Genomic DNA, 125,616 nt, shown 5'->3' with positions numbered 1-125,616 from the left:
CTCCCAGGATTAACTGCTTCCTAGAGATAACAAACAACTTGCCTGCCAATGTACCTTTGATATGCAAGCCAATCCACCCTGAATTCACATCCCCACCCATCTCCTTTTCTCAGACTTCTACAGAAATCATTCAAGTCATCCAATCTTAATTTTTTTTTTAATTATTATACTTTAAGTTCTAGGGTACATGTGCACAATGTGCAGATTTGTTACATATGTATATATGTGCCATGTTGTTGTGCTGCACCCATTAACTCGTCATTTACATTAAGTATATCTCCTAATGCTATCCCTCCCCCTCCCTCTTTCCCACAATAGGCCCCGGTGTGTGATGTTCCCCTTCCTGTGTCCAAGTGATCTCATTGTTCAATTCCCACCTATGAGTGAGAACATGCGGTGTTTGGTTTTCTGTTCTTATAATAGTTTGCTGAGAATGATGGTTTCCAGCTACATCCATGTCCCTATAAAGGACACGAACTCATCCTTTTTTATGACTGCATCATATTCCATAGTGTGTATGTGCCACATTTTCTTAATGCCTTCTGTCACTGATGGTAAATTTTAACATGTGTTTAGTCTGCTCTGTCCATTCCTTCCCTTGAAAAGTAGGAACCACAGCAAAGGCTTCTCCCACAAAATCCCCTTCTCTCTTCACTTGCTCATCTCCCTTCAGTGCTTCCCTGTGTGGCTCTGCAGGTGCGCCATGCCTCGTGTTTCTAGGAGACTGTGACTGTAATAACTTCTTCCTTCGTGGCAATGGTTTTTGTGTCTGTGTGTCTTACTATACCTGCTCAAAACGAATCCTCGTTATGTATTTAGAACACTCTGAGTTATAAGTAGTCAGCATTTTTTTAAATTAACTAACCATCTTGCTCTTTACTTGATGCAAGCACCAGCTTAAAGACCTATTTATTTACTATAGTTTGAAATATGTGGACTGAAAATGCGTGGAATTGTTCTATGACCTTACCAATTTTATCCCTTCTAGCCAATTTAAATTTTAGTCTGAGGAAACCATTTCTGATTAGGGCCATTCAGTTCCCCATATGGACACAAAAATCTCATATTTCTCAGTCCTTAGGGTAACTTAGGCTGGCTATTGATGGAATGTTTATAAAAATTGGCTCACCCTTTCTTTCCATAAATAAGACATAAAAATCTTGATTAAATCTGATCTGAGATTCTGAGCAACAAAATAAAATTAAAACAAGAAAGTAGGTTGCAAAGTATCTCATGAAAACATCCAGGAATTGACTGAAGATGCACTTGACAGGAATCTTATACCTAATTTTTTTTTCCTGCTCTTTGAAAAAGCTATCTAACTGACTTATGTCTGGGTAAATTAAGCAAATAATTCATTCAAATGGAGATTTACTGCCCAAATTCTCACTCCTTTCTGTCCTCTGTATGTAAGAATTCATGCTGCTTTCCTTGTTTACTTTTTCATCCTTTTAACTATGTGAACAAAATGTATGTTATTCATTAGCCTAGATTACAGATTTATTTTTTATTTGTAACAATTCATGAAAATAGATGGGTAAATAGATATTTCGATTTAAAGAGTATTCAGAGATGTAGTTATGACATTAGCATTCTAAGGTAGGCCTTTATCTAATTTGGTTGGAATTTAGAGCAATTCTAAAGCATATGTTTAAGAACCGTAAGGACAGTTTGCCTTTATTGAAATTTTAGCTTGTTCCCAATTCTGGAATGGTGATTGGGGAAGCTGCTTTGCTATTATTAAAGTGTCTCTGTATTGCTGTTTTAGACAGTGTAGGTTTAAACAACAGAAGTTTATTTCTCATAGTTCTGGAGGCAGGGAGGCTGATAAGCCCGAGATCAGAGTGTCAGCATAATAGAATTCTGGCAAAGGTCCTTTTCTGGTTACAGACTCTGACTTCTTGTTGTATCTTTATCTGGTAGAAAGAGAGTGCAAACTCTCTCTGTGGTCTCTTTTATAAGAGTATTGATGTACCAGGAGGGCTCCACCCTCATGTCCTAATTACCTCCCAAAGTCCTCACCTCTTAATATATTACATTGGGAGGTAGAATTTATATGTATATACATTTTGGAGGGGTCACAAATATTCAGTTCATTGCATATGCTGACTTAGAAAGCAGCAAATTATTTAAAACAAAAATGATTATTTCATTTAATGACTTGCTGGATGTTTATTTTTATAAATATTTAATTTATTTATAAATAAACATCAAATATTTAATGTCGCTTACATTTATTTTATTTTTCACTCTATAATAGAAAAATGCAGAGAGGAAGTGAGAGAGAGCCTGCCACGTGCATGCCTGGTTGGTACCACCAGAATGAAAGCGTTCCTGTGTAGGCACCAATCGGTTAGAGTAAATAGACATAGTGACACGTGTATTTAAATAATTTTTAAAAAATATCTTCTATGTGCATACCCCTGTGCCATGTGTCTGCAGCTGGGGAATGATATGAAAATGAATTACCTAAACTTATCTTCAATGAACCACGATCCCAGAAGGACAGATAGATTTATAGCCCTTTCTTCTCAGGAATTTCATGACACTGTTCTCTCCTTCTGTGACTGTACCTTCCTGGCTTCTTAGGAAATTTGTCCCTCTTTATTTCCAAATTAAATGTGTAGTTACTCAAGTTAAAAATCTATCTCAATGTATAGCTTCTCCACTGATGATCTTTATTCTTCTGGATTCATTTACTACTTAAATGAGAACATTCACAAATTCATCTCTCTGGAGCAGACCTATTTTCCAAACAATAAATCTGTGTATACAACTAGGTTGTGCAAATTAAACACATAGAAAAATAAACACATGATGTTCTCATGCAAACCTAGCCTTTTTCCAGTATTCTCTAGCTTTGTGAATGACATCGCCCCAAACATCTAGCAGTCATATTCAAAACCTCCTGTTTCTTCACTCTCATACCAGAGCTGCTGCCAACTCAGCAAAAATTCCTCCAAATGTTTATTGAATCAAACTACTTCACTCTATGTTCATGTCATTCAAACGATTGCTCCAGGTACTCCCTATTTTATTTAGATGGTGTAATCGCTTGCTATCTTTTCTACTCCAGCACATCCTCTATGTCCACCCTTATAAGTACACCTTATAATATTATCTTTTTTTCCTTTATACCACTTCTCTGTACATGAGTTCTAATATCACATCATATTATAACCTGTATTCTTTTATTGTTACTAGAATGTTCACTCAGTGAGGGCAGGGTTTTCTATTGTGTTGATCACTGATTTATCCTAAGTACCTAGAGCACTCACTGGTATATAGTATCTACTCAATACATACTTGTCAAAGTATCTGTCTCCTTCGTTAGAATTTCAGCTTTATAAGGCTGGACTCTTGACAGCCCAGTTCCTCCTTATATTACCAATAACTACAAGAGTGCTTACTACTTAAGAAAATCTCAATTATGTTTGTTGATGACTAAAGGAATGTATAAATGAATGTACTCTATTTACTTCCAAAGAGTTTTCTACTTTTCTTTCAGAATGATATTTTGAAAACATGAAGCAGGCCTTATCAAACATATCAAACTGCTACCCATCTGCCCCACTCCCATGACATATACACTTACCAGAAAACTCATTAACATAAACATTGATAGTCTGGCCTCTTCAGATTTTCCAGTCATATATCTGTCTCACTGTCTGTCCCATCCACTGCAATTTGTTTTTCGTGACCTGATACTCACCATGTTCCTTCCTGCTGTAGGGATCTGGCACATATTTTCACGTTGCCTAATGTGGCCCTTCCTCCTCCTCCTCTTTACCCTAAGCTTTTCAATTACATGTTACCTCCTCACATAAATCTCACCTGGCCTTCCTGGCTGGGAAAATTCTTTCTAAGTTCTTATAACACTTCTCTTTCATTGCACTTACACAATATTACACTTATTTTGTGATTCATTCATTAATGTCTGCCTTCCTCTATACAGTTGTAAGCTGTATTAGGGCAATTTCTTGCCTACTTTTGCTCAACATTGTATGTTCACTAACTAGCATGAAGGCTGGCACATAGTTGGCAATCAAAAATACATGTCAAATGAATGAATTTGAACAGATGAATATGGAATCCCATGAAAAGTGAGACATAATGCACACATAAATAAAGTACATAGAGGAATACTTGGCAGGACTAACTCTGAGTGAGTTTCTATTCAAGGCTTGGTTGCATATTGCAGGATTTCAGAGTCCCAGCAGGAAACATCTCACACTGAAATTCAGGTAATTAGACAGTTTGCTTACTTACATAGGTTTGGGCAGGGATTAATGAAACTAACAAGGGATTAATTAGAAACTAACAAGTGCAGGTGGCCCTGAGGCCTAAAAATGGAGGGATAGAGCGATTGCAGATCCCAGAGAAGCTATTAGCATGGAGAGGGCCACTTGACCAGAGCTGGCCTTCAGTAGAGGAACTTGTTCAGCTCATGGTTAATCTGCAGACAAGGGACTGAGGGAAGGACTACCGTGTGTTTACTCTATGTATTAGTTTCCTGGTATTGCTGTAATAAGTATTCACAAACTTAGTGACTGACAGCAACATACATTTATTACTTTACAGTTCTTGATGGTCAAAACTCCCCCATGGGTCTCGGTGGGCTAAAAGTCAAGGTGTTACAGGGCTGGGCTGTGCTCCTTCTGGAGACTCCAGGAGCCAATCTGCTTCCTTTCCTTTTCCAGCTTCTAGAGGACACCTGCATTCTTTGGCTTATGCTCCCTTTCTCTATCTCCAAAGCCAGAAGTGTAGCATCTTCGTGTCTCTCCCTGACTGTGACTTCTGCTTCCATCTTCACAACACCTTCTTTCTCACTGTCTCTCTGACTCTGACCCTCCTACCTCCCTCTTGTGAGGAAACTTATGACTAGATTGTGCCCACTAGGTAATGCAGAATAATTTCTCCATATCAAAAACCATTAACTTAATCATAGCTACGAAGTCTGCTTTGCCATGTAAGGTAACATTCATATATTCTGAGGATTTGAATATGGATATTTTTGAGGGGACATCATTCAAATTATCATATTTACCCTCCACTATTCTCCTGCCAGTGCCTACTACTGAGGAAGCCATGGGGTAAAGAAAACCATTTGTGTCATCTATGTCAATCAGCTTCCCAGGATACATGCTTGATAGATTTGGAAGGATTTGGATTTGGAAGGAGAAATGGACTATATGTAGAGAAGCCCATATGTAGGAATTAATATTATTACTAGGTTGTGTATTGGTTCTATCCTACCCATTTTTAATCTGAACAGACTTTTTCATTTATAACTTTGATTATTTTAATACTATATATATACAAAAGTATACATTTTTAAAATTAAAAATTTGATATTAAAAATTAAAAATGTGATATTGTATAGAAATGCCCACATTTGATTTGATTTATTGCAATGTTATTTTTTCAAATAAAAACTTCTTAGATCCAGAAAAACATGGGAAAAAATTTTAATTCACTACAAATTTCTTTGATTTTAAATGTTTTGAAATACATAATAATTTAGATGTCTTGAAGAAAATATGGTGAATATAGATTTGATATATTAGACAGAGGTTTTGTTTCCTCCCATGTGAAATAATTTCAATTACGTCTTTGGATTCTAAAGAATTATTTTAAATTGAAATAAATATGTCCCTTCTTAGGTGGAAAATTCTTAGACCAAGTGTAGAGTAATGTCTTCAAATATTTAAGACTGCAAACCCAAGAAATATATAAAATATCAGAATTTAAACCACTAGGAAAACCATTTTAAAAGGATATTTCAGAAAAGAATAAAAGAGAATGAAAGGATTTCCTAATTCGAGATTGAAAAGTGAAAGACTCATCTTGAAACTAAAACAATGATTAACTAAACAGCCAAAGTGACACTTGTAAACATTTATGTATGGACCAGTAGAATGTTGTATAATTCAGCTTCTTTTTACAATCTGGCTTCTCTGTTATAAGGGACTCTTGGTTTACATGTTAATAGCTGTTATCTTATGAATTGTGGCTCAAGCTCTTGAGAATGTTTGTGAAATTTGTTATTGTGGTTATGAGTCATTCTAGTCACTGCCAATATCTCTTCATTTTCGGGAGATAGAGGAAGATGACTCAGTTAAGCCAAAATAATTGATGTAACATATTGGTGATGACTTCTTATTATGTGCAGCTATTCTTGAATATTGTCTTTCTCGGAGTACTGGCCCCCTTTTTTGGACATATGATCCTAGAATATAGAGGTCTTTCATACAAATACTTGTTAACTTGAAATTGTTTCTAGGAAGTTGACATACATCAGCCATAAATATTAAAACACTTAAAGGTATCTGATTCTATAAGTAGGCTTGCTGGTGCAATCAGAAATCAGTTTATTCTATTAACATTTCTGTAAGTCATGCATGATACTCATGATAAATTATGTCTGGGAATTGCTAGGATATATTTTGCTTCCAGAGATCTAGTTAGTCTTTAATTCTTCTTCCATACATTAAACTTTCTTTTGATGTCTAGAGGCTTGATAAATATCAATTAATGCTTTCTTTCACACTTTGGATTGGTAGAGTTATTTGCAACTCACTCAAGAAAATGGAAATGTTCCTTTTTCTATATTTTTTCTAAATATGTACTACTTAATTAATTTTATACTATTATATCTCAGCATGGTAAGGAGGGGACCACATAATAATACTGACCTATTAATTGAAAGTTGCTATATAGAAAGACAAATCCATCTGGTATTATTTCATAGTGAACAATTATTCAATATTATTATAACCATTGCAAGATGAAGGCAGAAATAATTTATTATTCTCCAATAGGGTATCACTTGTTCAAAGAACTGAAGAAATTTAGCATGGTGACCGGCAGGGTTTTAAAAGAAGGGAAGCCTGGCTCTTGAGGAGACCAGAGGCCACATATATGTACCAGAAAAATTATATATATACCGGAGACCACATCAGAATGGGCCTTGTGTGTTATGAAAGATATTTCGGACAAAGCTACTGGGAAGCTGTGTGACTAGTGACAAGTTGTTTACCTCTCCATACCACAGTGTTTTTATATAAAAGATAGGGATAATAATGCTGGCAGGCTCATCGGGTACTTTTGAGAATGGAATGATTTTGCACATACATAAAACATCGTAAGTATTGGACAGATGCCAAGTTTACTGTTGAAAAATGTAAAGCAGAAAAATGATACCATATAAAAAATCTCATCCAGAGTCCATGTCTTCTATTATGGTATGTTTGGGATTTCCTGTATCATTATGGCATTTTCCTGATTTTCTTACACTAATAGGGTAAACAAAGTAAAGAACTGCCTAATCGCCAGGAAGTTCATTAAGAATGGTTTAATTGAAATTAAATTTTCAGGCCACTTAATCAATATCACTCAGACTTTCCACTTTAAGGCCAATTTATCATATTTTTCTATAGTCTTTATTTGGACAGTTACCGTAAACATGACTTGATCAGCTCAATATTCTGTATAAATCTAACAGAAACCAGAGGGTCTCTTGCTGTATCCATTTCCTGAAGAGAACAGTTCATGCCAAGTTTCTGTGGCAAAGGTCAGTAATTAATAGATACTGTGGTACAACTTAATAACCTTATAAAATTCTGGATGTTAAACCACAACTTGGAATCACAGCCTTATTTTTCACATGTGCTCTCATGCACATAGATTTTGGTGCATAAACAGGTTTCTTAAGCATTTTCACTTCTTTGATTTCAAATGTATCTAATATTTTTAAAATGTATATTTTTGTGTTATTTTCACCAATGCCACCCTTGTTTCTTTTAGTTACACACTCTTTCGAGGTAAAATTAGAATACAGGTAATTGTAAAGTAATTATGTTATTGAATAACAAAGCACAACTGTTAGTGCTTTTTAAAATTATGTGGGAATAAGAATCATGACAGACTTGCTTCAGGCACTGCAGTTTTACCTTCCATTTCCTTGCCTCCTCTCACATCCTTCCTCCTCCTCTCCCCTTTCCTTCCTCTCTCTTTCTCTGTCAATATAAAATCATCCCTGTAGGCAAAACTCTGGTATTTATTTCCATTAAGATGCTGAATGTTTTCCAAATCATTTTCCAAATCACTTATACATGAATAAGTAAAAAACAATAAAATGTATCAATATGTAAAACATTTCACTTGAATAAGTATTTGGAACTTCCACATAGCATTTTTACTCATAAATTAGGTGTCACACATTGAGATGAATTCATGTTTATGTATATATGCTAATTAGAACAATAAGAGGATTTTTTAGGCTTATAAACATGTTCTTTCCCACTCTACCGGTTTGCTCTTATATTTAAGTGCAAAAAAGAAGAGCACTTTTTGTCTGAGCATAACATTGGAATTTGAATTGAGATTGTGGACAGTGTGGTTACCGCAGTGTGGTTGCTAGAGGCACTCTGCTGATTTCATTTGTATGGGTTCAATAGACTGCATTTTCGAATGGCACCTACATGAATCTAACTATAGCTTTGAAATAAATGAAAGGAAAAGATCCAGCCCAACTGGAGTTTTCATAATGTTCTTAAACTGTGGACTGCAAGGATTCTGGGCGATTTTACAGTCTCAACCCCATATGAAAGATGGACACAAAGAGCCAGAAAGGTAAGATTGACAGTCATCGTTCCTGGAGAATGGAACCTCATCTCAGATGGAAGGAAGGCACATCCCTAGGCTTCTGCCAAGTCCAGCTGGTCTTTACTCATTTTCTTTGATATTCTTTACTTTCAACTTTAAAAATAATATTCATAAAAGTAATATGTGCATTTCTATAAAGACAATGGTTTATTTCTTTCTCACTCTGCCTGTTTTAATGGCCTGTCTTGGTACTTTTCCAGTTTTTAAGGGGAAAGTAATAATACTCAAATACTTCTAGCTGTCCAGCTTATCACTCTGTAACTTCCTCATGTTATGTCCATCATTTTACAATACATGCCTAGAGAAGACTTTCATTTGACAGGACTTAAAGTCATACTAATAATATGAGTCACTGTCCTATTTTTGACTTAGAATAATTTGTCCATTTCTATTTCTCTAGTTAACTTCCTTTTGTAGTCAAAGAAATAAAAAGCTTACATTGTTTCTCTTCCAACATTAGGAATATAAACCAACTAACCAATGTATTACTAAGAACCAGAAAAAAAATTAACTATTCTGGAAATGGTAGATGGAACTTGATTCAGGAGGGCAACTTTTATGCCATAGAGATAAGAAGTATAAGAAAATGTTAAAAACAAAAGATAATATAACCCAAGTGCTGAATATCTGTGAAGCCACATTGATCTGCTTTTTTACACATGAAATAAAACCAATATTACTGATGAAGAGACTGAATCTTCACAGTTTGAGTTCATGAGAATACATTTATCATGACATTCAATTTTTAAAGTCTCAGACAAAATGTTATATAATATAAATGAATACTGTGGTCTCCTGATTTCTGGTTTGTATAGAAATTTCTACAATATCCAGAAGAGAGGAAAAGATGAAGAAGAAGAAACAGAGTTGAGTGAGTGTAGTGTTTACTGTCTAATTCCAACTTCAAGACATATGTATCTGAGCACATGTACTGTGAGAGAGGAGCTGAGACATTGAGACTTAGAACAGCCCTAATCTTGGAGAAAACTATAAGCTCTTAATGAGAGTCATGCACCAAGATGTGTGGAGACCAGCCCTGAGGTTGAGGACTGGAAAGTGAATCCAGGCCCTTCCTGCAGAAGGCCTTCTAGGCCACCTTAAGGGATCTAGACCTTTTTCCCCCAAAATATTTATTCCTGCTTCTCTTCATTTATTTTTCAGTTTATAGAAGTATATCCTTAATTGTTTTCAAAAACAATACACAGGAAAGAAAAATTCTGATGAAAATTCTCATCTCCACTTCCTCTGGAAAATAATATTTTATCTTGTTTATCATAGACCTTGCCTTTCTGATGCTGATCTACTTCAAGTGTCTGGTGGGGTTTGGCTGTTTATTCATGTTTATGAATGAAAAATTAGGTAGATTAATGGGTCTTTTCTACTGTTATTGATTTCTTCTCTGATAGTCCGCTCTCTGTATTGGCAGGGCATGTTGACTGTGAGGTTTCAGGTAAACCCTCTGGTTCTCTTAGTGTGCAAACCACAGTAGGGTCTCATCCTACATGCTTTGTTGTGACCTTTTCAGTCTGGGTTACTCTGGGTCCCCTGAGAAGGAGATACCAAGATTAGAGGTGCAAAACATTAATTGGGGAAAACACCCATTAGAGGAACAGGAATGATAAGAAGGAAGATAAGGTGCAAAGAGTTTTCTGACCATGAAACAAGCCTGACCTCTGTGAAGACAGGGAAGGAATAAAGGCAGAATAGGTCATCTCAGATGGCAGCATAGTTCCTAGAAATATTATGCCAGGCTCTTGGGAAGCTCTCGGGACAAAGTAGCAAGTTAAAGAATTTCTGCATCTTGTAAGGTGAGCCTGCCTCTGTGTTCCTGCCACTCTCAGTCATTGGCTGAGAGAGCAGGAAGTGTGGTCTTTGAGTGTACTATGGTGGTACAGTCAGAGTGCAACAGCTGGAGATGTCAACCAGTCACTCTCCCTGTTGCTGAAGAGCTGAGCAATTCACTTTTATGTTTGCCACACTGGCCTCCATCAAATGTGGAGTTTATTTCCACTCTGCAGAAATCTGTGCTGGGCGTGTTACCTACTTCGGTCATGAGAATGCAACAAAAATGACTACATGTAACATAGGAGACTGAGGTTTAGATCATGCAATTTCTTTCCATATAATTTGCTAATAAGGCTTTTTTTTTTTTTTTTTTTTTGGAAATGAGATGCCATGAAAGAAGTCTAAATGTCTAAATACCCTGAGATGACCATGAAGAAAATCACTTCAGCCACATAAAGAAAGAAAATCTACATGAAGCAGCATGGTGATGACAAACATGCAGACAAAGCCTTTCTGGATCTTTTTGCCCAGCCCAGTTACCAGCTGAGAGATTGATCCCAGACCAAAATAAATGGAGCAGAAGCACTGCTCTGCCGCAAATCCCAATCCAAAGAATCATAAACAAAATACAGTGGTTGTAGTTTCAACTCTTTAATTTTAGATGTACTTGTTACTGTATGGAGGGGCCTACCTTGTATCCCTACCACACTCAGATAGTGGCTAAGAGCAGCCCACAAGAAGCCTAGCCTTTGAGTGAATATGGCTAATGAAGTTTCCAGGGAGAATGCTGGAAACTTTAACTGACCTCTTTTAATTGTCCATTATAAAGTGAGAGAAATCAACCAAAAAAGGAGCTGTTTCATATTCAAGCAGAATTTACAGGAACTATTTTTAACTTAGGATGTGCCAGGTTAGAAAATAAAACTATGTCTCATTCCCAGCTCCTCCAGCTGGCATAGTCTCCAAATTAGGAAATGGATGCAGAGCCAAAATTAAATCCAAGACGCTGCCTATAAAATGTGGCTTTGGGGTCAATATTAAGTCAAAGATCTTCCTGGAAGATGCTTTGTGAAGAAATTAAAAAAAAAAAAAGTAGTATATTGCTTTGATCTCTGCTTGAATAAAGGGCACCTAAGGATATGAAATGATTTGTCCTATGATACCCTGATTCACAAACTGAAGCAGAGGGGCACATACATGTCTTTTGTCTAAGGAGTGGGGTTATAATTCAATGTATAGGAAAGACACATATCTTTAATAGAAACTGTACCAGTTTGGACTGAAATGGACAAGAGATTTCAAAATGAAGTGAGGCCTATGGACCCCCAAACTTTCACACATAGGAAACAAGTTGAGAAAATCACTCAGCTGCAAATATGGGCAATGTCTTTTGCAACATGGTACAGCAACATGGTATAGCTACACTGCCAGGAGACCCGCTTCTGGAGAGCAGAGCTGGACTTTAATCAGTGTACATTTATTTTCCCCAGAGCAGCAGGGGTTGACGACATACGCTAGGTGGATTTCAAAATTGCTGTGGATGACTGACTACTGTGTAGTTTCCTGTTTTCCTCCTTTTTTGCAACAGGGGCTGTTGCAGTTATTCTGTCTCTATTTTCCCCATATACATTGGGTGTGGGTCAAGAAAAATGTCTTTTAGTTTTTTATCCATTCATCTCTGAAGATAAGATGCTGTGCCCAAAGAATAATACCTGAAGAAACTTATTTGCACCTGGACCCAATTTAGATAAAGAAATTGTTCTCAAGCCTAGGTCTGATTTAATAGAATGAAATTTGGGGGGAAAGTGACGAGTGTGTTTTTCATGAGAGAGGAAATTTTTTGTGGACTGAAGGCAGAAGGTGTGTTTCCAAAATTGGTTCCCAAAATACTTGTTATCCCATAGGCTATTTTGCAGTGTGACTTTACCTTGACCTCATTAATTATGAAGTCTATTTCCCCTCTACTGGAATCTGGGCTTTCCTTCTTATCTGTTTTTCCAACAGAATATAGCAGAAGTGACTGTATAAAACTTCCCAGTCTGGGCCTTAAAAAATCTATGGTCTCTGCCTTTACCACTTGGAAGCCAATGGCCTTCTGAAAGGACCCACTGTTTCAAGGCCATCATGCTATCGAGAAGCCCAAGCTAGCCATGTATAGAGAGGGCTGCCACATGGAGGCGCACTGAGGAAGCAACGTTAGTTAAGCTTTCTCAGACCTTCTAGTCCAGCCTAGCTGCAAGCCAGCTGCAGCTCATTGAATAACCCTTGTGCAGCGGAAAACTCTCAGTGCCCCCAATCCTAGTCCATATATTTATGAGCTAAACTGCTAACTTTTGGAACCTTTTATCATGCGGTAATAGATAACTGAAACAGGGATAACTCTCCAGTCTTAGAACGTTCTAGCTTCACCCATATCAATTGCTCAATTTTCTTAGTATGTTTCTTGTGTTAGCGCAGGGGGTAAATATGGCTACTGCACTTGTTCAGGACACTGATTTGTGTAGCTTATGCAATTGCAGTTTTTGATCAACCATCTCATTTTGTGCTCTGTCTCCTATTCTGACTTGTTATATTTATCAACACCACGAATTTCGTCATGAGAAACAAACAAACAAAAACCAAATAAAATTAAAATACACACACACACACACACACACACACACACACACATAACTTCCTTCCTCTGCTGCATTTTTCTCCAATGGTAATGTTTATTTTTCCTGAAATGTGCCTTAATCTTAGTTCGATTTTCTTCTTCTTTCTATTCTCAGAGTTTTAACGAATTTATTCTTAATTTAATAACTTTACAATCATTCAGTGTTTGGTGGGATGTAGGCAGAGTAAACTTGAGTGTCTAATCTATATTTGGAACAAGAAGTCCATTCACCTACATTCTAATCATTATTCATTAATTTCTTTATTATTTCAACAAAAGAATCTTCATACATAAAGGATCATAGTAGTTCTTAAACATATTATGTTAAGAGCTTCCAATACAGTGAAGAAGACAAGCATTTGAACAGATAACTCTAACACAAGTCGAGGTGAAATGAGAGCTGGAAGGGAGCAGATAATGACACTCTTTATTATTATTATTATTATACTTTAAGTTCTGGGATACACGTGCAGAATGTGCAGGTTTGTTACATAGGTCTACATGTGTCATGGTGGTTTGCTGCACCCATCAACCTGTCATCTACATTATGTATTTCTCCTACTGCTATCGCTCCCCTAGTCCCTCCACCCCCCTGACATGCCCCAGTGTATGATGTTCCCCTCCCTGTGTCCATGTGTTCTCATTGTTCAACTCCACTTATGAGTCACTCTTATTTCTGATGTAGAAGTGTGGAGATGACTTGACAGAGAAGCACGCATGTGAGCACCCAGCACTTGGCACGCAGCCTAATGTGCTCAAGTAGGAATGTGAAACAGAGTTGTTCATTGAAATGTTTAATGAAAAGTCTTGAATCTTGAAGCATGAGTGTGACGTCAATAACCAGACAAGATGAGATGAATTTTCATGCCCAGGGAAAAGCAGGAATTAAGATTTGAAAGAACCAACAATGGTACCAGAGAGTCTCCTAGCATGTCTGGGGTGCTAGATATGTGGAGGGATGAAGTGACCTATCTGACTCCAAAAGTAGTAGAAATGATAGTAACATATATATAATTTATAAGAATATATACATAAAAATATTTCTTTTTTTTCATTGATACTGGGAAGTTTCTTAAACACAGTAGTGATAAAATATGAGAAGAAAGTAATGATGAAATTATATTGACTTGGCAATTGTTAGGAAGCGAAAGATGAGAAATAGACGAAAATCAAAGAGAATTTTCAGATTTCCAGCTTGAGGACTCCTATTTAGCTGCTTCCAATGAAAGTAGGTGGAAACAAAGAAGTATTTCAAAAAAACCTGCATCAGAGCTTCTCAACTGAGACAGTTTATGTATAATGTAATTAGCAGGGAAATGGTGGCAAAGGACCTCTCTATGGGCCAGATGCCCACTTCTCTCTTCCACAGCTGTGATCACATGACCTAGATTGTGAAACTGAGCTGCCTCTTAGTCTGATTCACTAAACAGTGTCCTAAACATAGACACTAAAGTAGTAACATGAAATCTTGGCAGATGGCTGTTAATGGAGATCTGAAAATCCATTATCTGGTAACTTACCCATATATTATTTTTATCTCATAAAAATAGATTATTCAGACCATAGGTAGCCCTTAATAGCATTTAAAAGAGCACACTGAAAGAGCTCATTTCTAGTAAAAATGCAATGAAACTCTTTCAGCCTTAATCTCAAGAAAGCAAGAAAAAATGGTTGTGATATTTCAAATCAAAACTAATTTGTTAACCTTTATGGACAATTTTGAAAACTTTATTTCAAACAGTACCTGAATTATCTGAAAAGGAAACCCATTGGATTCACAATCTTAATAAGAATTCTATCCTGTTTGTTGTTTCTGGATCTTTATGCCATACACTATTTCATCGCTCAAAAACTTTCTGAATGGTTAACATATTCTCCCCGTTTTCTTACACCAGGCCTCTTACATGAAGACCTTCTTCCCGTTAGCCTGCAGGTTTTATCTGTTGTTTATGTATAAATGCTTTTTTCAGTAAAGAAATAGAAATCTTAAAGTTAAGATTGAGTGTGAGATAAATAGACCTCTGGTTAACCTGAGCCTTTATATCCTAGATGAAAATCAACCTTTCTGAACTGTAAAATAATCTTCTATTTCTCTACCCCTCATTCCACTCTACCTTCGAATGTAAAACTCATTCACATTAAGGCATCAATGAATGGTATTTCTCCTTAAAGTTATTTGATTTTAAAAACTTTTTCAACAAATATCTGAAATGTTGAAGTTATAGTTTCTGGAGGATCTTAAAGCTCAGAAATGCAGGAAAGTATTCAAGAATTGAAAGATGATTAGCTTGAAGTTCCATGAAGTTAGGTGACCACTGAAAGAAATTTCATAAATAAGGAGCCAGTTTGGAAAAGAAGAGTCTTTCTAGAATTTGAAAATCGCATGATATCAGAAACTATCTACTTTCCAGTTTACAAAGCCACCATTTAACTGGGTAGCCGGGTAGCCACATTTCCTTGTATTTCTATTACCCTAGCCCAGACCATCTGAAATGCAGTTGTGAAACATAGATGAGTAGAGTTACTAATTATGAAGAGAAACCAAACAGGGAAAATTCTTGATTAAGAGTCAGTGAGAGTGTTATCACTTCTCTCTTCTGATAGATGCCATGCTATTGGGAGATAAAGGCAGTTGACAGAAAGCCTATAAGTAAGGTTGCTATTAGATGTGGGCACAAGAGAAATAAAAGCACAATATAGATTTAAAATATTGACTTACACAGAGGGAAAAGAGGTGGCAAGCACTGAAACAAATCTATCAAGTGTTCAACAGAAATAATTATAATATTAAGAAATCTCATTAGCAATTTATCATAAGAGTATGTGGACACAAATGAGATTTAAACTAATATTTCCAGGCGATACCTTAGCTCTGTATCTCCATGGACTTAGAAACATTGATCAAGTTAACATGACCTATTATAATTAAAACTCAGCCAAGAGAGTGTACTAAAGAGAATTTATGGGATTGGGCTTCTGTAAGAGCTCCATAACCTGATGAATCATTACCCCCAATCTCTGTTACTATAGTTCCACAGCTCTCATTATAATTCTAGTGAGAAAAGCACTTAATGAAACAGTTCTGAGGAGGAAGCATGTTTATCAAACTTTGCTAATTGTATTATCCTTTGACCATCTAAGAGCTCTACTGATGAGATCTTAAGGGAAGGTCTACTGTCAAAGCCATACTCCAGTTGATCTCTACTTAAAAAGAGTAATTTTTATCCACTGGAAAAGTTGGCAATGATAAAAAGATTATTTTTTTCTTTCTATCCAGGAAAAACTTGAACCTCAAACTGTAAAATAGTAAAAAGGTATCCTTACCACTTTTTCCCTAATTTATGCTTTATTAGCCATACTCTACTGGTTGTGCCAACAGTCCTAATTTGAGATTAAAATAAAAGCTACATTAACTACTCAACTTGGTAAAGGTATACCACAGCATACATATAGTATACTATTTCCATAAGCCTTCCCAAATTTGTGCCCACTTCTTTTATATTTCTTCTCTTCTCCCTTTTATTTATATAGTCTGAAAGAAATGACTGGGACTGAAAATAGAACATTAAAAAATATGCTTTATTTTTAAAGTCAGGTATATTTAGGTATACTAAACATATTGTAAAATTTACCTTTTAGATATATAGTTCTATGAGTTTTGACAGACACACAGAGTTGTACAGCCACCACTATGATAAAGATATGGAATATTAAAATGGGATGTTTGTTTCTAAATTTTTTAGAAAAATGATGAGTTGGGAATGATTGAGGTGGTTACTTAGAGGAAGTTGACTACCGTGAGAAAGACCATGAGAAAATAAGGCTGAAATGTCAAATCAAGGAGGTTGGCTAAAAGAACACAGTGTCAATGATAAAGGTTGGAAATTTGGACTCTGTGAAAAAGACCATATATACATATAGGAGACCTGAAGACAGGTGGCAGAAGGGAAAGTACTTTGATCCTTCACATTGTATCCTTCTTCGCACCCAGGGACTCCTTCCCACCTTGTTTTTCCCAGTCACCTCTATCTTCCCCATTTCATGAGTCCTTTATAGCAGGAACAACTGCATTATACCCCGTGAGCTTTACATTGTTTAATTTTGTGAAGTTATGGGGCAATAATTTTCCAACTTTAGTGAGATTCATAGTTGTCTGTGGAGCATTTAAAAATACTTGTGACTAGATAAACTCTCAAAGATCATGCTTCAGTTATTTTTAGGTGGAACTTCTTTTAAATGTAATTGGATGTTGGAAAGCAGAGTGAAATATTTTGGTATCAGGAATATTTATAGACACAAAATATGCCATGAAGTAATTATACAGTGAGACCTCTTTCTGTTAAGATGCTAGGGTGCACCCTACACGAAAGTAACCTCACTCTGGACCAGCTCTTACTCCTTGCTCCACACAGAGTTGAGGAAGGGCCGAAGAACTGGCTGCAGAATTGTGAAAGCTACCGATTAGTTATTGTAGTCTTCAACAGTTCTCTGTAACCCTTTCTTCTACATAATAATATCCTCTCCATTCCCTTCTCATTCTTTAAGTATACGTCCTCATGCAGAAAAGGACTGGTAGTCATTTATATTCAGAGTGAAACACATTCATTCTCCTCTATTAAATCTCTTAGCACTTTCTAGCTACTTAATGCTGACTAAAATAACTTTTTAAAAGCTATTATTAAAGCAGGGAGCATAAAACAGCAACTTGCCATATGAACATGCGTCATATTTGGTAAACAATATCTTTTTTACTGAACTTACTTGATCATTTTCTATATTTATGTATTTTTATTGTTTAACATATTTTTTAACTGACAACATTGTATATATTTATTGTGTACAACATGATTATTTGAAATATATATACATTGTGGAATGGCTAAATCAAGTAAATTAATGTATGCATTACCAATCCCAGCACTTTGGGAGGCCGAGACGGGCGGATCACGAGGTCAGGAGTTCGAGACCATCCTGGCTAACACGGTGAAACCCCGTCTCTACTAAAAAATACAAAAAAAAAAAAAAAAACTAGCCGGGCGAGGTGGCGGGCGCCTGTAGTCCCGGCTACTCGGGAGGCTGAGGCAGGAGAATGGCGTAAAAACCCGGGAGGCGGAGCTTGCAGTGAGCTGAGATCCGGCCACTGCACTCCAGCCTGGGTGATACAGTGAGACTCCGTCTCAAAAAAAAAAAAAAAAAAAAAAAAAAAAAATTCTGTAGTGAGAACGCTTAAAATCTATTCTCATCATTTTTCAAAAATACAATACATTGTTATTAACTACAGTCACTATGTTGTACAATAGATCTCTTGAACTTACTCTTCTTATCTAACTTAAGTTTTGTATCCTTTGATATTGGTACATAATGGTTTACATGTAATTTGAATTAGGTGCCAATATTTAAAAATGAAGATATTTTATACAAACTATATATATATATATATAAAATTTTTTTTTTTTTTTTTTTTTTTTTTTTTTTTTTTTTTTTTTTTTTTTTTTTTTCTGAGACAGAGTCTTGCTCTGTTGCCCAGGTTAGAGTGCAGTGGTGTGATCTCAGCTTGCTGCAACCTCCACCTCACTGCTTCAAGTAATTCCCCTGCCTCAGTCTCCCGAGTAGTTGGGATTACAGGAACATACCACCATGCCCAGCTAATTTTTGTATTTTTAGTAGAGACAGAGTTTCACTATGTTGTCCAGGCTGGTCTCAAACTCCTGACCTCAAGTGATCTGCCTGCCTAGACCTCCTAAAATACTGGGATTACAGGTTGAGCCACCACACCTGGCCGACAAACTATATAAATTTCTTCCTTGGTAAAATGTCTGTAATTTAAAATACTTTAATGTAATTAATGTGATATTACATAGCTGTATTGTTTTGTTTTGTTTTGTTTTAATTCTAAAAGTGATCAGCCAAAACTAGTAATTTGCAGGAAGGGCCATACACCTAAGACAGCTGTTTTAAGCCCTCTTTTTGCTTTCTTCCAATAATATGTTTTTATTGGTGAAGTGCTGGTCTTGCTCTTTCGTTTCTCCAACCCCGCTGCTCTTACTTGCATTTCCCACCTGGCCTTGTGGACATTGGCATCTATGAAAACTGCACTGAAGGAATTTCAGATCCTGTCAAACAGGTGTGGCAGCAGCTCGTAGCTAAGAAGACTTATTTTAGTGTTCAAAGTCATGTGAATGAAAAGCCTTGAAGACAAATTTGCATTATTCATTTTGGCTCTTAGAAGGAAAATATTAGACAGCCATTTAGAACCATTGAATTGTCCGAATTATCTTCCTTTCTCTTTCCTATCTTTTAATCTTAATCTTTCCTGTCTTTCCTATCCTTCTGCCCTTAATGTCACACAGCTGGAGATCCAGAGGTCTTTTTACCCCACTCCCCATAGTGCCAATGCCAGCTAATGAAAGCCAGCCATATGAGACAAAAAGCTGGTTCTTTGAAAAGATAAACAGAATTGACAGACCATTAGTGAGATTAACCAAGAAAAGAAGAGAGAAGATCTAAGTAAGCTCAATTAGAAACTAAACTGGAGATATTACAACCAATACCACAGAAATACAAAAGATCATTCAAGGCTACTATGAACACCTTTATGTGCACAAACTAGAAAATCTAGAGAAAATGGTTAAATTCCTGAAAATATGCAAATCTCCCTAGATTAAATCAGGAAGATCTAGAAACCTGGAGCAAAGCAATAACAAGTAGTAATATTGAATCAGTAATTTAAAAAAAAAAAAAATGCCTAAGAAGGAAAAGCCTAGGACCAGAAGGATTCACAGCTGAATTATATCTGACATTCCAAGAAGAATTGGTACCAATTCTGCTGAAACTATTTCAAAAAATAGAGAAAGAGAAAATCCTCCCTAAAATCATTCTATGAAGCCAGTATCAACCTAATACCAAAACCAGGAAAGGACATAACAAAAAAAGAAAACTACAGACCAATATTCCTGATGAAGATTGATGTGAAAATTCTCAAAACACCAGCTTGCTGAATCCAACAGTATACCAAAAAGAAAATACATCGTGATCAAGTGGGTTTCATACGAGGGATGCAGGGATGGTTTAACACACACAAGTCAATACCTGTGATACATCACAAAAATAGAATCAAAAACAAAAACCATATGACCATCTCAATTGATACAAAAATATTATTTGATAAACCCCAGTATCCTTTTATGATAAAACCCTAAACAAAATAGGCATAGAAGGGACTTACCTAAAAGTAATAAAAGCCATGTATGACTTTTATTATTTAAAAGCCAACATCATACTGAATGGGGAAAAGTTGAAAGCGTTCTCCCTGAGAACCGGAACAAGACAGGGATGTCCACTTTCACCACTTCTATTTAACATAGTACTGGAAGTCCTAGATAGAGAAATCAGACAAAGGAAAGAAAGAAAGGGCATCCAAACAGGAAAAGATGAAGTCAAACTGTCACTATTCACAGATGATATGACTGTGTAACCTGAAGACTTGAAAATAGATTTAGAAACTTAGAAACCTTTAGAGACTTAGAGACCTATAGATTTAGAAACTTAGAAACCTTTAGAGACTTAGAGACCTATAGACTTAGAAACTTAGAAACCTTTAGACTTTTACACTTAGAGACTTAGAGACTTAGAGACTTAGAAACTTAGAAGCTTAGAAAAGCCACACCAGGTGGCCATCTAAAAGCCCCCGCCCAATGACCAGGTGGCCATCTAAAGCACCCACCCAATGACCAGGTGGCCATCTAAAACACCCGCCTGATGTCCGTGTGGCTATCTAAAACACCCACCCAAATTCCTGGAACTCAAACAGAAGAACAAGTCCGGGAAATACCCCATGCAGGTTCAAACCAGGTTCAAACCAACCAATCAGAGTAAGACACCTTGCTCAGGCCATAACCTGCTCCAATCATCTTGCGCCTCAAGCTTTGTGAATTTTTGTGGTTTTTGCCTTTATAAACTGTCTGTAACAAGCATTCGGGGTCCTGTGGCCAACTTAGGACATAGGACCCTAGCGCGCTAGCAATAAATCTCTCCGCTGTGACTTCCGTGTTGAGTGGTCTCTGGCGGCGACCCCTGCCCAGGAAGGAATCTAAAAACTAGGTTCCAACAGACTCATCCAAAAAGATCCTAGATCTGATAAACAAATTCAATAAAGTCTCAGCATACACAGTCAATGTACACAAATCAGTAGCACTGCTGTATGTGAACAACAACAGAACTGAAAATCAAATAAAGAACTCAATCCCTTTATGACAGCTCCAAAAATCAATCAATCAATAAAATACTGAGGAATATACTTAATCAAGGAGGTGAAAGATCTCTACAAGGAAAACTACAAAACACTGCTAAAAGAAATCATAAATGACACAAACAAATGGAAGCATCGATGCTTGTTGATAGAGAGAATCAATATTGTATAAAATGACCACACTGCCTAAAGCAACCTACAGATTCAATACAATTCTCATCAAAATACCATCAGCATTCTTCACAGAACTAGGAAAAACAATCCTAAAATTCATATGGAACCAAAACAGAGTCTGCATAGCAATACGAAGTAAAAAGAACAAATCTGAAGGCATCACATTACCTGACTTCAAATCGTACTACAAGGCTATAGTTACACAAACAGCGTGTCACTAGCATAAAAGTAGGCACATAGACCAATGGAACAGAATACAAAGTCCAGAAATAAAGCCAAATGTTTCCAGTCAACTGATCTTTGACAAAGCAAACAAAAATGTAAATTGGAGAAAGGACGCCCTATTCAATAAATAGTGTTGGGAAAATTAGCAAGCCACATGTAGAGGAAGAAAACTGTATTGTAATCTCTCACTCATACAAAAATCAAATAAAGATGGATCAAAGACTTAAATCTAAGGCCTGAAGCCATAAAAATTCTAGAAGATAACATTGGAAAAACTTTTCTAGACATTGACTTGGCAAGGATTTCATGACTAAGACCCCCAAAGCAAATGCAAAAACAACAAAAAAAGTGCATGAGACCTAATTAAACTCAAAAGCTTATGCATAGCAAAGGAAGTAATCAGCATAGTAAACACAAAACCCACAGAATGAGAGAAAATATTTGCAAAGTATGCATCTGACAAAGGACTAATATCCAGAATCTACAAGGAACTTAAATCAGCAAGTAAAAAACAAATAATCTCATGAAAAAGCAGGCAAAGGACATGAATAGAAGAAATCTCAAAAGAAGATATACAAATGACCAACAATCATGTGAAAAAATTCTCAATATCACTAATCATCAGGGAAATACAAATTAAAGCCATAATGATATAATGAGATACACCTCACTCCTGGAAGAATTGCTATAATTTAAAAAGTCAAAAAATGATAGATGTTGGCATGGATTTAGTGAAAAGAGAACACTTTACGTTGCTGATGGGAATGTAAATTATACTACAACAGCTATAGAAAACAGTATGGAGATTCCTTAAAGAATTAAAAGAATTAGCATTCAATCCAGCAATCCCACTATTAGGTATTGACCCAAGGAAAAGAAGTCATTATATGAAAAAGATGCATGCACACACATGTTTTTAGCAGCACAATTTGCAATTGCAAAGATATGGAACCCACTTAAGTGCCCATCAACTAACAAATGGATAAAGAAAATGTGCTATAGAGTCACCATGGAATACTACTCAGCCATAAAAATGAATGCAATAATGTCTTTTGCAGCAACTTGGATGGAGCTGGAGGCCATTATTCTAAATGAAGTAACTTAGAATGGAGAAACAAGTATTGTATGTACTCACTTGTAAGTAGGAACTAAGCTATGAGGAAACAAAGTCATAAGAATAATATACTGGACTCTGGAGACTTGAGGGGAAATGTTGGGAGGGGGGTGAGGGATAAAAGAGTGTACATTGGGTACAGTGTACACTTCTTGGGTGACAGCTGGACTAAACTGTCAGAAATCACCATCCAAGTATTTATTGGGAGTGGCCAAGATGGCCAAGTAGAAGCAGTTATGGTGCATGTCTCTGACAGAGAGGAATGAAAGCGGTGAGTTAATACAGCACCTTCAACTGAAACATCCAAGTACTTGCATTGGGACTATTAAAGGAAACAACTCAACCCACAGAGAATGAAGAAAAGCAAGTCAAAATGATAGCCCTCCTGGGAGGGACACAGAGCCAAGGGAACCTCCCCCTCCCAGGGAAGTGGTGAGTGAACGTGCATCCCTGGGAAAGCAGGCTTCTTCCATGGATCTTTGCAGCCCCTCAGGTCAGGAGATCCCCTCATGAACCCACTTCACCGGGGCGTTCAGTCTAACATACAAAGCTATGTGGAGTCTTGGCAGAGCAGCCACTCAGGCATATGCAGAGTTCCAGGAGCTTTACATACTCTGGCTCTGAGCTTCCCAGCAAAAGCAGCTGCAACTTTGGCAAGATGGGAGGTTGGACCTTCTCACATACCCCTAGGAAAGAGACTCACTCTTAGGGGCCAAGCAGCAATGGTCTGCAGGCCCCACGTCCATGGCACCTTACAGGATAAGACCCACTGGCTTGGAATTCCAGCCAGCCACTGGCAACAGTATTGTGCCTCCTGAGAAAGAGTTCTCAGGGGGAGGGATAAGCTGCCATCTTTGCTATTTGGATGACTCAGCCATTCCATTCTGTGAGCTTTGGAGAGTCCAGACTAAGTGGGGGCAGAAGGGCCCCCCAGCACAGCACAGCTGCTCTACCAAAATGTGGCCAGACTGCTTCTGTAAGCACATTCCTGATCGGTTCCTCCTTACTAGGCAAAATCTCCCAACCGTGGCCTCCAGACACCCCCACTGGTGTTCTCTGGCTGATCAGACACTTGAATTCTCTCCCGACAGAGTTCCTAGAGGAAGGAGTCTGCTTAGATGTTCCAGCCTGCAGGCTTCAGAGACCCCAAGCCAACCACCACAGAAGTGGTACTACAGCACAGCACAGCTGCTCTATGAAAGCATAACCAGACTGCCTCTTTACGTGGGTCCTCTATTTCATTCCTCCTTACTTAGTGAAAGTTTCCAACTGGGGCTTCCTGCCAACCCTGCCAGTTTTCTCTGGCCAACAGAGAATTGAAAACTTTCGGTGACAGAGCACCCAGAGGGAGAGGTGGACCGCCATCTGTGCTGCTTGGGTGACTCAGCCATTCCAGCCTCCAGGCTTTGGGGAGCCCAAGCTGACCAGGAGCAGAAGCAGTACCCCAGAACAACACAGCTGCTATACAAAAACATGGCCAGACATTTTACTTAAGTTGATCCCCCGGTCCTGTGCCTCTTGACTGAGTGAGACCTCCCAGCTGGGGTTTCCAGCCATCTCCTACGGGCCTGCATTCAGGCCAGTAACAAGTCTGTACCTCCCTGGGATGGAGCTCCCCGAGGAAAGGGCAGGCTGCCATTTTTGCTGTTTCATAACCTTCACTGTCAATACCTTCATATACTGGAATATCTGAGGTGACTAGGGACTAGAGCAGACCCACACAAAACACAGAAACCCTGTGGAAAAGTGGCCAGACAGTTTAAAAAAAAAAAAAAAAAAAAAAAAAAAAAAAAAAAAAAAAAAAAAAAAACTACCCAAAGGCCAGCAACCTTAAAGTTTGAAGGTAGATAAGCCCACAAAGATGCAAAAGAATCAGCGCAAGAATGCTGAAAACTCAAAGCAAGAGTGCCCTCTTTCCTCCAAATGACCACATTATCTCTCCAGCAAGGGTTCAGAACTGGGCTGAGGTTGAGATGGTTGAAATGACAGAAGTGGAATTCATGTCACTGAGTCACTGAGTTAAAGGGGTCCATTGTAACCCAATGCAAAGAAACTAAATATCACGATAAAACACTGCAGGAGCTGACAGACAAAATAGCCAGTATAAAGAAGAATGAAGTCAAACTGATAGAGCTGAAAAACATACTATGAGAATTTTATATTGTAATCACAAGTATTAATAGCAGAATAGATCAAGCAGAGGAAAGATTCTCAGAGCTTGAAGACTGCCTTTCTGAAATAAGACAGGCATACAAGAATAGAGAAAAAATATTGAAAACGAATGAACAAAACCTCTGAGAAATATGGGATTACATAAAGAAACTGAATCTATGAATGACTGATGTACCTGAAAGAGATGGGAGAATGGAACAAATTTGGAAAACATATTTCAAGATATCATTTATGAGAACTTCCTCAGCCTAGCTAGAAAGGCCAACATTCAAATTCAGGAAATGCAGAGAATCACAGTGGATATTTCACAAGAAGCTCATGCCCAAGACACATAATCCTCAGATTCTCCAAGGTTGAAATGAAAGAAGAAATGTTAAAGGCAGCTAGAGAGAAAGTCAGGTCACCCATAAAGAGAAGCCCATCAGACTAACAGTGGACCTCTGAACAGAAACACTGTAAGCCAGAAAAGATTGTGGACCAATATTCAACATTCTTAAAGAACACAAATTCCAACCCAGAATTTCATATCTGACCAAGTTAAGCTTCATAAGCAAAGATAAAATAAGATCATTTTCAGAGAAGCAAATGCTGAGGGAATTTGTTACCACCAGGCCTGTCTTACAAGAGCTCCAGAAGGAACCACTAAATATGAAAAGGAAGACCATTACCAACTACTACAAAAACACAATGAAGCACACGGACCAGTGACAGTATAAACCAATCACATAAACAAGTCTGCAAACTAACCAGCTCACATCATAATGGCAGGATTATATCCACACATATCAATACTAATCTTAAATGTAAATGGGCTAAATGTCCCAATTAAAAGACACAGAGTGAAAAGCTGGATAAAGAACCGAGACACACTGGTATATGTCTTCGAGAGACCCATCTCACATGCAGTGACACACATAGGCTCAAAATAAAGAAATGGAGGAAAATCTACTGAGCAGATGGAAAACAGAAAAACACAAGGGTTGCAATCCTAGTTTCTGAAAAATACAGACTTTAAACCAACAAAGATTAAAAAAAAAAAAAAAAAAAAAAAGACAAAGAAGGGAATTACATAATGGTAAAGTGTTCAATTCAACGAGAAGATCTCATTATCCTAAATATACATGCATCCAACACAGGAGCACTCATATTCATAAAGCAAGTTCTTAGAGACTTGAAAGAGACTTAGACTCCCACACAATAATAGTGGGAGACTTTAATACCACACTGACAATATTAGACCATTGAGATAAAAAATTAACAAAGATATTTAGGACCTGAACTCAGCACTGGATCAAATGGACCTAATGGACATCTACAGAACTCTCCACCACAAAACAACAGAATATACATTCTTCTTATAGCCACGTGGAATTTACTGTAAAATCAATCATATAGTCAGAAGTAAAACACTTCTCAGCAAATGTGAAAGAACTGAAATAATAACAAACAGTCTCTCAGAACATAGAGCAATCAAATTAGAACTCAAGAAAAGAAATTCACTCAAAATGATACAATTACATGGAAATTGAAAAACCTGCTCCTGAATGACTTTTTGGTACATAATGAAATTAAGGCAGAAATCAAGAAGTTCTTTGAAACTAATAAAAAGAAAGATACAAGATACCAAAGTTTCTGGGACACAGCTAAGGCAGTGATAAGAAGGAAATGTATAGCTCTAAATGCCCAAATAAAAAATTAGAAAGATCTCAAGCTAACAACCTAACATCACAACTAAAAGAACTAGAGAACCAAAAGCAAACAAATTCAAAGCTAGCAGAAGACAAGAAATAACCAAAATCAGAGCTGAACTGAAGGATATAGAGACACGAGAAACCATTCAAAAGATCAACGAATCCAGGAGCTGATTTTTTGGAAAAAATTAATAAAATGGATGGAACACAAGCTAGAGAAATAAAGAAAAGAGAGAATATTCAAATATACACAATCAGAAATGATAAGGAGGATATTACCTGTGACCCCACAAAAATACAAATAACCACCAGAGAATATTATGAGCAACTCTATGCCCATAATCTAGAAAATCTAGAAGAAATAGATAAATTCCTAAATACGTACACCATCCCAAGACTAAATCAGGAAGAAACCGAATCCCTTAATAGACCAATATTAAGTTCTGAAATTGAGGCCATAATAAATAACTTACTGACCAAAAAAAAAAAAAAAAAAAAGCCAAGGACCAGACAGATTCACAGCTGAATTCTACCAGATGTACAAAGAAGAGCTAGTACCATTCCTACTGAAATTATTCTAAAAAATTGAAAAGTAAGGACTCCTCCCTAATTCATTTTATGAGGCCAGCATCATCCTGATACCAAAACCTGGCAGAGACACAAACAAAAAAGAAAACTTTAGACCAATGTCCTTGATGAACATCCATGCAAAAATCCTTAACAAAATACTGACAAACTAAATTCAGAAGCACACCAAAAAACTAATCCACCATGATCAAGTAGGCTTCATCCCTGGGATGCAAGGTTGGTTCAACATGCACAACTCAATAAATGTGATTAATACATAAACAGACTAAAGACAAAAACCACATATTCTGCCGAGAGACACAGAAAAGGCTTTCAATAAAATTCAACATTACTTCATGTTAAAAAAAAATTCTCAATAAACTAGGTACTGAAGGAACATACCTCAAAATAGTAAGACCCACCTATGGCAAACCCACAGCCAACATCATACTGAATAGGCAAAAGCTGGAAGTATTTCCCTTGAAAACCAGCATAAGACAAGGATGCCCTCTCTCATCCCCTTTTCTCAACATAATACTGGAAGTCCTAGCCAGGGAAATCCAGCAAGATAAAGAAATAAAAGTCATTCACATAGAAAGAGAGGAAATCATACTATACCTGTTTGCAGATGATATGATCCTATATCTAGAAAACCCCATCATCTTAGCCCAAAAGTTTCTTAAGCTGATAAACAACTTCAGTGAAGTCTCAGCATACAAAATCAATGTGCAAAAATCACTAACATTTCTACACACCACCAACAGTCTAGCCAAAGCCAAGTTACGAATGAACTCCCATTTATAATTGCTACAGAAAGAATAAAATACCTAGGATTACAGCCAACTGGGGAGGTAAAAAATCTCTACAAAGAGAACTACAAACCGCTACCTAAAAATTTGGAGATAACACAAACTAATGGAAAGACATGTCATGCTGATGGATAGGAATAATCAATATTGGTAAAATGACCATATTGCCCAAAGCAATTTATAGCTTCAATGCTATTCCCATTACACTATCATTGACGTTATTTACAGAACTGAAAAAAATATTTTAAAATTCATGTGGAACCCAAATAGAGCCCAAATAGCCAAGGTAATCCTAAGCAAAATTAATACAGCTGTAGGCATCACACTACCTGACTTCAAACTATATTACAGGGCTACAGTTACCAAAACAGCATGGTACTAGTACTAGAACAGACACACAGACCAATGCAACAGAATAGAGAACTCAGAAATAAAACAACACACCTACAATTACCTGATCATCAACAAAGCTGACAAAAACAAGCAATGGGGAAAGGATTCCCTATTCAACAAATGTGGCTGGGAGAACTGGCTAGCCATATGCAGAAGATTGAAACTGGATCCTTTCCTACACTTTACACAGAAATTAACTCAAGATGGATTAAAGACTTACATGTAAAACCAAAAACTATAAAAATCCTAGAAGACAACCTAGCCAATGCCATTCAAAACATAGGCAGGCGCAAAGATTTCATGAAAAGACACCAAAAGCAATTGCAACAAAAACAAAAATTGACAATTAGAATCTAATTACACTAAAGAGCTTCTACACAGCAAAAGAAACTATCAACAGAGTAAACAGACAACCTACAAAATGGAAGAACATTTTTTGCAAACTGTGCATCTGACAAAGGTCTAATATCCAGCATCTATAAGGAACTTAAACAAATTTTCAAGAAAAAAACAGTCTAATTACAAAGTGAGCAAAGGATATGAACAGGCACTTTTCAAAAGAAGACATATATGCGACCAACAATCATATGAAAAAAAGCTCAACATCACTGATCATTAGAAAAATGCAAATCAAAACTACAATGAGATACCATCTCACATCAGTCAGAATGGCTACTGTTAAAAAGTCAAAAAACAACAGATGCTGGTGAGGTTGTGGAGGAAAAGGAATGCTTCTATACTGTTGGTGGAAGTGTAAATTAGTTGAACCATTGTGGAAGACAGTGTGGCGATTCCTCAAAGTCCTAAAGACAGAAATACCATTTGACCCAGCAATCCCATTGCTGCATATATACCCAGAGGAATATAATTTATTATAAAGACACATGTAGGCATATGTCCATTGCTGCACTACTCACAATAGCAAGGACATGGAATCAACTTGAATGTCCATCAATAGTAGACTGGATAAAGAAAATGTGGTACATATACACCATGGAATATTATTTCGCCATAAAAAAGAATGAGATCATGCCCTTTGCAGGGTCATGCATGGAGCTAGAGGCCATTATCTTTAGCAAAGTAATGTGGAAACAGAAAACCAAATACTTCTTGCTGTCACTTAAAAGTGGGAGCTAAATGATGAGAACACATAGACACATAGAAGAGAACAACACCCACTGGAGCCTTTTGAAAGGACAGAAAGTGGGAGGAGGGAGAAGATCAGGTATAACAATTAATGGGTACCAGGCTTAATATATGGGTGATGAAATAATCTGTACAACAAACCCCATGACACACATTTACCTCGGTAACAAATTTGCACTTTTACCCTTGAACTTAAAAGTTAACAAAAATGACATATCCATGTAACCAAAAACCACACGTACCCCCAAAAATATTGAAATAAAAATTTAAAAAGAGAAAGCCAGTCATAGCTCAGTGATCTGTGGTTTGATGCATTTCAACAACGAGGGAAACAGAGCTCAGGATTAGTAGGTGCTGCCAAAACTCTCTAATAAATTTATAAAGAGGTATATATTAAAGGAAATAATAGGAGCCTTCCTACACTCAAACTACACTGGTAAGAAATAAGATCAGGAAATCTGTGTGTATGTGTGTGTGTGCGTGCATGCTTTTGTGTGTGGTGTATACATTATAATGAAACTTAAAGAGTATGCAAATATATGGGGTCACTGAAAATTTGAAGTTTAAATAGTGAATGACGAGAACACTAGGTATTACTTTTACGTACAAAGTAAATATTCATCTCAGCCTTTTGAGTAAGCTACCTCCTATATATGCTTAAATCCCATTAGGACCATGATTATGTATACCATTAAATATGAGCACAACTATAATTGTTATAGTATAACAATTGCTATAAATATACCAATTTAAAGAAAATTTATATCAACAGAGGAAACATCTTTCTTTATTGTCATTCTTAAAGTTTATTGTTTGTTTAATAGAGTAATGTACAAAGCTTCATGAGTATTTACTTAAAAATACATAAAATTTGTGTTATCAGGAATTTTGTTTGGGTTGTTCACAGTATTCCCAGTGCCTAGACTAGTTTTAGGCATGTAGTATAATGGAATTAAAAAAAAAATTGAATAGATAACTATGTATGTATTGGTGTGGATGTATTTGTATGTGATACAAAGAAGTGTCTGAGCATTTAGGTAGAGAAATATGCTAATATCTATAATTACATTTTTTTTGTATTTCTTGAATAAAAAATTAAAATTATGGAATAAAAATGTTCCAGTTCATATATGCCTATTTCTTCATAAAGCTTCAAATTTTTCAAGATTGGCAGAATAATAACATTAAATATAAAACATTTATTCTTTTATTTGTCAATATAAATTTTAGATTATGAAATAAAAGTACCAAGTTCTTACACAAGGCACTTTTTACCAGTCTCTGCATGGTAGGAAACAGGTGTTCTGTGTTAGATCTCAGAAAGTAACACACTTTTTTATTTCCCAAGACAAAACAAAACAATCAGTTGCCCAATCATGAAATCATTTTCATCTTCACACCAGTGGGGATTTGAACATGAGATGGTAATTAGCTTCTAGTGAGTACTTTAGCTCTTTCAGTGAGAGATGCTAATTGCTACAAAACGCCATTTTTATCTAGCACTCTTGGAAATTTTTGCTGTACTGAATTCACATCCCCACCACTTGATTGACATCTGTCAGAAATTTATCCTTGAGAAATCTACAGTTGAAGTTTGCAGTATTTTCTATATCGATTACCTGTGTAGAAACCTTGAAATACTTGGGGGAAAAAAACAACAACATTGATTTTGATTACTCTGCCAGCGTGCTTCCAACTAAGGAGAAGGAGGGAAAAGAGAGACAAGGAAAGAAAAAATCCAGAGGACTAGATTTAAGTGCCTCGAAGTAGAAATGAGAACCTGGTTTCTTGTTTGTGTCTTTTATGCCACTTACAACTCTATACGGAGTGCCCCTCCTCCATCTTTGTCCTAGCTCTGAGGAAATTAAGTTCGTTCTGTCCTCTTAAGGCACACGGAGGCTCCCCTTCCATAGTCTTGCTACCTTCCTCAGTGTCTAGGGCCCCACCTTCCATTTAAGAGGATTATTAGTATCTTGGGCTATTGAAAAGTAGTCCAGAATAATTTGGATGGGGCCGAGATAAGCTTTGGACAGAGACAGGAGACACTCCTGAGGGAGAGTCAGCAAAGTGAGAAGTTTTTACCATGGGACACCTGAATCAAGTCTGAAATGGCTCTTTGCCTCTATCAATGCGTGGTCAGTGGTAGCTGATGCTGTGGATTCTGTCTCAGATCCTGAGACTCTGGCAAAGTCAGTGGATGGAGTGGACTAGATTGGAGACGGCACCTTGTTTATTTATTTTTTTCTTACTAACCTCTGGCTTCCATCACCTGCAGCTTTTTTCTCTTCCTTTCTTTTAAGCTGTGAAATGCTCGTCTTTTTAGAGAAGACCTAGACCTCTTCTATGCTCCCCAAGTTATGTTTATAGCATTTACTTTGTGCTACTATCTATTTTCTTTCTAATATTAATGTTGTTATATGTGGAAAAAAAGAGGAAGGGTATATCTCTGCACTAAGCAGGATAGGAAATAGACTGCTTTAAAGAAATTTTACAATCTCAATTAGAAATATTGAAATGTCATTTGAATACAAAATAATATACACATATTTTGGTAAAGCCTATCTTTTAAAATAGATTATTTAAACAAAAAATAAGATGGTATAATTATGTAGTCCAATATTGTACAGACTTTTGGTTTATAATAAAATTCACATTATAGACTATGTTATTAATTAAAAATTCAGTAAATTTTACTTGTTATTAGATATTATTTATCTTGTATAATAGTTATTTTAGATTGCCATTATATGATTAATTGCATTAAATAAATGTATATGTTCAATTTACCTTAAAAAATGACCTGTGTGAAATATCCAACATCATTCTTGAAAATTAAGAATGGAAACTACAAAACTATTCACTAAATACAAAGACCAAACACATCTTTGAATTAAGGAATGGCTAGATAAAAAAGAATGTCAGATGAATAAAAAGCAAGGAAGGAAAATAGAAAATGGGTGGATAGAAAAGCATGTAAAGTTGATGGAAGATTCTGAGATAAGTTGGAAGCAGAGAAACAGAAACACACATACTTAAACCATTTTATAGAAGGAAGGAAACAGAAGACAGTGAATGATCCACACACACACACAGTGGGTTTAGCTCAGTGCCTGATGCACATTAGAAACTCAGCACATGCTTATTGAATGAGACAATGAAAGAAATACAGACAGAGAAAAATAACCTCATGAAATAAAAGGATCAATACTGTCACCTTTTATAATATTGTAACTGAGGACTTAAATCCTGATGTGATTTTGCAAATACTCTCTAGGCATAAATGCCTCTCAGTGTTTGAAATACAGTCTGGTTTATATAAAAGATTGTGCTTGTTTAAATCTAGTTAAGTGTTGACAATTTCCGCTGTTAGAACAAGACATATGTAATTTAAGACAGAAGATAATTCAGAACTTTTTAAAGAGTGTAGCACAAAACAGCGTCCATAGTTAGATATGCTCAGGAATCCCATTATGTCAATGCATTGTTCTCTACTAATCATGATTTTATTATTTTCACAGGAATACATTAAACTTACTATTTTTTCTCCCTGGAATATAAAATTATTGGCAAGGCAATTATTGGTAAGGCCAACCTTGTTCAAAAAGTTGTCATAAGAGTAAATGCCCAAACATTGAGATGTGGTAATATAAATAATGTTATGCCAACTTAGTTGAATTGTAAAGACTATGTAATCAATTACAAACATTCTTCAAAGAATGATGTTACAACTATGTATGAGAATGAATACAAATGCACAGGATTGGCAGAAAAATTAGAAAAAGTATGTGGGATCAGACGCCGTGGCTCACGCCTGTAATCCCAACACTTTGGGAGGCCGAGGTGGGTGGATCACGAGGTCAGGTGATCGAGACCATCCTGGCTTACACGGTGAAACCCCGTGTCTACCAAAATTACAAAAACAAAGTTAGCCGGGCACAGTGGCGGGCGCCTGTAGTACCAGCTGCTCAGGAGGCTGATGCAGGAGAATGGCATGAACCCAGGAGGCGGAGCTTTCAGTGAGCCTAGATTGCACCACTGCACTCCAGCCTGGGCGACAGAGGGAGACTGCGTCTCAAAAAATAAAATAAAATAAAATAAAATAAAATAAAATAAAATAAAATAAAATAAAATAATTAAATATGTAATTTATTTAAATGGTAATATTTGAATTTTTGTGTTTTTATTTTGGACTGACATGTCTTTTATAAAAAGTAAAAGATTTTCCAAGATCACTCAGAAAATTTATTTTCTATGCATAAATTGCCTAAAGTTGACATTGCTATATGGTGCATTCCTTTGAAAAACCCTGAAGTAAAATTATATATAAAATTAAATCTTTTTGGGCCAGACTTGGTGGCTCACGCCTGTAATCCCAGCACTTTGGGAGGCCGAGGTGGGCGCATCACGAGGTCGGGAGATCGAGACCATCCTGGCTAACACGGTGAAACCCCGTCTCTACTAAAAATACAAAAAAAATTAGCCAGGCATGGTAGAGGGTGACTGTAGTCCCAGCTATTTGAGAGACTGAGGCAGGAGAATGGCGTGAACCCAGGAGGCGGAGCTTGCAGTGAGCCGAGATCGAGTCACTGCACTCCAGCCTGGGCGACAGAGTGAGACTCCGTCTCAAAAAATAAAATAAAATAAAAATGAAATATTTCAACCATGAAACTCACACTTTTTCATTAGATAAGTAAATATTTATTTTATTATTTAGTATTGATGATATCTAACATTTACCTGCAAGTGCATTTTCCAAGGTTTATTTTCTCTACTGAATTTATGGAGGAGCCACGGTAGGCATTTTCACACCCTATTCTTCCTTGGGTCATATTTTTGTTGTTTAAGGTTGTCATGTCATGGAGGAGATGGATGATAGGTGCTTCAGAGGTGAAAAGGAAAATTAATTTAAAACATCTCATCAATATCTCTTACACAAATTGTAAAGCGGTGTATTTTGTACTTCAATTATTGGTAACTAGTTAATCTAACCTTTCTGATTAGTTAAGGGCAGTGAGCTGGAGGGATTTTTTTAAAAATCAATTTTTTTTTCTCCTGAAATACGATTGCATTAAATAGTGCTTACAATTATCCAGGTATGGAATTAACATTACTTAAACATAAAACGGAAGATCTTTATACTACCAATGAAAGGGTGATAGTAATAGTATCAGTGATATTAACAGACAGAATAGATGCTAGGTCCAAATGGAGCCTTGGAAATATACTTTAAAATTATTAACTTCCCCAAAAATTGTCCATGACTTCAGCAAGTGTTAACTAACTTCACCTTCGTTTATCAGTACCATCATCTTTCCTCTCTAGTTTTCTGCCTTTTAAATATCTACTAGTATCTAAATTTTTTATTTTATGTAATTTATTAATTTATTTTTGTTTATCTTTTAGATATCTTTTTTCTAACTGTTTTTTAATAGTTCCAGAGATCACTGGATTCAATGAGAAATTGATTGCATCAGAGTGCCCTCACAAACATATCTTTAAGATGAAGGAGAGGTGGGGAAAGTGCATTTGATTTTGTCCTGTTGTTTAATTTTATTTATCTCTCTGAAGAATTTTCATCCAATTTGAATCATATACTTAGAGTTTTAAGAAAAATGTTATCTGATCTTAAATACAAAACAAGTTAGGGTGAGCCTGGTAAAATGGAAAGCTGTAGAAGACATAGAAAACCAAAAGGAAAATAAAAGTTAACATAAATTGAAGACAATTATTAACAAATAAAAATGTTTGGTAATAGTTTTTCTGTTATTTTATATATAGTAGTCATGATGCAAAGATTACTTGGGTATAGTTAAGTAGTATCCAGCTCAGAACACTCAATTTAATCTTGCTGATTATCAGTCTAGTATACTTCACAGACTGAGAATTTAGGTTACTCTTCATTTCCGTCCATATTGTCTTAGGTGTTACATGAGCAAATATGGATATATCAGAGGAAAAAACAAGTCGAGTCATAATAAATTCCTGAAGAATGTTAGTAATTCTACTCCAATGTCCACATATTTGAGCTGAAATTTCATTTCCTTAATTAAAATTTGAAAACATCATGAATTTTGGTAGAATTATCTTAGAATTCATATCCAAATCCTCCCTATCTAGTATGCAACTATTTGGCTATGTGCTCCAAGTTAACAGACTTCAGTTGTCTGTCCACGATTATTCTTTGCTTTATTCTTTTTTTTTTTCTTTTTATGTGTTCTTACAATTAGTGGTCCTATTCAACAAAAATAAATGATTTTTATTTATTTTTTTCTTTTATTCTTTTTTTTTTGAGACAGAGTCTCGCATTTGTTGCCCAGGTTGGAGTGCAATGGTACGATCTTGGCTCACTGAAACTGCCTCTTCCTGTGCTCAAGCAATTCTCCTGTCTTTCGGGGGATTTTTAAAAATGATCTGGAAAAGTTACTTTTAACCATACAGGGGTTAGAATTTTACATATCTCTCTTCCATCTTTAAAATTGAGTTTTTTTTTTGTTTTGTTTTATTTTTCTTTTTACTTGTCTGCCTTCTACTTGGCTACGGATATTTGAAAAGATAAGAAACTACTTGGGGGATGACACTTCTAATTGAGACAGAAATAGAAGTAGGCAATCTGGATGATTTTGAATCTAGCAAGTGTTAAACAAAATATGACTTTTTTTTTTTTTTTTTTGGAGAGTACAGCCTGACCTGTAATTTGTAATTGCAAGTCAGTTATTTTACAAGTAATAGTTAGATGTTTTTGGTAACCTTGCTTCAGAAACGTACCAGTGAAAGCATTTTTTTAAAAATATAAATCAAGTCTTTAAAAGAGTGCCCATTCTCTGAATGTTTTCTTTGAAAACTTAATGTTATGAGCTGCTTTCATTAATCTTTTGTTTCTGGAAAATAATATGCATTTTATAAGATATGTATAAATGCTGCTCAGCACTTTCAGAACATTGTCACAGTAGGTTTGGCATGGTTTTTTTATTTCTTACTTGTGGAGATTTAAAGTATCTATGCCTAAACTCAATCCTTAGAAAATCTTATTTAATAGCTCTGGGCTGGAGCCCAAAGAACTTGTATTGTTAAAAAGCTCCACAAATAACTGCACAGTTGGGTTTGTGAAATACTGATATACATAATGCCAATAGCCTAAACATTTGGGGATCATTTTGTTATTACTTTTATTTATTAAATCAATCATCACATATTACATGTGCATATCTTTATATAACTTTTTACACATATACATGTATGTGTAATTAAAATTATACATTACTTTATTTAACTTTAGGTGTATTTATCTTGCTGATTGTTTTCTGACCACAATGTGGGATAATTCTAATAGCCACAACAAATTATCACAAAATTGGTGACTTCACAAGAAATTTATTCTCTCACAGTTCTGTGAGAGAGGTGTCTTGGGTGTTACATGAGTAAATGTTTTGGAGGCCAGAAGTCCAAATTCAAGGTGTCGTCAGGGCCACACTTGCTTCAAAGACTCTAAAAGGGAATCTTTCTTTGCATCTGATGGTGTTCCTTGGTTTGTGGCTATAGAACTCCAATTTCTGCCTCGGTCTTTATATGGTATTTCCCCCTGTGTGACTCAGTGTCTCAAACTTCCTATTCCTTTCTGTTATGAAGACACCAGTCATTGGACTCAGGGCCTATCCTCAATTCAAAATAATTTTATCTTGAGATACTGTATTTTTCATCAGTCATTTGAGCAATCCAAGGCTTTTTCAATGATTAAGCAAAATCAGTGATCCATTTGCATAAAAATATCTGACTTATAAATCACTTATTTACATTTCATCCAGTTTCTACTGCATAAAATAGATAACTAGCAGTATTTTTAAAATCCCTTTTTCTGCATAGAGTCCTATGCAGAATGTGACACATAAAATTTGCCAGTGTATAGTTGCAGGATTGATATCCATTCATCAGATGATCTTTTTTCAAATTGCAGATACTGGAGAAACCAGATATTCATGAAAGAAGTAAACAATGGTCCTGTAAAAATATAGGTGAAAAATAGCCAAATCACCAAGTCAATTTCATTTGTGAAGTTGTTATCTTATATATCATTAGTAGAGATGCTCATCATCTCCTCCCTGCTACACCATTTTAGAGATGATACCTCATTACTGATGTGGATAATTACACTAGCAGAGAGAAGCTGAGCATTTCTGGGTCAATCGGATTATATATCTGCCTCAGTTTGAACTACTATAATGGAATAGCATAGACTGAGTGACTTAAACAGCAAACAGTCATTTCTCATGGTTTTGGAGGCTAAAAGCCCAAGATAAGGTTGCCAGTATAGTTGGTTCCTTGGTGAAAGCCTTCCTTCTGGTTCTTGCTGTATCCTCACATGGAGAGAAATAGCTCTAGTCTCTCAATCAATCAATAAGGGCACTAATCTCAGTATGGGGTGCCACCCCCATGATGTCATCTAAGTCTAATTAACTCCCAAAGTCCCCACCTCCTAATACCATCACATTGGGCATTAGGACTTCAGTATATGGATTTCTGGGGGGACACAGAAGTCCACAGCAGTCTCCAAGAAATTTGAAAGTAACCTCCAGGTACTGAATCAGTTCAATGGGGTTAGGTACTGAGACTGAGAGATCATAGTGAAGTCAGGCCAGATTAGATGACCTGGCAACACAGAGTCACTTGAAAAGTAAAGGGGAAGCAAAAAATAAGTGCTTTATTCAATCCACTGTTGATGGGCACCTAGATTGATTCTATATCTTTTCTATTGTGAATAAACATCATAGAATATTATGCAGCCATAAAAAAGAACAAAATCGTGTCCTTTGCAGCAACATGGATGCAGCTGGAGGCCATTATTCTAGCAAGTGAACACAAGCACAGACAACCAAATACCACTTGTTCTCACTTATAAGTGGGAGCTTAACATTGGATACTCATGGACATAAAGATGGTAAAAATAGAAATGGAGGACCAATAGAAGGGAGAGGGAGAGAGGGAAGCAAGGGTTGGTAAACTAACTATAGGGTACTATGCTCAGTATCTGAGTTGTGGTATCATGCGACTTCAGCATTATGCAATATGCTCAGGTAGCAAACATGCACATGTACCCACTGAACCTAAAATAAAAGTTGAAAAAATAAAATGAATCTTTTGCTGAGGAAGCTGGGTTCACAGAGGCAAATGGAATCCACAAACACAAACATATGCATAGTCATGAACACATGAGCAGGCATGAGATTCCATGAGATGTGAGAGAGAGTAGCTGCCTAACAATGCATCAGTTCCAGTGAGATCTCACATGACCTACGGCAATGGAGACTTTTTAGATGTTCTTAGATCCTTACCCCAAATCTGCTTTAAGCTAGTTTCTGTTCAGCAACCAAACTATTCTCAACACCAACTCTGATACCCAAAGTGCAAACTCTCAGGAGTTCCGAATAGATGAAAATAATCACTTAAACTTTTTAAAAAATAATATCAATAAAAATGGGTTTAATACCTTGACATTACCATGGTTACCTGAAGTTAATGGTGAATATTGTTCTAGTAGTAAGTCCTGCTGGCTGCGTTAAAAGATACATGTCCTATACAAAACATACAAGTGGAAGCAAATAGATGCTTATTTATAAAGTGATTAAAAGACGCTTGCTCCGGAGGAAGCCGAACATTTCTGCACACATTTTCCCAGTGTGGTTGCTTTTCAAAACATTATTCACACATAGTAAAATGTTAATTTTTGTTCTGTTTATATGAAATAATCACAGCTCCTTTCTTCTAATAATAACATAAATAAAATATAATATAAACGTAATAGTAAGTGCCATTTATTACTGGAAGCTGACTGAGTGCCAGGTCCTGAAAGTGTACTATGTCACGAACACTCCAAAGTATTCTCTGATCAGTATTACTACTATTCACTCTTACCAGATGAAGAAACAGACTAAGAGATTTAAATACTAACCTAGGGACAAAGGTAAGGCATAACAGAGCTAGGATATCAACCCGGGACTGGGTAATTGCAAATCCTGCACTGCATTGCCTCACCAATATCATTGTACTTTAATAGCAATTCACGTCAATATCCTTTTGGGATTTTACTGAAATTACATTCAGGAATAAAAATGAAAACACCATTCAACTAGCCCCACATTTCAAATACTCAGAGTAAATCTGGGAAACATAGATTTAGAAGAGGCTATAGAAAATATCAGCTCCCACTCCACATCTCTTTCATGGGATTAATCAAAGGGAAAGTATGACTTAATCTTATGTTTGATTGTTAATAACAACTCATAGCGTGCTTTTGCAAATAAAATTGCTGCTATTAGTTTAAATGTTATGCCATCTCATAGACTAAAATCTTCTCTAATAAACATGTGGAAATAACTCTGTGAGTTCTTGGCCTAAACTTACCATATAACCTTGAGCACACCTAATAATTTTTGTGGGTCACCATTCTTTGGGTGTAAAATAAGAATAATTAATTTTACTAACCTTGCTTAGTAGGTTTTGTGAAGATTAATGAGTTAATCACATCTAGAACACAGTCTGTAATTCTTTGATGACAAGGACATGAAAAATGTTCAGTACAATATTGAGACCAAGAAAGAAGGCTGTGTTTATCATGCACAGTGTCCAGTGAATGGGCTGCCATAGGGGTTAGGATTAAGTTATTTATTTTTTAACATTACAGATGGGAATAAACTGCACATCATGACCAGCGCCTGCAGAATGGTTAAGTGGCTGGAAGGGGATATATTTATCATTCTGAATAACAAACCACACTGCAGAGTGCTCGGATTCTAACCTGGCCTGTGACACTTACTAGCAAACTAACACCAGACAAGTTGCTTTACCTTTCTGAGCCTTGGATTCTATAGCTGTAAAATAAGAATAATAAGAATGCCTATTTCACATGATACTTATTTCACATCCGTTCCTTGTATACTATATATCAGTTACTGTTGGGTGCTTGAGACACAGAGAGGGACAGAAAAAGTCTTTTCCCTAATGAAACTTACATTCTAGCCGGGCGCGGTGGTCAAGCCTGTAATCCCAGCACTTTGGGAGGCCGAGACGGGCGGATCACGAGGTCAGGAGATCGACACCATCCTGGTTAACACGGTGAAACCCCGTCTCTACTAAAAAAAAAAAAAAAATACAAAAAAAAAGAAACTTACATTCTAAAGAAGAAAACAGACAATACATAATTCAAAAATAAGCCAACAATATATTTCCAGGAAATGATAAAAACTACAAGAGAAATAAGGCAAGATAAGGGGATGGAAGAAGGATGTGGGGTATGATACAGAACTTACGTATGATCATAGTGGCCTGAATGATACAAAGAGGAGCCATATGAGGACCTGGTGATGGAGCATTTCGGACCAAGGAGACATTATGGGAAAGGCTCTGAGGCAGGCAGGAACTTGGCATGTTTGTGGATAAGCAAAATGGCTAGTGTAGTCAGAGCAGAATGTGAGAGGGAAATTCTGGAAGCTGAAGATAAGGTGGTAGCCAGAAGTCCTATTGCATAGGGCCTTCTGCTCCTCATAACGACTTCCTGTATTATTATAGGTGTTGTTAGAAGCCCTTCGTAGGTTTTAGCGCAGGAGTGAAGGTTTATCAAGATCTGTCTGGTTGCTGGGTTGAGAATAGGCACAGGAGAACAAGAATGAAAACAGAGAGACCTGTACTGAATTGCTGTAGTGATTCAAATGTGATATGATAGTGAATTGGTCTGGGGAGCAGTTAGAGGAGGTAAAAGGTAAGTTTAAGACATGGAGTGTATTTTGAAGGTTGAGTAGACAGTTCTGAGGGATTGTAAAGAGTGGAGTGAAAGAAAAAGAGAAATCAAATACGGTGCTTAGGGTTTTTGTCTTGAGCCTACAAGGAAACTATAGCTTAAAATAAATACATGTAAAAGTTTGCCAATGTCAAAACAAGTAAAAAGTCATGCCAAATTATCAATATAAGGCAAGCATGACAAAAGAAGACCCATGCTGGTAAAAATGCAAGTACTGGAGTGCTTGGGGGATCATACAAAGCAACTTGAATTCTTCCAAATACATAGGTACACCATAGCAATCATTTGTAAGAATAAATTAAGGGATGGAGATGCTAATTATGTAACATGAAAAACACTTCAACCATAAAAAACTTTCTTATAGTTTGTACCCTGAATTGTTACATTGAAATTGAGACTTTAAAACAAATAAAAGAATATATTTGTAAAGATTAGATAGGGAGAAAATTGAAAAACAAAGAAAGAAAGTTCCAACTCTCAACTAATAACCTGGTTTACAAAATAACATTTATTCGATAGCTATAGATGTCATATCGACATCTGCTAACTGGGAGAATGCAATCAGATATCTGTAGTTTTTAAAGTCTAGTCCAAAAGACCATACATGATTTTATATATGTACATACATACATTTGTCTATATATATTATATGCATATACTTATGTATATATAATATATGAATATGTATATATAATATATATGAATGAAAAGGACAGCATACATCATGGATATATAAAATATATATTATATATATGCATATAATCATGTATCTGTAGTTTTTGAGACCTAGTTCAAAGGACCATACGTGATTTTATTTATATATATATGAATGAATGAGTGTATATATATATATATAACATATTGAGTGTGTGTGTGTATATATATATATATACACACACACACATATGAATGAAAAGGCCAGCAAATCACAAATAAACAGTAGAGCTGGATTTAATCACAGGCATACAAAATAATTAATATAGTGAGCAAGTGCATATTTGCAATGCAATCAGAAAACAAATTCCCACACTGAAAATAAAGAAACAGAGAGAGACAAGAAAGACACACAACGCACACACACACGCACACAAGAAAGAAGAAGGGAAGAAGAGAGAGTGAGAGGGAGAAAGCAAGGAAGGAAGAAAGGGAGAGAGGGAGGAAAAAAATTTTGGTTTATAAACACAAAAATAATTTTAATAGATAAGAATGCTAGTCTCTCTATTTACATAAAAACATCTGAAACATACTCCTCTGCTTTTGAGATAGCATGGTAATCAGGGAAGATATAGTTCAGCAGGAAAAAGATTAAGAGAAACTAAGAGTAGTACACAAAATGAAGAAGGAACATATCCACGGAGAATTAGCTTCTGCCTCAAAAAATTTCCCAAGTTGTACAGATGAGTCAAAACTATAAATTTAATAGTTCAGTAAATTCCAGGACAATTAGAACAATGTGAAAATTATACACAGACAAAGAAGTAGATGGTAAACAGCAATCCTGCAACACATGCAAGCAGAAGAACAAATAAAAGATCTCACTAGAGTGTGAGAATAAATTTGCATGAAGTATGAACATCGAAGAGTTTTTCCTCAATATGACTATTGTATGTGCCTTGACAAATGATTTACTAGTCTCTCATGATTTGATATGCCATTATGGGTAAAGATATTTACAGATAATTTACATCTCTTATGGAAATACTTTCCCTCCTAGTACCCATGAGTGGGAGCGATATTTGTAAATAACAACAATTAAATATTGAAAGCTATCATTTCTTTTTCCTGAAAACTTAGGACTGAAATTCTATAAATATCTTTTTATAATAGAAAAGTTAGAGTTCTTCATATTATATATTAAATAATGAAGTTACATGGTAAATAACAATCACAAATTCTGGCTCCCATCTCGGCTTTTTACTTCTGCTTTAAGAATACAGAATTAGTGAACATTCTGGAGTGAGTGACATAGAAGGGATACTTTAGAGTATCATAAAAATGCTTTATTTATTGTATACACTATTAGAAACTTTGCTATTTATTTTTATCAAAAAGTTCTTTCATTGATTATTTCCAAGAGCCAACACATCTATTACAATTTTACATTTGACCCCTATAGTCAACTGATGGTCCATTCTTCCAATTTAAGTGATTCTTATAAATGGAAATGGAAGTTTAGTGTGTGCAAAACATGTGAAAAATAATATTTCTTGTATCTGCTATACCTACATTTTAACTTTTACTCAACTGAGGGTATATTTCTGATTCTTCCCGTTGAGGACATTTTATAACAATCAAAGAATATGAGCAAGAATATAATTTTGTATATTCTTTCTTAGAGATAGTTCTGGTTCGGTCTTAGCTGTAAGCTGGTGTTCATTTGCATAGATAATTTATATGGAGGGCATCGGATAGACATGTGAGAAGAATGTTTTCTGAAGATATTGTTTGAGGCAAAATAAAAGGTGGGAGTGGAAGACAGACAGAAATAGAAGGAACAGCATGTAGTCCAAGCCTGGATTCAGGGACTTGTTTGATTATACTAGGAAGAGAGGCATTTTCACCATTTCCATAAGAGCCAGTGTGACTCAGTTTCAGTGAAGAATTGAGGGAATGTAGCAAAGTCTTTTGACTCCTAACCTTCATGCTTTGCATTGGGTAAAAATGGGCAAAGCATGCCCTGGGAAAGGTAGTGTTATTCTTGGGGAATCCATGGTAAGCAAGGAGACCATGACAAGGCACAAGGAAACATAGACCTTGGCAGGAAAGAAGGAGCAGCACTGGGAGGAAACAGAATCCAGGCATTATTGGCGCAAAACCTAGTTATTCAGCACCTCCCATGTGCCCAGTGATAAACTAGGGACACTAGATAAAGCAATGAATATAACAGATTAAATGTGTGCTCTCAAAGGGTTTATCTCTCCATAAAGGGAGAAAATATAGATAAATAAAATGTGTACATACAATATAATGTAATAGTATAAAGAGAGAAGGACTGTGTATTCTTTGATAACATAAAAAGAGCAAGTAGTGTTGGCAAGGATGTGGAGAAAAGGGAAACCTTATACACTGTTTGTGAGACTATTAATTAGTACAGTCATTATGGAAAGTAGTATTAAGTTCTTCAAAAAATTTTAAAAAGAACCACTATATGATCCAGCAATCCCACTCCTGGGTACATACCCAAAGCAAATGACATCACTATCTCAAGATATGTGTGCTTCCACGTTCACTGCAGCATTATTCACAGTAGCCAAGATATGGAACCCATCTAAGTGTCTGTCAACAGATGAATGTATAAAAATGGAATACTGTCAAACCTTTGAAAATAAGGAATTCCTATCATTTGCATTAACGTGGATGAACCTGGAAGGCATTATGCTATGTGAAATAACCAGGCACAGAAAGATAAATACTGTATGATCTCACACATATGTGGAATCTAAAGAATCAAAGATGAGAACAGAGAAGCCGTCAGGTGCTGGATCACAAAGCTCGACAAACCTTAATAAGGAGGTTGTCTTTATCCATAGGGGAATTAGAAGCCATTGCATTGTTTTAATGCAGAGGGATGAATTGGTTAGATTTGTATTTTAGACAGACAACTGCGAATGCAATTTTGACAATGTTTTGAGAGGAGGTTAAGAGCAAGAAATCGGGATACAGTTTGCTTTAATGAGAGTATAGGAGCAAAATGATGTTCCATAAATACTCATGTAACACAAAGAGTCTCACTGAGACTGGATAACCCAGCATCACTGCCACAAGATGCCGGGAGTCACTGCTGCCACTGTCAGTGATAGAATGACTTCTAACTCGTCTCCTGCTTCTTTGGGTCACTCATTCCATATTCAGAGACCCTTGGTTTCTGCCCATTTTTGAAGTTTGTTTCTTCAGCCTTCCTACTGACAATGAAATTGGAGATTGAGATGAAGAGGAATGAGTAGATTTGAGATAATAGCAAGAGGAGTGAGCATGACTTGGTAATTAGATGGTAGGGAGGAAGAAGAGAAAAAAAATAAAAGAGTCAGGTTTGGTATGGCAACTCTGATTTTGGGCCATTTCAGTGAGTTAAGCATGGACGGTTTGAGGAAATGCATATTTGGTTTGGGACACTATAGTCAACCTTCATCATTTCGTTTATCTATCATCTGAATACAAATTAGAGGGGAATCTCTAGATGGAAAGAAAACACAGGAGCAAAGAGGAGCAGATATTCTTTCTCTTAGTTGCCCATCAGCTAGAGCCCAGGTGAATGACTTGAACTCAGCCAGTTGGATGCTGCTTCTGAATCTGGAATTAGAGATTATTTGACAGTGTCAAATCCTGGAAGATGTCAAAATATATTAGGATTGAAATGTAGCACTTGCTTTTAAATCAGTTTCTCAACCTCAGCACATTTTGGACTCAGTAATTCTTGATTTTGAGGAACTGTTCTGTCCATTGTGGGATGTTTAGCAGCTTCCTTGGCCTCTACCCACTAAATGCCAGTAGTATTCCTCGGTTGTGACAAAATGGCCTCAGCCATTGCCAGATGTCTCAGGGGAAAAAAAAAAAAAAATCCTGATTATTTGTTTGGCAAGAGTAGTTCCAGTGGCACAACTGACATGGAAGCCAGAGGGCAGTAAGCTTAGGAGTGAGGCTGAGAAGAGGGCAGCCCTGTGGTTACTGCAGATCACTCTTTAAAACTGTTAGATGAAAAGTACAGCTGAGCTATAGAATGGTAGCTTGAAGGGAGAAGAAACAAGAGCATGCTTAAATGTGAATAAGGAAGCCAACAGAGGAGGAGAAGGATGCAGGAGAGGGGATATTTCATACTTCAATGTCCCTAAAAAGATGGGAGGTGCTGCACACTAATAAATGCTACTCAAGTCAGGTCCAAGAACTGGTCTTGGTTCATCAACTGTTTGTTACTGATTTGTGAGGTGAGGCACAGAAATTGAAAATAAGCCATCAGAAACGTTTATACTAATTTTACACAGTCATTTTGTATTAGTTGAATCTAACAAAAATGTCAGCTCATACTGATTGAGAATTTTAAAATTTTGGTTCTTTAGAGATAATTTGAGGAACATTGCTCTAAAGCACAGGCAGAAAGATTGCACTCACATAACAGCAACAAATACTTCATTCTAAGCCAGGAGAAGGAGAAAAGGACAGTACAAGAAAAAGAAAGTAGTATTAATTTCCTTTTTCTTTTTATGTAATATGTAAATATGTAAATATTTTGGAGCAAAGTGAGATGTTTTGATACATACATATATTGTGTAATGATCAAAACCAGGTATTAAGCATTTTTAAAATTGCAAACACTCATTTCTTTGTGGTAAGAACAAAATCCTCTCTTGTAGCTATTTTAAAATGTAGCATGCAATATTCTTAACTTTACTCACCCTTCTTCTGTCTCTATGTTCTTTGCAAAGTCAGACAAAATGTCATCTACTAAAAGTTAGATGGGAAGTGGTTGATTCAATTGCTTAAGAAAACGGAGCACGGAAAAATATGCTGTGAGGTACGGGTGAGTGTCCTGACCAGAGGAACACAGAAAAATGTCTGGTTATTGAAAACTCATGAGTGGTCAGATCTATGCATTTCCACTGCTGCCAAACAAGATGCCCAGAAAGAATTCCAGAAATAGTTTGGAGAAATGTTGTAGGGTGGGATGCCATGTGTGAGCAAGTGGGAGACAATGTGCCCAAAATATTTGGTGAATACATGCTAATATGTGGGTAATACGGTTCATAACAGGCTGGTAAGGAGGGGGAAATTTTTAAAGATTATTTTAAATGTTTACACTTAAAACATATTACACAGCAGATCAGTGGATGGTGTTCAAGTGTTTTATTTTATCAAACCTTCTAAGAAAGGCATTTTAGACATATTTTTAATGTAAAAACTGAAGTCTGAGAGATTAAGTCTCCTTGTAATCATGTAGTAAACTAGAGTAAAATTGGGGCCAGATTTCAGATTTCTGGTTCCCTGTCTTGGATTCTTTTTTAGCTTTATAAAAGCATTGAAAAAGACATGTAAAACTCCCATTATACTGTAACAAAATAAAGACACATGTTCTTTTCAATAAGAGAGAGTTTCTGGGATGTCTGTGAGTTTTATCAGAATTTTTTTTTTTCAGATTGCTCATTCTGTCTAGTGTTTCAATACAAAAGTGCACCTGTGAATCAGCTTTAGAATATTAAGTTCATTGTCTTCTAAGAATGCAATTTTACAATAGATTTGACTGCTATTCTTCTCATGTACAGTCAGAGCACATAATAATGATAATGATAATAACACCTTACGTTTATGTACTGCTTCGCAGTTTGCTAAGTGCTTTCATGTACATTATCTTATATGAGCTTCATAATAGCTTAGTGAATATATTTACTGGTGCTTTGTTTTATTCATGACTGTCATATTGACATTAGTCATACATATTTTGTTTATTCAGATGGTTGGTTAGCTATACAAAGGTTTAATCAGACAAACAGAAAGATACAGAGCAAAGAACACTAAAATGTTATTTATAATTCTGAATTCCTTGGTTTCCTTTTTTTATGTGGTTAAATCATCAAAAATGTGCCTTTACCCTATTGAAGAATAGCATTATTTCAATGTATAATCTTTAAATCTAGTCAATGTGCTCCAGATCATTAACAGGGTAATGAATATTTTAAAATTGCAAGCTATTTTATGGTATTATTTGTGAATTTGTAACAGTAAGTATTTTAATAAGATTGAAAAATCTAAGAAAATATATTTTGGGCCGGGCGCGGTGGCCCAAGCCTGTAATCCCAGCACTTTGGGAGGCCGAGACGGGCGGATCAGGAGGTCAGGAGATCGAGACCATCCTGGCTAACACGGTGAAACCCCGTCTCTACTAAAAAATACAAAAAACTAGCCGGGCGAGGTGGCGGGCGCCTGTAGTCCCAGCTACTCGAGAGGCTGAGGCAGGAGAATGGCGTGAACCCGGGAGGCGGAGCTTGCAGTGAGCTGAGATCCGGCCACTGCACTCCAGCCTGGGCGGCAGAGCGAGACTCCGTCTCAAAAAAAAAAAAAAAAAAGAAAGAAAGAAAATATATTTTGAAATTTTGTTTCTCATTATATAGAAAATCCATATTTATTTAGAAATTTAAAGGAATATAGAATTTAATTAAAATGATTGCCTTTTAATATTCGTTACACTATACAAAGATACTTTATTTGCATTAAAAAGGTGTACAATAATATGATATAACTCTAAAGTAATTCACAATTTATTCTTTCTTTTAAAATCCAGAAAAAAATGGTATCCTGAAAAATAACAGAATATACCAATTTAAAGTTACTCTGTTTTAATTTTTACAGTATTGAAATATTTATTTTACATAGAAATTAACTTACTAATTTTTCTCCCTTTTTAAAAAATATAGGTTTATAGTAACAGTCAAAAGATAAAGTTTTGGATTTATTTATTTTTATCTCATATTTCAGAGGAAAATATTTTTGAGGAGATTAAACTAAAAATAAAAATCAAATCAATCTCCACATTTCCTTTATTTATTGATGTATGTGTTATATAGTGTGGTCTCATGGTATTTGTATGACATTTGTAGTATTGAAACATGGCTCACAAATACAATGAGAGATGTTGATTTGTCATCAAAATATATCTTTCATATTTTTCACACTGAATATTGTTGCCTATACTCTTAGGCTGTTTTAGAAAGTTATCATTCTTTCTGTAGAACAGTATGAAAAGTAGAAACACAACTTTTTAAAAAATTGCCTATACATTGTAAATTTTTTTAATTATTAAATTAGAACTCTATCAAAATTGTATTCCAAAATATTATATTATAAAATTAACTCTAGTAAATTGTAGATATGTTGGAATAATATTAAAAAGAATTTAACACTTTTGGAAATCAGTTGCTTGTGATTGTATCTCATTAATAGGACAATGTATAGATTATTTTGCCATTTTCAATATACTAGTAGTGTGGAAAAGAGTTAGCTAAATTTTAGTCATTAGCAAAATAGAAAAGCTTTTGATAATCTCTTAGCATCATGCTAATTAGGTTGAACTATCATAGAAAATATATTAATTGAAGGCTGTAGCTAGGCAACTTGGTATCCGCCTCTCAAAATTTGATAAAATAGATACAATAGGTGTCATGAGGCATAACTAATCACCTAATGTAAAAAAAAAAAAATAATGAACTATGTTGTAAATATTCTGAATATACTCTAATTGCTTCTTCCTAACCAAATTCACATTATTATAGAAAATGGTAATACATTTAGATAAAATTCCATAATGTATTTCAATTGTACTCATCAACATATTTAGTGAGATATTCTTTTAGTATACTTTAAAATTCACATAAATTAATAGGAGTTTTTAAAGAGATTGTGAAAAGTAACAGCACTGTGGAAACATACAATTACAGTAAATTTTTATCTTCCCTTTGACAACAAATCTCTCTTGAATTCATTTAGAATTTTAAAACAATCTGTCACCTATCTTTGACCATATGGACTGAACTTGATATCCACGAATAGACACTGATGCCTGCAAGTCAACAGCATAAAGAGTGGTAAAGTCAGTTCTGCAAAAGATGAAATGTTTTTAATGTGGTAAGAAGACAAAACTGTTATTGCTTTGTGAGTAATATGTATAAAATATAGCACTGAGTATCTAAGAAATACACAGATGAGAAAAATTAGCTACCACCTTTTGTTCTGATTCTTTTAATTTATTTAAGTTTTTGCAAAAGGAATAATCCTATATATTTATATATGTTAATCAAGAGACCACCTTTAAACATCTGTCCAATGTCAAAATTTAAATAATGTAACAATTATTTTGGGGACAAAATTGATTCCATTGCTGTTCTGTTACTTATTGTACTAGCTATAATACAGCAGATGTTTGACATATATAAATTTATTTTAATAGTTTCATTGAGTCTTTATCTGCAGTTTGGCAGTGTGGCTCCACAGATATATTCAGCCATCTGTTCCTTGGACTTGTGCTTCATGTAACTTACAGGAGTGTATTAATTTTATTGCATCAGTCATTAATCAATCAGAAGTTTGTTTGCCCTGCAGTGTTCCCAAAAGACAGACTTCATCAGTTAAAAAAAAAAAAAAAGCCACTCACTAGCTTGTTAAAAAACCTTTTCATTTTTAATATAATTTCTCCTATGTAGTTAACAGTCACAGATTTTGAAAAAGCATATTACAGAAGAGTTTTTGGTTTCTAAATCAAAATTCATTTACCTCAGGGCTTCCATGAGCATTACTCAGAAATATTCATAGACAGTATTTTTAAGAATTCATTTTTTTCTGACAAAAGAAGTGATACAAATTTACATCTATGTTATCACTTTTGCATCTATTTTTGAAATGATATATTGTGAAACATTCTTAGAATACTATGAATTTATGACTGGAAAAATTTAAATGTTTGAGATGGTGAGGTTTGCCATAAAGGCTCATAATCTCAGTTCTGCAGACTGGCAAATGAGGCACCATCAGAAACAGCATCAGCCCCTCATTAACTGGGCTATTGCCCAGAACTAGGTAATATTGATCCTATCTTTCAAAAATTCATTTCCAACACTTAGACAATTACCTTAGGGTGGCAGCACCTTTTCTTGTGTAGCTCAAATATCTCTGTATCCTTCAGCCTTCTGAGGTTGCTCTTTGCTTCAGTGTTCTAAGATGTTGCCTGGTATCTCCCAGTCTCATGCTGTAGAAAGTCTCATCTAGTATTTTAGTGTTTCCTAGGGTGTCATCTCTACCGGGTCAGTCTAGTCTGACTTGCTTCCTACCTGTTATTACTTCTGCCCCTTAAGATGCTAATTGTTTCACGTGTTTCTTCAAATCAGTCAGAATGTTCTTCAGGCTCTTTTATTCTCATAAAGTTTTACTGATACAAAGTTTTTTTTAACGAACTTTTCCTAAAGGTAGGTTTGAGAGTAACAGATGAGGATTACAAGCAATAATATGCAGTGGAATATTAAACATTACCACCCTAAAATGCAATCCAAAACTTCTCGAAATTTCTACTCTTAAGCCGTAACTCTTACTTACATTTTCTTGAGTTGTTAAATATCTTTCTCTCCAGGAATCCCTCCTCCAAGTGCTAAAACCCCCTTTTTATTATTTTATTTTATTTATTTATTTTTTGAGATGGAGTTTTGCTCTTGTCGCCCAGGCTGGAGTGCAATGATGCTATCTCGGCTCACTGCAACCTCCACCTCCCCGGGTTCAAGGGATCCTCCTGCCTCAGCTTCCTGAGCAGCTAGGATTACAAGTGTGTGCCATAACACCTGGCTAATGTTTATAATTTTAGTACAGATGGGGTTTCACCATGTTGGCCAGACTGGTCTTGAACTCCTGACCTCAGGTGATCCACCCATCTCGGCATCACAAAGTGCTGGGATTACAGACATGAGCCACCACAACTGGCCCCCATTTCTTTCTTATGCAGAGTTATGCACTTCTTCACTTCACCAACTCTAAGCTCAGGATCTGATTTTATACTACCCCAAACTAATGAAGCTGCTCTGTTAAGCAAACAATTATTTATTTTAGGTGCTCACCCTTCAGCATTAATAAATGTCAGAAGCTTTGATATTTATTTATTTCATTTCTCAAATTCTTAACAGTTCTGCCACATGCCAATCTCTATAAACGATAAAGATTTCTTTTCACTCTGCTAGAGCAAGACTTTGTGGTTTTACTATGTAATACATTCACAACGTTGCACAGAGTCTACCATTAGGCAGATTTGCTATCTACCTTTGAGAAATTCACTACCTTTTCTAAGCTTCTGTTTCCTTGTCATTAAAACAAGCAAAGTATATAACTTTTCAGATTGTTGAGAAACTAAAAATACTAAATGAAATGCAAAATCTCAGTAATGGGACCTCTCTCTCTTGTCTATTCTCCTGCTCTCTTTCTCTATTTTCTCAATAGAGGTGTCATTTTACTAATTGGAACTATTTTATTCATCTTAGACATTATATTTCTAATTTCCCAAATGCATGGGGTGTTCTTATTCCCAGTACAACAAATTATTGAACCAGTCAGATCTGTAGCTTGAGAAAACACCTTCATTGGCTGGGTATGATGGCTCACACCTGTAATCCCAGCACTTTGGGAGGCCAGGGTGGGTGAATCACCTGAGGTCAGGAGAGTGAGACCAGCCTGACTAAAATGGCAAAACTCCATCTCTGCTAGCAATACAAAATTAGCCAGTTGTGGTGGCGCATGCCTGTAATCCCAGCTACTTGGGAGGCTGAGGCAGGAGAATCACTGGAACCCAGGAGATGGAGGTTGCAGTGAGCCAAGATCATGTCATTGCACTCCAGCCTGGGCAACAAGAGCAAAACTCTGTCTCAAAAAAAAAATAGAGAAAGAGAGAAGGAAGCAAGGAAGGAAGGGAGGGAGGGAGGGAGGGAGGGAGGGAGGGAGGGAGAAAGGAAGGAAGGAAGGAGAAAAAGAAAGAAGAAAGAAAGAAAAGAAAGAAGGAAAGAGAGAAAGAAGAAAGAAAGAAAGAAAAAGAAAGAAAGAAAGAAAGAAAGAAAGAAAGAAAGAAAGAAAGAAAGAAAGAAAGAAAAGAAAGAAAGAGAAAGAAAAGAAAGAAAGAGAAAGAAAAGAAAGAAAGAAAGAAAGAAAGAAAGAAAGAAAGAAAGAAAGAAAGAAAGAAAGAAGAGAAAAGAAAGAAAGAGAAAGAAAGAGAAAGGAAGGAAGGAAGGAAGGAAGGAAGGAAGGAAGGAAGGAAGGAAGGAAGGAAGGAAGGAAAAGAAAGAACCATCTTCAACTTTGGTTCCTGCCTTCCTTGATTGCTTGGAGCCAATTTTTGGTCTCTGTGTTAAAAAACCTACTCAAGCTCTGAAATTTTAAATTCTTCAGGAAGAATGAGACTTTTAAAACTGAGCTTCTCTCCAGTTAACTGCCATTTTTCCCCTTTCTTTTGTTCCTCTTTATAATAGTTGAATTTCAGCTTCTATCTCCTTAGCTTGTGATTTTTAATTGTTGTCAGATGGAAGCTATGGATTAATTAATTCCACCAGATGGCCCTTTAAAACTCATGAATATTATAGTTAAGGCATTATCCTTGCTCATAAGCCAACTCTAGTAATAATATTTCATGCTGTATCCCTGGTTCTGAGTCTCTGTTCTCCCCAGCTTAAAGTTGGATTTAGGTCTTGATTAAGTGGCTTATAATTACTTCCATTTGCCTGTGAGCAAGAGTTGGTTAGCACACTGTGTCTTACTTTACACTCACATGGTATATTTTTGCCAATATTTCTATGCTAATTGTTCTCAATTTCCCATATTTAAAAATTGGGTGTAATTTAAGGCCTCATATAGACTAATTTTAAAAAGTAGAAGCATATGATAAAAATATTCTAGAAAATCTCCTTGGATTATTATTTTATCAAATGCTTCATGAGCATAACCACTTTTTAGGAGGTAACCGTTAGAGAGTGACATCAGCAAGATGGTGGGATAGAAGGTCCTACCTCTAATTCTCCTTATAGAAACACCAACCAGAAACTAGTCACTGACAATAATGCCTTTGTGAAAATCCCAGAATCTGAGGGTGAGGCATCATTAAAACTGCAAAAAGCCCCATAAAGCCACATTAGAAAAGTGAGAGGAATACTTCCCCCTTCACTGTGTTTTCCCTGCCCCAGGCTGGCACAGCCCACACTGAGAGATTTCCTTAGGCCTAGAGTTTGTCCAGTGGGGAAAGGAAAGCCCAAAAATAATATACAGTTTCCCAAGCATATTGACATACCTTCTGGAAAGGCCACTTCTATCCTTCACAGAGAGCACTGGGGGAACTAGAATACTTGCAGTCACGTAGGAACAAAGAAAGGGGCTGGGTTTACAGCAGTCAGCACAAGGATCTTGGCAGAGGCATTGTATCCCTGCAGGCAATGTGATGTAGCCAGAATGCAAACAATAGCTCTGCCTACCCTCAGAGTTGATTCAGTGACTCAGTACTCCCCAGCTGGGGTCCGTAGTCAATGGTCCAACCCAACCTTGGAGCATTGCTACTGGCTTTTCTTGAGCAGGTAGCCCATTCAGCAACCCTATACAACTGCAGAAAATAGACTGTAGTCCTGCCTGACCAAGGAACCCAAGGAGAAATTCTGCCCATTTTCAGAGCCCAGAGTGTGGTTCAGGATTGGCAGGAAGCCAAGCCAGAAGCCCTGTTCAATCGAGGAGCATAGCCTGCAGATGCACCTAATAAGAAAGCCTGGTGATATGGTTTGGCTGTGTCCCCACCCAAATCTCATCTTGAATTGTAATCCCCATAATCTCCACATGTCAAGGGAGAGACCAGGTGGAAGTAATTGAATTATGGGGCTGGTTTCTCCTGTGCTGTTCTCGTGATAGTGAGTGAATTCTCACAAGATCCGATGGTTTTATAAGGGGCTCTTCCCCTTTCACTTGCCACTTCTCCTCCCTGCTGCCCTGTGAAGAAGGTGACTTGCTTCACCTTCACCTTCTACCTTGATTGTAAGTTTCCTGAGGACTCCCCAGCCATGCTGAACTGTGAACTGTGAGTCAATTAAACCTCTTCCCTTTATAAATTACACAGTCTCAGGCAGTTCTTTATAGCAGTATGAAAATGAACTAATACACCTGGTAAGCAACCTTCCTGGCCATGGAGCAAAGCCCTGCCTTGCTGCAAAGCCCAGTCTCCTCCCTGTGGAGCCTAAATTAAGGCCCTGCCTAATTACAGAGCACAGCCCAGGCACAAAGCACAGCCAGTGATTCCACTCAAATATAGAGTTGTTCTGCTTGATTCAGGAGCCCAGGCTATAGCCCCCTACAACTGCAGGGCACAACTTATAGCCCCTCCTAAACTGGAAGCCCAGTAGTGACCCCAGCTGGCCACAAGAGCACAGCCTAAATCTGAAGCACTGCTAGCAGACCACCCAACTATGGATTTCAGACTTTACTCCTGATTTCATAGCACAGTGACTATGCCCAACTAGATACTCTGATAGTAATTTTGCCTACCTACAGATACTACTAGCTAACATATTCAGAACTTTAGGCTGGACTAACTGGCAAAAGTCTTTCCCCGCCAAAGCAAACCTGTAAAGGCTGGAAGAAATGGCCATTTCCTCAAATGTGTAGATAACAACACAAAGATACAAGGATAATAGAGAGTCAGGGAAATATGACATCACCAAAGTAAACTAATAAAGCTCCAATAATGGAATCCGAAGAAATGGAAATCTACAAACTGACTGACAAATGATTCAGACTAATTATTTTAAAGAAGTTCAGTGAACTACAAGCGAGCATAATAGATAACTACATGAAATTAGGAAAGTAATGTATCTACAAAATGAGTAGTTCAACAAAGAAATAGAAATAATTAAAAAAAAACCTGAAACAGAAACCTAGAGAATAAAAATACAACGCCTGGACTAAGAAACTCAAAGGACAGTTTCAGACTTTATCAAGAAGAAATAATCAGCAACCTGGAAGACAGGTCATTTGAAATTATCTGTCAAGAGAGCAAAGAGAATAAAAGAACTAAAAAAGTGGGGAAGGTCTGGGACTTATGGGAAATGCTCAAGTGAAACAATATCTGCATATGAAATCCCAAAAGGAGAAGAAAGAAAATGGCACGAAAATATAGTTTAAAGAAATAATGTCTAAAAGTGTTTCAAATTTGAGGAGGAAAATGGATATGCAGATTTATGAGGACAAAATGTCCCAACATAGCTTGAATCTGAAAAGGCCTACACCAAGAAATACTATAATTAAATTAACAAAGTCAGGGACAAAGAAAATCTTGAAAGCATCAAAAAAGATATGCAAAAGACCACCAGAGTACCAGTGTATTTATTATTTTTTTATTTTTTTGAGACAGAGTCTCACACTGTCACCCGGGCTGCAGTGCAGTGGCATGATCTCGGCTCACTGCAACCTCTACTTCCTGGGTTCAAGTGATTATCCTGCCTCAGCCTCAAAAGTAACTGGGATTACAGGTGCCCAGCACCATGCCTGGCTAATTTTTTTTGTATTTTTAGTAGAGACGGGACTTCATGATGTCGGCCAAGCTGGTCTCCAACTCCTCACCTCCTGATCCACCCACCTCAGCCTCCAAAGTGCTGAGACTACAGACGGGAGCCACCAAGCCCTGCCCAAAGTACCAATGTATTTCAATTAGACTACCAATGTATTTCTCAACAGAAACCTTGGAGGCTAGGAGAGAGTTGGATAATATATTTAAGACAGTGAAAGAAAAAACTGGCAACCAGAATATTATATCTGGCTAAGCTGTCCTTCAATAATGAAATAAATGTAAAAACTCAAAAGGTGATGGGAGTTCATTATCACTAGGCCTGTCATACAAGAAATGCCAAAGGGAGTTCTTCAGATCAAGTGAAATGACTCTAATTAACAACATAAAATCCTATGAAGGTATAAAACTCACTGTACAGGTAAACATATAGTCAAATTCAAAATTCTGTAATATTATAGTGGTGGTGCCGCTTTCATTTCTTATATAAAAGTTAAAAACATACATATTAAGAATAACTAAAATAATTTTAATGGAAAAACAAAATAATAAAAAGATGTAAACTGCAACATTAATAATATAAAATATGAGAGAGGAAGTAAAAGTATAGATGTTTTGCATTCAATCAAAGTTAAGTTGTTACCAGTTTAAAATAGAATGTTCAAATGGTAAGATGATTATGTAACCCTTATTGTGACCACAAGTAAATATCTGTAGTAGATACACAAAAGATTAAGAAAAAGGAATAAAAGCATACCACCAAAAATAAAATAAAAATTTAAAAGAATCATCAAATCACAAAGAAAGATAGTAAAAGGAATAAAGGAACCATTAAAGTATAAAATATTCAGAAAACAATTCTAAAAATGGCAATAGTCCTTATCTCTCAATATTTACTTTAAATGTTAATGGATTAAATTATCCAATCAAAAGACATAGTGTATTTGAATGGATTAAAAAGCAAGATCCACTGATATGCTGCTACAAGAGATTTTTTTAGACTTAAGAACACATGTAAGTTAAAACTATAGAATGGAAAAAGATATTCCATGAAAATAGTAACCAAAAGAGAGCATAGATGGCTATATTTATATCAGATAAGATACACTTTAGGTGAGAAATAGTAACAAGAGACAAAGAGGATCCTTACATGATGAAGAGTGGTAAATTTACCTAGCAAATATAACAATTGTATATAGTTATACACCGAACATCAGAGCACCTAAATATATAAAGCAAATACTATCAGAACTGGAAGGATAAATAAACAGCAAAACAATAGTAGTAAGGGATGTTAATACCCTCTCTCAACAATAGGTATATAATAAAGAGTGAAAACACCAAAAGGTAAACCATGGATTTGGACAACACTATAGACCAAATGGACCTAACATATATACAGAACTTTATCCTTGACAACAACAAAATATACCATCTTCTCAAGCATGCGCAGAACATTTCTACATAATCAATCACATATTAAGCTACAAAATACATTTCAACAAATTAAAAACTTTGAAATCATGTCAAGTATTATTTCCAACAACAGTGGTGTAAAATTAGAAATCAATATAAGAGGAAAATTAGAAAATTCACAAAAATGTGGAAATAGTACAGTCTTGAACAACCTATGTGTTAAAGGAGAAATCAAAAGAAAAACAAAAAATATTTTAAAAAATAAAAGTACAACACATAAAACATTGTAGGATGTAGCAAAAGCAGTCCTGAGAGGGAAATTTATGGCTACAAATGCCGAATACCCATGTGACAAAAGAATTTGTGCATGACAAACACCCTAGACAAGTGTTTATATAACAAACCTGCAAATGTTCCCCTGAATTTAAAATAAGTAAAAATAAAAAAGAAAGAAAAACCTTAATATTGCACCTTCAGGAACTAGAAAAAGAATAAACCAAGCCCCTGATTAGCTGAGGGAAAGACATACTAAAGACTGCAGCAGAAATAAATAATAGAATAGAAAAATAATAGAAAATATAAACCAAATTGGGTAGGTTTTATGCAAAAGATAGGCAAAATGGACAACCTTTACCTAGACTAATCAAGTAAAAACAAGAGAGAACTCAAATGAATAAAATTATAAATAAAAGAGAGAAAATATCAGCCAGAAAAAGTATTTTTAAGAAAATCAAACAACTACTGGTGTTACTTTCTATATGTTTTTATAATAGCAATTCATTTAAGAGCTATTTGTGTACAATGCTTTGAATAGCAAAATTGTCATTCACAATTTGCTTCATTACCTCGCTATACAGGCTTTTATTAAGATCTGCTATGTACCTTACAATTGATACTGCAGATATAAAAAGGATCATATGAAAGTAATATCAACAATTATGTTTCACAAATTAGATAAGTTAGAATAAATGGATACATTCCTAGAAACTATAATGTACCAAGACTGAATTATAATGAAATAGAAAAATCTAAACTGATTAATAAAGAATAAGGAAATTGAATCAGTAATCAATAGTTTTCAAATTGATTACATGTTGAAATAATCTTTTGCATACGTTGGATTAAATATTTTATTCTTAAAATTAATGTCATCTGTTTCTTTGTAATTTTTAATGTGTCTACTAGAAAATTTAAAATTCTATATGTGGCTTGCGTTGTATTTCTATTGGACAGTCCTGAGTTAGTACATCACTTGCTGGTGTCTCACATGTATTTTATTCACTGGTGCACTTGTAAGTAGTGTCATTATTCACTAACCAGTGAACTTTCAAAGACCTTTCCACTTCCATGTTGACTGTGAGGGGAAGCCCAGGGTATGAATTATTCACTTTGTAGCACTGAGCAAGCATTTAGTGGATCCCAGGAGGAGGGTTGAACCAAGGGCAGTTTTAGACAGACAAGTCTCTGACATCGCCTCTATTTTGAAGGGTTTAAAACCTTGCTTCAACTGAAGCATGTATCATTGTGTTTCCTCCTGTTGCCTGGTTGTATATTTACTCTCAGAAACAGTCACTGCTTTCCAAAGCTCATGTAAAAAGCTGATTATGTTTTACTAAAATTTTTAATTGCTGTTATTTTGATTCATTTTGACTCAATATTCTCAATATTAACGGATTTCTAGTACTAATCATTATTTTTTCAATGCTTTTATCTTTCCTGCCAACGTAATCTTCCCAAGGGAACTTAAATATTTTCCATCAAAGCAACAATAATCAAATGGCAAATGGGACTAACATTTGTTAGAAATGGAACTGACAGCAAAATCAAAGGTAATTAACCAGGCCAGTTTGGCATGGGGAAATTATTAAAATCTTAACAAGATTAACAATAGATTTGTTGAAAGTCCAGGAGCCAGTGCCTTTTGTTTTGTTTAGTACCTAGTTTGATAATGTGCTCCTTGTCAGGGACAGATAGTATTGTACTTTGGCTATGACTGCCAGGACTAACGGAATTGGTTATTTAGCCCTTCCTCAGGGTTCTGGGAAGATGAATTATAAAACTGATACAAGCTATGCTCTTAATGCAGCTATTCTGATGTTATACTTCATCTAATTCAATATTTATTCATCTAGAGTAATCTTAACACCAAAATAAGAACTCAACTCAGAGAAAATATTTGAGTTTTTTACAGAAATATAGAAAAAGCATTTTGATGAAAATCGAACAACTACTGGTTTTACTTTCTATATGTTTTTATAATAGCAATTCATTTAAGAGCTATTTGTGTGCAATTGTTTGAATAGCAAAATTGTCATTCAGAATTTGCTTCATTACCTTGCTATACAGGCTTTTTAAATTAAGATCTGCTATGTGCCAATCACTAGGCTAGGCTCTGTGGAAAATACAAAGAATCATTCTTGGCTGGGCGCATGGCTCACTCCTGTAATCCCAGCACTTTGGGAAGCTGAGGCGGATGGATCACCTAGGTCAGGAGTTCAAGACCACCCTGGCCAACATGGTGAAACATTGTCTCTACTAAAAATACAAAAATTAGCCAGGTGTGGTGACAGATGCCTGTAAACCCAGTTACTAGTGTGTGCTGAGGCAGGAGAATTGCTTGAACCCGGGAGGCAGAGATTGAAGTAAACTGAGATCACGCTACTGCACTCCAGCCTGGGTAACAGGGCAAGACTCTGTCTCAAAACAAGCACACACAACCAAAACAAACAAACAAAAAACAAAACTCGATTAAAAAAATTTTTTTTAAAAATTTTAAGTTCTGGGATACATGTGCAGAACATGTAGGTTTGTTACATAGGTATACACGTGCCATGGTGGTTTGCTTTACCCATCAACCCGTCATCTACATTAGATATTTCTCCTAATGCTATCCATTCCCTAGCCCCCCACCCCCAGACAGGCCCTGGTGTGTGATGTTCTCCTCTCTGTATCCTTATGTTCTCCTCTCTGTATCCTTATGTTCTCATTGTTCAACTCCCACTTATGAGTGAGAACATGTGGTGTTTGGCTTTCTGTTCTTGTGTTAGTTTGCTGAAAATGATGGTTTCCAGCTTCATGTCACTGCAAAGGACACGAACTCATCCTTTTTTATGGCTGCATAGTATTCCATGATGTATATGTGCCACCTTTACTTTATCCAGTCTATCATTGATGGGCATTTGGGTTGGTTACAAGTCTTTGCTATTGTGAACAGTGCCGCAATAAGCATATGTGTGCATGTGTCCTTATAGAAGAATGATTTGTAATCCTTTGGGTATATATCCAATAATGGGATTGCTGGGTTAAATGGTATTTCTGGTTCTAGATCATTGAGGAATCACCACGCTGTCTTCCACAAAGCTGTAACTAATTTACACTCCCACCAACAGGGTAAAAGCATTTCTATTTCTCCACATCCTGTCCAGGATCTGTTGTTTCCTGACTTTTTAATGATCGCCATTCTATCTGGCGTGAGATGGTATCTAATTGTGGTTTTGATTTGCATTTCTCTAATGACCAGAGCCTTTTTTTTATATGTTTGTTGGCTGCATAAATGTCTTCTTTTGAGAAGTGTCTATTCATATCCTTCATACACTTTTTGATGGGGTTGTTTTGTTTCTTTTAAGTTTGTTTCTTTGTAGATTCTTGACATTAGCCCTTTGTCAGATGGATAGATTGCAAAAATTTTCTCCCATTTTTTGGTTGCCTGTTCACTCTGAAGACGTTTCTTTCGCTGTGCAGAAGCTCTTTAGTTTAAATAGATCCCATTTGTCAATTTTGGCTTTTGTTGCCATTGCTTTTGGTGTTTTCGTCATGAAGTCTTTTCCCATGCCTATATCCTGAATGGTATTGCCTAGATTTTCTTCTAGGGTTTTTATGGTTTTAGGTCTTTTTTTAAGTCTTTCATCCATATTGAGTTAATTTTTGTATAAGGTGTAAGGAAGAGGTCAGTTTTCTGCATATGGCTAGCCAGTTTTCCCAACATCATTTATTAAATAGGGAATCCATTCCCCATTGCTTGTTTTTATCAGGTTTGTCAAAGATCAGATGGTTGTAGATGTGTGGTATTATTTCTGAGGGCTCTGTTCTGTTCCATTGGTCTATATCTGTTTTGGTACCAGTACCATGCAGTTTTGGTTACTATATCCTTGTTGTATAGTTTGAAGTCAGGTAGCATGATACCTCCAGCTCTGTTCTTTTTGCTTAGGATTCTTTTGACTATGTGGGCTCTTTTTTGGTTCCATATGAAATTTAAAGTAGCTTTTTCTAATTCCCTGAAGAAAGTCAATAGTAGCTTGATGGGGATAACATTGAATCTATAAATTACTTTGGGCAGTATGTCCATTTCCACGATATTGATTCATCCTGTCCATGAACATGAAATGTTTTTCCATTTTTTTGTATCCTCTCTTATTTCCTTGAGCAGTGGTTTGTAGTTCTCCTTGAAGAGGTCCTTCACATCCCTTGTCAGTTGCATTCCTAGGTATTTTATTCCCTTTGTGACAATTGTGAATGGGAGTTCACTCATGATTTGGCTTTCTGTTGTCTGTTATTGGTGTATAGGAATGAAAACTCCATTTTAACTGGAGAAAAAGAAATGAAGTCAAAGTGATTAAAATGCCTTTTGAACAGTATAGAAATTGAAGAAATTCAAGAGACCAAAAAGGACTGAGGAGTTGCCATAAACATGAAATATCTTAGTCTATTCAGGCTGCTATAACAAAATACCATCAACTGGGTACCTTATAACCAACAAAAAATTGTTGTCTCAGTCTCACAGTTCTGGAATCTGTGAACTCAAGATCAAAGTGTAAGCAGATTCAATTTCTTGTGAAGGTGCCCTTTCTCATTCTTTTATCTGTGTCCTCACACATTGGAAGAGGTGAGCTAGCTTTCTGTGGTCTCTCTTTTTCTATGAAGACACTAATCCCAATTATGATGGTTCCACCCTCATAACTCAAATACTGCCAACAGGTCCCACTTTCTAACACCATCAGCTTGAGGTTTGGATTCCAACATGTGGATTTTTTGAGGGGACACAAACATTTAACCTATAGCATCAAGGGAATAAAAGAGGGTCAGACTAGAGGGAGCTTACATGTTAATTTAGGCCTGAGATTTTCCCTCACACTTAGAAAACTTTGGCTGACGAATGATGTTGCTATCCAGAGATTTTCCCCTGATACTTGATAACAAAAGAGTAAGAAGTACACCTCATGTTGGCAAGGTTGTCACTACTTCCTGCCGTAACCCAAGTGAGGATGACAGCATGTGCACTCTTTGTTACATGTATCACGTGTCTCATGCTGACAACTCATTCTGATTCTTTATAATCAATACAATTTTGCCATTTTTCAGTCAGGCTCTGAAATGTCCTGATTATTTTAGCCTTAATGGAATACCCCCTACTTCCCCTCAAACCCTAAGAATCACTTCAAGAAACACTGAGAATGGATTTCCAAGGGAAGAACATTTGGATGCCTTAATCATACATTATCAACCCCAGGACACACCCAGAAGGACCCCTAAAATATGAGCTTTATGTTTCTTCCTGTCTTTCGTTTGTCATCTCTCTTAATTAACAAGACAAGACTTAACAACAATCAGTTTGTGTCCTGGAGAGAGTAGAGTGGTTGAAAGCACAGACTCTGGAGCCAGACTGCCTGGTTTCACGTCTCAGCTCTAATGCTTACAGGCTCTGTGACATTATGCAAGGTTTCATGAATTAATCTACAGTAATACAGTAATATGAGAATTGCTCTTGTCTTTATGTTACACTGAAAGTAGGTAGACACTCTCATGAAAATTTTTTCAGAGATCCATATATGTTTATTTTAAGCATTTTCTCTTAGGTAAAATTTAAAGCAAAATCTTGCAATAAAGGGTAAAGTGCTTTTATAAATTAATGTATTATTTTACAGCAGTAATATTTTCCTAATGATTAATATAATAGATATTTATAATTAGTTATTGTTTAATTTTAAAATTTCAAGTTTACTCTAAGTCTTGAAAAAAAGGTTTGTGTATTCAATTATTTGGTTAAACAAATACCTAGATGAAGCAAATAATATAGATCTTTTCAAAGTGACTCATTCCCAGAAAGGCTTACTTAAATAAATTTTATTTTATCACAATCATCAATGCTTGTATTGGATACATTTTTGTCTGTCTTCTCTTCTGTAGGGCATTTAAGCAAGTTAAGGGAAGGCAACTCTACTTGAGGCACAAAGAAATAAAACTATAATTAATGTCAGAAAGAAGCAACACTGTATTTTATGTCGAGAAACACACAAAAAAGGGATGAAATAATTACTCCCATTGCAACTCATATCAAACATTTTTGATACCATAATTCAAGAAAAACTGGTCAATATTATCTGAGTACTAAAACTGAAAATTAAAAAAATATTCTATCTGCTACAGCTGGTTTCTACAGACATAATACTATTCAATTAGAATAAGTTACAAGTTAATGAAGTCAATTACTATATTTCTACATTTAAATATATTTTATATTTCAGAAATTTTAACTTCAGGAAAAATTTTCTTTACTTTGTCAAATACATTACATAATTTAAGCACATTCTCAATGTATTTTGTATATATAGTATTTTTAAAGTCAAGTTTTTATTTTGGAGTAGTTTTAGATACACAGAAAGTTGCAAAGATAATTCAGAGAGTTCCCACATACCAGACACATAGTGTTCCCTATTATTAATATCTTACATTAGTATGATACATTTCTCACAAGTAAATAACCATTATTGATACTTTATTCATATTTTTCTTTGTTTTTACATATGGTTACTTTTTATGTTTCAAGACTCGATTCAGAATATCGAACATTATAATTGGGATATTCTTGACTATGACAGTTTCTTAGACTTTCCTAGTTTTTGATGACCTTAGCAACGTGAGAAGTACTGATCAGGTATTTTGTAGAATGTCCCTCAATTGCAATTTGTTTAATATTATTTTCATGAATAGACTGGGGTTATGGGTATTGGGGAAAAAGACCACAGAGGTAAAGTGCCATTATTATCACATCATATAAAAGTTACATACTATCCACATGATTCACCATTGTTGATGTTAATGTTGATCACCTGGCTGTGGTAGTGTTTGTCAGGTTTCTCCAATGAAAAATTACTCTTTCCCCTCTCATTTCTATACTTATTTGAAAAGAAGGCATTATGCACAGCCCACACTTAAGGAGTTGAGGACAATGTGTCTCCATAAATTATTCAAAAATTCTTCTACATGGGAGTTTTGTCTCATCTCCTTTATTTATTCATTGAATGATACTTATATCAGTATGAATCATATATATCTATTTTGTATATTAGTATATTTTGTATAAATATTACCTCATTTATTTTGCTGTTCAAATTGATCCAGCTTTGACTATTGGAAGTTCTTTCATTTGCCTCTTTTGTTATTTTAATATAAGCACATCTTTGTGTGTGTTTGTGTGTGCGTGCCCACACGCTGAGTACCTCTCAATAGAAGTACCTCAAATAGAAGTCTGCATACTTCTACCTACTACATCTTGGTATCAGAGTTGCCAAGACAAACACAATGCAGTCAAGCGCTGAATAGAATAATGCTTTGCTCACATAGAGAAGAGACAGAGCAAAATCAACTTTAGCTGTGGGATTGATTTCTCATGGCCAGCAAGCTCTTTCTGGGAGCTGACACATTCAAAACACTATAAGCAAACCAAATTCACCAGTGTATTAAACAAATTATTCACTGTGATCAAATGAGATTCATCCCAGGCATGCAAGGATGGTTCACTGTACACACATCAATAAAAGTGACACATCACATTAACATAATCAAGCAAAAAATCATACGATCATTCAATAGATGCAGAAAAAGCATTTGATAAAATTCAACATGACTCGGTGATAAAAACTTTCAAAACTCTAGGTGTAGAAGAAACATACCTCAACAGAATAAAGACCATTATGACAAACCCACAACTAACTTCATATTGAACAGAAAAACGTTGAATGTTTTTCTCTAAGATGTGAAACAAGACAAGGACACCCACTTGAACTACTTTTATTTAACGCAGTACTCAAAGTCCTAGCCAGAGCAATTAAGCAAGATAAATAAATAAAGGGCCTCTACATTGGAAATGAGAAAATCAAACCGTCCTTATTTGCAGCTAACATTATCTTATATGTAGAAAACCTTAAAAATTCCACTGAAAAAGAACAAATAAAAGAATTCAGTAGAATTGCAGGATATAAAATGCTACAAAAGTCAGTAGCATTTCTGCATGCTAGTAATAAACTATTTGAAAAAGATATCAAGAAAGCAATCTCATTTACTATAGCTACAAAAAAAAAACCTGAGAATAAATTTAACCAAAAAAATGAATAATGTTTACAATAAAAACTATAAGATACTGATACAGAAATTGAAGATAATACTAATAACAAATATGAAAAGATATCTCATGCATATATTGAGAGAATTAACCTTGTTAAAATAGCCATACTACCCAAATAAATCTGTAGATTCAATGAAATTTCTATCAAAATACCAATGACATTCTTCACACAAATATAAAAGAAAATCCTAAAATGTGAACGGAGCCACAAAGGACCCCTAATAATTTATAATTTTCTTTTGATTCTTTCTTAGAGTATCATTTTTTGTGCTTACACTACCCATTTATTCTTACATGATGTCTACTATTTTATTTAGGGCACTCACTATGTTAATGACAGTTATTGAAAATTCCTTGTCTAGTAATTTTAATATCTGTGTCATATTATTCTGGTTCTGATTATTGCTCTGTGTCTTTAAACTGTGATTTTTCTTACCTTTGGCATGAATTATAATTTTTTACTGAGAGCAGGGCATACTGTATCAAGTAATAAAAACTGAGTTAAATAGCAGTTGTCAATCTGGCTGTTGGTTGAATCGTTAAATGTGTGTTGTAGCTATAGGTGTCAGATACTTCAAATTACTTAGCGTTCTTGTTTTTCTCCTGCATCTTGACTTAGGTTTCCCTAAGTTGTATTCTCAAAGTAGAGCTTGTGCTAGAAGCTCTTTCAGCTATAATCAGCTATTATAATAGTGGAACTTTGTTAGTGCTATGGTAAGGCAAGAAATAGGAGAATGTTTTGTAGTATTCTGATTAAACCTCAGTCTTTATGTGAACCTTGCGTCTTGAAGCTGTGAACTTCATAAGTGTTTCTGCAGTAGTATCGCTTTATCTTCTCCTGTTTCTTACTTTCTTGGCTGGCTGCAACCTTCTTAATCTTTTTCCTTGAAGCCCTAATGTCTGTTGATTATAGTGGCTTTTTTTCCCTAGATAGAGCAGGAAAGTACAGGGAGACTTAAACCTGATGACTTCCCTTTCCCAGCTGAGATAAGGCTCTGGCAAAGTATTTTTCTCCAAAGAGTAGTACTTTGTCATGGAGAAGCTGTTGGTACATTTTTTAACTACTTTATTATCCCCTCACCTAACCAAAGCCATGAGAGGATTTTAATTCTATAAGAAATCAGTGAAGTTACTAGAAGTAAAGCCCACAGAAGTATGGGGGAGCCTTTCCAACTACAACCCCAAGAGTTTCTCACTCTCATTCTTGTCCACACTTAGTCTGCAGAAATTTATCACAATTGCTATTTCTGTTTTCTTACCAGTTTATGGCTTTAGAAGTGGCTTCTGTTATAACTCTCTGGATGCTTCTGTCTCTCTAGATGTTTGAAGAAGCCACACTGAAATCTCAGTTCTTTGATAGGTTCAAGAAAACTCATTGATTTTCAGTTTATCCAATTTGTTCCTGTTTAAGAACAGGAGTGACGACTTCCAAGTCATATGTTAGAGCTGAAACTGAAAGTCATATACTGTTTTCTTAATAGGCTATATTTTTGTTACAGTTACTGTTCTAATGTCAAAAATATGAAAAGATTAAATATTTTATGTTTTAGTTTTAATGTATGGATTATTTCCTATGTTAGAACTAAATTATAGCTTCTAAGAAAATATTGCTAGTATTTTGTAAGGTAAACTTAAAACTGAAGCATATTCAGTTTATCACTCTCATTTTTATTTTCCATAATAAATAGGTAAAAATTTCTCTATCATATGAACTCTGGAAAGCAATATGCCAAGAAAAAAAGACTAATGTATTATATTAGTACACTGTAGTATCATTAAAACATAGTAATTTTCATATATATATAAATCAGATAGTCTGAGATTGGAAGCATCTGTTTAAAACCTCTGATTGGATTACTATTTATTTGCCCTGCAAACTGGCAGCATAAGAGCATGAACCTGTCAGCATAAGAGATTATGTAAAGCATGAAATATTCAAACTTTTATCTCATATAATCAAATATGAACAAGGAGCTCTGACATTATTATCATAATAGATTTTGCAAACATAAATTTTAAAAATCTAGTAAAAAGTTAAAAAATGGAGTTAGAGATATGGCTTAGTTAAATGTTTCAATTATTGATTAAGGTTTGTGTTAGGTTACAAAATAATGTCTAAAGTGGCACAAGAACCTTTTATAATGTAAATCAATAGTAGTAATCAGAACAACAGCAGCAACGATAACAAAAGAACCTCTTATTACAGTAGGTAACTAAGCAGATATGAGCAGGGCAGGCGATGTCACCCATCCTCCCAGAATATCTGCTGACCATCAGGTAATGGTCAGGGAGTTGTTATATCGTCTCTTAAAAGTAGTATTTGGTCACAGCCAGCACCAAGGAAAGGCAGTCTCCCAATAGACAGAAAACACCTGAAGCTGGTGATCAGCAGCTTCCTGATAAGATCTCAGGAGTTGGGCAAGAGGGTTCAAGCATGCACACTGAGAGGCAAAATGGGGGAATTTAACCAGTATATGACCTTCCTCTAGCAATGCTCAACTGGTAAGGGACAAATGCCTCAAATGAGCATGCACACAACTTCAGTAAACACACTGTCCATGTGGTCCCTCCCAAGTGCTGGCATGTCACTGCATATGCAGACAGCCTGCCTCAAGAAAAAAATCAAGGGAAGAAAAACAGAAACCCCAGAACCATGCCAATGTATAAAACCCGAAATCAAGGGCTGAACAGTGCCTTTGGATCTCTCAAGTTGCCCGCTTGGCCTTCTTCCAAGTATACTTTACTTCCTTTCATTCCTGCTCTAAAACTTTTCAATAAACTTTCACTCCTGCTCTTAAACTTGTCTCAGTCTCTCAGTCAAACGCTTTCCTCTGAGGAGGTAAGAATCAAGTTGCCACAGGCCCACAGTGATTCCTCACTGCTAACACTCAGATAACTCCAGTTTTAAATTTTAGAAATCAAAAGAAAAAAATGCACAACGAAACTGATTCAGTGAAGAAAACCAACTTTGACAAGCTTTGCTTGTCAATGTTCTTTTACAATCTTAGGGTTTGCAGCATTCTTTCTATTCAATGCTTGCTTAAAGTTAAGGAATAATGAAAAAAATTTAAAAAAACAAGAATGATGCTTATCTTTAAATTCCTCTGAAATAAATGTAGACTTATTGTCCGTACCACAGTGTGTAGCTATGATACATTATATTGTATTAGCAGAAAGCCATGCTGGTTACTGGAATGATGTAAGATGAAAAAAATGGCATTTGGGCCTTAGTTAAGAAGACTCTACCACAATCAAAACCTTCCCCTTTAATATCTATCTGATAGCAAATAAATGGCTTTGAGCAGCTCCTTTTTTTTTTTTTGAGATGAAGTCTCACTCTGTCCCCCAGTTTGGAGTGCAGTGGCATGATCTCGTCTCACTGCAACCTCTGCCTCCTGAGTTCAAACAATTCTTCTGCCTCAGTCTCCTGAATAGCTGATACTAAAGGTGCACACAACCATGCTCAACTAATTTTTATTGTATTTTTAGTGGAACTTGGGTTTCACCATGTTGGCCAGGCTGATCTCAAACTCCTGACCTCAAGTGATCCACTTATCTCGGCCTCCCAAAGTGCTGGGATTACAGGCATGAGCCACCTCGCCTGGCCAAGCAACACTTCTTAATGATTTCTTTTAAGAAAATTATTTGCCAAATTTTATAAATAATGTAGTTTATTTATGATCTTTTTAAATATTTGGAGAAGAACATTATAACAATTTTTCCAATGTATTGAACAGCTAAAAATATGTCAGATACTCCAGTAGGCACCTACTGAATAATTACTACTGCATTTTTAGTACTATTATTTTCCAAACGTGATACTCGCTTCTGTTACTGGAGAGGAGTCCTGATCCAGAACCCATGAGTGGGTTCTTGGATCTCACACAAGAAAGAATTTTGTGCAAGTCCACAGAGTAAAGTGAAAGCAAGTTTATTAATGTAAAGGAATAAAATAATGGCTACTCCATAGACATAGTAACTCTGAGTGCTGCTGGTTGGCTATTGTTTTGGTTATTTCTTGATTAAATGCTAAACAAGGGGTAGGTTATTCATAAGTTTTTCTGGAAAGAGGTGAGAAATGGAACTGAGTGTTCCTCCCAATTTTAGACCATATAGGGTAACTTCTGGATGTTGCCATGGCATTTGTAAACTTTCATGGTGCTGGTGGGAGTCTCTTTTAGCAGACTAATGCATTATAACTAGCATGGAATGAGAAGTGAGAATGACCAGAGATCACTTTCATTGCCATCTTGGTTTTGCAGGTTTTGGGTTGGTATCTTTATGGCATCCTGTTTTATCAGCAGGGTTTTTGGGACTTGTATCTTGTGCAGGCCTCTTAACTCATCCTATGACTAAGAATACCTAACCTGCTGGGAATGTAGCCCAGCAAGTCTCAGCCTCATTTTACCCAGCCCCTATTAAAAATAGAGTCACACGCTCTGGTTCCAATGCCTCTCACACTTCTACATAATTATGTAATTTATTAATGGTACTGCATATTTTCTCAAAATACCTTTTATTGTTTTCTTTTTAAAATCATACTTAAGGAGGCTAGATAATTCATGGCATTGTGAACCCACTCTATTTAGAGCTGTACTGCCTACTTCTATATATCTCATTCCTACTGAAATAAATGATTTTTTAAAGCCTTATTTGATAGAGTCACTATTTTAGAAAAAAACAACAAAAATAAAAAAATGCATTCAATAATGATTAACTGATACAATCAGGAATATACCTTTGCAATATGCTAACTTTAAGGATTTTTCTTTCTCTTTCTCTTTGATGGTTGCAGCTTCTCACTATATGTCATTTTATTTATATCATTTGATTCTGAGTCATGTTTCAATGTGAGTCCTCACTCTAGCTTTTCTATAATCGTTCTTAAGTTCGTATTCTCAAACACTGTTTTTGTGCTATTTTGTCCATTTTATTCTGTTGGACCTTTTTTTTTTTGGTTCTAATTTTAAAATCCTCCCATTTTATTCTTGTCTCTTAACTGCTCTTGAAATTTTAATTTCTCTGGAATTCCTACAAAATTAATTCTTTCATACTCTCTTATAATTTATTTTACTTCTTTGTGTTATATAGTCTACAGCCTAGAATTTATCCTGCTTACTGATTTTGTGATTTAATTTTATTTCCAAAAGTTTTTAAAAATAATTTTTCATATTCACCAATTCCGATCATATTTCTTACTCCTTTTGCTTTAGAGCCAGTTTTATGAAGGCTATTTATTTGTGATTTTGGTGAGATATTTATTAGCATTCAATCTTTCTGAATTATTGATTTAGTATCTGGGCTCATTTTCAGTGAGATTTTAAAAATGCTGTATTATAAATAATTTAAAATATGCAAACATAGACAAAAATAGTATAATCCTTATATACAACTCACCTACATTCAACCATCATAATTTTTCCATGTTTTAAAAGTTTATTTTTTCTTCTCTATTATTATGATTTTTTAGTTTCTCCATTTAGGCTAGAGTATTTTAAAGCACATACCAGATATCATGACATATCCATATATAATTCAGTATGTATCTCAAAAAAAAAAAAAAAAAATTTTCTACCATAACCCCTATGACATTATTAACGTCTTGTAAAATTAAAGAAATTATTTGTTGATCTGCACCAAGATGACCAAATAGGAACAGCTCCAGCCTCCAGTTCCGAGCGTGAGCCACACAGAAGACGAGTGATTTCTGCATTTTCAACTGAGGTACCAGGTTCATCTCACTGAGGTGTGTTGGACGGTGGGTGCAGGACAGTGGGTTCAGCCCAAGGAGCGAGAGCCCAAGCAGAGCAAGGCATCACCTCACCCGGGAAATGCAAGGGGAAGGGAATTCCCTTTTCTAGCCAAGGGAAAGCGTGACACACAACACCTGGAAAATCAGGTCACTCCCACCCTAATACTGTGCTTTACCAAGGGTCTTAGCAAATGGCACACCAGGAGATTATATCCTGTGCCTGACTTGGAGGGTCCCACACCCACAGAGCCTCCCTCATTGCTAGCACAGCAGTCTGAGATCTAACTGCAAGGTGGCAGCGAGGCTGGAGGAAGATTGCCTGCTATTGTTGAGGCTTAAGTACGTAAACCAAGCGGCCGGGAAACTCAAACTGGGTGGAGCCCATTGCAGCTCAAGGAGGCCTGCCTGCCTCTGTAGACTCCACCTCTGGGGACAGGGCATAACCAAAGAAAAGGCAGCAGAAACCTCTGCAGATGTGAATGTCCCTGTCTGACAGCTTTGAAAAGAGTAGTGGTTTTCCCAGCACAGAGTTTGAGACCTGAGAATGAACAGACTGTCTGCGGAAGGGGGTCCCTGACTCCCGAGTAGCCTAACTGGGAGACATCCCCCACTAGGGGCAGACTGACACCTCACACCTCACACAGCTGGGTACACCGCTGAGACAAAGCTTCCAGAAGAATGATCAGACAGCAACATTTGCTGTTTAGCAGTATTCAGTCTTCCGCAGCCTCCGCTGCTGATACCCAGGCAAACAGGGTCTGGAGTGGACCTCGAGCAAACTCCAACAGACCTGCAGCTGAAGGTCCTGACTATTAGAGGGAAAAATAACAAACAGAAAGGACATCCACACCAAAACTCCATCTGTACGTCACCATCATCAAAGACCAAAGGTAGATAAAACCACAAAGATGGGGAAAAAGCAGTACAGAAAAGCTGGAAATTCTAAAAATCAGAGCGACTCTCCCCCTCCAAAGGCACACAGCTCCTCGCCAGCAATGGAACAAAACTGGAGAGAGACAGACTTTGACGAGTTGAGAGAAGACTTCAGACAATCAAACTTCTCTGAACTAAAGGAGGAATTACGAACACAGTGCAAAGAAACTAAAAGCCTTGAAAAAAGATTTGATGAATGACTAACTAGAATAACCAATGCAGAGAAGTCCTTAAGCGACCTGATAGAGATGAAAACCATGGCACGAGAACCATGTGACAAATGCACAAGCTTCAGTAACCAACTCGATCAACTGGAAGAAAGGGTATCAGTGATTGAAGATTAAATGAATGAAATGAAGCAAGAAGAGAAGTTTAGAGAAAAAAGAGTAAAAATAAATGAATAAATCCTCCAAGAAATATAGGACTAGGTGAAAAGACCAAATCTACGTCTGATTGGTGTACCTGAAAGTGACGAGGAGAATGGAACCAAGGTGGAAAACACTCTGCAGGATATTTGCAGGAGAACTTCCACAACCTAGCAAGGCAGGCCAACATTCAACTTCAGGAAATACAGAGAATGCCACAAAGATACTCCTCGAAAAGAGCAACTCCAAGACACATAATTGTCAGATTCACCAAAGTTGAAATGAAGGAAAAAATGTTAAAGGCAGCCAGAGAGAAAGGTCGGGTTACCCACAAAGGGAAGCCCATCAGACTAACAGCAGATCTCTCACCAGAAACTCTCCAAGCCAGAAGAGAGTAGGGGCCAATATTCAGCATTCTTAAAGAAAAGAATTTTCAACCCAAAATTTCATATCCAGCCAAACTAAGTTTCATAAGTGAAGGAGAAATAAAATCCTTTACAGACAAGGAAATGCTGAGAAATTTTGTCACAACCAGGCCTGCCCTACAAGAGATCCTGAAGGAAGCACTAAACATGGAACAACCGGTACCATTCACTACAAAAACATGACAAAATGTAAAGACCATCGATGCTAGGAAGAATCTGCATCAACTAATGAGCAAAATAACCAGTTAACATCATCATGGCAGGATCAAGTTCACACATAACAATATTAACCTTAAATGTAAATGGTTTAAATGCTCAAATTAAAAGACACAGGCTGGCAAATTGGATAAGAGTCAAGACCCATCAATTTGCTGTATCCAGGGGACCCATCAGTGTAGAGACTCACATAAGCTCAAAATAAAGGGATGGAGGAAGATCCACCAAGCAAATGGAAAACAAAAAAAGGCAGGGGTTACAATCCTAGTCTCTGATAAAACAGACTTTAAACCAACAAAGATCACAAGAGACAAAGAAGGCCACTACATTATGGTAAAGGGATCAATTCAACAAGAAGAGCTAACTATCCTGAATATATATGCACCCAATACAGGAGCACCTAGATTTATAAAGCAAATCCTTAGAGACTTACAAAGAGACTTAGTCTCCCACACAATAATAATGGGAGACTTCAACACCCCACTGTCAACATTAGACAGATCAATGAGACAGAAAGTTAACAAGGATATCCAGGAATTGAACTCATCGCTGCACCAAGCAGATCTAATAGACATCTACAGAACTCTCCACCCCAAATCAACAGAATATGCATTCTTCTCAGCACCACCTCACACTTATTCCAAAATTGACTACATAGTTGGAAGGAAAGCACTCCTCAGCAAATGTAAAAGAACAGAAATCACAACAAACTGTCTCTCAGACCACAGTGCAATCAAACTAGAACTCAGGATTAAGAAACTCAACCGCCTCAACTACATGGAAACTGAACAACTTGCTCCTGAAAGACTCCTGGGTACATAACGAAATGAAGGCAGAAAGAAAGATGTTCTTTGAAACCAATGAGAAAAAAGATACAACATACCAGAATCTTTGGGACACATTTAAAGCAGTGTGTAGACGGAAATTTATAGCACTAAATGCCCACAAGAGAAAGCAGGAAAGATCTAAAATCGACACCCTAATATCACAATTAAAAGAACTAGAGAAGCAAAAGCAAACACATTCAAAAGCTAGCAGAAGGCAAGAAATAATTAAGATCAGAGTAGAACTGAAGGGGATAGAGACACAAAAAACTCTTCAAAAAATCAATGAATCCAGGAGCTGGTTTTTTGAAAAGATCAACAAAATTGATAGACCGCTAACAAGACTAATAAGAAGAGAGAGAAGAATCAAATAGACGCAATAAAAATTGATAAAGGGGATATCACCACTGACCCCACAGAAATGCAAACTATCAACAGAGAATACTATAAACACCTCTAAGCAAATAAACTAGAAAACCTAGAAGAAATGCATAAATTCCTGGACACATACACTCTCCCAAGACTAAACCAGGAAGAAGTTGAATCCCTGAATAAATCAGTAACAGGCTCTGGAATTGAGGCAATAATTAATAGCCTACCAACAAAAAAAAAGTCCAGAAACAGACAGATTCACAGCCAAATTCTACCAGAGGTACAAAGAGGAGATGGTACCATTCCTTCTGAAACTATTCCAATCAATAGAAAAAGAGGGAATCCTCCCTAACTCATTTTATGAAGTCAACATCATCCTGATACCAAAGCCTGGCAGAGACACAACAAAAAAAGAGAATTTTAGACCAATATCCCTGATGAACATCGATGCAAAAATCCTCAATAAAATACTGGCAAACCGAATCCAGCAGCACATCAAAAAGCTTATCCACTATGATCAAGTGGACTTCATCCCTGGGATGCAAGGCTGGTTCAACATACACAAATCAATCAATGTAATTCAGCATATAAACAGAACCAAAGACAAAAACCACATGATTATCTCAATCGATGCAGAAAAGGTCTTTGACAAAATTCAACAGCCCTTCATGATAAAAACTCTCAATAAATTCAATATTGAGGGAAGATATCTCAAAACAATAAGAGCTATTTATGACAAACCCACAGCCAATATCATACTGAATGGGCAAAAACTGGAAGTATTCCCCTTGAAAACTGGCACAAGACAGAGAGGATGCCCTCTCTCACCACTCTTATTCAACATAGTGTTGGAAGTTCTGGCCAGGGCAATCAGGCAGGAGAAAGAAATAAAGGGTATTCAATCAGGAAAAGAGGAAGTCAAATTATCCCTGTCTGCAGATGACATGATTGTATATTTAGAAAACCCCATCGTCTCAGGCCCAAATCTCCTTAAGCTGATAAGCAACTTCAGCAAAGTCTCAGGATACAAAATCAATGTGCAAAAGTCACTAGCATTCTTATACACCAGTAACAGACAAACAGAGAGCCAAATCATGAGTGAACTCCCATTCACAATTACTTCAAAGAGAATAAAGTACCTAGGAATCCAACTTACAAGGGATGTGAAGGACCTCTTCAAGGAGAACTACAAACCACTGTTCAATGAAATAAAAGAGGACACAAACAAATGGAAGAACATTCCATACTCACAGATAGGAAGAATCAATATCGTGAAAATGGCCATACTGCCCAAGGTAATTTATAGATTCAATGCGATCCCATTAAGCTAACAATGACTTTCTTCACAGAATTGGAAAAAACTACTTTAAAGTTCATATGGAATCATAAAATAGTCCGCATTGCCAAGACAGTCCTAAGTCAAAAGAACACAGCTGGAGGCAACACGCTACCTGACTTCAAACTATACTGCAAGGTTACAGTAACCAAAACAGCATGGTACTGGTACCAAAACAGAGATATGGACCAATGGAACAGAACAGAACCCTCAGAAATAATACCACATATCTACAGCCATCTGATCTTTGACAAACCTGAGAAAAACAAGAAATGAGGAAAGGATTCCCTATTTAATAAATGGTGCTGGGAAAACTGGCTAGCCATAAGTAGAAAGCTGAAACTGGATCCCTTCCTTACATCTTATGCAAAAATTAATTCAAGATGGATTAGAGACTTAAATGTTAGACCTAAAACCCTAAAAACCCTAGAAGAAAACCTAGGCAATACCATTCAAGACATAGGCATGGGCAAGGACTTCATGTCTAAAACACCAAAAGCAATGGCAACAAAAGCCAAAATTGACAAATGGGATCTAATTAAACTAAAGAGCTTCTGCACAGCAAAAGAAACTACTGTGAGAGTGAATAGACAACCCACAGAATGGGAGAAAATTTTTGCAATCTACTCATCTGACAAAGGGCTATTATCCAGAACCTACAAAGAACTCAAACAAATTTACAAGAAAAAAAACAAACAACCCCATCAAAAAGTGGGCAAAGGATATGAACACACACTTCTCAAAAGAAGACATTTATGCAGCCAACAGACACATGAAAAAATGCTCATCATCACTAGCCATCAGGGAAATGCAAATCAAAACCTCAATGAGATACAATCTGACACCCGTTAGAATGGCGATCATTAAAAAGTCAGGAAACAACAGGTGCTGGAGAGGATGTGGAGAAATAGGAACACTTTTATACTGTTGGTGGTACTATAAACTAGTTCAACCATTGTGGAAGATAGTGTGGCAATCCCTCAAGGATCTAGAACTAGAAATACCATTTGACCCAGCCATCCCATTACTGGATATTTACCCAAAGGATTGTAAATCATGCTGCTATAAAGACACACGCACACATATGTTTATTGCAGCACTATTCACAATAGCAACTACTTGGAACCAACCCAAATGTCCATCAGTGACAGACTGGATTAAGAAAATGTGAAACATATACACCATGGAATACTATGCAGTCATTAAAAAGGATGAGTTCATGTCCTTTTTAGGGACATGGATGCAGCTGGAAACCATCATTCTCAGCAAACTATTGCAAGAACAGAAAACAAAACACTGCATGTTCTCACTGATAGGTGGGAATTGAACAATGAGACACTTGGACACAGGAAGGGGAACATCACACACTGGACATTTAGTCCCTGTTGTGGGGTGGGGGTAGGGAGAGGGATAGCATTAGGAGATATACCTAATGTAAATGACTAGTTAATGGGTGCAGCACACCAGCGTGGCACATGTATACATATGTAACAAACTTGCACGTTGTGTACATGTACCCTAGAACTTAAAGTATAATAAAAAATAAACAAATAAATAAATAAGAAATTATTTGTTGATATTATCTAATATTAGATAGCATTAAAAATTTTCTCATTTTTTTCAGTCTATCTTTTTGAATTGCTTTGCTTCAATCTGGGTCCTAAGCAGGTTTGAGTAAAAGTTTGGGCCATCGTTCATTCTGTGTTCTCTCATTCTTTCTCTGGTTGTCTTTCACAACAACTCTTGTTTGTACCTAAACCAAAGTAAAGGCGAGGCTGCAGAGCAGCAGTGTCCAATCTTTTGGCTTCCCTAGGACACATTGGAAGAAGAATTGTGTTGGGCCACACATAAAATACACGAACATTAATGATAGCTGATGAGCTAAAAAAAGAAAGTCATACACAAAAAAATCTCATAATGTTATAAGAAAGTTTAGTAATGTGTGATGGTCCGCATTTAAAGCCATCCTGGGCCACGTGCAGGCCAAGGGACGTGGGATAGACAAGCTTGTTGTAAAATGAAGATCCACAAATTTCTGCTGTAGAGATTTCTAAGAGTTCCCTCATCATTTAGTCCCTTAAACTTGATTTTATATTATTCTCAGTATTATGAGATAGCCTATTACATTACAATCAATAAAAGTGTTTTTCTCCCCTTCGTATAGCTCAAGCTGGTTTATAGTGGGCTATTCTCATCTGCTTATTTATATTTTAAGTGCCTGCCTTTAAACAATTTCTATTGGGGTTTAGGTTAAATTCCCTCACACAGCACCCCTTTTTTTTTCTAATTTAGGAAGGATTGACTTCTGTTACTTTTATGCAAGACCAAGTATTTTCTTATTTTCTATCTTTATTGGTCAAATTCTACTTCTTTACTTGATAGTGTATGTGGATTTGCACATACAATGTCATAATGTAATTTGTATTATATTATAACACACAATTAAAATAAAATAATACTGAAGTCTCATATTTAAATGCAAAACTTCATTGTTCTACCTTAATTTAGCTCCAGTTACTCCCCACAGATTAAACCAATTTCAACTGTCTAGATTTTTATGATGTTTAACCACCATATTCTGAAGTAATATGCTTATATTGCTATTTTGGACTTATCAATTTTAGAGAACATATTTGCCTGCTCTAAAGTACACTCATAGGAGAAACAGAATTTCACTGACTAACATAATGACTTGTTTCTCAAATAATTTCTAGACTAAACAGAATCATGACAATTATGTACACCAAAGTTTTTTCTTCTGTACCATTTTCATGTATAATAGAACAAACAAAAACATCAACAACAGGGAGAACTTTCCACTTGTCTGGAAGCAGAGACATGACTTACAGTGCTTTTGCTGAAAATGGGAAGAGAGTGACATTAATCCATCTTCATTTCCCTGAAAGGTCATTTTTATAACACTATGGGCATGCATATGTAAGTCAGTTGGCTGATAACAAAAGGTTTATAACTGTGAACCAAATGAAACTGACTGGCTTAAAGGTGGAGAACATACCTGTGACCTTGTCTGTATTAGCCCTGATATGTAATAAATTAAGTTATATAGTCATAGATGGAGGAAGCATTCCCTTTCAAGAAGATAATATTAGGTTTCTGAACTATTCTGATGAAAAATTGGTCCACACAGGGACATGTCTAATGTATAAAGAGCTATATTTTATTTGGACTAATTTTATGTAAAACTGGAAATACTTACTCATAAAACCAGCAGATATTAGAGTTGAGGTTAGAGTCGAGCATTGATGGAATCTAATCTTATTTTATAGTTGAGGAAAATTGAACTGAGAGAAATTAAAAGACAGATATATTCAACTGTTCTCTAATTTTAGACATAATTGTCCATTGGGCATACTTCTGACATGAGACTTCACTGAATTCATTATTTACATGTCAGGCTTCCTGCTAGACTGTAATCTAATGAAAGCAAGGGGCAACATCTAGAATCCTAAACATTTGGACAGTGCCTACCTACTACTTGTGTCTTAGGAATACCGAGCACATAGTCTTACATTATGAGTACATTTTTCTTAATACTCTATAATACCCTAACCCTAGTTTAAAAAGAAATTTCTAAGAAAAAGTCAACAATGAACTCTCAGATACCACAAGTGTCTCTGAGACAAATTAGGCTACCTAATGACTTTTTTTAGAGAACAATTTTGTTTTGTACTGTATAAGAGGGAGCTATTAGTGTAGAAATTGCATCAAAGAATTCTAGAGAAATATATTTAAATATTTGTTATTACTTTAAAGCTTTTCTTGCATTAATTAAATTTTGATAGCTATATGGATGGCCTGGTTTAACAGTGTTAAATGTATTTTGTTAAAAATTTGTTTTCCAAAGTTTAAATCTCCAAAGATGTATTTATATTGTGTGAATGCAATCAGGCTTACATCCAAATTTTCTTCAGTCAGGATACTGGTATTCTATAGCTCTGTGACCTTTTTTTTTTTTGTAGTTTTTCTTTTCTATTTGATACTTACATTGAGAAATACTTACTGTTGTAATTTGGTTAGGCAGTGCTTTTTTGACTGTTTTGTCTTTTTCAATTTTTGCTTACAGCCCAAGTCTGACTCATCCATGAGATCACGTGGTGATATAAATGGAGCAACCTGAAGGGTTAGAGACATTCGGGAGGTAAGAAGCAATAATTCACTCTCTAATTTTTTTTCAACAGCCTGAAAAGATAGAAAGATTTTCTTTGATTCTTTCTTTTATTATTATTATTATTATTATACTTTAAGTTCAAGGGTACATGTGCACAACGTGCAGGTTTGTTACATATGTATACATGTGCCATGTTGGTGTGCTGCACTCGTTAATGCCTCATTTACATTAGGTATATCTCCTAATGCTATCCCTCCCCGCTCCCACCACCCCACAATGGGACCCGATGTGTGATGTTCCCCTTCCTGGGTCCAAGTGATCTCATTATTCAATTCCCACCTATGAGTGAGAATATGCAGTGTTTGGTTTTCTGTTCTTGCAATAGTTTGCTGAGAATGATGGTTTCCAGCTGCATCCATGTCCCTACAAAGGACACGGACTCATCCTTTTTTATGGCTGCATAGTATCTTTCTAACTCTCAATGCTGTGAAAACAAATCCCAAAATATTGACTAAAAATTCCTCTTTTTAAAAAACCTCTTTAAGAGTTTTCTGCCTAAAACATGTGTTTGAGGACCTGAGGTGAAAGCTAGCTGACAGTGTGGCTCTGTCCAAATTTATGGAGGAATTCTTCTAAGCCTGAAAGTGAAGGCTAGCTTAGACATCTACATGTAGTGAGGTTGATCCAAACCGAGCTTCTCTCATCAAAAATGTCGCCTTATGTTCTCAAACTTCAACAAGGGTAAAGTTAATGGCAGGCTTTAATTTACTCAGCATCCATAGCCATAGAGGGCTTTCTGTTGGAATCACATAAACCTGTTTTCTAAACTATAATCAGGTGTTTTTTTTTTTTTTTTTTTTTTTAATGGAGTCTTGCTCTGTCACCCAGACTGGAGTGCAGTGGTGTGATCTCAGCTCACTGCAACCTCCACCTCTTGGGTTCAAGCGATCCTCCCACTTCAGCCTCCTGAGTAGATGGGACTACAGGCATGTGCCACCATGCCTAACTGATTTTTGTATTTTTAGTAAAGACAGAGTTTTGCCATGCTGGCCAGGCTGATCTCGAACTCCTGACCTCAGATGATCCACTTGCCTCGGCTTCCCAAAGTGCTGGGATTATAGGCGTGAGCTACCATGCCTGGCCTATAGTCGGGCTTTTTAAAGAGTTGAAAGGACTGTCTCAAAGAATTAAATAAAATAATGCATTGAGGAAAGATATAATATAAAAGTAAGAGAGAGGTGATCCTGGTGTTTGTCCTGCCACACCACCGACAGTTCTAAAACGTTACCTACTTTGGAGCTCAGTTTCTTCCTTCTGAAATTGAGTCCTTCAATAGATGATCTTCAGGTTACCTTCAAACATTTAAATTCTGCAATTTAATGATAAAATAATTTATGCATAGCAATCTACTAGAGAAGAGAATAAATGAAGCTCCAAACAGAATGATCACTATAATATCTATTTTGATAAGTTAAGAGACAGCTTCTATGCCTAAACATTCAATCATAAAAACATTAAGAGAGTAATCTTTAATACAGTAATTTGGCCTCCTGCTTCTTAGTCTCACATTTTGTATATTTTAATGAAAGATAATCACTCAGAATTATAATTTCAGAACATTTAAGTTGATATTTTAGTGAGAATAAAAATTTTTTTTTTTGGCTTGGAAAATAGAAATTAGGCCTGGGCAACAAAGTGAGACCCTGTCTCTACAAAAATTAAAAAAAATTAGCTGGGTGTGACAGTGTGCACCTATAGTGCCAACTACTCCAGAGGCTGAAGCAGGAGCATCAGTTGAGCCCAGAAATTCAAGACTGCAGTGAGCTATGATTGTGCCACTCCAGCATGGGTGACAGAGTATAGATGTAAATCCAAAATAGCAATACAAGCATATTAGTTCTGAATATGGAGATTAAACACAATAAAAGTCTACACCCATGCTCTGAGAAACCTTTCTTAAAAAGAAAGAAAGAAGAGAAACAAAGAAAGAAAAAGGAAGGAAGGAAGGAAGGATACTAATCTTTATTTAAAAAATATCTATGCATGTGGTGTTTTTAGTTGAGAAAATCTATTTAGTGAAGTCTCTAGGCTCTAGTTTCTGTGCTTAAGACAATGCAATGAACTGCATTTTTGGTTGTGTTCATTAACGCTCTTTAACTTCTTTTATTGTTATAAAAATTACCAAAAGCTGAGAATCTTTTGAGAAAACAATCAATAAAGAGGCTTCGACTGTGTCCAGTGATTTCCATCCCACATACTCCTTTGCTTTGGCTTCAGTGAATGCAGGAACTGAGACGATCATTACTGAAAATGTGGCTATCACTACTGACGCTTAGCATGTCTACACATTCTTTACCTTCCCCACTCCAGCATTACCTCTGTTAGCGTCTGGGGAATCTAATATAAACATCAATGCAGGACTTACAGTTAATTGCTTTCAAGAAAACAAAATTCACCATTTTGTCATTTTATGGTATGCATTAAAGGGGTGGGGTATGAATGGCAAAATCATTGACAACAGTTTCACTGGCTAGAGCATCTGGATTTCTCTTCAAATTTGCAGAAAGTTTCCTTTTTTCTCATCCAATCCATCTCTTCTTCAGCCAGCTTATCAAATTGCCAAGCAATTTTTGGAATAGGTGTTTCGTTTTAAAAAATTAGTTTACTGTTTGCCATTGATCCAAGATAACTCCACTTTATGCTTCTTGAATATAAAAGAGATATAAGCTCTACAGAATCCCTTAATTCTATCATGTGGAGAATATGAATTAAATACCTACCATGTTTAATAATTTAAAAAGACTTTGGGACAATGTCAACATATTTAAAGGGAAAAAGGTTTTGAGATTTTGGGGTTAAGTACTTTATTTTGAAATAATTGCTTTTCTACTAACATATCATTTCATTTAATATTTAGAAAATCTTGTGAGAAAGGCTTAATGTCCCTCCATTCACACATGAGGCTGAGAGGCTAAGAGAGGTTAACAATCCGGTCATGGTCACACCCCTTCCAGAAAAGGAAGGAACCAGGATACAAACCTGGCTATGGCTCCAAAGTTCATGTTTGCATTTATTCTGTTCTGCTCTCTTCAAGGAGCATATGAGCCAGTGGAAGAAGTGAACATGCAAATATCCTGACTGCGATATTGACCAAAAGCCCATCTGAAGAGTACAAACTAAATATTGTTAAAGTCGGTTTTATAGAACACAACAATTCCATGAAAGTTAAATCAAAGTTCGGTTTAAAGCACCAGTGTTTTATATACATTTCATAAATGCTGAGGTTGATATGAGATCTTATCTGTCATCAAATAATGTCTGATTTCAAATTTTGTTATCAAAATAGCCTCATTCTTCTTACTAATTGATTTTCTAATTAGGAATTGGCTTAAATTTAGACATACCAATAAAATTATATGAACATATAACTACAATTTTTCATATTTGTGTGGCAATAATTATTTTAAAAATACTATTCCAATGTAATAAATTTTTACTCTGCATATATCTTCTTCATATATTTATATATTTCTTAAGATGATTTTTAAACAAGTATTTATTTTTTAACATGAATATTCCATTTAGTTGTAATCAGTCTACATGTAACTTTATATACTGCTTTTTTGCATATAACATTACATAATATTCTTAGTTTATAAAAATTTAAACTGAAAAGACTGAATAATGTTTCTAAAAGAGAATAATAAATGTGGTACTGTCACGTAACACATTTTTAGAATTTTTAAGTTGTTTAGGTAGATTTCTTTTTGCCTTCAAATATATTTTAATATTGAAAATGATAAATAAAAGCAGACTATAATCTCACCTACCAGATAAACTCTGTTGATTTTAAGTTGAAGTGTGAACTTTTACTGATTGGAGAATTCAAAAACTTAGGAAAAGTATAAAATTATGAAAAGAAAATCTTTGTCACCTTCTTAGTACTTGTCTGCAAAGCTAACTAGGATTAATTTGCTGTTTATTCTTCCAAATTAAAATAGGCACATACCGTGATGTGTAATATGTATCCTTCTATTTACACAAAAGAGATCATGCACATGTCTTATACATCTATTCTTAATGACACTTTGGGAACTCTTTTCATATCTTGTAAATGGTTCTATCACATTTTTTGAAAGCTTCAGTCTGCATAGTTTTCCATTACATAAAAGTCTCAACTTATTTAAACAAAATATTTCTTCTCATTAATTTGCTATAATACTGGATTTATATTGTGCAATGAGAAAGCTGCAATCTATCTTTTCTGATCTCATTTTTTGTTTTTCTATCAAATCTACGTGGTAAGTTTTCAGAAGTTTAGTTCTTAGGTGAGGGAGTGTTGTCATTTAAAATGTTTATGAACATGGCTAATATTTTTGTACATACGCTGTATAAAATTTGTCCCCCAAAGTGGACAGCATTAGCTAACTTTCCAGAGTGGTCACTGCTAAACACTTACAACTTACTATACTTGACATTTGACATTTATTAACTCATGTAATCCTCACTCTGCATTAGACACTATATCACTACCTATATTTATTTTATTTTTATTTTTATGTTTTAAATTTGTATCTATTTATTTATTGTGAGACAGAGTCTCATTCTGTTGCCTAGGCTGCAGTGCAATGGTGTGATCTCAGCTCACTGCAACCTCCGCCCACCAGGTTCAAGGGATTCTCCTGCCTCAGCCTCCCAAGTAGCTAGGATTACAGGCATGTGCCACCACACCAAGCTAATTTCTTTGTATCTTTAGTAGAGACGGGGTTTCACCATGTTGCCCAGGCTGGTCTTGAACTCTTGACCTCAGGTGATCCTCCCGTCTCGGCCTCCCAGAGTGGTGGGATTACAGACGTGAACCACCACGCCCAGTTCCATATTTTAAACAGAAGGATCTGAAACACAGTAGAGTGGCTAAATCACTTAGCCAAAGTCATGTGGCTGATAAATAATGAAGCTACACTATGAACACAAACAGTTCAGCTGTATGGTGTTAACCACCCCAACATATTGCTTAACGGTGCAGGAAAGAGTAGATACTATCCACTTTTGGATTTTGATTAATACGGCAAATGAAAACAATAGGTCAATTTGAGTTAGGTCTTTTTTCATAGGTAAAGTAATATTTGTATTTTGTTCATTACACAAATTCCTTTTTTGTTAACTAGTTTTTCATACTTTTGCATAGTTGTATGTTGAATTGTTCACGTTTCTCAGTAATTTTTACAAAATCAATAGAAAAAATGAAGTGCAACTTTGTGATACATGATATACTTTCCAGAGAGAACTTCTATGTCTTTTTACATTTTAATTTATTGATTTTTAGCTTCTGGATTTGATATTCTTTTTGACATTTTTATTTTATTTGAATTGTTTTGGTATATCATTTGCAACATTTAAAAATTTTTTTAAAAATTTAAAAATGATTTTTATTGTGTATTATAAGAATCCAGATGATTAAAAAAAGTCTTTCATAATTAAATGAAAAGGTTATTTTTAAAATAGTCCTTCAAAACTGATAAGATGTTTATGAACTGACAGTAGCTGAGAAGAGGAAGATAGGTAGTTGGGAAAGGTAATATATACATGGGAAAATGGCACAGGTATCTGCCCCAAGCTAACTAGATGAACAGGAAGAAACTGATAACTGAATGAATGAGTACAGCTACTCCATGTGCAGTGTCACTGAACATACAGACTGAGGCCTTTCTCCTCTCACTTTACTTGATCTCATTTGTCTAAAAGCACAGTAACCTTGAGACTGGAAAATGTAGAAATACCAGCAGTTTTAACTCAAGTCAGCTTCTTCCTAAATAAGTATCAAAAAATAGAGGACATAATTCAACATAAAATGAAAATTCTTCTGTGGAAATGGCAATAGCCTGATAAGGAGAATTTACTTTTATATCTGTATTGGTTTATAGGTAAAGAGGCAACATGAGTAAAAACGTTTGGAATTTTCGCCCACTCTGACATGTGATTTCAATATCCATGATTGGTTTCTAGCAAGCTGCCTTCCATCTCAAATCTGAAAAAAAAAATAAATAAAAATTTGGAGCCATTATTTGTTTGATTAACTTGTATGAGCCCAGCTGTTAGAACATTGAGTATGAATTTAGATAAGGGAATAAAATCAGCCTCATCTGTCCAGTCCTATTGTGTTGTGTTACCAATTATATTTTATGGAAAAAAATCAGATGGAGAAAATGTTTGGCAGTAATAAAGCAGCTGACAACAGGAAAACAAGCATAGTTAGAGTTTAAGAACATCTTGGTTTTCTAGCCCTTATTCGTTAATTCTATCTTGTTTCCTTTTTGTTGTTGTTCTCTTTCTCTGTCTCTTGATTGTTATTAATTTTCCTTTCTCTCCACCACTTATACAAACTATCAATCAAAAATTTTGTTTTTATATTTAAGGGATGAAGGCAATTACTAATTATGAGAATTATACTTTTTCCATTTTCAACTTTGTCTGGGAATAGACCCAGGTCCTAAGTTTTACTGGACAGCTCAACTCTCTAAAAGGGAAAAATAGTACTTAACAAAAGTTTAAGCACATAACATCAAAAATAGAGAAGATTCTGTTATATCCACGAACAAATGCATTTATTGGGAAAAAGGCAGATGTGCACAGATCTAAGCTACTCTCCAATCCTGTGTGAATTGAGGGGCCTTACTGAGGTGTTGACACTGGCCTTGGGGAGTTCCTAATCTGAGTGCAGAGCCAGTTGCAAATGTGTTTTCAGTCAAATATAATTACTGAAGAACACAAACATAACGTTTGTCATCCAAGACCTTTGCAACTTGAAACCCCAGATTAACTTGCACTGAAGGCCTTTTGAGTGAAGATTAGTCTGGAAAGATTTTTCAGGAAAGATGGTGTAGCTAACCAGATAGAGGAATCTGACTCCAGATCTAGTGGGCGGTCCCTCTTATTCACAGGCACTAGCCACAGCAATTACATGTTTTCCTCACTGATATGACAGACGTGAGCCAAGACATAGAGGAGGGTATTATCTCTATCTTCACTGTAATATCAGTGCTGTGTTCAATATTCAGGGACAAAGGATTAGCTTCGTTTTCAGTGAGAGATTTATACAATAATGAGCTAAATCTGTGTTTAATAAAGTTTTGTTCTTTTGTGTTCACTGTAATGTGGAAGTAATTTCAGTCTGTCTGCACAGAGGTCCCGACTGACTCCCATCACAGTATCGGCAGAGCTCCAGCTACACAGGGGAATATATCATCTCTGGTTGCACATGGCTGGCAGCCTCTGAAGACTGGGTTTAAACTGATGGGGCAGGTCTTTCCCATTCAGTAATGCCTGATACAAGTGGCCTTTATTATATTAATAGCTTACCAATCTCCATTGTATTGAACTCTTTCCAGAAATTCTCCAAGGTTTGTACCCTACTTCATGACACTGATACATTGCGCACAGAAAACATGTTCATATTATTAGAACAATTCATATGTTTATATCTGTACACACAAAAGTTAAACTAGGAGCAAGTATATATTGAAATATATGTGTATGTGTATGTATGCACACATATAGTGGCAGTAAGATGCTGGACAAAGATGAAGATCTTGGTGGATCCTAAAGTTGAATTTTGTAGAATTTTTAAAACATGGGAATTACTAAAAGGATCATCTTTAATACTTTAGAAATTTCATTAAAATTGTATTGCAGATTCTGTGCTCTGCCCAGGTCCACTATAGGTCCTATGACACTGGGCAAGTCACTTAATTTCTCTGAGGCTTCCTTTATGCTGGGTAAAATAAAAAATTGAGCTAGCTAATCTCCAAGCTGCCCACCAGGTCCAAAGGACTGTGGTCATGACCAAAGGGAGCCATAACGAACTTCCCCTACAGAGAGGTTCCCAAGTTAGTGACAGGACTATAATGCTATAGAAAGTTCTGTTTAACACTGTAGAACCCCAAGAGTGAAACTGAATCAAATAAAAATTTGCATTTACTTGAGGGCTCCTAATCTGTCAACATGTATCTGGTTTCACAGATGCTTTCTTTTTCTCTGATACAAAACTATTTATATTCAAGATACATGGCATAAAAATTGCTTCTAAATACATCTTTATAAAGCCTCAATAGCTTCAGTTGTTTCAATCACCTTTTTCTGCGTACCAAAGTACTTCCCCCTAAGTCTGAGGGTCAGAAACATGGAGAGTAGCTCACCTCTGCCTCATAGAGTCAAGTGGGGTCAGTTGGGGTGAGTCATACAGTTGTGGATCGACTAAAATGTTTACTTGCGGCCTGTTATGGACTGAATGTTTGTGTCTCTTCAAAATTTATATGTTGAAATCATATTCCCATTGTGATGGAATTTGGAGGCAGGGCCCTTGGGAGGTAATTAGTATGAACTGAGAAGTGGGCCCTCACCAGACACTGAATCTATCAGGAGTTTAGTCTTGGACTTTTCAGTCTCCAGAATTGTGAGAAATTAATGTTTGTTTTATAATCCACCCAGTATAAGGTCTTTCATTATAGTAGCCTGAACTGACAAAGGCAGGGCCATATGTGTGACCTCAGTTTGTGCTGTTGGCTACAATCTGTCACTCCCCTGACCTTGGATAATGACTGTGATGGCAGGAAGAACCACAAAGATTTCTCTCACATATGTGGCAACTCAGGCTTGTCCATGTGCCCTTCTGTCACCCTGTGAAGCTAGGGTGGGCTTCCCACCACATGGCAGTCTCAGGGGAGTTGGATTTCTTACATGGTGACTGCCATTCAAGAAGGAGGAAGTGGAAGCCTCCAGTCCTCCAAAAGACTGGGCTGGAAATAGCATAAGGTCACTTCCATCATATTTTATTTGCTCAGCCGGATTTGGTAAGTACACAAGCAATCTCCATCTCTGGGTGGTAGGGATGGTCAAGAATTTGCAACCATCTTTAACCTGCCAGAGTAACCACTCCTGGTTTGGTTACTTTCCTAGAGGCAGAAGAATTGTTTAGATTTTGTTGTCTATGTGGATCCTTCTCCATTTTTGTTACTGGCAAGTATAAATGACCAGATTTTTTTTCCAAAGGGATATTCAACCAGGATGACGGTATAACTAATATTCAGAAATTTAACACAGGCCTCATTTGTAAAATGCCTTCAGCAGTTCAATATAGGCAGCAGAGCGTAAAGTCCTTTTTGCATTGGAAGTACATACTTTGACTCTCAGTTGGAGATAATCTCACTTGAAAAAACTATAGAGTTTTTTATAAAGTATTGCCTGACAAGCGATTGTCCAACGCTCACTGACGATGGATAAATAATGCTGTAAAAAAAACAGTATATGAGTTTGCTAGGGCTGCCATAAAAAAGGTGTCACAGACTTGGTGGCTTAACTAACAGAAATGTATTTTCTCACAGTTCTGGAGGCTAACAATCCAAGATCAAGATGTCAGCAGGATTGGTTCCTGAGGGCCTTGAGGAAGAATCTGTTCCAGAACTTTCCCTTTGGCTTGCCAATGGCCGTATTCTCTCTGTGTCTTCTCATGTCTTCTCTGTGTATTTGTTTCCAAATTTATTCTTCTTATAAGGACAGTAGTCATATTGAAAAAGAGACCACCCTAATAATCCTCATTTTAACTTGATTACCTCTTTAAAGACCTTATCTCCAAATACCATCACATTCTGAACTATTCAAGAATAATGCATCAATACATGAATTTTGTGAGGGGCAGGGAGACAGAATAAGACCAACCCACAACACCCAGATACATAGCACAGTCTTCTTCTTCTACGCCCCCTGTGACCGTGCCCACTACTTCATCCTCCAATTAGCTATATTTGAAAAAGTACAAGGGAAAGAAAAGTTGGAGGGGGAAGAAAGAGAGAAAGAAGAAAGACAACATAGATTATGTGCCCTAGATGTTGGCCTTACAAAATGGGAGCGAATCTTAACCAATCATTGTAGCAAAACTTTTTGTTTATGAAGAAAGTTCCTTTTGTTTCTTTTCAGTCCACTCTATCTGCTAATTAAAATCAATAATATGACATGCCATGCTATCTTTCCTACCTGATCCACTTACACTGTATTGTCAGGTTTGGTTTATTTCATTTTCTGGGCTTATTTGCCAGTTAATCATTTGTTTTTATATTACAAAGTGGCTCATCTCTGCCTCATTGCACACTGAAAGTAATGCCTGACAAGCGATTGTCCAACGCTCACCAAACCATGCTTGTGCAGGTTGGCAAAGGATGCTGTCAGCATAGACAAGCTGACTTACTTACGTACAGCCAGCCTGCCTTTGCCATCTCACTGTCAGATCTGCTCATAGTTCCTGACACAGGGAAAAGAATCAGAATGATATATAGAATTAAAGGATAATGGAACTGGAATAATGTTGAGCATCTTAATTAGAGACTTTGGGCAGGATATAATCATACCCGTGAGTTGAATATGTACTTAGGAGAATATTAGAATCTTTGAAAAATAAGGAAGTGTTAGTAATTCTTTAGCTAGCAAAATGCACTGTTTTATGGAATGTAAAACAAACAGCACCAAAGAAAACAGTTTTATAAAATGACTTTTCCATGGTTTACTCATTTCTTCATATAAAAGAGAAAGTGCTTCCAATTTACTGTGAAGATTTATAGCATTATTTACTTATGTAAAAGAAAACATTTTTCATTAATTATTTTGCCCATCTGCTGAGTCCTCCTGTATTTCATATTGTACAAGGTCTATCAATAAACTGATAAGCTCAGTGCAAACAGAATAAATGTGCTTTTAAGACATTGTGCAGTACTTCATTTACTTAAATGAAGCTATTGCTCTAATATCAGTGGGACATTCAATTTGATTTTTTTCCTTACTGAAAATGGATGTTCACTACTGACATTCACACTTTACACCTTAAGTCGTTGATGATAAACAATACATAGCTGCTAAAAAGATGCCTGAGTTGAAGGGTGGAGTGTGAAACTAGCTGGTTGAAGTGAAAATTGAGCCCAAGACTCATAACCTCAGCTTTGTAGAAATGCTTTTAAATTGGACTTTGGTCTAAGGTGCTTGAATATAGCTCTGAGTGGCGTTACTCTCTAATCCAAGAAATATTTGCAATCAATACAACTTTTAGAATCCAAAAAATTCTAAGTATAAGGCAATTACAGGTGGATTAGAAAATAAAATGTACTGGTAGAAAATAGTTAATGTAAAATTTAATTTTCTTATTTGATAAACAGCATGGCTAATAAGCCCAAGTGTTAAAAAGCCCGTTAAAGATAAATATGTTTTTGACAAGCAGCTTTTCAATAGGAGATTAAGAACTGAAAACTCACTATAAGAATGGGTGGGATTTACAAACCTTTTGAATAATTTCAGAGCAGGCTAGGGCAACTTGACACCCTGAAAACCTTGCAAAATTAATCTTTCATGACAATATTTGAAGACTGCCACCACTGTCATCCCTTCAACAAATATTCACTGAGCTGTGACAAGCACAGTGCTTGGGGCTGTGAATAGCACAGACTATGACATCAAGAAGTTCATGGTTGGTGTCACTTATTTAACAAGCATTTATTGAGCACTACCTATGTGATAGGCACCTTGCTAAATACACCCTGGGGATTAAATAGAACATATGACATAGTCGTTGTGCTCAAGATTTACCTGACCGCTCCATATACTGATTTATGGAAATTCTGAAACTACGTTTGTCATTTACCTAAAAAAGACACTAGCTAATTGATAGAGAAATGTTCTGCAATATTATCTCTCAGCCCTCAGGCAACTGCATCTTTCTTGCTACCTCACCTCTATATTCTTAACTGCTCTGCTCTGGTTTTTGTAAGTGGTGTTCCTTGTGTGGCCTGTATTTTGGAACCTCTGCTCGTGTAATGGTGTTTGCCACACAGTTGAACTTTTGAACTAATTCTTCTATGTTGTGATCACAAAGTTTTCTTAGATACCTTTTGTACCTGGTTCTCAATTTCCACTTGCTTTGACCCTTCATGTGTATATCCTGTAACTGCTGTCTGTTATCTGAAAATATCCTTTTTCAGAAAGCCTAATTCTAGTATTTTACTTTGTTGCATTTCTAGATGAGTAATATTCATTGTCTAATCTGCTTGAAAACTGACTAAAATCCCTATTTAACATTTATTTTTAATTCTGATGCACTAAAATCCAAATGTTATTCAGCTTTTAACATAATGAAAAAAGAGAAACTTGCATATTAAAACAGAGACATTCATCTAATTAGTCTTACTAATAAAATTCCTAGGTAGGTTGAAAAATAGAGAAAGATTTGAAAAGAGACTTTGCTTTGACATTGTTGAATTCAAAGTCACTCAGAAAGAAAATTTGACATAATAAAATTTTTTGTCTTTTCAAATTTCCCACTGAGAAACAAAAATAAAATTCTAAGCCACCAGATGATGGAAACAAGCCTCTCTTTGTCAAGGGGAACCTCATGGAAACCTTGGAAGCTGAGTTCGTGACCATGGTGGGATGGGGGATCAGACATGCATTATATCCCCAGTCCCTTGCTGCCTGTCATTAGGCTTTCTTCCCTCAGGGCTAAACAGAAACCAGCTCTTTCAAGAGTCTTATGAGGTATAGAACAAAGACAAAACTAGATTCATTCTTCCTTCATCCCTCCCTGAGATGTCCACTTCCTCAATTTCCTTTCCTTCAAATGTTCACTTTATCTTATGCAAAACGTAGATTTACCAAACACCAGCTAAAGTCTCACACATATGTTTTTATTCCTTTCACTGCTGCCCTCCTCCCCTCTTTTAAAATAAAATGTACAAATACTAAACCTCTGGAGAAACTCTTTGGACAAAACAGTCACATCTGCCTGTGACTTGAGTTTTTCCCAGGTGTACCCTCAGGCTGGTTCAATAAGCCTTGATGATTTAAGATTTATTATGCCTCAATTACTGATGTTGGTTTCATCACCATATTTTAGGCGACTGTTTGTTACTCACTGGAATACTCCTTCATTCCCAGAAATCCTGAAAATTCTTCCAAACATATAAGTTTAATGAGCATTTTAATTCTCATTATCTAATTCTAATACATATCTAATTCTCTACGTAAGGTATTATGAGTACATGTTTTTTCACATCACCCTTTGGCTTACCTTATTACAGCAGCAACAATGTTTTACTTATTTTAGTTGCAGTTAGAAGGGTTTCTTCTAATCAGATTACATTTTCATTTGACAAATTTATGAAAAGAAGCCTTAAAAAAACTTGCCAGGAGAACGTGATAATTTATGTCAAAATTACATCAGCTGATTTTTAAAAATTTTTATTTCCATGCTTTTGGGAATGCAGTTGGTTTTTGGTTATGTGGATAAGTTCTTTCGTGGTGATTTCTGAGATTTTAGTGCACCTGAGCAGTGTACACCATATCCAACATGTAGTTTTTAAATCCCTCATGCCCCCAACATTCTCCCCTGGGTCCCCAAAGTCTTTGACATTAATTATTCTTACGCCTTTGCATCTCATAGTTGAGTTCCCACTTGTAAGTGATAACATATATTTGGTTTTCCATTCCTCAGTTACTTTGGGTAGCTCTACCTAGTAGTAGGATTGCTGGATTAAATGGCAGTTCTACTTTCAGTTTTTTAAGGAATCTCCATACTGTTTTCCATAGTGGTGGTCCTAATGTGCCATGCTCTTCTGTATTTACAGTAGGAGTTGTTAAAGCAAATTAAATATGGCCTGAGAAGGACTCCATACTTCTATATTTGAGTTCTTGTGGATGAACTGCAACCTAACATAATAGGTAGATAAAATTGAAAATTCAATTTAGGAGTATGTGCCTGTAACAGTGACTGAGTCTGGGCGAATCCCAAGAGCCATACTTCAACCAGTCATACACTGTTGAATGCTCAAACTGTGTTCAAATAAAGCAAATGCCGAGCTGTAGTCAATCCAGATGTTTTTGTACTTCACTTCCAATTTCTGTACATCACTTTACTTTTCTTTTCTATAAACTTGTTCTGAGCACAAGGGACCCCTGGAGTCTCTCTGAATCTGCTGTGATTCTGGGGTCTGCCTGATTTGTGAATTGTTTATTGCTCAATTCAACTCCCTTAAATTTAATTCAGCTGAAGTTTTGCTTTTACCAGAGTTAAAAAATCAAAATCGAGTTAACTGTTAGAGTTGTGTTTCTGATGACCTTAAAGGACTCGGTTGAGAGATTTTAATAAAATTGTGCAGAGATATCTCGCCTACTTGGTCACTCACAGAGCCTGGATTTATCAAATTTTGTTTGTATAAGATTTGTATTTTTTAAACAAAATAACATTCCCTGGATTCAATTTTAAAGATTAATAAAGCCAGTTGAAAAAAGAGAAACAATTAGCTAGGAAATGATTCTTTTGACATATATGGTATGGAATTAGTGCAATGGCTTTTCCACCATGTCCTCCCTCACTTTACCTTTTCCTAATTAATCAATCCGTTTTTTTAAATGTACAGATATACGGAATTTTAATTTTGGTTAATGACAGCAAAGAAGTATATTCATCTGCTAGGACCCCCGCAACAAAATACCAGAGACTTGCAGGCTTAAACAACAGAAATTTATTTTAGAATTCTAGAAGCTGGAAGTCTATGAGCATGGTGTCAGCAGGGTTGTTTGTTTCTGAAGCCTCTCTCCTTGACTTGCAGTTTGGCCACTTCCTGGCTGTGTCCTCACATGGACTTTTCTCTATGCGTACATCTCCCTGATGTCTCTTTGCGCGTCTGATTTTGCTTTTCTTATAAAGACAGCAGTGAGTTTATATTAGAACTCACCCTATAGACCTAATTCTAACTTAATCATCTCTTTAAAGGGCCTATCTCCACATTCACATTCTGAGGTACTGCAGTTAGGGCTTCAGTATAGAAACTTGGAGAGGGCACAATTTAGCCCAGAACAAGAAGAGACTGATTACTCATTCATTTAACAATGAATTTGTCATTCTTATGCTTCAAAGTTGTGATCTGGTCTTCTGGATTGCTTTTTTACACTGAGGAGTTTACAGAAAGCAACATCTAGGTTCATAAAACCATGCCTTCATGGAGAAACAATACTAAAAAAGTCTTTACAAATTATCCACGTCAAACAGATTTTGGTTTATACCTGTTAACACATGAATAAGGATTTCGCTTGTTCAGAAAATTATTTAGTCATGGAAAATGTATGTATGTCTCTTTATGCCTTTATGGATTTGATTAATTCAACAAATTAATGTGAAAATATTAGTGTGTATCAGTAATGGGCTACAAACTTTTGCAGGGAGCTTCCATATACATAGTATTTTCCTGTAATTGATATGCCATGGAACCCAAAGTTATTACAGGTCTCTTTTTCTGCCTGAAGTGGCATTGTAAAGAGGAAGTAATCACTGATTCCTTGGTTAGAAGCTTGGGCTCTTAAGTTAGGGAATCCATTCTTCTTATCTCAATTCTGCCACTAACAATACTTAATGTTGACATCTGTTCAATTTTTTTCGTCTGGATTCAAGCCCACACCTTAGCATTGTGGAATAATTACCTGAGATAATTCATAGAAAGCAGTAGGTGCAACAGTGATCACAGTAAAGCAGCGCTCTTTAAAATATTTGAATATATAAAACTTGTGCAGAAAAGGGAAGTGAAATAACCCCCTTCCCACCCTGCCTGTCCAAAAAAAAAAAAAAAAAATCCAACAATAATACATGTTTGAAACTATTTGTTGATTAAACAAATGTTAGCTATTATTAGATATTCTTTGGTAGAAAAACATAATTCTCTATTTTAAATTTTGAGTAGCGGTAATATGCACCACATGTGCATTGCTTATTGTGTTTCAAGAACTCTGTTATAGACATATATCACCTCAATTAACATTCGATAAGTGATCCACATTGTTTTCCCTCTCTGCACAGCATCTTGGAAGAACTAGCCTGTCAGAATAAATTCATCTTTGACAGTACCTGAGGTGATTCAATAGTATATACATATATATACACACTAATATATGTTTATATAATATATACACAAATGTGTGTATATTATGTATGTACATGTATATCTACATATGTGTCTACATATTATATATGTGTATATATGTATATAATATATACAAATATGTTCATATATGTATATATTTACATACATACATATACTACTGAATATGTACATACATACATATTTATGTGTGTATATACACACACATATGTATATGTGTATGTGTGTGTGTGTGTATGTATATATATATAAAATATCTAGGCCCATTAGCCTATTAACTGTAAATGAGGAAGCCATACTAAGAACACGAATATATACAAGCATTTCTCTATGGTTAGCTAAAGTATGCTTCCAGATGATGCATTATAAAAGAAGTTGTGAAATCTTTCTCTAGGCATGGCCAAAAGAATTGTCTCTCTTCTACTCAAACAAATGTCATTTGTTTATTTATTCATTTTTTAGTGAAGAAGCCCCTGGATACGGCAGGATAGGTTCAGAGAGACACACTTTTTTCTTATATTATCTCACCTCAGCTGCTCCTCTTCTATCTCACCTGTACCTACTCAGCTACACCACTGTCAAATTCTCTTCTTGACTTGTTTATGATGCTGCTTTCTTTTATCAAGTTATTTTTAATAATTCCAAGACAAATTTTCACATCTTTATTTTGCTTATTAAATATTTTAACTTTCAGCAAAACCTCTAGTTATCCACACTTAAATATACTTTAGCTGAGATCAGCTTCCTCTCTGTGTATAGGACTCTGAAGTTTTCTCTCTAAGAGCTCAGTATTGTATAATGATGTTCTCTATCACTGTGCTGAAAAAAAAGGTGGGATATTTCCATCTCAGCTTTCGGTAAGCTAAGAACATTTCTGGTTAGGATAGGACTTGAAATTGATCGAACAGCAAGTAGAAGTATGGATGCCAGGGTACTTTCTGAGTAGTACCAACACTAATCCTCCTTGTGAAGTCTTTAAGGGTGTTCTGTGTTAGGCCTTTCTTATATTGCTATAAAGAAGTACTTGAGATTGGGTAATGTATAAAGAAAAGAGGTTTACTTGACTCATGTTCTGCAGGATGTACAGGAAGCCTCATACCAGCCTCTTCTCAGCTTCTAGGGAGGACTCAAGGAGCTTTTGGTCATGGTGGAAGGCAAAGAAGGAGCAGGCATTTCACATGGTGAAAGCAGGAGTAAGACAGAGGGGAGGTGCCATACACTTTTAAATGAACAGATCTCCTGAGAACTCGCTCACTATCACGAGAATAGCACCAAGCTATGAGATATCTACCACCATGACCCAAGCACCTCCCACCATGCCCTACCTTCAACATAGGGATTACAATTCAATATGAGATTTGACAGTGACATCTATTCAAACTATTCAAATCATTCCAACCCTGGCCCCCCGAATCTCATATCCTTCTCACATTGCAAAATAAAATCATGTCTTTCCAATCATCTCCCAAAATCTTGACTCATTTCAGCATTAACTCAAAAGTTCAAAGTGTCATCTGAGACAAGGCAAGTTCCTTCTACCTATGAATCTGTCGGCTCTGACCCCACATTTCCTCTCTGCACTGCACTAGTGGAGATTCTCTGTGAGGGCTCTACCCTTGTAGCAGGCTCCTGACTGGACACCAAGGCTGTTTCATATATCCTCTGAAATTTGAATATCTGAAATTCTGCCCCATCTCCTTAACTCTTGCATTCTGTGCACCTGCAGGTTTCACACCCCATGGAAGCTGCCAAGTCTCAAGATTTGTGGCCTCCAGAGCTGTGGCCCAAGCTATATCTGGAGTCCTCTGCACTGAAGCTAGAGCTGAAGCATCCTGAATGTGGGCAGTAGTGTAGGGCAGCTGGGCCCTGTCCCCTGAAACCATTCTTTTGTCCTAGGCTTCAGAGTCTGTGATGGGAAAGCCTTCATCTTAGATCTTAAAAATGCCTTCTAGGCCTTTTTCCCATTGTCTTGGCTATTAGTATTTGACTCCTTTTTAGTTATGCAAATTCCTCTAGCAATTGATTGCTCAGTAGCCTGCCTAAATTCCTTCCCCAGAGTTGGGCTTTTCTTTTATACCACATGCCCAGCCTACAACCTTTTCTAATTTTTATACTCGGCTTCTTATTTAAATATAGCTTCCAACTTTAAGTCATTTTCTTGCTCCTGCATCTGAGTATAGGCTGTTAGAAGCAGCCAGGCTACATCCTGAATGCTTTGTTTCTCAGAAGTTTCTTGAAAGAGATACCTGAAATCATCACTACTTTTTTCTTTTTGAGATGGTTCTTACTCTGTCACCCAGGCTGCAGTGCAGTGGCATGATCTCAGCTCACTGCAACTTCTGCCTTCCAGTGATCCTCCCACATCAGCCTCCCAGGTAGCTGGGACCACAGGTGCATGCCACTATGCCTGGCTAATTTTTGTATTTTTGGTAGAGATGGGATTCATGAAGTTGCCCCGGCTGATCTCAAACTCCTGCCTTCAAGTGGTCCACCTACCTTGGCTTCCCAAAGTGCTGGGATTACAGACATGAGCCACTGTGCCCAGCCACCTAAGTAATCACTTTGAAGTTCAACCTTCCACACATCCCTAGGGCATAAAAAGAACACAGCCAAGCTCTTTGCTAAGGCATAATGTGCACTACCTTTGCTCCAGTTCTCAATATGTTTCTTGTTTCCATCTGAGACCTTGGCAGCCTGAACTTTACTGCCCATATCATTATTAGCATTTTGGTCACAATCATTTAACCAGTCTCTAAGAAGTCCCAAACTTTCCCTCATCTTCATGTCTTCTTCTGAGCCCTGCAAAGTTCTCCAACCTCTTCCCATTACTAAGTTCCAAAAGTCTTCCAAATTTTCAGGTATCTTTATAGTAATACCCATTCCTTACTACCAATTTTCTGTGTTAGGCCATTCTAGCATCACTACAAATACTCGAGATTGGGTAATTTATAAAGAAAAGAAGTTTAATTGGATCATGGTTCTGAAGGCTATATAGGAAGCATGGTGCCTGCATCTGCTTGGCTTCTAGGGAGGGCTCAAGGAGATTTTACTCATGGTGGAACACAAAGTAGGAGCAGGCAATTCACATGGTGAAAGCAGGAACAAAGGGAGGGTGTATTAATCTATTCTCATGTTTCTAATAAAGACGTGTCTGAGACTGGGTAATTTATAAAGAAAAGAGGTTTAATGGACTCTGAGTTTCACTTTTAAACAGCCAGGTCTCCTGAGAACTCACTCACTATCATGAAGAACATGAATGATTCACCCCTATGCCACAAACACTTCCTACCAGGTCCCACCTTCAACACTGCGGACTACAATTCTACATGAGATTTGGTGGGGACATATATTCAAACTATATCACTTCATATTTAATTATTTCAGGGTTCATATTCTGCAGGTTATATATACTCTCTAGAGGTTAATGATAGTAAAATGCATTTTGGCCTAATTTTACTACTGAATATTATTTTAGCCATATCATACAAGATAATAAATATAGTAAAATATATGAGGAATTTTTGTAAAATATATGAACAATTTTCAATTGTTCCAAAATTTGTGACCGTCGTTAGGTCTAAAAAAAATAAAATTTTCTAAAATTTGAATTATAAAACATGCCTCTGAATGCCATAGAAAAATAGCAAATGTATATATTATAAAAACTCCAAATGAACAATAAAAAATGCAATTGTAGATATTCCTCCTGGTAATAACAGTTAGCAGCTCATGATGACTTGACATGAAAATCTTCCTACTGGAATGTGAGTCAGATCTTGGGGACAGTGATTTCAGAAGTCTAGGCCTGTTCAACAAAGGCAACTTTGCCCAAAGAGAGATTTGGCCTTTTCTCTCGACTCTTGCCTTGGTGTGGCCTACTTAATAAAAGTGTCTGTTTACCTGGGAGCATTGGGACATGCCAGATAGTCTATGCTAACAATGTAATTTATGATAGGGGACCTTGAATCATGTGATATCAATTTGACCTTGGGGAAGCTGGAGACTAAGATCAGACATGCGGGTGGTCAACAAACTACATTTGGATAACTGAGTCCCACCATAAAGTCTAGACACCAAGGCTCCAGTAAGCATCTCTGGCTGGCAATACTCTGTGTTTACTGTCACACATCATCTCTAGAGAAGTAAATACTCTCTACTCAACTCTGCTAGGAGAAGACAATGGGAAACTCCATGTCAGAAACTCCTACACCCTCCTCTGTATGCCTGTATGCCTCCTTTTTGGCTAATACATTGAATTTGTATTCCTTTATTGTAGCAAACCATTTCTGTAAGGAAAATTGCTTTGAATGAGTTCTGTGAGTTCTTGTAGTGAATTATTAGACCCAAGATGGTTGGGCAGACTTCTGAATCTTCAGCTGGTGCTAGCAGTGAGGGCAGGTGAGGGCAGTCTTGGGCATGCCCAGACTTGTAGTTGATATCGAAAGTAACTAGTTTGGGGGACCTCCAAGCTTGTAGTTGGTATTAGAAGTGATGGAGGTCTTGAGGACTCCTGAACTCTGTAGAACCCCAGCAAAGTAAATACAAATATTATAACAAGTTTCAAGGTGTAAAAATTTCTTAGGTGGGTGGTACAGTATAATTAAAAAACCATAGACTGTGAACCCAAAGAAGGGCTCAAATTCTGGATCAGTCATATAGTAGCTGTAAATAGAATATTGTCATTACGTGGCACTGACTTTTGAATTTTGAAGGTCAAAGATCAAATTCATACTCCACCATTACTCTTTTGCACAAGTTATTTTATCTCTTTTCATTATCTCATTTGTAAAATGTATGTTCATTACCTTAAAAGAATATTTTGAGAATTATACAAGCCAAGAATTGAAAAATTCCTTATATATAAGAAGCACGATGAAATGATAAATTTAGTGACTATACTATTCAAGCACTTGTATATCACTTTGCTATTTCTAAGTAGAACAGTGCACAAAAAGGTATCTTGAATCACTCAAGAGGCCCCAGGGCTCAGATGTGCTTTCAGAGTTAGTAGGGGACCTATCTGTTCATTCCACTAATATTTAGTGAGTCCACTCCACCAGCTATTGTTTTAGGTTCTACTGTAAAAAAGAGATAAGTATATGTGCCTTCTAATGGGAAAAGAGAGAAAAACCTCAGATAGAAAGATAAATAGATACATATAAAGAATATATGGCATATTAATGATAAGTACTAATAACACAGATAAAGCAGGTAAGGGTGATAGGGAGTGTGGAGGTAAGGTAAAAAATGTTAACTAGAGTGACCAAGGAAGGCTACACTGGAAAAGTGACACTTCATTAAACACTGAAAGGGGGAGAAGGAAAATTTTCTACAATTTTCTTTTAGAAAACAAAGAAAATTAAAAGAATCTTGGATGAGAATGAGGCTGGTATGTATAAACAATAGCTATAATGTAATGAGTTTGCATACTTCACAGTTCCAACTCCGCATTGGGAAAGTTAATTTCAAGAAAATATCACTAAAGCTTCTTTGAAGTATAAGAAAAAAATGCTTTTGGAGAACTCGAAGACTTGCATGCCAACTATTCACTTATTAAATCAATTTCACGTGCAGATTAATTTTCTAAAGCATAAAGATGTTTATATATAATTATATATGCCCAAGGTATTTGAAAAGAGTTTACTAAGGACAAGTAAGATTCTAGGCTTTTCTATCGAAAAAAGTAATCATGCTATCTTTTACTAGGACATACTGAATTGAAAATATTTTCAGGTTTTTATCCTGTGTTGGAAATTCACACAATTAATATGTTTATGGTCTTTGTTTTACAAACACCTTTCCCTATTTCTGCCTCAGTGAGTTATTTTTCTTTTATTTTTCTCTGCTGCTTCATTCCAAATTTATTTTTGGGAAGAAATAATGTGCTATTTAATTTTTCATCACAAAAGAAAAATGTATTTCCAATTTTTTAAAGTTAAAAGATGTGTATGGAATAGTCCCTTCTAGTAGGTGATGATTATCTATATGCCCAGAAGCCAATTATATTTTTTTTTTCAAAATCACATATTGGTTTTGAATTGAAACAAGAACACATTTATGAAAAATGGCTTTTTCAAAAGAGAATTGACAATGCACAGTGTACAGGTGCATAGGAGTAAATTGGACCCTATGTATATTATTTAAAGTCTTCAATCAGCTGTCCCAGAGTTGGTAAGGAATTGCTATTCACTTGAGTATATTATGCTCTCAGGGCCTCCTTTTGCATTAACACACCAATGAGTCAGTTGCATCAAATTTATCCAAGGCGCATGAGAAATTCTAATCCCCATGACATTTAGGTAATTTAGTGTGTTAAAAGAAGAACTCAAGCCTTTATAAGAAAGATGATTACTTTGTATTGTGTTGGTAAGAGATCATAGATTGTTCTTCTATGCCAAACTTATTTTTTTATATTGTTGCTTTCTTGAAGAAAAATTCCAAGCATATTTTTGTAGTAAATGAGGAGCAAGCCATTTAAGCCTCCCATGCTTGCAACTCAAATAGCAATCTGTACTGCTATAATGGAGAGAGACTCAATATAATTTAAAAGCAGAGAGGGTATTATGGAGAAAGGGTCAGGCCTTTTGAATTGCAGAAAATAATAAGTATGCTTATGGGAAAATTGTTCATTGCAAATCCTTCCTTAAAATAATTTTAAAGTAAGAATTGTACATTTTTATTTTCACTTTTAAACTGGCTAGCTTTACTTCTTTTATGTGTTCGATTTCACTACATGAAGAGATTTAAATTTAATAATTAACTCTCATCACTTTCTAGCTTTTAACCAAAACTAATAATATATATTTTGTTTCCACAAGGGAGAGAAAATACGTTGTTCTAAACTAAAGATAAATCATTTAACTGATTCTCCACATTTTTCTTTCTTTTCTTACTTTGCCAGAAGTTACATGAGACATGTTATTATTTGTTCTGATTGCAAAAAGCATGTTTTGTTATAACCTAATAGTTTTACTCAGCATTATTGCAATAAGACTTATACAATACTTTGTCCATTTTATCCTTTTCATTAAAGTAGGCACATACACTGTGTAGCTTATTTCTTTAAACATTTAGGGGATGCAGAATACTTACTTTCTATTAAAACAAAATTATATAGTTTCATAGTGACATAAAATAGAATTTGAAGAATTCTAAAATGATAGAGTATTTTTAAATTTTATGCTTATGTTACCCAAAGAGTGTAAATACCATAGTTTTAACTCAAGGGTGGCTTGATTTGTTTTGACACCAATACCTCAGGTCTACTTATTTTCATTTAAGTACTGAAGATAGATTTTAGTTAAATAACTATGATATTAAAAAAAAAATAAACAGGTAAATTTTTTCTAGTTGTGGTTGGAATTGGGACTCAAATGTCTTGAAATTTGACATTATTGGCCGGGTGTGGTGGCTCACACCTGTAATCCTAACACTTTGGGAGGCCGAGTTGGGTGGATTGCCTGAGCTCAGGAGTTTGAGACCAGCCTGTGCAACATGGTGAAACCCTGTCTCTATTAAAATACAAAAAAAAAAAAAAAATAGCCGGGTATGGTGGCATGCGCCTGTATTGTAGTCCCAGCTACTCGGAAAGCTGAGGCAGCAGAATTGCTTGAACCTGGGAGGTGGAGGTTGCAGTGAGCTGAGATGGTGCTACTGCACTCCAGCCTGGCAACAGAGTGAGACTCCATTTCAAAAAACAAATGAACGAACAAAATGAATTTGACCTTACCAAATTTATTATATTGTTGCTCAATACTTTACTAGAAATAGATTATCATCAGGTTGTTTTGAAGAAAGAACACTGTTTGCAAAAACAATATGAGATTGTATGTGAGAAATGAGTGGAAACCAAAGATCCTAATTATTATTGTGATACATGATAAAACTGTTTCTCTGTGAACGTTGGAGACCATCTGTACAAACATTCCATTTTCCAGATACTCAGCAAAAAATAAAATTAGGAATTCTCAATTTTTTGGGAAAAAATTTGATCATGGCCGTGGATTTACTTTTCACATATATGGCTCAACGTGGCTCCATCCTCACTTTAAAGCATCATCTGCTACAATGCTTTCTTTCTCAATATTCTTCTCTCTATTCTGCACCCACATGCTCCTCCTTCGTTCCAATGCATACCAAAACTTTATATATGCCATTTATTTGGCTTGGGGTAATCTCCCCCACTTTTCTTTCCCAAACAAAATTCCCTTTCGGTCACTTTCTCTGAGATCACTTAACACTTGGTAGATGCCTATAAATACTTCATAATTCTTATTCAGGCTGTGTTGAATGTATATGCCTTTTCTTCATTTTCATTCTTCTCCCTATCTTTTTCCTCTTCATTTATGGTCATCCAGCAGAATTTTAGATAGCTATTATGTTCAATAGCGTTAATATAAGTAAACTAAAAATGACTAGTCCTAGTCTCTTTAATAATAAACCAATGTGCTTAACCATACCACTTTGGAATTCTGAAGCTTCTTTCAAGTCTTTAGCTCCTATAGAATCTGCTCTGATTATTATTTATATATGATATGCAAATCATGACTTTGATCAAATGCAAAATTATTTGAACTCACACAGAAATTCCAGATCAAATCAAGAAAATTGCTCTTCATATGATCCAAGGATTCCTTTTTTGATTTAACATGAAAATATATATAGATGCACAGAGAAACTATGAGCTAACCAACCCTCAAGTGCCTTAATAACTAGGTCCATGGATGATATACTGGGTTGAATGTTGCCCCTGAAAAATTTCATGTGGATGTGAAACCTGCGAATGTGACTGATTTGAAATAGGTTCTTTGCATATATAATCAAATAAGAATAAGGTCATACTGGATTTGTGTGATCTTTAAATCCTTTATGACTAGTGTCCTTATAATATAAAAAGAGACATTTGGAAACAGGGATATAGACCCACAGCAGATCTGTCCATGTGAAGATAGATGAATGGATTGGAGTGATACATCTGAAAGCTAGGTAATGCCCAATGTTGCTAGCAGTCATCAGAACCTATAAGATGCAAGAAGGGATTCTACCTTGAAACCTTTAGAGGGAGCATGGCTTTGCTGACACATTGATTTCAGACTTCCAGCCTTCAGAATAATGAAACAATAAATTTCTGGGGTTCTATTTCTTGAGACAGGGTCTTGCTCTGTTCAGGCTGGAATAAAGTAATAGGATCATGGCTCACTGCAACCTCCATCTCCCAGGGTCAAATGATCCTTTCACCTCAATCTCCTGAGTAGTTGCAACTACAAGTACACACCATCACACCTGGCTAATTTCTCTCTCTCTCTTCTCTCCCTCTCTCTCTCTCTATATATATCTATAGATATATAGATATATAGATAGATAGATAGATAGATAGATAGATAGATAGATAGATATAGATATATAGATATATATCTCTTTTATATATATATATGATATAGGGTTTCACCATGTTGCCCAGGCTGGTTTCGAACTCCTGGGATCAAGCAATCCCCACTCCTTGCCTCCTAAAATGCTGGGATTACAGACATGAGCTACCACCCTTGACCAAATTTCAGTTGTTTTAAGTCACCCAGTTTGTGGTACTTTGTTATGAGAGCCCTAGGAAACTAACAGATATCACCAGCACTTCCAGTAAGGCAGTGTTGTTTTACATCTGTTTGATTAACATTTATTGAACACATAGGATATAATAGTTAGAGGCATGAGAAATATGTCTTTAAGAGTTTCAAAAAGAGTGAGAAAGATGGACACATCAACAGAAATTTCAATGCTATGTGTGGCAGGCACTACTGCTCGCCCATACGTCAGCCACTTACTCTTCCATTTTACCTTTGGGTATGGTTGGAGGAGCATATTAGGTTTGGAAGCCACCTCATACTAAGAATAAGAGAATTACAGAAAAGCAGATCCAGATTCCTAACATTTCTAAATCCCCAACCAAACTGAAACATCCTCCTGCCAATAAACTTATTATGGGAGATAATTAACGCTATTGTAGGAGCCATATTTAGTTGGATTCTATAATTACAGCTCAAATATTCTAATGACTTCATTGACTATATTCAAAGTTATGGGAGCAAAACAGAAACAGAAACTGATCAGTGGAAAGATGGTGAGGAGGAAGTAAGTTAGCTAAGTCTGAAGATTTAAGAGATGACTAACGCGGCGTGATAAAGCAGTATGGGGTGATGAGAACTGAAAACACAGAGTTAGTTATGACACATATCATACAGACCTTGTAGGCTGCCATAAAGAGATAAATATTATTCCAATTGCAATTAAAAAGTATCAAACTGCTGTAAGCATGGAAATAACATAATTGCTTTTATACTTTAAAAAGATAAGCCTGGCTGCCTTGTGGAGAATGTAATGTAGAGAAGTAACAGTGGGAAGAAAGAGACCAGTCAGGAAAGGATTGCATTAGTATAGGGATAAGAAATTATATTATTCTAGCAATGAGAAGGACAAGATGTGTTAAGTATAAATTTTGGAGGCAAAAGTGACAGAAACTGGTGATAAAGGCATACATTTTCACTTTAAATTTTTCTACTACTTCTCTGTGGATTATTACATTAAGATTATCAGATGGTTGGAACTATCTAAAATGGATACTGAATGATAGTTTGAGGGATTCCTTTTAAGTAGGGTTTGAACTTCAGTGTATTATTTTTATGATGCTTTATTTGGTTTCTCAGAAGTGCTCCAGTAAGTTTTGGTTACTAGAGAGTAACTTTTATAAAAATATTATACCGGTATATTATAGATTAACTTCAAGCTTCTTACTTTAGGCACATAACATCATTTTGAAAGAGCTTGCCTGTGGCTCTTAGAACACTGGGGTACAGCAATAAACTTTTACCAAGGAATTATGTCTTTTGGCAGGTAGACCAAAACTTGGAACCTCTGAGATATTCTCATTTTCAGTCTCTGACCTTGCTCGATACATTTAATGGCTTGGTGTTAGAGTTTCTCCATCTTTGAACAGTAATAATGACCTTTTCCATCTAAGTTGAGTCATATTTGTAAAGTACATGAAACTTGCCAACAGGAAATCACTACATACACGACAATTTATTGTTAGTTTTATGGCCAATTCAAATCTCAAAGGAATTGAAGTCATTGCCATTTGAAGGTTGTCCAGTTCATTTCTTAGACAGATGACTGACCCAATACAATAGTCACACAGTCCCTGAACAATTACACTCAAACTCTGCCTTGGCTATCACTGAAGAAAAACATGATTGTTCAGTCAATGTGGCTATAAAATTGACCTGCCTTTCTTCCCTAAGCACTTAGGAACTGTGAGAACATGATGAAGAAAAGTTAGCGGTGTTCTTTTAAATATGTATTTTTTCTATTTTGAGGTGAGAAGGTTAAAAATTGCTTAGGTTTCTTCTTAAGTGTTCGTAAGAAATATTGCCATTTAATTCAAAATTTACTGAGTATCTCATGATAATAAGGTCAGAATCTGCTGAGTGTAATGAGTGGTACTAAGTGTTTATAATAGTGTGGATTTGAAAACAATTGTTTATGTTTGGTGAAATGAAAAAAGCTACATTGAGAAGATGACTTTTCAACTAGGTCTTGAAAATAGAATTTCAACAGAAAAGATAAGAAGGAAAGAAACCCTTCCTCATGAGAAAACAAGGTGAATCAATGCACTCAAATGAAAATATAGTGGGTACATTTGAGAAGAACTGAGTAATTTGATTTCACTGAAGCACAAAAGGGGAGAAAGAAACCAGATATATAAGAGAGTGACCACGGTGAGATGCCTTTATTATTATAATTTGAATGTTATGTCATAGATGGGGAGCCTGGACTTGAGACAATCTGATTTTCCTTCAGTAAAAAAAAATAATCTTTCAATGGTGTCTGCATAGAGACATCATGACCTAATATCCCCCAAAAAGTAATAAAATTAGACAAAAATAGGGTCAGTTTAAATAAAGGACTAGAAAAAAATATTTTTAATTGAGACATACATTTGATCCTTGAACAACATGGGTTTGAACTGTGCAGGTCCACTTATGTGTGAATTTTCTCTCACCTCTGCCACCCCTAAGACAGTAAGACTGACTCCTCCTCTTCAGTCTACTCAATGTAGGATGAGGAGGATGGTCTTTATGAAAATATACTTCCATCTAATGAATAGTAAACATATTTTTCTTCCTTATATAATTATCTTAATAACATTTTCTTTTCTCTAGCTTATTTTATTGTAAGAATAAAGTATATAGTACATACATAAAACATGAGTTAATTGATTATTTATATTATTGATAAGGCTTCTGGTCAACGGTAGACTATTAGTCATTAATTTTGGGGAAGTCAAAAGTTATACAAGGATTTTCAAAATGTGTAGGGGTTCAATGCCCCTAACCCTAATAATATGTTATTCAAATGTCACCTGTAATTCACATATGTTGAAATCATCATTTTAAAGTGTACAGTTCAGTTATGTTTAGTATTCATAGAAGTGTACTAGCATCATCACTACCTAGCTTTAGAAAAGTTTTATCATCCCCAAAGATTCCCCACACTAATTAGCAGTCACTTCCCATTCTTCCTTTCCTGTAGTACTGTTAGGACATAGTATCATTATCATTAATACTAATTAGTGCTAGAAATCACTAATCTGTTTTCTGTCTGTATATATTTGCATATTATGAACATTTCATACTCTTGGAATCACAAAATATGTGGTCTTTTGTTACTGTTTTATTTCACTTAGTATAATGTTTATAGTTTCATATATCAGTACTTCATTTTCTTTTTTCTCAGATAATATTCCATTGTATCTGTAGACCACACATTTTTTATCCATTTATCAGATAATGGAATTTGGGTTCCTTCACTTTTTGGCTACTATGAACATTATGAATAATGTTGTTATGAATATTTATTTATAAGTTTTTGTGTGGACATATGTTTTCAGTTGTGATATGGTTTGGCTCTGTGTCTCTACCCAAATCTCATGTTGAACTGTAATCCTTAGTGATGAAGGAGGAGCCTCGTGGGAGGTAATTGGATCACAGATGCAAACTTTCTTCCTGCTGTTCTCATGATAGTGAGTGAGTTCTCAGGAGATTTGGTTGTTTAAAAGTTTGTAGCACATCCCTCTTTCATCTCTATTTCCTGTTCCCACCATTTAGAACAGGCTGGCTTCTCCTTCACCTTCTGTCATGATTGTAAGTTTCCTGAGACCTCCTCAGCCATGTCGCCTGTACAGCCTACAGAACTGTGAGTAAATTAAACTTCTTTTCTTCATAAATTACCCAGTCTCACGTATATCTTTGTAGCAGTGTGACAATGAACTAATACAAAAAGTTGGTAGCAGAGAAATGGCACATTGCTATAAAGATACCTGAAAATATGAAAGCAACTTTGGAGCAGCGTAATGGGCAGAGGTTGGAACAATTTGGAAGGCTCAGAAAAAGACAAGAAGATGAGGAAAAGTATGAAACTTCCTAGACACTTATTGAATGGTTGTAACCAAAATGCTGATAGTGATATGGGCAAGGAAGTCCAGACTGAGGTGGTCTCAGATGGAGATGAGGAATGTACTGGGAGCTGGAGCAAAGGTCACTCTGACTGTGCTTTAGCAAAGAGACTAGCGGCATTTTGCCCCTACCCAAGAGGTCTGTGGAACTTTGAACTTCAGAGTGATGATTTAAGGTACTGGCAGAAGAAATTTCTAAGCAGCCAAACATTTAAGATTTTACCTGGTTGCTTCTAAAAATCTATGCTCATCTGCATAAACAAAGAAATGACCTAAAACTGGAACTTACATTTAAAAGGGAAGCAGAGCATAAAAGTTTAGAAAATTTCCAGCCTGATCATGTGGTAGAAAAGAAAAGTCCATTTTTCTCTGGAGGAATTCAAGCCAACTACAGAAATGTACATAAGTAAAGAGAAGCTGAATGTGAATAACCAAGACAATGGGAAAGTGCCTCTAAGGCATTGCAGAGACCTTTGCAGCAGGCCTTCCCATCTTAGACCTGGAAGCCCAGGAAGAAAAACTAGTTTCATGGGCCAGGTCCAGGGCTCTGCTGCTCTGTACAGCCTCAGGACATGGTGTCCTGCATTCCAGCCATTCCAGCTTTAACTGTGACAAAAAGGGCCTCAAATATATCTGATGCCACTTCTCCAGAGAGTGCAAGCCACAAGTCTCGGCAGCTTCCACATAGTGTTAAGCCTGCAGTTGGGCAAAGGGTCAGAGTTCAGACTTGGGAGCCTCTGCTTAGATTTCAGAGGATGTATGGAAATACCTGGATGTCCAGGAAGAAAACTGCTACAGGGGTGGAGCCTTCATGGAGAACCTCTGCTAGGGAAGTGCAGAAAAGAAATGTTGGATTGGAGCCCCCAAACAGAGTTCCCCACTGTGGCACTACCTAGTGGAACTATGAGAAGATGGCCACCATCTTCTAGATCGCGACATGGTAGATCCACTGACAGCTTGCACCATGTACTGGGAAAAGCCACAGGTACTCAATGTCAGCCCAGTAAAGCAGCCAAGGGGGCTGTACCCTACAGAGTCACAGGGACAGAGCCTTGAGAGACCACCTCTTGCATCAGCATGTCCTGGATGTGAGACATGGAGTCAAAGGAGATTATTTTGGAGCTTTAAGACTTAATGACCACCCTGCTAGGTTTTGGATTTCATGGGGCCTGTAGCTCCTTTGTTTTGGCCAATTTTTCTCTTTTGGAATGGGAGCATTTACCACATGTCTGTACCACCACTGCATCTTGGAAATCACTAACTTGATTTCGATATTGTAGGTTCATAGGCAGAAGGGACTGGCCTTGTCTTAGATGAGATTTTGGACTTGGGATTTTGAGTTAATGCTAGAATGAATTAAGACTTTGAGATACTGTTGGAAAGATATGACTGTGTTTTGAAATATGAGAATGACATGAGATTTGGGAGGCCCTGGGGTGGAATGATGTGGTTTGGATCTGTGTGCCCACCCAGATCTTATGTTGAATCGTAATCCTCAGTGTCAGAGGAGGAGTCTGGTGGGAGGTGATTGGCTGATGGGGATAGATTTCTCCCTTGCTGTTCTCCTGACAGTAACTGAATTCTAATGAGATCTGGTTGTTTAAAAATGTGCAACACTTCCTCATTTGCTCTATTCCTCCTGCTCTAACCATGTAAGATGTGCTGACTTCCCCTTTACCTTCCTCCATGGTTGTAAGCTTCCTGAGGCTTCCTGGGTGGTGACTCCTTGGACAGCCTACATAACTGTGAGTCTATTAAACCTCTGTTCTTTATAAATTACCCAACCTGAGGTAGTTCTTTATAGCATTGTGAGAATGGGCTAATATAAATTTTCTTCAGTAAAAACCTTTGAGTGGAATTACAGGGTGGTATGACAAGTTTATTATTAACATTTTGAGGAACTACTGAACTACTTTCCAAAGTGGCTGCACTATTTGACAATTTTGCCAGTGATATATGAAGGTTCCAATTTCTCCACATCCTCTCCAACACTTGTCTTTTTTATTTTAGCCATTTGAGTGAGTGTGGGGTTATACCTTATTGGGGTTTTCATTTTTAGTGTTTCCATAATGAGTGATGTTGGTTGAACATTTTATTTTATTTTATTTTATTTTTATTTATTTATTTATTTATTTTTATTATTATACTTTGAGTTCTAGGGTACATGTGCATAACATGCAGGTTTGTTACATATGTATACTTGTACCATGTTGGTGTGCTGCAGCCATCAACTCGTCAGCACCCATCAACTCGTCATTTACATCAGGTATAACTCCCAGTGCAATCCCTCCCCCCTCCCTGGTTGAACATTTTTAATGTTTGTTAGCCATCCGTATATCTTCTCTGAAGACACTTCTACTCAGATTTTTTTTGCCTATTATTAAATTGTGTCATTGTCTCTTTTATTATTGGGTTATATATTTTGGATACAAGTTCCTTACCATATATTCAATATTACATGAAATCATATATTTTCTCCCCACTCTAGGTTGTTTTTTTTCTTTATGGTTTTCTTTGAAGCACATTTTAAAAATTTTAATCAAATTAAATCTATGGATTTTTTCTTTCATTGATGTGTTTTTTAGTGTGATACCTAATAACTCAATGACAAATCCAAGGTTATAAAGATTTTCCCCAATGCTTTTGTGGAAGAGTTTTATATTATAGTTTTAGCTCTTCCTTTTAGATCTTTGATCAATTTTGATTTTATATATGATATGAAGTAGCATTCCAAGTTAATTTTTTGCTTGTGGACATCCACTTGACCCAGCACAATGTATTGAAAGACTACTCTTTTTCCATTGAATTGTCTTTTTACCCTTGTCAAAAGTCAGCTGAACAGAAATGTAAGAAAATACTTCTTGACTGTCAGTTCTATTTCTTTGATCTCTATGTCTGTCCTTAGGCTTGTAGCACAATACCTTGATCATTGTCATTTTTAAGTAGGTTTTGAAATCAGAAAGTGTGGATCCTCTTACTTTGTTCTCCTTGAACATTGTTTTGGCTTTTTCTGGGTCCCCTATAATTACATATGAATTTTAGGAGCAGCTTGGAACTTTCTGCAAAAAGGCCAGCTAGGATTTTGTAATGGATCCTATTTTATCAATATATCAATTTTAGGAGTGTTGCTATCTTAATATTTAGTGTTACAATCTATAAAAATGAGACATCTTTCCATTTATTTACATCTTTCTTTAATTTTAATTCTTCAACAGTGCTTTGTAGTTTCCTGGATGCACACTTTGTGCTACTTTTGCTAAACTTCTGTCTAAATATTTTGTTCTCTTTGTTGTGATTATAAATTGATTTTTTTCTTCTTTATTTATTTTCGGGTTGTCCATTATTACTATATTGACATACAATTGCTTTTGTATGTTAATTATTTTTTCTTTTCTTTTTTTTTTCTTGAGACAGAGTCTCACTCTGTTGCACAGGCTGGAATGCAGTGACACAAGCATAGCTCACTGCAGCCTTGACCTGCTGGAGTCAAGCAAACTTCCTACCTCAGCCTCCTGAGTAGCTGGGACCACAGGTGTGTGCCACCCTGCCTAGCTCATTCTTAGTTTATTGTAGAGATGGGGATTTCCCCGTGTTGCCCAGGCTGGTCTCAAATTCCTGAGCTCAGGCGATCCTCCCACCTCAGTCTTCTAAAGTGCTGGGATTACAGGTGTGAGAACTGCACCCAGCTATATGTTAATTTTATATTTCACAACTTTGATAAACTTATTCATTTTAGTAGTTTTTCTTTTGTATATTCCTTATGATTTTTATATATACAAGATCATATTATCTGAAAATGGAGGTAGTTTTACTTATTTCTTTCCCATCTGGATGTGTTTTCTGTCTTTTTCTTGTCTAACTGCCCTGGCTATAACCTTCAATATTGTTGAATAGAAGTGATGAGTGCAGACATTATTATCTTATTCCTAATATTAGGGTAAAGTTTTCAGTTTTTCACTATTAATTTTAATGTTAATTGTAGTTGTTTGAGGTAGAAGAAACTTTATTGTATTCCAATTGTATATTGTATCATGAAGCGATGTTAGGTTTTGTCAAATATTTTTTCTGCATCTACTGAGAAAAAAAATATGAGTTTTTATCTTTTATTCTATGAATATGGTATATTACACTGATTTATTTTTTCAAATATTAAATCAACTTTCCATTCCTATCCTTAATCCATTGTATAATGATTCTTTATGTTGCTGGATTCAGTTTGCTGGCTTTTGTTGGGGATTTTTGTATCCATATTCATAAGATATTTTCATCTGCATAGCTTTCTTGTAATTCCTTTGCTGGCTTTGGTGTCCAGCTAACACTGGTCTCATAATATAATGAGCTGAGGAAAGTATTTCCTCTTCCCTCTTTTGGAAGGCTTTGTGAAGGATAATTTATTCTACTTTAAAAACATGATGGCCAGGTGCGGTGGTTCATGCTTGTAATCCCAGCACTTTGGGAGGCTGAGGAGGATGGATCACCTGAGGTCGGGAGTTTGAGACCAGCCTGACCAACATGGAGAAACCCATCTCTACTAAAAAGTACAAAATTAGCTGGGCATGGTGATGCACACCTGTAATCCCAGCTACTCGGGAGGCTGAGGCAGGAGAATCACTTGAACTTGGGAGGCAGAGGTTGTGATGAGCTGAGGTCACGTCATTGCATTCCAGTCTGGGCATCAAGCGCTAAACTCCCTCTAAAAAAAAAAAAAAAGAAAAGAAAAGAAAAGGAAAGAAAGAAAAAATACATACACTCTGAGGGCAATATAATTTATGGTAACTTTTCAATTTAAACAGACTTAAACACTAAATACGTAAAATCTGAGGTCTGCACCGCCCCTTCCTAGAGAAAGATTTTATGGAAATATCCATGTGTCACTCTTGTAGTATACGTTTTCTCTAAGTTCTTTAAATTTAATTTTTAAAAGATCAAATTCTTAATATAGAGTTTAATTATTCTAGGCACTTTTTATTTAGAACAACGTTATTGAGAAATGAAGCAAATATTGTCACTTAAAAAAAGTCACTCTCCTAGATCTTGACTAAAGATACAACTTACAAGAAGATGTTAACTCTCACTCTTTTGGGGCACACTGAGTGACTCCAGCATTCATCTAAAAGTAACATTTTACAATTTACATCAGTATGTGTTTGTTTTTACTTTTGCATATCAGAAAGTGAAAGAAGTAGAACAAAAAAGGGAGAGAGACAGACACAAAAACAGAGACAGACAGACATAGACATTCAATATTATTTTATTTGTGAGAGGCCACCGTAGAAAATTATCGCAAACTACATTCAAAGGGCAGAGTTCCTTTTACTTTCCTTTAATTTGATGCTTTTTGTCTTATGTGGATGATTTGAAAGGTAAGAGAGGCAGAGTGTGTGTGTTAGATTAGTTCATAGTGAGCCAACATTATATTGTAGTCATTGGGAGTATAATTATTTTAAGAGAAATGGGCTGAAGTTTCCCCTCCCACTTTCTGCACATTGCAGGCAGCTGTTAATAAACCCCCAAGTTGATCATATTGGTGAAAAAAAGAACAAGGAAATTTATTTATATTTGCAGCTAACAATGTTTTACTAATAGACTTGCAATTCATAAAAAGTCAGTAATTGGTCACTGTGCTTTGTAGCATTTGTATTTCCTTATCCTAATCTGTAGTTCATGTTCATACATGTCCTAATGATCCTATTCTGCAGTGAGTGATTTTAAATAGCTTTTACCACCGACTTACCAGAAAGGAATAATAAGATGATTAATGAGAACATGTATAAAACATTTTGAATGCAGAAAAGGAGCAATATTTAAAAGTAAAATAATGGACTATTATAGGGAACATTCTTATTTTTATATCTATAGAAATGCATTTATTTTGGCATAATACATGAATCTACACTTTCAAGACACTTTATTGTACAAATACATATCCTCTAGATGAATGAAAAAAGCATCATTCTTCGATTAATTTCTTTTGAAATATAATTTTATTTTTTATTATATAATAGTTGCATTTATAGAATAACAGGATAAATTAAAGGAGTGAAGATAAAATTATCTATATTCACATGATCATTGTTAGTCAATAAACATTATTTCTAATTGACTGATAAATAAATCAAATATACCTAGTAGTCTATTATTCAATAATTAGTAAATAAATTGATAACAATACATGTATAATTTTATTTTTTTACATTGTAGTATTATTATATCACATACATTTCTTTCCTATTTTTTCTCTTTTAATTATGTGCTAAACTTTCTATAGTTTCTACATTTCTACCCCATTATTTAATGACTACATAGTGTTCCATGGCTAACATAACCAATTTCTATTGTTAAGTACATACATAGATTGCCTTTCTTTATTCTATTTGCAACCCATGATGAGTATTCTGACAATTGTATTCATTGTATAACTTCAGGAAACATTATCAGAACCAAAACCACCAAGTCCTTGATTCTGACAGTACACTTTTTAAGAAAATAATACATACTGGCAATATCCTTTTCAGAAAGATGTTACCAACTTACACCCTCACTATAAGTGTATTAATGTTCCCACCTCCTGTGACCTAGGTGGAATTTCTGTATGCTTTTTTATTATTGCTAATGTATGTGAGAGACAAGACATCTCATTATTTCCTTTTATTCAAATTAAATCATGGGTGAAGTAATAATATTTATTTTCCATTTTATGTTTCTCTAAAATGTTTGTTGAAGGTTGGGTTCAGTGTCAATAATTTGAAAAATGAAAAAGTTCTGCATTTTTTCCAAAAGTTGAGGGATAAAAGAAAATATTTCCACAACAAAATTAAGTAATTTTTTTTACCTGTTTAAGAACCTCATGAGTTTTTTTTCCCCTGAGTTGCATTTGCTTGCAACTGAGAGGAAAAGGGGATGTTACTCTTACTCTTTTCAAATTAATTCAGTTTTTAAGCTTTATGATGTTTAGTTACTAAATAGACCACATTATTTATTATTTCCTAAGTTATGACTATTTCAGCAATAGTTAATCTAAAAGGTAGATGAATTGCAGAATTGTTTATGAGCAGTGTTTTTTTTGAAAATATCTTTCTAGAACGGATATAATATAAACTTCTAAAAATATTGGTATAGATTGTGGATATCCAAAAATAACATAAAGTAGGTACATTATTGGTGACCAGATATTTTGAACTGATATGTAATTCATTTGATAAAATGTATGGATGTGTAGATTTTATTTTATGAGCTCAATAGGAAAGCTATTTCTTCCAAAATATGACCTAAGATAATGCCTATGTTGTATTAATCACTTTCAGGTTATGAGAGAATCTAACTGCTTGTAAGAATTTACTCTATCACTGCATTTTGTAGACTCTCATTTATTTTTTTAGGCCTTGACTACATCACACAGGAAATTGCTCACAATATATTATACAACTTGAAAGATGTTGGGCATATCACCTCATTTACGCCGGTTTACAATATTTGTTTGTCTTTAATCAAAGGCCAAAGTACCAGGCGTCTTTTTATAGAATGTGAAATTTTACAATGAGTCTCCATTTTGTTGTATTCACTGTTATGTCTGGCTTCTTTCAGTCAACATTATTATTATTCTTTCATTCAATGACACTCATCCATATAAAATGTGGCATTAGTTTGATTATTTTCATTACTTTATAGCATTTCATTATATAAATATACCACAATGTATTGTTTTTTTCTATTATTCACCTTTAGATTGTTCTGGTATCACATTAGTATTAACAACACTGCTACGAACATTTTTGTACATATTTATTGGTGCACATATTTATACATCTTTATTTGGTTTAGTATTTCCTACACTCGAAGTTGCTAGCTTATTGCTTATGATATGTTAAAATATACTATATATTATCAAAAAATCCTCAGAAAAGACCACCAAATTACATTCCTGGATAATTCTAGTCACTTGCTTTTGGTAGTTTTAAAGCTTTTATTCTTAAAATCTATCCTAGTGAATTTGTATTGATTCCTTAAATTTTGACCTCTTGTGAGAACTTGGTTGTACATTATTCAGTAACTCGTTTGTATCAATTGATTTCAAAGGTGAGCCATTAAAAAATATCTGTTCTCAAACATTCACATTTACAAAATATTTGGTAATTTGAAAAGTTTTGGTGTGCATTAGAATTTGCTTATTTAAGTAACTTTAAAGTGACTATAGGATAATGCTTCCCTTAGTCTGGTATTTAGACATCTCTACAATCTGGTCACTTTATTTTCCATATATGCTATACAGCTCACAGTGTCTCAACAGCTTGTGGTTCCAAAATAAGGTCATACTGACAGAGCTGAAGTTTTTCAGATCAAGTGTTCCCTCCTATACCTATCAAAAAAAAGTATCCTCAACTTTCATCTGAGATTCTTTTCCTCATCTAGAAGAGCTCAGGGTTTTCTGTGGGTAGGAGATGGTATCACCTAAAATAGCTTTTAATATTGGTAAAAGGCTGAATTTGGAATGATATATTTTAGTAGAATTATTCAGCTGTACTACATTCCTCACTTTACCAACTTACTTGCAATGTGACTTATGCAGGCCTATTTTTATATTCTTTCTCTTATGGGGTCATTGCTATAATTAAATAATATAACACGGGTGACACCTAATTTTTTTTTTTTGATATATAGAAAGTATACAGTATGTACTAGTTATATTTTCCAGTACTTCAAAGTTGAGTTTAAGCTATTTATTTTCCATTAATTCTTTTCTGTATACTCCTTAATTATTTATTTGATAAATTACCTCCTTAAGATTTATTTGCTTACTTTTAATTTTATCGTATATAATTTTCAAGAACACCTTTTCTTCTTTGCATGCTACATTTTACAGCATTGTAATATCCTATTCTTGATGCCAAATGTGTAATAGACTCTCTGAGGCTATTAGTTGTAGATTTTCAATAAAAATGTGATGAAAATTTTGCAGAAAAGTAATTACCAATTCTCTTTTTTGAATGCACAATGCTTTATTCCAGGTTGTTTTACAGATGAGAGAAAAAGGGAAGCAGTATAAGATAAAGATTTTTTTTTCATTGCAATAAAATTTATAGTTAAGAAAATACATAGATTTTAAGCACATCGTCAAGTTAGTTTTGAAAAACCTAAACATTTATATAACCATTACTGTAAAATATAGAATATATTCATACTCTAGAAAGTTCTTTCATCCCTTGCTTGTCAATCAGCTCTGCACAGGGGTAGCTACTATGCTGATTTTCACCTTCATACCTGAATCCTGTGAACTTAGCTTTGTTTTTCCTCCAGTTCATCAAGTCAGTTGCCGCTTTTGCCTTGTGCTTTATAGGTTTCAAACTTTTACTGCTGTCACATCCTAGCTTGTTCTTTTTTCTTTTAATTTGCCTCTTTAAATAATCATTCTAGTGTCATTTTGTGAGATTTTAGAAGGAAGCAGAAGTAACTATGTGGTTAATCTTACATTTTTAATGCACTTTTAAATATAATGTCATATTTCTTAGATTATTATATGTATTTAATTCTTGAGCCATTAATCTTATACTTCATTAAATGAATGAATTTAACCTCTTCCTGTTCCAACATCATGTTTCTTTTGAGTAACTGAATGAATATTTTAGGCTTCTTTATAGGCATTACTTTTATACTCTAATCCTTTTGTGTCAGCCACAAATAATTAGCCTTGACATTGTTCTTTTGCCTAAACCTTTTTTAAAATGCTGAATATTATTCAACATCCATACTTATTAATATTTGATAATATTTTTCCTCATGGATATTTATTTATTGATATAAGTAAAACAAACAAAACCCCTCTGCATATAGCTGTTGGCTGACCTTGAATATATTACTGCAAGATAAAATGGGTTGTCACATATCAACACATTTATTTTCCTAAGCATGGCCATATTTTCTCAATCCTCATAAACCAAACCAGTAAATAGATTAAAATTTTATAGTCATGGATAAATATGTCCACTAAAATAACCTGATTGTAATTTCTTAAATCAGAAGAACTGTGTGACTCTTTTATCACTTTTAATATACAGATATTTTACAAATGCTTAAATTATTATGTTTTTCGATTCGATTTTTACAAGTACTTAGTCTTGTTTTGTAGATTAAACAAACTTTGGCTTATGGGTATTACAAATGCTCCAAGTTTAGATGGCTATTTACTGGCAGCCTCAATTGTATTCTAGATCCCTTAGAATTGATCCAGTGATATTTTTTAGTTTTTATTTCCTACTTTACCACATTGTTCACCTATAAGAACAGAGAACAGAGTGAGTAAAAAAAAAAAAAAAGAGAGATGGTCACCTGGCAGAACACGACCCGTATTTCCTGAGCATACCACAGGGAAGCCTTACATTTTTATCTCTCCCAGTGACTCTGAGACTGAATTTCAAAATATAATACAGTAGCATTTTTAAGTATAGAGGAATATTGCTATTTGGTGATAATTAGAAAGCTTTACTGAAATTGCCTGAACAACAGAGGTTTCCTGCTTCAGAGACAAGTCCTTGAGGCGTACAGATTTTACTTTTTATTTCTCGTGCATTTCCCAGTATCTGTCTCCCTCCCCCATCTGATGAACACATCTGATGAAATGTTGTACACTGAGTCAGGTATTTCAAAAGTAGAGACTATTTTAATGAAGTATAAGAAAATCTTGGAGGGTCAAATTTTCACAGACCAAGACATGCAGTGAAGAATTCACAGCCAACTTAAGAGCACCTGGAGGGAACACCACAGAAAGACTCGAAACAAAACATATTAGCCCTCAGAGAACAACCCTATCACGAATTTTTCTTCCCTTCCCCTTCCCCTTCCCCGTCCCTTTGTTTCCCTTCCCTTCTCTCCCCTCCCCTCCCCTCTTCTTTTCTTTTCTTTTCCTTAGGCACAAGATCTCACTCTGTCACCCAGACTGGGGTGTAGTGGGCATGATCATAGCTAAGTTCAGCCTTGAATTTCTAGGCTTAAGTGATCCTCTCATCTCAACTTCCTGAGTAACGGAAACCAGAGGCACACACCACAATACATGATTAATTTTTAAATTTTTTATAGAGACGAGGTCTAATTATGCTGCCCAGGTTGGTGGACATTCTTGACCTAGATGCAGTTGTTCAACATAAGTTAACAGTGAGGAATATCAGAGCAGCCAATGTAGTACCATCTGCTAATGCTTGACACCAATAAACTATAAATCAAATTAAGCCTCTGAAGCTCTGCTTGATTTAAACTTTGCCTTCTTTTTATTATTATTATTATTATTATTATTATTATACTTTAAGTTCTAGGGTACATGTGCTAGGGTACATGTGCACAATGTGCAGGTTTGATACATAGGTGTACATGTGCCATGTTGATTTGCTGCACCCATCAACTCAACTCATCATTTACATTAGGCATATCTCCTAATGCTATCCTTCCCCTAGCCCCCTAGCCCCCGACAGGCCTTGGTGTGTGATGTTCCCCGCCCTGTGTCCAAGTGATCTTGTTGTTCAATTCTCACCTGTGAGTGAGAATATGCAGTGTTTGGTTTTCTGTCCTTGTGATAGTTTCCTGAGAATGATGGTTTCCAGCTTCATCCATGTCCCTACAAAGGACATGAACTCATCCTTTTTAACGACTGCATAGTATTCCGTGGTATATATGTGCCACATTTTCTTAATCCAGTCTATCATTGATGGACATTTGTGTTGGCTCCAAGTCTTTGCTATTGTGAATAGTGCAACAATAAACATATGTGTGCATGTGTCTTTACAGTAGAATGATTTATAATCCTTTGTGTATATACCCAGTAATGGGATTGCTGGATCAAATGGTAATTCTAGTTGTAGATCCTTGAGGAATCACCACACTGTCTTCCACAATGATTGAACTAATTTACACTCCCACGGACAGTGTAAAAGCATTCCTATTTCTCCACATCCTCTCCAGCATCTGTTGTTTCCTGACTGTTTAATGATTGCCATTCTAACTGGAATGATATGTTATCTCATTGTGGTTTTGACTTGCATTTCTCTGATGACTAGTGATGGTGAGCATTTTTCATGTGTCTGTTGGCTGCATAGATGTCTTCTTTTGAGAAGTGTCTGTTCATATCCTTTGCCCACATTTTGATGGGGTTGTTTTTTTCTTATAAATTTGTTTGATTCTCTGTAGATTCTGGATATTAGCCCTTTGTCAGATGGGTAGATTGTAAAAATTTTCTCCCATTCTGTAGTCTTTGCCTTCTTGCTATTTGAATCTTCCTTGTGCCCTCATCCCCAAACATAGCCTTATTTTAGCCAATGAGAGCTTGTTCCCATAGACTGTAAGGGGAGACTGTCATTTGTTAACAGAAACTCTAGATATTTCTCCCAATGTTGGAAATTGGCTTTCCACTAGGAATTTTGTCTTTGAATGCTTCCTGTGCATTATTCTTGCTTCATTTGCTGAAATACTATTACATAACAAAAAAATGACTTTAAGATGTTATTGAAATATACAACTACTATGTACCCACAAAAAGTAAAAAAAATTTTTTAAAGAGTCTATTGAATAAAGGCCTAAGAAATACCTCAATTTTGTTGCCAGTTTATTCAGCAAGGTAGTAGAGCTGAAAAAAAAGAAAAAAAGAAAAAAAGAAAAAAAAAAACAGATGTACAGAGGACAACGGCTTGGTTCCAAATGTTTATGTGGAACCCAAGGAGAGAGGCCTAATCTCAGGTAAAAAATCTTTTAAATTGCTAGAAGCAACCATAACCCTAATACAAATATAGGCCAAATGACTTATTCTGTCCTTTTCTATGTGGAAAGCTCACAGAAAAGCCTAAGATCTTATCATACCACCCAACTAGAAAAACAGAAAAAAAGAAGAAGCTTGTTCAAGTACCTAGGTCAGAACTAATGTAGGCTTTCCACTCCAGATTTGTCAAGAATGTGTAAAAGTTCTTAAGAAAAGCATCTCCATGCTCATCCTGCCTTGTTGCATAGTAAAAAGTATTCAAAGTGAGGAAAAAACTAGAAGTTTTAGAAGTTTGGGTCTTGAAAGATTAAGAGAAATAGCTAAGTTTGACAGGTCCCAGAACACCTGATCTCATCACCACAGGGTGGTGTAGAAGGGGTGCTGGGGGAAGAAGGGTAGGACCTCAAAAAGCTGAGAGTGGATCCTCCGCTATTTCAGCTCTCCAGAACGGTGGATGGGAATGTAACTTAAGAGAGAAAATGACAATTCTATTGCAGGCAGTGATCATTAACCTTCTAATAAACATAGTGAAAGTCTTTACTTTCTAACAGAGTAATAAACAAAAGCTCCTCACCATACACACACTCCTTTCAAAAAAAAAAAAAGAAGAATTGAACCATGGCAAGGTTTCACCATGTTTGGAATAGAACCAGGGACAGGAAGTAGAGCCTTCTTCTCTTCTTTTCTCTTCTCTTCTCTCCTCTCCTCTCCTCTCCTCTCCTCTCCTCTTCTCTTCTCTTCTCTTTTCTATTAGGTTCAAGGGTACATGTGCAGGTTTGTTACATAGGTAAACTTGTGTTATGGGGATTTGCCATACACATTATTTTATCACCCAAGCACTAAGCCTGTTAACCAACAGTTATTTTTTTCTGACCCTCTCCCTTCTCCCACCCTCCACCTTCTGATAAGTCCCAGTGTTTATTGTTTCCCTCGTTGTGTGTATGTGTTCTCATCGTTTAGCTCCCACTTGTGAGTGAGAACATGTCCTATTTAGTTTTTTGTTCCTGCATTAGTTTGCTAATGAAGATGGCCTTCAGCTCCATCCACATTCCTGCAAAAGACATTATCTTGTTCTTTTTTATGACCGCATAGTATTCCATGGTATATAAGTACTACATTTTCTTTATCTAGTCTACTGATGATGGGCATTTAGGTTGATGTCACATCTTTCCTATTGTGAATAGTTCTGCAGTGAACATAGGTGTGTGTGTTTCTTTAGAGTAGAATGATTTATGTTATTTTGGATATATACTCAGTAATGGGATTGCTGGGTGGAATAGTAGTTTTGTTTTTAGCTTTTGGAGGAATTGCCATTGTTTTTCACAAAGGTTGAACAAATTTACACTCTCATGAACAGGGAATATTTGTAAGGGTACTCTTTTCTCCACAACTTCAGCAGTATGCTATTTTTTGACTTTTTAATAGTAGCCACTCTGACTGGTGTGAGATGGTGTCTCATTGTGGTTTTGATTTGCATTTCTCTAGTGATCAGTGATATTGAGCTTTTTTAATATCCTTGTCAGCCGCATATATGTTTTCTTTTGGAAAGTATCTGTTTATGTCTAAAGCTTTCTTTAATATTTACAGTGATTTACTCTTTTTGACTGCCTTCTAGTCCTATCACTATTAAAATGTTAGAATAATTTTTCTTTCTGTAAATTTTTTTCTTCTGGAAATAATACATCTGGTCTCTGATTGATACTGCTTTCCATTGTTTCTCATGTGTTTCATTTCCAATTATCATATTATTTTGTTTTGTCTCAATTTGTTCATATCTCTTTGGTGATGTAAAGTTCATAGGATGGTCACATTTACAATTTATGGTAACCTTTATTAGTATAGTCTCAGACAGCATGGATTATGCTAATTCACATTTAAATTTGGTGAAAAGTTCCCCCCCCACAAAGGTGAATATAAAAACACACACAGAACAACTTGCAACTTGTGTAATTTTGATGACCCATTACCTTGAGGACAAACATCAGGATTCCTGGAGAGGTCGGCAATGGGAATGAAACTGTCTAATTACCTTCTCTCTGATACCACCTAAAAGGATCATTACAACGTAAAAATATCGTATCAGTCATATTAGTGTTGATAACTAGGGATTAGTGCTAAAATTGTAATTTCTAGCATTATGGGAGTTATAGACTTTATTAAATACAAAAGATGATTTACATGCTGGCATTCTTCTTGGAGGCCAAGTGAAACCAATCCTCAGTTCAGTGCAATGAAGTTCAGTTCCAGGCCAGCTAAGAATCAATATATAAGGAGGAAAGATACTTTGAGAAAGACTTACATGAATCCTTTAAACAAAATTTGGTATTGGCACTATTCACATTCTAAAAACAATAAATCCTGACTAAACCCAAACAAGATTATTTAAATCAAATATCCTGGATACCCAATAATGGTAAACCCCCAAAATTTGGATTTTGTTTGCCGCTCCAGTTGCACACGAAGATACTGAGTTATACTTTGCTTTGGCTTTCTGGATTTGTTGTTATGAGCTGAGGCCTCTAGGATCCAAAACTACAACAGGTACACCTAATTGTAATTCAAAAAGTCTAAATCAAAGACAGTGAGATCATTAATTTTTTTCATTGCTCTGCAAAGAACCTCTGAATTTCTCAGTTCTATTGTGCACAGAATCCTCTCTGACACCCACTGAGGAAGACACAATTAAATTACAAAGTTACTGTATTTTACCAACACAATTACCACCACTAAGACTTAGTTTTGTTTTGTTTTTTTTTTTCTAGAT

General features: G+C 35.8%; 1 long non-coding RNA gene across 1 annotated transcript; it reads left to right on the top strand.

Annotated features, from left to right (window-relative positions):
* Positions 1-8,391: 8,391 nt before the first annotated feature.
* Positions 8,392-91,379, top strand: LOC119622720 (uncharacterized). Its single transcript, XR_005239297.2, has 3 exons — positions 8,392-8,634; positions 49,908-50,045; positions 90,028-91,379. It is a non-coding gene; the product is annotated as an uncharacterized lncRNA (long non-coding RNA).
* The last annotated feature ends 34,237 nt before the right edge of the window (positions 91,380-125,616 follow it).

This window comes from Chlorocebus sabaeus, chromosome 23 (genome assembly GCF_047675955.1).
Source record: "Chlorocebus sabaeus isolate Y175 chromosome 23, mChlSab1.0.hap1, whole genome shotgun sequence".
Taxonomy (NCBI): Eukaryota; Metazoa; Chordata; class Mammalia; order Primates; family Cercopithecidae; genus Chlorocebus; species Chlorocebus sabaeus.
The sequence above is the reverse complement of the archived record's forward strand: the minus strand, read 5'-3'. Positions and strand labels throughout refer to the sequence as shown.